General features: G+C 45.2%; 4 protein-coding genes across 5 annotated transcripts; 2 read left to right on the top strand and 2 right to left on the bottom strand.

The window, feature by feature from the left end:
* Positions 1-2,764: 2,764 nt before the first annotated feature.
* LOC120980592 (butyrophilin subfamily 2 member A2-like) lies at positions 2,765-22,753 on the bottom strand. The gene is made up of 7 exons (XM_040409766.1): positions 22,667-22,753; positions 16,743-17,078; positions 14,200-14,538; positions 11,657-11,749; positions 8,233-8,610; positions 5,787-6,094; positions 2,765-3,587 (listed from the first exon to the last, which is right to left on the bottom strand). The coding sequence occupies exons 1-7, from the start codon at positions 22,749-22,751 to the stop codon at positions 3,573-3,575; spliced, it is 1,554 nt and encodes a 517-aa protein (XP_040265700.1). The 5' UTR covers positions 22,752-22,753; the 3' UTR covers positions 2,765-3,572.
* Positions 22,754-29,058: 6,305 nt separating this feature from the next.
* Positions 29,059-36,548, top strand: NDUFB7 (NADH:ubiquinone oxidoreductase subunit B7). The gene is made up of 3 exons (XM_040409765.1): positions 29,059-29,214; positions 34,461-34,629; positions 36,390-36,548. The coding sequence occupies exons 1-3, from the start codon at positions 29,124-29,126 to the stop codon at positions 36,472-36,474; spliced, it is 345 nt and encodes a 114-aa protein (XP_040265699.1). The 5' UTR covers positions 29,059-29,123; the 3' UTR covers positions 36,475-36,548.
* A 3,496-nt stretch (positions 36,549-40,044) lies between these two features.
* On the top strand, positions 40,045-47,849 carry LOC120980590 (small VCP interacting protein). Its single transcript, XM_040409764.1, has 4 exons — positions 40,045-40,208; positions 42,490-42,540; positions 43,902-44,027; positions 47,233-47,849. The coding sequence occupies exons 1-4, from the start codon at positions 40,146-40,148 to the stop codon at positions 47,245-47,247; spliced, it is 255 nt and encodes an 84-aa protein (XP_040265698.1). The 5' UTR covers positions 40,045-40,145; the 3' UTR covers positions 47,248-47,849.
* Positions 47,850-49,260: 1,411 nt separating this feature from the next.
* GAS2 (growth arrest specific 2) lies at positions 49,261-109,581 on the bottom strand. Of its 2 annotated transcripts, none has more exons than XM_040409763.1 (8): positions 109,482-109,581; positions 94,956-95,115; positions 85,696-85,820; positions 81,616-81,757; positions 75,115-75,178; positions 71,117-71,264; positions 70,649-70,756; positions 49,261-50,355 (listed from the first exon to the last, which is right to left on the bottom strand). In XM_040409763.1, exons 2-8 carry the CDS (start codon positions 95,098-95,100, stop codon positions 50,137-50,139), a joined length of 951 nt encoding a protein of 316 aa, XP_040265697.1. In that variant the 5' UTR covers positions 95,101-95,115; positions 109,482-109,581; the 3' UTR covers positions 49,261-50,136. The 2 variants fall into 2 exon arrangements, with proteins under 2 accessions (XP_040265697.1, XP_040265696.1); XM_040409762.1 differs by lacking the exon at positions 109,482-109,581 and adding an exon at positions 98,159-98,365.
* Between the last annotated feature and the right edge of the window lie 34,598 nt (positions 109,582-144,179).

Raw genomic sequence — 144,179 nt, 5'->3', positions numbered from 1 at the left:
AATTTTCTACGTTTCTATTTCTCTGCTTTTAAAACAAACAGATAGTGATACCTCCTAAAATAGTTATTACTTTACATTTCCCATATGTCTACTTCATGTTTGGATCATTTTGTAAATTACTTTTTTTTTTTGGGGACGTTGGAAGGCTTAGAAGTTTAGAATCAAATCTTTTTAAGGACCAGTTCAGGTCTGAAGTCACTTTGTGGGGCTTACATAATAGAAAGCACCCATAAATGGTCACATTTTAGAAACTACACCCCTCAAGGTATTCAAAACTGATTTTAAAAACCTTCTTAACCCTTTATGTGCTCCACAAGAATTAAAGGAAAATGTAGATGAGATTTCAGAATTTCACTTTTTGGCAGATTTTCCATTTTAATACATTTTTTCCAGTTACAAAGCAAGGGTTAACAGCCAAACAAAACTTAATATTTATTGCCCTGATTCTGTAGTTTACAGAAACACCCCATATGTGGTCGTAAACTACTGTTCGGGCAAACGGCAGGGCGCAGAAGGAAAGGAGCGCCATATGGATTTTGGAGGTCAGATTTCACTGGGATAATTTTAAGTTGTCATGTCACATTTGAAGCCCCCTGATGCACCCCTAGAGTAGAACTTCAAAAAAAGACCCCATTTTGGAAACTACGAGATAAGGTGGCAGTTTTATTGGTACTATTTTAGGGTACATATGATTTTTGGTTGCTCTATATTACACTTTTTGTGAGGCAAGATAACAAGAAATAGCTGTTTTGGCACCGTTTTTATTTTGGTTATTTACAATGTTCATCTGACAGGTTAGATCATGTGGTATTTTTATAGAGCAGGTTGTTACGAACACGACAATACCAAATATGACAACTTTTTTTGGTTGTTTGTTTCAGTTTTACATAATAAAGCATTTTTGAATTTTCTTTTATTTTTTGGTGACTCCATATTCTGAAAGCCATAGTTTTTTTTTATTTTTTGGGCGATTGTCTTATGTAGGGGCTAATTTTTTTCGGTATGAGATGACGGTTTGATTGGTACAGATTTAGGGTGCACATGACTTTTTGATCGCTTGGTATTACACTTTTTGTGATGTAAGGTGACAAAAAATGCCTTTTTTGACACACTTATTTTTTTTTTTTTACAGTGTTCACCTGAGGGGTTAGGTCATGTGATATTTTTTTACAGCAGGTTCTTACGGATGCGGCGATACCTAATATGTGTACTTTTTTTTTATTTATTTCAGTTTTACACATTAACAGCATTTTTAAAAAAAAAAAACAAAACATGTTTTAGTGTCTCCATATTCTGAGAGCCATAGTTTTTTTTATTATTTGGGCGATTGTCTTAGGTAGGGTATAATTTTTGCAGGATAAGATGACGGTTTGATGGGCACTATTTTGGGGTGCATATGACTTTTTGATCGCTTGCTATTACACTTTTGTGATGTAAAGTGACAAAAAAATTGCTTTTTTTACACCGTTTTTATTTTTATTTCTTTATGGTGTTCACCTGAGGTCATGTGATATTTTTATAGAGCAGGTCCTTACGGTCGTGGCAATATAAGTTTTACACAATAATATCATTTTTGAAACAAAAAAAAACATTTTAGTGTCTCCATAGTCTGAGAGCCATAGTTTTTTTTTTTTTTTTTGGGCGATTTTCTTAGGTAGGGTATAATTTTTGCAGGATGAGATGACGGTTTGATTGGCACTATTTTGGGGGGCATATGATTTTTTGATCACTTGCTACTACACTTTTACACTGATTTTACACTGATCCCCTTTACAATGCATTACAATACTTCTGTATTGTAACTCATTGGCTGTAAGTGTATTACCAGTGTAATACAGGGGGCTGTCACGGAAGGAAGCCACGATGCCTAAGGAAGTTCTGACCACGGCAGTGTGAGGGTTAATGCGCCGGCATCAGTGTTTTCACCGATGCCGGCGCATACAGCAGGGGTCCGGCTATCAGTGACTGCTGGACCCCTGCCGCTGATCAGGCAGGTGCAAGAGGTCAGTGGTCTTTAAGTCACAGCCAGATATGACGTACATGTATGTCATGGGTCCTTAAGGGGATAAGGTACAGTATATGGATGTCACAGAAGGGGGAATCGCAAAACTTCAATTGTAACAACATAAAAAGAATACAGTAAGGTGTCCTGATAATTGTAATCGTTAAAGGGGGGTTCCGGGCAAACTGGTTTCTTTGGCTTTAATCAGCAACTATGGACTATGCACTTACAGATGGTTGCATTTTCACCGCTTCTTTTTCTTTCTCCTAAACCCCCCTCGCCCATGCAGTTCGAACTTCTCCTTCTCCTCCTGTCCACCAACTCAATGCAGGCCGAATCCCTCTGAAGATGAGAGGTACAGGCACATGCATCTCGAATGCACAGGGCAAGCGCCTGACACAGGGAGATGGCACAGAGGAGAACATCAGGACGGGGGTGGATTTTGGTCACATTCTGACCACTAATGACTTTTTTAGCACACTGGGTTAGGGGACAGGTGGTCACTACCACTGACTACCAATGAACTTTGGGTGTGGATTGCATGGATGTGAAAATGGCAGAACAGCACATAAAGCAACAAAAAGCATTTTTACCTGGAAAGACCCTTTTAACAATGCTATTTCAAATGGCTTATTATTTTTTACATATTCCACCATTATAAACAATTCATGCACATTTACATACATTCACTTATATTCAAAGCATGCAACCATATATAAATCTTAGATTAAAGGGGTATTCCCAGGGTTTTCCATAAACATCCAATTAAAGTGAACTTAGTCTAGGATAAAACTCACATTATGTATCTGAATGTAAACTGGGGATACCCCAGGAGCCCTGGCGGATGAGCAGCAGATCTGTGTCTTCTTCTATATAAACCACAAGTAAAGATGCGGACAGGAGCGACTATAAGTCCCAGGCCCCATCATGGCACCTCTCCCAGTTTAGGGAATAGTTCCAGACTTGTCCCAGCAGCCGTAAGTACCGTATTATTCAGGTGCTGAATATCATACTCTTACAGTCACAAAGTATGTGAACAGCACCTCAGAATATTCACTGTGATATCTACACAGCCATTAATTTGGTAATCAAATACTAAAAATAAATTGAGGATTAAAGGGGTGTAGAATTAGGGAGAGATGTGCAACATTAGCATGGGAAGAGCTCCAAATTTACAGTTTTACTTCATACAGCCACAGAGATGCAATTCTGGCCGTCTGCAGTGACAACTAGGGGAGCACACGGCATACACATTTATTATTGATTCCTATGGGAGCTGTATAAAACAATAAGGCTGTGAGCTCCCCCTGGTGGTGACAGCAGACAGGGAGACAGTTATCATTTGATTCAATGTGATAGATGAAGGGGAGGAGCCTCTTCAAATACATATTATAAACATAATCAGCAATTTCATTTTGGACCTAGAGATGAAATTAAGTTTAGGTTTGGAGGCTGCATAATGTGACCAAAGCCATTTTATAAATTCAAAGACATTTCCTTTTCATAATTTGATCTGAGGCAAGATGTCATCTTATAGCTCTCCATGCTAGGAGTCAATCCCATCTTCTGATTATGATGCATGTACCTGGGAAAAGGAATATGAACATTTGAACACCGGGAACTAAGACATCAACAAAACTTCCTTCAATGTGGCATCTAGACCGTCTGCTAATCTGAACTTCTTTCCAACCCAGACTGAAATATAATGTGGAGTTATACAAATCTGGAAGCCTACGACTGAGTGGAGAGGGTCAAGGGTAAAGGTCTCATTTTGGGCCCTTTCAATGTGGGCTGATGGGTCATGTGATCACCAATCTGACCGCCAGTCCAGAGCTTGCTCTCCTGGGCAGACAGGATGTCAGTCTCTCCTGCGCGGAGGACCTCCTGTGAACTATCAGATTAGACCATCCCTCACCGCTCTAAGATAGGACTCCCAGCAAAACAAAAGCAGTGTGAGGAGACCTCTGGGAACAAATCCAAATATGTTTAGAGAGACTTGAAAATAGCTGGGTGTTGATGCTCCCCCATCTAGAGGATCTGCAGAAAAGAATGGGAGAAATTCTCCAAACACATAGAGTTTCAAGAAAAAGTATGTGATTTCTGCACAAATTGGTCATAAAATGTGATCTGATCTTCATCTAAGTCACAACAATAGACAATCACAGTCTGCTTAAACTAATAACACACAAAGAATAAAATGTTACCATGTTATAAGGGAAAATCATACAGTGAATAGACTGTCATCTTAGCAACCATGCGTGAAAATCGCACCGCATCCGCACTTGCTTGCAATTTTCACGCAGCCCTATTCACTTCTATGGGGCCTGAGTTGCGTGATAAACGCACAATATAGAGCATGCTGCGATTTTCACGCAACGCACAAGTGATGCGTGAAAATCACCGCTCATGTGCACAGCCCCATAGAAGTGAATGGGTCCGGATTCAGTGCGGGTGCAATGCGTTCACCTCGCGCATCGCATCCGCGCGGAAATCTCGCCCGTGTGAACCCAGCCTTAGATGAAGATCAGATCACATTTTATGACCAATTTGTGCAGAAATCCATATCATTCCAAAGGGTTCACATACTTTGTCTTGCGACTGTATATATCAAGATTGTGGCAACATACCCAAGACAACTTTTTGATTGTAATAGCTGCAAACGCTGCCTGAGCAAAGTGCTAAGTAAAAGGTCCTAATGTATATTATGACAATCAATGTATGCCTGTCTGTCCTCTATAGGCATCCAACCTATAGAGGACAGACATTGGCACATAGCTACATCAGGTGTCTGGGAAGTTTTCATAAAGGTCTCAACTCTCAAGGATGCACCATTCTTGAGATATTCCCCAAAAAATATGGCACCATAGAAGCTCGCAGGTCCTTCACTCATATCCTAACTCGCATACACACGGTCACATTAGCCAATAGCGCTGAGGCAGGGCACTGTGGAGGTCACAGTTAAGGGGGCAGGGCGCTGTGGAGGTCACAGTTAAGGGGGCAGGGCGCTGTGGAGGTCACAGTTAAGGGGGCAGGGTGCTGTGAAGGTCACAGTTAAGGGGGCAGGGCGCTGTGGAGGTCACAGTTAAGGGGGCAGGGCGCTGTGGAGGTCACAGTTAAGGGGGCAGGGCGCTGTGGAGGTCACAGTTAAGGGGGCAGGGCGCAGTGGAGGTCACAGTTAAGGGGGCAGGGTGCTGTGAAGGTCACAGTTAAGGGGGCAGGGCGCTGTGGAGGTCACAGTGAAGGGCGCAGGGCGCTGTGGAGGTCACAGTTAAGGGGGCAGGGCGCTGAGGAGGTCACAGTTAAGGGGGCAGGGTGCTGTGAAGGTCATAGTTAAGGGGGCAGGGCGCTGTGAAGGTCACATTTAAGGGGGCAGGGCGCTGTGAAGGTCATAGTTAAGGGGGCAGGGCGCTGTGAAGGTCACAGTTAAGGGGGCAGGGCGCTGAGGAGGTCACAGTTAAGGGGGCAAGGCGCTGAGGAGGTCACAGTTAAAGGGGCAAGGCGCTGTGGAGGTCACAGTTAAGAATAAAGTAAACAGTGTGTAACTGCCGGGGTACATAGGGCTACTAGTGATTTCCTCCATAAAAAAAAAAAAAAATCGAGGGCATGGATTGGCCTCCTGGGCACCCTTGGAACAAATCCAATACACAAACAGACCAACACTTCATACTCGGGCAGCGCCGGGGACTTTTTCTAGTAATTTCTAAACGCAAAATATATATTTTGTATCAAAATGATTGCTTGTTGTATCAGGGACATTTTCATGTATATAGCCATCTTTACTTACTTGCTTCTGTAATTTCCATGTGACGCCTTCAGCTTCATTTGTCACTCCCTGGTGCTCAGCCTTACACCTGAATACTTTCCCAAAGTCTTCCTCTTGGACAGTGGCCTGTACACAGCTGGTAAGGTAGAATAACCCATTCCCATCTCTTTCAGCTTCATTATTTTCTGATAGTAAAGTTTCTTCGCCTTTGCACCAGGTGACATTTATATTTTGTGGATGAAAGGAGTGGATTTTGCACGTTAGCTGCAAATGGTCCCCGATGTTGTAGGATTCTTGGTTTGTCTTTATTGGATCCAAAACAGGTGGAGCTACAGAGATGGAGAACAACCTTGTCAGACTGGGGGGACCGTGGGCCGACCAGTGTGAAAGGGCATGCATGGTAAAGTTGTGAATGTAACAATGGCGGTTGTAAACAAGAATGGACGTCACCTACAGCAGTCACCTTCCCCGGTTTTAACGGTGTCTCCCAGTTCCAGGACTTCTTGTATAACAACCGATACATCACAAAAATAATATAAAGCACAAATCAACACTAGCAGATAACAAATATTCAGAAGTGAACTCACCGATAGATGACAGGAGCCAAATGATGATACAAAAAACGGATAAAGGAGATGTCAGTTGGGTAATGAAGCAGATGGATGAAGATAAACGAAGAAGAACGAGCGGGCCCTAACCCCACACACTGACCCTTAATGGCCCTAAATATCACAACACAACAACTGGAGGGCGCTAGGACCGAGAGACAAGAAACCCCAAATAAGCAGATTTGAAGGGCTTCTGTCCGCAGATTTGTGCCTGATACACATTCCTAGTGATCCCAACTCTGTCTACTTAACACCTTAATAACCCATGATGACAATGTACGTCATGGGCGGCGATCAGTTCCCACATGTGTCACGATGATCACATGGGTGCTGTCAGATCTTCTGCAAGGTCAGTGGCAGGAGCAGGACTGGTCCTTGTATGCCCAGTATGTGACCACCATGGCTTCCCTTCGCCTGTATCAGGAGTGTCAGATAAATCCCAGCAGGCGTGCTTGTTTCTATATTCAAAGTATGTTTTATTTCATCATAATCCATGTAACAGGACGCGTTTCGGCCCGTCCAGTGCAGTTGAGGAAGGCTGGACGGGCCTGTTATATGGATTATATTATGAAATAAAGCATACTTTGAATATAGAAACAAGCACGCCTGCTGGGATCTATCTGATTTTGGAATTGGGAACGACCCCTTCCCGTGCAAGCGTTTTTTCACTAAAGAGTGGTGAGCTGTCTAATTTTGATTGAACTGTATCAGGAGTGTGACCTGGTAAAATCATCCCTTGGCGCAAAGAACCAAACGTAATTCGTATTCCATTAATAAATTGCGTGGGTCTTATTTTGAAGTACTCTTCTGGATTTATTGGCAAAAAAATGACACGTTTCGGGGAAGTAAATCCAGAAGACTACTTCAAAATAAGACCCACGCAATTTATCGATGGAATACGAATTACGTTTGGTTCTTTGTGACGAAGGTTGATTTTACCAGGTCATGTTTAACCTTCTTTGGGAGTCCAGGCATTCCCGGTGAGAAGATTCACATCCGTGGCTGCATACCAATCATTTGGGAAATTGGATTCTTCCTGACAAGCCTACCATACAGTTGTGCCCTCTAAGGTGAGCTCGTTAGTTATTTATTTTATACTTATTCACTCTATGTTGCGCCTTTTTCTGTTTATTTGGTTTTATGTATCAGGAGTGTGGCATCCTCAGAGCAGAGGCTCAGTATATGAAGCACAGTCTGCTGCGCCAATCCCCTTCCAATGGCACACTGCCTAACATGTGAAAGAAATAGGCCTGTCCAGGGCAGCAAGCGGGAGCGCTTCATCCGTAATAGCGACAGCCTGGGCCCCCTACCCCTCCAGGTCTCTCACACTCCCTGCGACTACGATCATTACAGCCCTAGTTAAAGGGAATTATTATATTTTTTTTTTACTAATTAGAACCATGTATCAAAACATATTGGGGGTCATTTACAAACATATATATGACACTTTTGTGGCATATATCTGGCGCAGATTCTGTCGCACACCATGTTGCGGCAGAATCTGCTACTTCTTCCCTGCTTGCGCCAGGTCTAAAAAGTGGGCCCGTCTCATTCATCCTATTCTATGCCTAGTTTAGGAGTAGAAAATGGCCTAAATGTAGGATAGTAAGGAAGCTGGCTTACATTTAGACTGGCGCTGGATAGGCCGAAGTTATGTAGATTGGATTACCGGTCTTAATATTTTTTCCTAGATTTTTTTTATTTTATTTTCTGTACACGATTATGTGGGTCAGTCATTTTGCATCAGCCGCTGTTAACAGCATTTAGAGATCTGCTTTAAAGCAAACTCATGTAAGAAATGCAAGAGAAGAATGAAACCAATATGGACAGAGCTCAGCAGTAAGACAACCCGTTCCTACCTTTCACCCTCAGCGTCAGCTCTTTACAGATGGGATCTTTCACAGCTTCATGTTCAACTTGCAAAATAATTGTGGCGCCATCATGTTCATGAAAGTGAGGTGTTATAGCTATAGAGCAGATACAGCTGAAAAAGCCATTGCCAGCCTGTATTATGGAAGGCATCAGCGTCGGGAAAAAAGGATTTAATAATGGAATATCTTCTTCGTTCTTTGTCTCTTTGGAACTCCATTCAGAGACTCGACTCTTCTTCTCGTCTTTAATTATAAATAATGAGAGATCAATTCCTTTGGGTCTGAAATGTACTATAGGACATGCCAGGTTTACCTTCTGCATGTGGATCAGTTCAGGTCCAATGATGTCCATGACCTCAATTGGTGCTGCCGAATTCAGAAGATATGCAATCTATTACCACATGGTAAATAAACGGACGCTTATAAATATTAAAGACACTTCAATCAATTTTTATGACATATTAACAGCCTATGGGTTGTTTAGGCATTTAGCATGACATATTATAAGGTAACCCCCTAAAAAATAGGGCATACAAGTCACAGGCCTTCTGAATGCTCCTATGGAGCACTGCCTGTGACAGGGCTCCATAGGAACATAATGAATCTCCCATTGATTACAATGGTAAATCACTGTAGTCTATGGGAGAAGCGATGTAGTTGTACTGCGCTGAAGAATGAAGGGAACAGATCAGTTTTACCACATAGGGAACGCTGTATAAACAAAACCCATAAAACTGTAGTGGAATTGCATTTTCTTTTCTGCAATTCCACTCCATTTGGATTTTTTTTTCCAGCTTCCCTCTATATCATATGCAAAATTATATGATGCCATTACAAAGTAGAACTTGCCCCACAAAAAAAAATCAAGCTCTCATACAGCTATGTGAACGGAAAAAATGAAAAAAAAAATAATAATATGGCAGTAAAAAACCGAAAACTCTGAAATGGAAAATCACAAGGTCCTCAAGGGGTTAACTCGATTGTGACCTGGTGCTGGGAGAGCAGTACATGTACGGTGCAGGATCAGGTCGGGTCCCCCCACTTGTCATTCAGCGCTATGCTCTGAGCACAGACTATGCAGGGAGTATAAGCCGCTTCCTCTATTGAGAATGGCGATCACGTAATCGCTGGATGTCTTTGGCAGAGAGGGCCTGTGTAAGATGCCCCCTTATGAGGTATGTGTGTGTTTTACCCTGTAACTGGGGCTCCTCTAGATATTATTAAATATTAGGTGGCAAAAATATCTAAAAAAAATAAGTAAAATACAAATAAAAATAAAAATACAAAAAAGCAAAAATGCCTATGCCAACAGAAACAGTTGCCATAGTCGCAAAACTATACATATCATTAATCAAAAGGACCCACACAAAATAGGTAACCTAGCTAAAGCATTTATTTGGTGTCACTTTGCATATTTAAAAAATAAGGAGCTATGGTTTGAGAAAAATGACATGTCTGCAGTTTTCCCCAAATAAAACTAAATAAAATATTTAAAAAATGTTAATAAAAAGCCCTAGGTATCAAGTAAAAAACATCACAAAAATTACTTTGGAAGTCCAAGAAAATTAGGACTGTTCAGCCACCATGTGTGCTAAATCGTACACTCTGTGCGCCTGATCATTAAAGGGAATCTAAGGCCCCTTGCAGACGAGCGTGTCCGGATTAGGTCTGGATGCGTCCCGGTTTGGGTTACTTGTAGTGTAGATTGTATTATTTCCCCTTATAACATGGTACAATAGGGCTGGAGGGGTTAAAAAAAATTTGAAAAAAATTTAACTCACCTTAATCCACTTGTTCGCGCAGCCGGCATCTCTTCTGTCTTCTTTTGTGAAGAATAGGACCTTTGATGACGTCACTACGTTCATCACATGGTCATGTGACGGACCATGTGATGAGCGTAGTGACGTCATCAAAGGTCCTATTCCTCACAGAACAAGACAGAAGAGATGCCGGTTGCGCGAACAAGTGGATTAAGGTGAGTTAAATTATGATTATTTTATATTTATATTAACCATGTTATAAGGGGAAATAATACAATCTACACTACAACTAACCCAAACCTGAACTTCTGTGAAGAAGTTCGGGTCTGGGTACCACAGTCAGTTTTTTATCACGCGCGTGCCAAACGCATTGCACCCGCGGGATAAAAACTGAACATCGGAACGCAATCGCAGTCAAAACTGACTGCAATTGCGTTCCTGCTCGCGCGCGTTTGCCGCAATGCACCGGGACGCATCCGGCCCTAATCCGGACACGCTCGTCTGCAAGGGGCCTAAGGCTACTTTCACACTAGCGGCACGGACCTCCGGGAGGCTGTTCCGTCGGGTGAACAGCCTGTCGGATATGTCCTGCCGCTAGTGAACGTGTGCCCCCGGACTGCCGCTCCGTTCCCATTGACTATAATGGGGGCGGAGTTCTGGTGGAGGCATGGCAGCGCGCGGCGAGAGGCTGCCGGAATAAAACTATGACATGTCTGACATTTATTCCGGCAGGCTCTCGCCGTGCGCTGCCGTGCCTCCGCCCTGCCCCCATTATAGTCAATGGGAACGGAGCGGCAGTCCAGGGGCACACGGTCACTAGCTACAGGATGGATCCGACAGGCTGTTCACCCGACGGAACAGCCTGCCGGAGGGGCATGCCGCTAGTGTGAAAGTAGCCTAACACCTCTGACAAGTACAATAATACATGTGGAGAACAGTGCTGTGCTAAAAAACGGACTCAGTCGTAGGTGTATGTGGCAAACATTGCAGTTTATGGGCTTTTAGGAATTTTTCATATAAAAAGTGGCCAACCCCTTTAGGTGGGTCCCTACTCTAATGATTGGTGCAGTACTGCAGGATAATAAATGCAACTGCAGCACAGCACCAGGAGGGGGAGCGGGATCGACAGCTCCCTGGATGACTTGGCCCCACAGGCAAAAAAGCTCCCCTCTCTTCTCAGCTAACAGACTTAGGCCCCTTTCACACGAGCAAGTTTTCCGCGCGGGTGCAATGCATGATGTGAACGCATTGCACCCGCACGGAATCCGGACCCATTCATTTCAATGGGGCATGCTCTATTCTTTTGCGGGGCCGTGAAACAGAAGTGTGGATGCAGACAGCATACGGTTGAAACTAATGGGTCCGCTAAACTGAGGAACGGATGTGGACCCATTTATGCGGACGTGTGAATGGACCCTTAGAACTAGTAGGCAGAAATGGGGTATAAGGGTACTAGAGATGCACAGTGAGGCCATGGCACTGGCCAGAGTGTGGCTGCAATGCGGATGTAAATCACACCGACATGCAGCTTTACCACATACTGCCGCAGTATTCACACTGACTGTTAACGGACGTGCGGTTCTGCAGATAAACCCAGCAAAACCTCTCTGCGTTCCTCTACCTAGGATATAACTTTCACTTACTGTGCTTACCTTTCTTAAAACAAAATCTGTAAATTAAGCCCAGGGTCAGAAGCAATAACAGCAGCACGAGTATCGCTAACAATATCACAGCCGTGTTGTTCTCTAGAAGAATACAAGAAAATAAATCAGCACATTACACCGATAGATGGCAGGATAGCTCCTCATTCATCTGCCCCCCCCCCCCCCCCCCCCAAGTGACTGCACACATATAGACCCCCGGCTGCCATTGCGATCCAAGGATTCCATGGATGTTATTGGTAAAGCATCTAAGGGGTTAAATGGCCGGGAATTGTCACCACCTGCAGCAGGTTGTCAGTTTTGTATTACAGCTAATACTCGCTGCTGATGGCCAAAGTACAGCCGGCAATGCACTTTAGATAGCTGTCAGTCAAACACTCCTTTGGCTCTCAGCTATTCACCATGACCCCTCTCCTTCCCACACACAACATATATGTGCACGCGCCGCTCGGCTGAGCCTGTACGAGAAGAAAACGATTGGGCATGCTGAAATCAGGCACAGCAAGTGATATTGGGCCCAACAAATAAGAGGGGCCACCTCCACTCACATATAAGAGGTAGTTAGTGACGGCTGTGGATGATGCAGACGGTGGAGAAAATTACATGCAGCTCCATTATAAGTTTTACTGCACAGCCCCTTGTTATTCTTACATTATCCACTTATCGTGGCGTCCCCTCTCTGCATTACTCTTGTGATGTGACATCATTATAGGTTGTTTTTTTCCTATACAGTGATTTCCCACTGTACGTGGGGACCCATCTTGTGTGTATTATCCCTGTACTGTGACATCACTGTGTTTATTATCCCTGTACTGTGACATCACTGTGTCTATTATCCCTGTACTGTGACATCACTGTGTTTATTATCCCTGTACTGTGACATCACTGTGTCTATTATCCCTGTACTGTGACATCACTGTGTCTATTATCCCTGTACTGTGACATCACTGTGTGTATTATCCCTGTACTGTGACATCACTGTGTGTATTATCCCTGTACTGTGACATCACTGTGTTTATTATCCCTGTACTGTGACATCACTGTGTGTATTATCTCTGTACTGTGACATCACTGTGTCTATTATCCCTGTACTGTGACATCACTGTGTTCATTATCCCTGTACTGTGACATCACTGTGTGTATTATCCCTGTACTGTGACATCACTGTGTCTATTATCCCTGTACTGTGACATCACTGTGTCTATTATCCCTGTACTGTGACATCACTGTGTCTATTATCCCTGTACTGTGACATCACTGTGTGTATTATCCCTGTACTGTGACATCACTGTGTGTATTATCCCTGTACTGTGACATCACTGTGTATTATCTCTGTACTGTGACATCACTGTGTATTATCTCTGTACTGTGACATCACTGTGTATTATCTATGTACTGTGACATCACTGTGTGTATTATCCCTGTACTGTGACATCACTGTGTGTACTATCCCTGTACTGTGACATCACTGTGTGTACTATCCCTGTACTGTGACATCACTGTGTGCATTATCCCTGTCCTGTGACATCACTGTGTGCACTATCCCTGTACTGTGACATCACTGTGTATTATCTCTGTACTGTGACATCACTGTGTGTATTATCCCTGTACTGTGACATCACTGTGTATTATCTCTGTACTGTGACATCACTGTGTTTATTATCCCTGTACTGTGACATCACTGTGTTTATTATCCTTGTACTGTGAAATCATTGTGTTTATTATCTCTGTACTGTGACATCACTGTGTGTATTATCTCTGTACTGTGACATCACTGTGTGTATTATCCCTGTACTGTGACATCACTGTGTGTATTATCCCTGTACTGTGACATCACTGTGTATTATCTCTGTACTGTGACATCACTGTGTTTATTATCCCTGTACTGTGACATCACTGTGTGCATTATCCCCGTACTGTGACATCACAGTGTTTATTATCCCTGACTCAGTCACTGTACTTATAATAAACCACACTGACTGGTGATCACTAGATCCCAAGCTTTCCCCTACAGTAATATCAGATACCAAATTCCCATTTGTGAATACTAAATCTAAAATGGCCTCCCTCCGGGTTGGCTCCTCCACTACTTGCTGTAGAGATAATCCCAGTAGGGAATTTAGAATATCTGTACTCCTGGCAGAACTAGCTATTTTGGTTTTCCAGTTTACATCAGGAAGATTGAAGTCTCCCATAATGATAACTTCCCCCTTCAATGTCATGTTAGCTATCTCCTCAACTAGTAGATCATCTAATTCTTTGACTTGGCTAGGTGGTCTATATATCACACCTACACGTGTTACCTTATGATTATCAAGCTGCAAGGTAACCCAAACAGACTCTAAATTGTTCTCGCTAACTTTCACATACAGGGCCACCCCTCCCCCCTTCTTGCCTTCTCTGTCTTTCCTGTATAGAGAGAACCCTGGTATTGTTATATCCCAGTCATTACTTCCCTTGAACCACGTCTCAGTAACAGCCACTACAGAACAGAACAATGATATGGACGATTGGACAGAACGTATTTAGTGTACCTGGTACAGGATGCACTGATAAGGATACATTACAATTATGACCATCTGTCAGCGACCTGTGGAAGACTACACAGGAATACACGTCTCCGTCCATATATCTGCTCACAGGCCTCGTAGACAGGACACTGGTCACATTGTAGGTCCCATCGTGGTTCTGGACGGGCACACTGGTGCAGGTCTGGCTATTCAGTTCAGATTGGTTGGAGGAAGCTTTACTGTACTTCAGCCATTGTATTTTCACATTTTCCGGATAGAAGCCGCTCACATAACATGTGACAGATCTCTCCGTGTCAGGATCCATTACTAGTGTGGAGTCACTCAGCCTACAAGATGGCATAGCTGAAGAGAAAAGGGTGAAAATAGTAGCAGAAGTCATAATAAGAGCAATAATATCATTCTTCTTAAAGGGGTTGGCCCACCCAGGACATTGATGGCATATTGCCAGAATATGCCATAAGTGTCAGATAGGAGCGGGTCCCAGGGGTGGGTCGCACACCTATCTAGAAAAGAAAACGAAAGTGAGTGAAATGAAAGCATACAGCGCATGTGCGGCATGCTCTCCATTATAGGCGTCGCTACAGGGGGGCAATTGCCACCCCTAGGTTATTCCTTGCTCCCCCGCATGCCCCCCCTGCTGATTCCCCTTTAAAACGCTGGCCGCCGCTGCCAAACTGAAAGTACTGCCCATGCTGCCCACCCGCGTCACTACGGGCTCCTCGGCAGTCGGCAGAGGAAGAAGGCACGAGGACAGAGCACATCAGAACTGTAAGTACCTTTTCTATCTGCGATGCACCCCTGACCAGCGCCCCCTGCGTTACATGCACCCCTGACCGCCACATTCTGCGTTACATGCACCTCTGACCGCCACATTCTGTGTTACATGCACCCCTGACCGCCACATTCTGCGTTACATTCACCCCTGACCGCCACATTCTGCGTTACATGCACCCCTGACCGCCACATTCTGCGTTACATGCACCCCTGACCGCCACATTCTGCGTTACATTCACCCCTGACCGCCACATTCTGCGTTACATGCACCCCTGACCGCCACATTCTGAGTTACATGCACCCCTGACCGCCACATTCTGCGTTACATGCACCTCTGACCGCCACATTCTGTGTTACATGCACCCCTGACCGCCACATTCTGCGTTACATTCACCCCTGACCGCCACATTCTGCGTTACATGCACCCCTGACCGCCACATTCTGCGTTACATGCACCCCTGACCGCCACATTCTGCGTTACATGCACCCCTGACCGCCACATTCTGCGTTACAATCAGAATAAGTAGTATTAGTTGCACACACCAACAACACCCACAGGGATATTTCACAAAAGGGTGAAGAGTTTGGAGAAGTGAACAATATAGGACAACATGGCTGATTTGAAAATAATTCTCCAATTCATCTCACTTTCCAATTCAGTTCTGTTGTCCTAGATTGTTCCCTTCTCCAAACTCTTCCCCCTTCTGTGAATAAGCCTGTGAGCCTCTGCTCATTGGTCGTCTTTAGTGTTTAACATATGGGATTATTTACACAGCCCTGGTGTTTGCTGAAACTGCTTTAAACTATAAAGAAAAGTTTTGGAGAGTGTTTCTCCCTTTCTCAGGTCTGAAGCAAAATCGAGGAAGAAAGGAAAACTCTTGAAAGCTTGTCTTTTAAGTTTTAGGTTAGTACAATAAAAAGGTATCCCTGCAGACCGCGATACTCTAGTATTTTGTAATCTTATTTATATATACTTATTTTGTTTGCTTTTCAGTAGTATGATTAAGTGGTGAAAATTATTAGTGCCCCCTCCCATTTTTGACTGTGGTATATTATGTGCCCCCCTATATATCGTTCCTAGAGTCGCCACTGCTCTCCATTCATTGCTATGGGCGTTCCAAAAGTAGACGAGCATCGGAAGTCCCATAGTGGGCCGTAAACGGTGCACTGCGTAGGCGTAGCCACCTATCCATTCAGCTTTATGCGATCTCAGGAAATAGCTAAGCTATTGGAACTGCCATAGCAGAGAACAGAGGGTTGCTGCGCACGTACGGCTGCTCCTTGTTCACCTTGGGGGTCCCGTTCTGGAGATAGGAGTGGGTCTCAGAGGTGGGACCCACACCTGACATTGATGGCATATCCTAGTCAGATGCCATCAATGCCTGTGATGGGTTAAGGCTGGGTTCACGTTCCATTTTTCCCATCCGTTTAATGTATACAAAAAACATATTTGTTAAACCGATGCCATACAGCATGCGTTCACCATAGAGTCCCATTGTATCCCCCAGCTGGCATAGCATTCAGATCCTGATGATGCATGGACCACGCCATCGCACTGGAGGTTAAGAATGGAGTCTTGATAAACTGGCGTCCTGTTCCTTTTTTTACTGCGATTTTCAACCATCATGTAGCCCTATCATTCTTTCACATCTTTCCTCTGTTGAGGCCCCACTAAGCATAGCTGCCCGTATGGGAAGGCCTACTTGTAGGGTGCACTCCATACATATATGGATGTATTATATTGTGTGACCATCTCTGACAGCAGCACTCACCTGACAGCCGTACAGTGACTGTACTAATCGCGTCATCGGGAGTGACCGTGACAAAACAGGTGTATTCTCCCTGATCACCGAACCGAATGTCCGGCATATACAGACTGGCATCCCCTCCTGCAATTCCATGTTCTGATATATATGACCCAGATCTATATGGAGTATGACGTCCACCGTTAAATAAATAGACGAGCTCTTCGGCTCTGGTCCAGCGCACATAAACCATGGAAGTATCCAAAGATGGAGCCTTATAGCCGGAGATGTGGCAGGGGATGGTTGTGTTATGACCCAGCAGTGCCTCTATAGGGGAATCAGTCCTGCTGATCTCCAATTTACCTGGAAGGTAGAAAATGGTCATTTAGTGACATCCTAAACCTGTCCGAATCTTCTTCAGATTTGGGTTATAAGCGCCATCAGAATAGTTCATAGGTTACATTTTGAGGGGTTGTCTCAGAAGTAAGAGGATGCAATAAAATAAGTATCACCTATATATGATGTATTTTCCCCTTGTCAGGCTCTGGACGGTCTCCCTCGTACGGTGCGGCGACCATGGCTGATCTGCACACAGATAGCACTGCTCCTCCTGACAGTCCCCGCGGGATCATGAAGGCAAAAAATTCTCCTGGCTGGTACCCGTTTCTCCTGCTGTGAGGTCACGACGGCAACACACGACTCCTCCAGGCAATCACTAACTTTAGTAAGGAAGAGGCCAGTGACTGGCTGCAGCAGTTATGGGCAGTTGATGTGATGTCACTGCTGCACCTGGGTAAACAGATCCCTGAAACCAGAGTGTCAGCACGGGATACGCCAGGTAAGTAATGATCCCCACTTTACAGCAGGCGGATCCCTTGTGTTGTTCAGTTTTCTTCCTGAAACTGGATAGCCCCTTTAAGCCTAATATCAAAGTAGTTAAAGGGGTTTTCTTACACATGACCTATCCTCACGACAGGTCATCAGTATCTGATCGGTGGGGGCCCGACACCCGGAATCCCAGCCGATCAGCTGTTTGAGCAGGCAGTGGCTCTCCTGCGAGTGCCGCGGCCTTCTCTCTGCTTTTCCTAGGCCGAGCGATGACACGTTCATGTGGCCTAGGATCATCTCAGCCCCATAGAAGTGAATGGGGCTGAGCGCTGTGCTTGGTGAAGGCAACGGTGCTCACAGTAGTGTCAGGGCATTCTCAAAACAGCTGATCGGCGGGTGTCCCAGGTGTCGGACCCCCACTGATCGGATACCAATGAGCTATCCAGAGGACAGACAAATAGTAAAAAAAAAATAAAAAAAAATATAATAATAATAATAATAAATCGGGAAAACCTTTTTAACTGTGTTACAAAAGCACAGGAATCGGTTAGAACAGGGTTAAAGCAAGTACTTCCTGTTTAGTAGATGCCTCTCATCTGCCGTGAGCTATAGCAGTAACCTCTGAACACTGCCGCCAGGAAACCTGGAAACCCCCAGACAAGAGTGAAAGCCGCTTTGCCTCCAGAAAACAAGTTACAAATCCCACCGCTCACAGCTGAGAAACTCTGGAGGTCAATTATAAAGGTCAGGGTTTTCCACGTCTTAAGTTTATGTTCCAAACTGCTGTATGACCAAACGGCAGGGCGCAGAAAGAAAGGAACGCCGTATGGTTTCTGAAAGGCAGATTTTGATGGCCTTTTTTTTTTGGCACCATGTCCCATTTGAAGCCCCCCTGATGCAACCCTAGAGTAGAAACTCCATAAAAGTGACCCCATCTAAGAAACTACACCCTTCAAGGTATTAAAAACTGATTTTACAAACTTTATTAACCCTTTAGGTGTTCCTCAATAGGTTATGGCAAATGGAAATTGAATTTTAGAATTTCTATTTTTGGTAACCTTGCCTCACAAAAATGTAATATAGATAAACCAAAAATCATATGTACCCTAAAAATAGTCCCAACAAAACTGCCACCCTATCTCGTAGTTTCCAAAATGGGGTCACTTTTATGGAGTTTCTACTCTAGGGGTGCATCAGGGGGGCTTCAAATGGGACATGGTGTAAATAAACCAGTCCAGCAAAATCTGCCTTCCAAAAACCATACGTTGCACCTTTCGCTCTACTGTGTGGCCGTACAGTAGTTTACGGCCACATATGGGGTGTTTCTGCAAACTACAGAATCGGGGAAATATATATAGCATTTTGTTTGGCTGTTAACCCTTGCTTTGTTACTGGAAAAAATTGATTAAAATGGAAAATTTGCCAAAAAATTTAAATTCAAAAATTTCATCTCCATTTGCCAATAACTCTTGTGCAACACCTAAAGGGTTAACAACGTTTATAAAATCAGTTTTGAATACCTTGCGGGTGTAGTTTCTTAGATGGGGTCACTTTTATGGAGTTTCTACTCTAGGGGGGCATCAAATGGGACATGGTGTAAATAAACCAGTCCAGCAAAATCTTCCAAAAACCACACGGCGCTCCTTTCCCTCTACGCCCTACTGTGTGCCCGTACAGTAGTTTATGACCACATATGGGGTGTTTCTGCAAACTACAGAATCGGGGCAATAAATATAGCATTTTGTTTAGCTGTTAACCCTTGCTTTGTTACTGGAAAAAATGGATTAAAAACGAAATTCTGAAATTTTATCTCTATTTGCCATTAACTCTTGTGGAACATCTAAAGGGTTAACGACGTTTGTAAAAATCAGTTTTGAATACCTTGAGGGGTGTAGTTTCTAGAATGGGGTAATTTTTGGGTAGTTTCTACTTGTAGCCCTCACAAAGTGACTTCAGACCTGAACTGGTCCCTAAAAATTTGGGTTTTTGAAAATTTCAGAAAAATTTCAAGATTTGCTTCTAAACCTTGTAACGTCCCCAAAAACTAAAATGTCATTCCCAAAATGATCCAAACATGAAGTAGACATATGGGGAATGTAAAGTAATAACTATTTTTGGAGGTATTACTATGTATTATAGAAGTAGAGAAATTTAAACTTGGAAATTTGCAATTTTTTCAATTTTTTTTTATAAATAAAAATTAAAATTGTTTTTACTTCATTTTACCAGTGTCATGAAGTACAATATGTGACGAAAAAAACAATCTCAGAATGGCCTGGATAAGTCAAAGCTTTTTAAAGTTATCACCACTTAAAGGGACACTGGTCAGATTTGCAAAAAATAGCCTGGTCCTTAAGGTGAAATATGGCCGAGTCATTAAGGGGTTAACCTTTATTGATTGGACCTGGGCAACCCACCACAGATAATCCCCCCACCCCCCTTGTACTTGTTCCGCTACATGAGTTCAGTCACTTCTGTGCGCAATCCCGTCCTGCGGCGCGTGATCTCGCGAGACCCACCGCAGGGGGTCACAGGTCTCACGGGATCACGCGCCGCAGGACAGCATTGCGCACTGAAGTGACTGAACTCATGCCCGCAAGTAGCGGATCAGCAGAACAAGTGCAAGGGGGGTGGGGAGATGATCTGTGGGGTTACCCAGGGTCCACTCCCATCAATATTAAAAGGCCTAACCCCAATTTCAACACAGTGGGCTTGTGCCCCTGGATGTCTTCAGACCCTAGCAACGCCCCTGGCGTACATTTAAGCCATTTTCCATGGTAAAAACTGGCGTGAAAAAATTATAAATGAGAAGAGCCTGCCGGCCCGCCCCCTTCCTCGCCATGTCCCTTTTTCTCACTACTTCAGAAAAGTGGCATGGCGGGGAAAAGTCGCAGATTTTGCCGCAAAATGGTTGGCCACAAGATCTGCATCTGATTTACGCCACAAAAGTGGCGTGTATAAGTTAGGCCTCATGCACACGACCGTTGTGTGCATCCGCGGCCGTTGTTCCGTTTTCCGTTTTTTTTCGCGGACCCATTGACTTTCAATGGGTCCGTGGAAAAATCGGAAAATGCACCGTTTGGCTTCCGCGTCCGTGATCCGTTTTTCCAGTCCGTGAAAAAAATATGACCTGTCCTATTTTTTTCACGGACAACGGTTCACGGACCCATTCAAGTCAATGGGTCCGTGAAAAATCACGGATGCACACAAGATAGTCATCCGCGTCCGTGATCCGTGTCCGTTTTTCCTATCATTTTCAATGGAAACTTGACTTAGTTTTTTTTTTCACTTTTCATGTCCGTGGATCCTCTAAAAATCAAGGAAGACCCACGGAAGAAAAAACGGTCACGGATCACGGAACAACGGAAATCCGTTTTACGGACCGCAAAAAAAAACGGTCGTGTGCATGAGGCCTTAATAAAAGACCCCCTCTGTTACACGGCGCCTAAGGGTACAACCACACGGCGCGGTTAAGTCATGGTTGTATCGCATGTTTGAAAGGACCGTTGTGGGCTCCGATTACACTAATCGTGACTGCTCAGTGGGTCTGTACTGCGCCTCCAACATCCAGCAACCATTAACAAAACAGACCAACCGAACGGCGAGATCTGCATTACTTTAACCCCTTCCTGACAGAGCCTATTTTTGCAAATCTGACATGCGTCACTTTATGTGGTAATAACTTGAATGGTTGGAGCACGGCAAGTATGCTGAGAGGCGGCCGGACAAAAAAAAACTATTCCCGCAGCTCGGCATATTTCCCGTGCTGCCGCCAGATCTCTGCCACTCCCCATTATAGTGAATGGGGCCGGGCGGACTTCCAGCAGCACACTTGTGCAAACGGCAGTACGAATCCCTGCCGAAAAATCTTACCGCCAGCGGGAAACTGCCCTAAATAGTATGCGCATTAAAATGTGGAGCACGTCTCCATGGAAGTAGGCGAATTGTGGCGCAACTCACTACTCAAAACAAAGACCGAAAAGTACCGAAGCCCGGGGGTGGCACGGAAATCTGAATTTGTCTTAAAATGTAAAATAAGCACAATTGACGAAAATGAATCCAAAACAGTTGGTAAATGAGACTTAGGCCTCCTGCACACGACCGGTTTTTTTCCTAGTTTACTGGCCGTTTTTTTCGTTCCGTATATGAAACCATTCATTTCAATGGTTCCGCAAAAAAAACGGAATGTACTCCGTATGCATTCCGTTTAAAGATAGAACATGTCCTATTATTGCCCGCAAATCACGCTCCGTGGCTCCATTCAAGTCAATAGGTCCGAACCATCTATTGAAAATTTTATCTATGTAATTACTGTATACTGTATATGCCATACGGAAAAACGGAACAGAAATGGAAACACAACAGAAAGAAAAAACGGAACGGATCTGTGAAAAACGGACCGCAAAACACTGAAAAAGCCATACGTTCGTGTGCGATAGGCCTTAAAAGATAAGACAGTCATAAACAGGCTTTAGTCATGAAAACACTTGCCCCCATACAGAGGAGATGATTGCTGAATGTAAATGCAGCCCTCATCTCCGCTGGCAATCAGGCAATTATTGGGAACGTTTGGTTCATTCCCAATATTTGCCTGAAACATCAGCTTGTGTAGAAGGACCTTTATTCATTCATAGGTAGTGATTTTGCTGCAGTTTGTCTGTAGCGGGCTGGTCTAACACTTGCTAGTTTTACAGCGCCATTGTACCTTGGGATTGTGCCTTCAACCTTGCACTGTAATGGCGTTTTACGACGTAGATAAAACCACAGCAACGGATTGAGAGCCAGCACAGTAACTCGGCGTTCAGCATTCAGATGACATTTCTAAGATCACATCCACTTTTCTTGTACTGTCAGTGGAGAATCCGCAGCCTTTACATTTACACCTAATAGAAATCTGCATGCACAAATACAAGGGACAAGTTGTATGGGTCCGAGCTCTGCATATCTGCACGGCACGTAAAGGGTCAAGTAGACAAAATCCACTCTACATGGAGACACAGAGGACCCCCGCCCACCCTGCCATCGGGCTGCACACGAGCCGAATCCATAGTGTCTGCTCCCAGAGAGCCACACACTACGTTCAATATCATTGCCGTCTACGGACGAATAGCGACAAGACGTACCAGCTCCTGCGTGGAGGACGCTGAAGATCACAATCACAATCCTCACGCTCCGGCCCCAGGCCCTGCTCGGCTGTACCTGCTCCATGTTCTCATGTGTTTGCTATTATTTACTTTCACTTTCCTTTATCTCAGAGATATTTAAAATTCCTGTGGTCTGGCCTAAACACCATAATAAGGGCTCATGCACATGAACGTATTTTCTTTCCGTGTCTGTTCCGTTTTTTTTTTTTTGCAGACCGTATGCAGAATTATTCATTTCAACGGGTCCGCAAAAAAATGGAAGTTACTCAATGTGCGTTCAGTTTCCGTATGTCCGTTCCGCAAAAAGATAGGACATGTCCTATTATTGTCCGCAGGATAGTACTGTACTATGAAGGGCCGGCTGTTCTGTTCCGCAAAATACGGAATGCACACGGAAGTCATCCGTGTTTTTTGCAGAGCCGTGTTTTGTGTACCCCAAAATACATACGGTCGCGTGCACGAGCCCTAAGGCTTAGCAATGAAGTGGCTCCACCCATTTTTCAAAACCGTTGAGGTGGGCATTAATCTCTCTAATTACAAATTTGGCGCATGCTATAATAGGGGACAATTTCTCATTTTTGACTCGCTGCGGAATCTATCAAGGCATTTTGCCAGTATTTTGGTGTAAAAAAAAAAGTTAGAAATCTCAGAAAATTTGCGTTTTCTCTCCAGCACAAGGGAGACCCTTCTGCCAGCACCCCTCTACCCACACCATATATATTCACTTAAAGGGGTTGTCCAGCTGGGACACTGATGGTAGTACCACACTCCAGAAAAAGAAATCTATACCAGCAAGGGAGCTGGCGCAGATTTTTGGTTAATGTGCACCAGTTGTGGAAGCCCCGCCCATTTTGCTCCTCCTCCCATCAGTGCTCCTCCCACTTTTACTTCTTTTTTTTTTTAACATGGCAGTGGAACTTGTCCGAAAAAATTCAACTTTTGTCACACGAAGTTAATACATTCCCCAAAATATCTCAGATCAGGAAAAAAAGAAGCATTGATTAATTTCTTCCAGAAAGAGTGCCACTCTTGTAAATTGGCTGTATCCGGTATTGCAGCTAAGCTGTATTCACTTAAAGGGGTAAATTGAATGGTGCCCTTAAATTGTACAAGCTTTCCCCACAAAATAGCCCTGATATAGTTAGATGAATGGGGTAAAAAAAAGTTATGGCTATTGGAACATTTGGAGGAAAAAATAAATAAAATTGAAATTAAAATTAATGGTTCCGTATGCGGTCCGCAAAAAAAATAAAAATGGAACGGACACGGAAAGAAAATAAGTTTGTGTGCAGGAGGCCTAACACTGAAGCACTGAAGACATGAATCGCTTTAAAAAAAAAAAAAAGAGAATGATATCCATATTTCAAGTGTAAAATTGAAAAACACGGCCGCAGGATTATTGCCATAAGGCCTATTGCACACGACCGTATGGCTTTTTCAGTGTTTTGCGGTCCGTTTTTCACGGATCCGTTGTTCAGTTTTTTTGTTTCCGTTGTGTTTCCGTTTTTCCGTTCCGTTTTTCCGTATGGCATATACAGTAATTACATAGATAAAATTGGGCTGGGCATGACATTTTCAATAGATGGTTCACCAAAAAACAGAACGGAAACGGAAGACATACGGATGCATTTCCGTATGTGTTCCGTTGTTTTTGCGGACCCATTCACTTGAATGGAGCCACGGACCGTGATTTGCGGGCAATAATAGGACATGTTCTATGTTAAAACGGAACGGAAAAACGAAAATACGGAAACGGAATGCATACGGAGTACATTCCGGTTTTTTTGCGGAACCATTGAAATGAATGGTTCCGTATACGGAATGCAAAAAACGGCCAGTAAACGGGAAAAAAAAACCGGCCGTGTGCAGGAGGCCTGAATCTTGCTGGCTTTTCTCAGACATGGAGACCACAAAGGATGATTTAGAATTAAAGCCAGCGAAAGATGAGGATGGTCATCATGAAGACCTGCCCCCTCCCCCCCAAGGGGTGCCTAAAAAAAGAATGATTTCCATCCTGCACTACACACTACTTCCATAGTGAACTCGGCCAGGAGCACGTTCAGCTTCTGCGCCGTCAGATGAGTGCGCGCATACTGCTGTCCTTTTGTAATCGCTTGCTGTTGAAACAAATGACGAGGAGCTTCTTTCTGCTGAGGGTGAGGAGCCCTGACTGCAGAACAAGGTGTGCGGGCCGGTGGGAGAGGCACGGTTTTCCAGGCCACTTTATGGTGGCGCTCTAGGTGTTCACACAGGGCCATTGTGCCATCATTAGCACCCTAGCTGCGCCTCACCTTCTACCCACTTATCCTGTATAACGCCACTCAGCTACTTGGTGAAAAATTCCCACACTGGCAAGTATGGCATTTTCCCTCCACCACTGTGTGATGCCTGACGCTTTTATGAACCTGTGCACTGCCAGTTGTTTCCTGACAGGTAGTCTGCCAAGTAGCAGATGGTGCATCCCTCCTGTGCTTCACTGCAAATCTCCCACCCTGCTGTCTCATGGGCACACTGCCACCCTCGCCCCCTGATGATGCCGCCCTCTCTTCACCCGGCTCCCACGTGCAATCGGCTACATCATCCTCCAATACTGTCTGTTAATCACTTAACTCATCCTCACCAGTCTCATGGCCACATCCCTGACCGCATGCAACATGTGCTCCCACCCTTCATCATCGCTAGTTGCAGCGGACCTCTCCTCCACATCTTGGCTGGGCAGTAGCTGCTGACTGTCCCTAAACTCGTCCTCGCATCACTTCCCGAGCAGAACGAGTAGCAAAAGAAAGAGGCAGGTTCAGCACAGGTGGGAGCAGAGAGGTTGTTCCTGGGTCATGCCAACTTAGCGTGGTGTCGGATGAGCCCACAGAAGTATTGGAATGCATTGTAAAGGATTAGACCCCCAAAAGTTCAAAGTCCCAAAGTGGGACAAAAAATAAAGTGAAAAAATAGTTGAAAAAATAAAGTCCCCCCCCCCCAAAAATTAAAAGTTCCAAGTAAAAATAAACAAAAACGTCATTTTCCCCAAATAAAGTTAAAAAAAATAGAAAAAAAATAAAAAAGTATACATATTCGGTATCGCCGCGTCCATATCGACCGGCTCTATAAAAATATCACATGACCTAACCCCTCAGATGAACACCATAAAAAAATTAAAATAACAACTGTGCTAAATAAACCATTTTTTGTCACCTTACATCACAAAAAGTGTAATAGCAAGCGATCAAAAAGTCACACGCACCCCAAAATAGTGCCAATAAAACAGTCATCTCATCCCGCAGAAATCATACCCTACCCAAGGTAATTGCCCAAAAACTGAAAAAATTATGGCTCTCACACTATGGAAACACTAAAACATGATTTTTTTTGCTTAAAAAATGAAATCATTGTGTAAAACTTACATAAAAAAAAAAAAAAAAGTATACCTATTAGGTATCGCCGCGTCCGTGACAACCTGGTCTATAAAAATACCACATGATATAACCCGTCAGATGAATGTTGTAAATAACAAAAAATAAAAAACGGTGCCACTTTTTTGGAGTTTCTACTCTAGGGGTGCATCAGGGGGGCTTCAAATGGGACGGTGTAAAAAAAAAAAACAGTCCAGCAAAATCTGCCTTCCAAAAACCGTATGGCATTCCTTTCCTTCTGCGCCCTGCCGTGTGCCCGTACAGCAGTTTACGACCACATATGGGGTGTTTCTGTAAACTACAGAATCAGGGCCATAAATATTGAGTTTTGTTTGGCTGTTAACCCTTGCTTTGTAACTGGAAAAAAAATATTAAAATGGAAAATCTGCCAAAAAAGTGAAATTTTGAAATTGTATCTCTATTTTCCATTAATTCTTGTGGAACACCTAAAGGGTTAACAAAGTATGTAAAATCAGTTTTGAATACCTTGAGGGGTGTAGTTTATAGAATGGGGTCATTTTTGGGTGGTTTCTATTATGTAAGCCTCGCAAAGTGACTTCAGACCTGAACTGGTCCTTAAAAATTGGGTTTTTGAAAATTTCAGAAAAATTTCAAGATTTGCTTCTAAACTTCTAAGCCTTGTAACATCCCCAAAAAATAAAATATCATTCCCAAAATGATCCAAACATGAAGTAGACATATGGGGAATGTAAAGTAATAACTATTTTTGGAGGTATTACTATGTATTATAGAAGTAGAGAAATTGAAACTTGGAAATTTGCAATTTTTTACTAATTTTTGGTAAATTTTGGTATTTTTTTATAAATAAAAATGCATTTTTTTTTTACTTTATTTTACCAGTGTCATGAAGTACAATATGTGACGAAAAAACTAACAAACAATCTCAGAATGGCTTGGATAAGTCAAAGCGTTTTAAAGTTATCAGCACTTAAAGTGACACTGGTCAGATTTGCAAAAAATGGCCTGGTCCTTAAGGTGAATTAGGGCTGAGTCCTTAAGGGGTTAAAGCACAGAATCGAATTTAGAAAATAGTAAATTTTTCTGAATTTTCAGTAAATTTTTAACTTTTTACATTAAGGTGAAATATATTGACAGGGATCTCAAGTCTCCCTGAGGTTCAGGGAGTCTCCCGCTATTAGATGGGTTCACTGATAGCAGAGCACAGAGATAAGAGAAGTGACAGATGGGACAGAGTTTAGATTACAGGTTGAATTAACCCTTTAGGGTCAAATTGGCTTCTCAAGGAGATCTATATGTTAAAGGCATCCCTTCTTCTGTCTCATTCAGTAGCTATAGAACTATTGAGAGAGATGTATTTTTTTTTAAATACATTTACACATTTAACCCTCCATTTTAATTATATTATTTACCCCAGTGTTAAATTCACCCCCCCTGGATGCTTGTTTTTTTTCCTACAGTGGGGTAGATAATTACACACAGGGTTTTAAAGAATAAACTTCCTGACTCAGACCAAGAGCCGACTCAGCAAGTGAATCCAAGCATCCGCGCATGCGCATTGCGCAACCTAAGCTTCGGTTCACTTGCTTCTGCTCAGCGAATGAACCGATTCATGTGAAAGATCAGAACTTCCCATCTTTAGTTTACTCGCAGTAAACCTTTCCGGCGACCTGTAGCAGCGTCCCCTTCTCGGTGCGTGCGCACAGTGCAAGAAGAAGCCAATGCCAGCAGTCCGCAACGGCGCATCAGGCTGAGCCTGTGCGCACGCGCGGGCTCTCAAAGCGGGAGGAGGGAGAGGCGGCACTGAGGAGTAGAAGGCGGCGCTGGGCACGAACGGCGATGCGTGCGGCCGGGCACCATGCATCCGCAGACCTCCCCTGCTTGGGCACCTTAATTCAATGATTGACAGGTTAGTAAAACCTGTTTTTCCGCAGAATAAAGCCACAAATAGCTGTTATAAGGCCACCTTAGAAATCAGAATGCTACCCTGGACATGAGCAGATGTTTAGCTCACAGGGCTTATAGGTGGTGACAGAATCCCTTTAATACATAAATATGATAATTTGGGGCAGGGTAATGAGCCCCGTCCTCCACACCATAGAGCACAGTGTGCAGATACTGCAGATGTCTGGAAAATGTAATAAAAATAGAAAACCTCCCTGAAATGAGAAGTGCACCTCCCTGAAATGAGTTTTTGCAGGTTGGGATGTCTGTATTGACTCAAATTTACCATTAACATGAGGTATAACATGGTGCCACAACAAAGCAATCTCAGAACGGCTTGGAAACGTAAAAGCGTTCCAAAGTTATTACCACATAAAGTGTCAGATTCGCAGAAGTAGGCCTGGTCAGGAAGTGGTTAAAGTTCTGCTGACACATATTCGTAAGGCAGTCAGGAACGGGTTAACACAGCTCCTGCCTAACTGGCCGCGTCCCAAATGCCCCACGACCATCCGGCCATTAACAATACAGACCCACTGCCTCATGACCACATCAAGAAGATGCAGAGATTTCTGAATGTTACCAAACAATTAAAAAGTGAACCCCACAGCAGACTAAAAAAAAAACAGGTCACAGATCAAAAGAATAAAAAAAAATTATGTGCGACAATACAGAATGGCGCTTCACAATCCCTGAGGAAACAAGACTGGAACGCCAGCAAACACAAAATGGCGCCATGAAAAACATTGTTCAACCGCCACGCAGCTGTGTCGCTGTAGCGTCTTTATCTACAGCTAGCGTCTCTACAGCACCGCTCTACCCATGATGGAGAACTCTGTGATCAAACCATAGCCGAGAACGACGCGATGACGAATGTCTCGGCGCCTCCTCACTTAGGTGTCCGCAGTACAGTGCATCGGTTTTACAGCGGCGGCCATTTTTCCGAAGACAAAATACCATTGCTTTCTATGTCGCCGTCTTCTCCAAAATGATTCCTCGACCGGTCCCCAAAATGTCTTTGTGCAAAAGGACGTGGGGAAAAAAAAAAAAAAACGACGCCTAGTGTCATATCTGGCAGCTGCGGAGGTGACCCTCTGGTGGCTGCAAAGATGGGTGGTAATCTGACCAGGAGCTTTCGGGGCGACCCGGACCCCAAGAAAATGCCGGCCAGCCCTTTAGGGGAACAGTTTCAGGAAAGGGGTAGGTGGAGTGCACAGGGCAGGCATGATGTCCTATCACACAGTGTACACAGCCCCTGTGCAGAGCAATGACCTCCTCACTGTGCACCGGCCAGGGGATTTGATGCATGCTGCCTTTTGCGTTACTTGATGCGCCGGTCGCGTCTTGCACCATTTTTTAGATTACTTTGACGTTTTATTGTCCGTCATGTATCTTGTGAGGGTCTCAGGACGGCAGCGACCAACCGCTGTCCGTAATCGCGTGATTATGACATCTGTGCTTCTCGAACGCCTATAATAACCCATAAAATTAAACCGCACAGCTGTGCCGACGCGGAACATCAGCCGCATCGCTGTGACGGATTCGTGTAGAGCTCCCTATATCTAAACTCCTCTTGATCACCTCTCCACCTCAGTCTCCCTTTTTCTCCAGCGCAAGACTGTGACCAGTAGGAATCTGCCTGCGCCAAAGGTATTGACTGGAGCGGCAGAACTGCGGCCCAACCATGGTCCAGCGCTGAGGTGAACGGCAGACTTCACCAGCGTTAAAGGGGTCCTCTCACTTCAGCAGATAGCATTTATCATGTAGAGACAGTTAGTACCAGGCACTTACTAATGTATTGTGATTCTCCATATTGTCTCCTTTGCTGGTTTGAATCATTTTTTCATCACGTTATACACGGCTCGTTTCCATGGTTACGACCACCCTGCAATCCATTAGCGGTGGCCGTGCTCGCACACTATGGGGAAAAAGCACCAGCCTATGTGCGCTCCCACGGTCCCGGCCACCAGAGAGGCCGACGCTTTTTTCCCTATAGTGTGCAAGCGCGGCCACCGCTGACAGATTGCAGGGTGGTCGTAACTAGGGGTGCACCGAAATTCCGGCAGCCGAAAATATCGGCCGAAAATGCACCTAATCCACTTCGGCCGATATTGTTACATATCGGCCGAAAATATGGGGTGTGGGATTTGTCACCCACCATCTGCGGGCGGGCGGTTTACTTTGTCACTGCATCTTTATTTTACCTTACAATCGTGAGGCTCCAGTAACTAACAACTCTGCAGGCAGAGCGGAGGCCGGCGTAACGTCACTTACTCACGTGACGCGCCTGCTCCGCCTCCTTCATTCATAAAGTGGGCGGAGCAGGTGCGTCACGTGAGTAAGTGACGTTACGCCGCCCTCCGCTCTGCCTGCAGAGTTGTTACTGGAGCGTCACGATTGTAAGGTAAAATAAAGATGCAGTGAGTGATGCTGTGAGCAGCAGGGCCGGGGCTGTTATGGGTAGGGGGATCGGTCTATGGCACTGCTATGGGGAGGGGGGATCTGTGCACTGTTATGGGGAAAGGGATCTGTGCACTGTTATGGGGAAAGGGATCTGTGCACTGTTATGGGGAAAGGGATCTGTGCACTGTTATGGGGAAAGGGATCTGTGCACTGTTATGGGGAAAGGGATCTGTGCACTGTTATGGGGAAAGGGATCTGTGCACTGTTATGGGGAAAGGGATCTGTGCACTGTTATGGGGAAAGGGATCTGTGCACTGTTATGGGGAAAGGGATCTGTGCACTGTTATGGGGAAAGGGATCTGTGCACTGTTATGGGGAAAGGGATCTGTGCACTGTTATGGGGAAAGGGATCTGTGCACTGTTATGGGGAAAGGGATCTGTGCACTGTTATGGGGAAAGGGATCTGTGCACTGTTATGGGGAAAGGGATCTGTGCACTGTTATGGGGAAAGGGATCTGTGCACTGTTATGGGGAAAGGGATCTGTGCACTGTTATGGGGAAAGGGATCTGTGCACTGTTATGGGGAAAGGGATCTGTGCACTGTTATGTCCATAACAGTGCACATATCCCCTTTCCATAACAGCGCCACCCACAGATCCCCCTCTCCATAACAGCGCCACCCACAGATCCCCCTCTCCATAACAGCGCCACCCACAGATCCCCCTCTCCATAACAGCGCCACCCACAGATCCCCCTCTCCATAACAGCGCCACCCGCAGATCCCCCTCTCCATAACAGCGCCACCCGCAGATCCCCCTCTCCATAACAGCGCCACCCGCAGATCCCCCTCTCCATAACAGCGCCACCCGCAGATCCCCCTCTCCATAACAGCGCCACCCGCAGATCCCCCTCTCCATAACAGCGCCACCCGCAGATGAATTTCCTTCATGAAAAAGAATTATTAATAAAATCATTAAAAAAAAAGTATTTTAAAAGTATTTGGGCAAAAAGGCAGTTTCGGTTTTCGGTCAAGGGCATCCTGAATTTTCGGTTTCGGTTTCGGACCAGAATTTTCATTTCGGTGCACCCCTAGACTCGTAACCATGGAAACAAACAACGTATAATGTGATGGGGAAAATGATTCCAGCCAGCGAAGGAAGCAATATGGACAATCACAATACATTAGTAAGGGCCTTGTATTAACTTTCTCTACATGATAAATGCCACTTGCTGAAGTGAGACCACCCCTTTAAGACCCCCACCCACCGATCCAGTGCATAGGTCATGCATGCTGCCTGAAATAAAGCTGGCCCGAAGGTCGTTCCGTGGATGGCCGTATAATACAAAGACGGGTCGCCAGTGGTTCTCAGCCTCTGGCATTCAAGTTGTGAAAATGACAACTCTCATCATGCTCTGTCTATAGTGCAGTGCAGGTAGTAGTCACAAGTATACCTCCGTCTTCTGTATACTACCTGTGCGTGTGGAGACCCTGTGATATTAGAGGAGAGACGCGTCTTCCTCTCCTCCCAGCCTCCTGTAGATCTGCTTTCTGTAAATGTCTAAAAACCTCCTCAGTTTCCAAAAACTCTCATCTAGTGTAAAACAGAAAGACAGGTGGACGGAGGGGGGCGCAGCTGCTCCTTGGTCAGTATTTGTATGATATGCCAAAACCAGGAGTGAAATCTACACCGAAAACAGCGGAATGGGGAGATCTGCAGCTCTTCCATGGGCCGGACACATTCCTGGTCTGGTTTTAAAGGGGTTTTCTGGGAGTACAATCTTTATGGGCTATCCTCAGCATAGGCCTTTAATATCTGATCAGTGGGGGTCCCACTTAGGGCTCGTTCACACGAACGTGTGAAGCCCGTGCTGTGGACCGCAAATTGCGGTCCGCAATGCACGGGCACCGTCCGTGGGGCAGGCGCATGGGGATTGCAGACCCATTCACTTGAATGTGCAAGTGTCCGCAATAAGATAGAGCTTAGTTCTATCCTTTTGCGGTGCGGAAGCACGGAACGGAACCCCGGAAAGCACTCCGTAGTGTTCCGTTCCGCATCTCCGGATTTGCGGACCCACTGAAATGCATGGCTCCCCATCTGTCATGTGGAATGGCCACGGAACGGTGCCCGTGTATTGCGGATCCGCAAATGCGGTCCGCAATACGGCAACGGGCACAGCACACGTTTGTGTGAACGAGCCCTTACGGGGTCACCATTGATAAGCTGTTAGAGGGAATGTGGCGCTGATGTGAGTGCCGCGGCCACGGACATCACGTTCATCGTTCACATGGCCTAGGAGCAGCTCAGTCTCATTCAAGTGAACAGGCCTGAGCTGCAGTACCAAGCACAGCCACTATACAATGGACAGCGCTGTGCTGAGCAATGAGACAGTATAGGGACGAGTGATGCATTGTCCCTATACTGAGGAGGAGATCACTGCATGTAAAAGCAGCGGTCTCCTCCTCTATCGAGCAGGCGATTGACGGGAAGGAACGCTTTCCTCCCGACACCGTCTGGGCTATCTGCCCGTGTAATAGGGCCTTCAATCGTAAGATTTGGAGCATTGCAGACAACGTGGTTAGATCCTTTGTTTGGGTATCCTACAAAAATTCTATCATGATAGTATCATTGTAATGACCTTGACCATAAAACAAACGCATTTTTTATCCTATAGAAAAGGGCAGAATAGCTGTGTGGTGTTTTTTTTTTTATAAATATCCCTCCTCCCCCCAAAAAAAGATTCATAAGCCTTATGTACCTGAATATGGCACCAATGAAACCTACAGCTCATCCTGCAAATAACGAGGCACAGCTTCGCGGATAGAATGAGAAAAATGTTTTCAAAGACAAGTTATTTCTATTTTTTAAACAAGAGTTTTTATTGCACAAAAATAGCAAAACCTAAAGACCATATAAATTTGGTATCGCCGTAATCGAGAGTAAAGCTATCATGTAACTGATATCGCATGGTTTATACCGTAGAAACAAAATAAAATAAAAAAACATTGGTGGAATTGCTATTTTTGCCCATTTTGACACAAAAAATTAAGTTTTTGAATGCATTGCATATTCTGCAAAACAGCGGCATTATCAAATAAAACTCATCCTACGATAAACAAGCCCTTGTACAAGTGCATCCGTGCAGAAGCGAAAAAAATATGGCTCTATGTTGGGGTTAATTTATTAAAGGGGTTGTCCACTCGTTTAGGGTACTTTCACACTGGCGTTTTGGCTTTCCGTTTCTGAGATCCGCTCAGGGCTCTCACACGCGGTCCAAAACGGATCAGTTCAGCCCCAATGCATTCTGAATGGATAAGGATCCGTTCCGCCCCCATTCCGCTCTGGATGCTGCTTGCAGCGTTTTGGTGTCCGCCTGGCGATGCGGAGCCAAACGGATCCGTCCTGGCATACAATGTAAGTGAAAGGGGACGGATCCGTTTTCACTGACACAATATGGTGCAGTTGAAAACGGATCCGTCCCCCATTGACTTTCAGTGTAAGTCAGGACGGATCCGTTTTGACTTTTTTTTAAAAAGAATAATGCAAACGGATCCGTTCTGAACGGATACAAGCGTTTGCATTATAGGTGCGGATCCGTCTGTGCAGATACAAGACGGATCCGCACCGAACGCAGGTGTGAAAGTAGCCTTACTCTTGATAGGCCATCAGTATCTGATCAGCGGTGGTCTGAGACCCCGCACCCCCTCCAATCAGCTCGTGACTGCAGCACCGCAGTGACCAGCCCCGTCCATCCTAGTCTGACTCTCCCCCCGCTGATCAGATAGTAATGGCGTATACTGGGTAAAATGGCGTACATCCAGCGATAAATTCGCCTTGTGTGTGTGCAGCAGCTCATAGTAAGCTACAGGTGAATATCAGCCTAGTGCAGCATTTGGAGGATGATATATTGGGGAGTTGCTAGTTCTGCGATTGTCCAGTGCATTCTCTCTCCTGCTCGCTGTGCATTTGTCGCAGGGTTTGTCCTCGGAGCCGCGGGGTTTCTGTGTTCAGGAGATTTCATTGCTTCTTTTCTCTGACATTTAGAGATGGTGGCTACCCAGGAGCAGATGAACCTTGCACAGCTGCCCTTGAAGCAGAGGGACTACTGCGCCCATCATCTCATCAATTTCCTAAAGTGTAAGAGAGACATGTGGCCAAACCTGTTTGGCTGTAGTCATGAGCGCCACGACTGGGAATACTGCCAGCACGAAGAGTGAGTATATGGTCCCCCCCCCATTAAATTAATTGGGGTTTGCTGCTTAAAGGGTTATTCCCATCAGGGATGTTTATGGCAAATATTAAAAGGATACGTCTTAAATGTGCAATAGCTGCAGGTCCTATCTGAGGGACCCGCTGCTATCTCAAGAACGGGGCCCTGAAGTGAACAGACTGAGCATGTGCGGCTGCCCCTCCGCTGCAAGCTGAGCACTGCATTGTTAGACCATGCCCCTTCCCAACAAAGCCACTCCCTTTTTCAGTTAAGCCACGCCCTCATGTCGGGCTAGGCACATATCACTTCTCTAAACCTAGACGTGCCAAATTGCACCACATTTTGGATTCATTTACACCAAAATCTAACTCTCACATTGGTAAAAGTGGGCTTTTTGTGCTTCCAATTTCCTACTGTTTTCAAGACCTTTGCTTGCTGTCAGAGAAGGGAAATATACAGAAGCGGAAAACCTGTACAGATCTAATACTTCTCACAGCTGAGGGTTTGCTACAATTGTATTCAGTCTAGAGGAACTTCCGTAACGTAAAAAATCGGATACGTTTTACCTGCACTGACACATTGTAACAGGACAAGACAGAGGTTTGTGCTGCGGATGTGTTTAGCTCACAGAGGACTGTGCACGTAGATACAACTGAAACGGACCCTCAGCTGTGAGAAGTGTTAGGCCTGTACAGGTTTCCAGCCTCTAGAGCAGGGATGCTAAACCTGCGGCCCTCCAGCTGTTGTAAAACGCCAATCCCATCATGCCCTGCTGTAGGCTGTCTTGGCAGGCTGGGAGTTGTAGTTTTGCAACAGCTGGAGGGCCGCAGGTTGGGCATCCCTGCTCTAGAGGTTCTCACAAATGGTTTATCCACTAAGAGCAAGCAGAGCTCTTGAAACTGGGGAATAATTAAAACACAAAATCTATCCTAAAATTGCGGAGGGATTCATTGTGCAGTGATTGAGCTGCGTCCACCTCGTCCACCTGTGACATGATGTCCATGGCCATAAATCCTTTGTAGATGGTAGTGTTGGTGGACAGACTGCTGCAGGATCAGACGCACCACCATGATGGAGTCTGACTGACCCAGCTATAGTCAGTGGGGTCTGTTGGTGTCCAGCGTACGACTCCGTAATGGACCAGAAGAACCGAGTGTCGGACACACATGTGCATTCGTTATTGTAAAGAGGTTATGCAGGATTTTAATATTTTTTTTTCAAATCCCCTCCCAAGTGGTACCTGTGCCGATGCCTGCTCTGTGGCTGTTCTTCATTGCACCTCCACTCCCCACATGTTAACTTGCATGAACACGTGTCGCTGCAGCCAATGAGGTCCAGCGTACATGTGCCGCTTGGAGACAACTCGCTGCTGAGGCCAGTCATTGGCTGCAGCAGTGTACGTAAACCTGTCTGTGCAGGAAGTTTACACGCGGGGACTGGACGTGGAATGATGGCAGCCCAAAGGCCACAGAGCGAGGACTGATTGGCAGGGAGCAGATATGTGTAGATCAAGACAGAAAAATAAACTGTGGAGGTCTACACGAAAAAAACACACCATTGACCTAAAAAAACACACAAAAAAACAAAACATCTGGTTGTCCTGCATTTAATATTTCCCGTAGACTTCCTTGCAACAGTTGGAACTGATATTTTTTGCCTAAAAAAATGCACCAAAACACAGCAAAGGCCCTCAAAAATGCCAGAAACCCCCCCCCCCCCATGTGTGACCCCAGCGCTGACGCATTTCTTCTCTTTTCTCCTAGTTACATCCAGCGGATGAAGCAGTATGAACGAGAACGGCGACTATTTGAAAGACAGAAGCGTCGGCAGGAGTCGGAGGCGGCGTGACGTCCATCTTATCTTCGGGGGGGAAGATTATCCATTGTAAATTCTTTAAAATAAAGATATCTGTGAAAACGCGATGACGGAAATCCTGCGTGTGAATCCTGCAGAGCGTGCGCGTCAGGAGTAGGGTTGTTTCGATACCAAAATTTTGATTCGGTTTCGATACCATAAAAAAGTATTGCGATACACGATACCATTCCATACCACGTGAAAAAAATAAAATGCCAATAAAATCCGCGTGCATTCCACATTTTATGGAACGTCCGGCCCATATTAGAACAGTCCTATCCTTTTTTTGGGGGGGACAAGGTGACAAAAAAAATGGCGAATCGCACAGTTTTTCTTTTTTTTTTTCTTTTACGGCGTTCACCGCATAGGAGATATTTTTTTTATATTTTAATAGTTTAGACTTTTTGGACGTGGCGATATGTTATATTTTATTTATTTATTGTTTATATATTTTATATGTAAAATTGGGAAAGGGGGTGATTTTATACTTAGATTTTTTTTTCTTTTTGTTTTTTTCTTTTTATTTATTAACGATTTTCCCCCTTAGGGGCCAGAACCTGGGATCTTTTCATCCCTTGTCCTATTCACCCTGATAGAGCTCTATCAGGGTGAATAGGACTTCACACTCTCCCTGCTGCCCTGTGCATAGTACACACAGCAGCAGGGAGGTGACCATGGCAGCCAGAGCTTCAGTAGCATCCTGGCTGCCATGGTACCGCGATCGGAGCCCCAGGATTACACTGCTGGGGCTCCGATCAGAAGCTGCCACTGTCACCAATGAGAGGAGGTGAGGGGACTCTGTGGTCACTGCCACCAATAATTTTAATACTGAGAACGGGGGGAGGGCGCACTGCGCCACCAATGATAATTAACGTTTAATATACCACTACAGGCGGTGGCAGAAACACATTGCCGGCACCCTACCTCTGACAGGGCGCTGCGATCCGCGGCAGTTAACCCCTCAGGTGCGGCACCTGAGGGGTTAACTGCCGCGGATCGCAGCGCCCTGTCAGAGGTAGGGTGCCGGCAATGTGTTTCTGCCACCGCCTGTAGTGGTATATTAAACGTTAATTATCATTGGTGGTGCAGTGGCCACAGCCCCTCCCCTCTGCTCTCTCATTGGTGGCAGCAGCACAGGGGGGAGGAAGAGACTGCTTCCTTCTCCCCGTGCTGTTGAGAGAACATGGCTGCGCTGACAGCAGCGCGCTCCATGTTCTCTTGATACGGGGCTGTGCAGTAGCACAGCCTAGTATTGATAAAAGCCAAATCCCGGTATCGTATCGATACCGGGCTAAAAGTATAGATTGGGTATCGAAAGGTCGATACCCGAAACAACCCTAGTCAGGAGTGCTCCTGTCATAATTAGAGATGAGCGAATTTCATATTTTGAAATTCGTTCACACTTCGTTTGGTTGCAAAAGGTGAATTGCGTTATGGATTCCGTTACCACGGACCATAACACAATTCTATGATGGAATGCCCTTAAATTAGACCTCAGCTCAGAGCCCCAATCAACCCCCAATGTTAATCAGACGTCAGATCAGACCCCAATGTTAATAAGACCCCCAATCAGACCTCAGATCAGACCCACATTCAGTATTCGCCCAATAAGACTAAGTGACATTTTTCCTCCACTTTAGAGGGAAAAATGGTGCATCTTATAGGGCGAAAAATATGGTAACTACTTTTTTTTTTTTATGTAACATTTTTTAGAATCCCACTAAGAAATTTACTGTCTTACAGGCATTCCTGTAAGACAGTAAATTTCTTAGTGGGATTCTAAAAAATGTTACATAAAAAAAAAAAGTAGTTACCATATTTTTCGCCCTATAAGATGCACCATTTTTCCCTCTAAAGTGGAGGGAAAATGTCACTTAGTCTTATTGGGCGAATACTGAATGTGGGTCTGATCTGAGGTCTGAATGGGGTTTGATGGTTGAGGTCTGATTGGGGGTCTTATTAACATTGGGGTCTGATCTGACGTCTGATTAACATTGGGGGTTGATTGGGGCTCTGAGCTGAGGTCTAATTTAAGGGCTCATGCACACAAACCTATTTTGTTTCTTTTTTTTTTTTTTTGTGGCCTGAAAAAAAACTGAAACGACTCCATGTGCATTCCGTGTCGGTATGTCCGTTCATTGGACATGATCGGTCTGTTAGGCCTCTTGCACATGAACGTAAGGGCTCCGTGCCCGTGCTGTGGACCGCATATGACGGTTCCGCAATACACGGGTCACCAGCACTTGAATGGGTCCGCAAATCCGGAGATGTGGTACGGAACGGAAGCACAAAACGGAGTGCTTTCGTGGGGTTCTGTGCTACTGTTCCGCAAGAAGATAGAACTTGTTCTATCTTATTGCGGAACGGACAGATAGCGGAACCCATTCAAGTAAATGGGCCTGCGATCCGCATGCGGCTGGCTGCCCCGCGGTCGGTACCCGTGCGTTGCATACCGCAATTTGTGGTCCGTAGCATGGGCACGGAGCCCTTACGTTCGTGTGCAAGAGGCCTTAAAGGGCACACACTGAGGGCGGTTTCACACCATTCAAATGAATGGAACTGATTTTCAGTTGCAGAATTTTCTGCCACATAATCTGCCGACCTCAGGGCTCATGCACACGCCCGTGGGTTTTTTTTCTTTCCGCATCCAGTCTGCATTTTTTTGCAGTTCGGATGCGGACCCATTCGCTTAAATGGGGTCACAAAAGATGCTGTAACACGTGTGCTGGCCGCATCCGTATGTCTGTTCTGTGGCCCCGCAAAAAAATAGAACATGTCCTATTCTTGTCTGTTTTATGGACAAGGACAGGACTATCCTATAGATGGCAGGACGCACCGATCCGCAACATGCTGAATGCACACCGCTGGTATCCGAGTTTTGCGGATCCGCAAAGAACTGCAACGGCCGTGTGGATGGGACACTAGATCTGTTTATGGGGATCACTAGCATTTTATGGAGGCACTCTGGAAATGGTTAAAGAGCCACTATTTATGAGGCCACTATGTGGACTCTAGAAATGTTTGTAGGGCCACTCTAACACGATTTATTGGGGTGACTGCCAGTATTTATAGAGGTGCTCAGGAAATGTTTGTAGGGCCACTCTAACACGATTTATTGGGGTACTCTGGAAATATTTCTGGGGTGACTGCCAGTATTTATGGGAGTACTCAGGAAATGTTTGTGGGGCCACTCTGCAGCACATGAATAGCTGATATCGGCAGCGCCATTGTACCGAACAGGTCTAAGGAGGAGGAAGACTACAACTCCCAGCAGCCATAAACTACTCTCAATACATCCAGCAAAATGCAAACTATTGGCATTGGCATGTCACCCAGCATAGCCATAGCTATTATAACTCATGCTGGGAGTAGTTGTTCCACAGCCTCCGGACAGACTGCTGCACTGGTCTCTACAATGTTCTAGAAATGTCGCAGCGCTCACACAGCGCCATGATGTGTGCGCCCAGCAGATCTTAGTCAGCCGAGGACACCGGCAAAATGGCGGCCGCCGGCTGCTGAGCCGCGGACACACGGAGCGCGCTTCCGGGGCTGCGCCCTGTCCTCTAGTCACCACCACAGCAGCTGCCGCTCGTTGTTATTGTGGATTTTCCCTGTTCTCCACCCCTTGTCCCTGCAGGAGAGCTGAGGACTGGGAGCTGCCAGGGATGGGGCTGTGTCTGCCGTGTCTGGGGGGAGCTGCTGACGATGTGGTGGAGACCCCTGATCCTGTGAGTAGGGGACCCTCCCTGGGTGTGGGGGCGGGGCACAGGTGACAGCAAAGGGCAGATTTATCTGCTGAGGGGAAACTATAGGAAATCCTGCAAATTTTACATTTTTTTTCTTTATTGTTTTCTCACAAAATGTAGGAATTTACATTTTTTAGCAAAAACTTTTTTTTTTGCTGGTCTCATGGGGTAAATTATCGGTTATTACTGCTGTGAAGATGTTAACGTCGATGGTTGTTTTATCACTGGAAATCCGGTAAACTGTCTCGAAGAATTTATCGTGTCGCCATGAGGCGCACTGTCCAGGATGACGGGGTCACTTACCGCCTTTATATTACGCCAAAACAGGGCTTGTCCCAGAGATTACTGGGTCAGTGGAAATGGCGTATAGGTGCCGGTCATGTGACCCCCGCTCGTGGTCTGTGCACCGCCCTCTGTATGGACGTGTAAAGGTCCGGGCACAGCGGATATGGGGGGCTGTGGCCCTCGCCTGTGTGTCAGCGGACAGGGCGGGGGTTCAGTTCTTGTTGCCTAGTTACATGCGCAGTATGGCTGCCAGAGCTCCGTCCTGAAGCTGATCCATTATGTATGAGGATTGTTTTGTGTTACACGTATGTTACACGGGGACCAGCATTGCCCCCTGGTGTAACTCCTCTCTGGATGGAGATGCCCCCTAGAGTAACTCCTCTCTTGATGGAGATGCCCCCTGGAGTAACTCCTCTCTTGATGGAGATGCCCCCTGGAGTAACTCCTCTCTTGATGGAGATGCCCCCTGGAGTAACTCCTCTCTTGATGGAGATGCCCCCTGGAGTAACTCCTCTCTTGATGGAGGTGCCCCCTGGAGTAACTCCTCTCTGGATGGAGGTGCCCCCCGGTGTAACTCCTCTCTGGATGGAGGTGCCCCCCGGTGTAACTCCTCTCTGGATGGAGGTGCCCCCCGGTGTAACTCCTCTCTGGATGGAGGTGCCCCCCGGTGTAACTCCTCTCTGGATGGAGGTGCCCCCGGGTGTAACTCCTCTCTGGATGGAGGTGCCCCCCGGTGTAACTCCTCTCTGGATGGAGGTGCCCCCCGGTGTAACTCCTCTCTGGATGGAGGTGCCCCCCGGTGTAACTCCTCTCTGGATGGAGGTGCCCCCGGGTGTAACTCCTCTCTTGATGGAGGTGCCCCCCGGTGTAACTCCTCTCTTGATGGAGGTGCCCCCCGGTGTAACTCCTCTCTTGATGGAGGTGCCCCCCGGTGTAACTCCTCTCTTGATGGAGGTGCCCCCCGGTGTAACTCCTCTCTGGATGGAGGTGCCCCCCGGTGTAACTCCTCTCTTGATGGAGGTGCCCCCCGGTGTAACTCCTCTCTTGATGGAGGTGCCCCCCGGTGTAACTCCTCTCTTGATGGAGGTGCCCCCCGGTGTAACTCCTCTCTTGATGGAGGTGCCCCCCGGTGTAACTCCTCTCTTGATGGAGGTGCCCCCGGGTGTAACTCCTCTCTTGATGGAGGTGCCCCCGGGTGTAACTCCTCTCTGGATGGAGGTGCCCCCGGGTGTAACTCTTCTCTGGATGGAGGTGCCCCCCGGTGTAACTCCTCTGTTGATGGAGGTGCCCCCCGGTGTAACTCCTCTCTGGATGGAGGTGCCCCCCGGTGTAACTCTTCTCTGGATGGAGGTGCCCCCTGGAGTAACTCCTCTCTGGATGGAGGTGCCCCCCGGTGTAACTCCTCTCTGGATGGAGGTGCCCCCCGGTGTAACTCCTCTCTGGATGGAGGTGCCCCCCGGTGTAACTCCTCTCTGGATGGAGGTGCCCCCCGGTGTAACTCCTCTCTGGATGGAGGTGCCCCCCGGTGTAACTCCTCTCTGGATGGAGGTGCCCCCCGGTGTAACTCCTCTCTGGATGGAGGTGCCCCCCGGTGTAACTCCTCTCTTGATGGAGGTGTCCCTGCCCCATCTGTGGGCTACCTCCCATGATCCCCACCATCCCAAGAGCAAGGGGCCACAGCTGGGGAGACGGACGACCCCTCCATAGAGGTGACTGGGAGGTCAGAGACGGCGCCTGTTTCCGATACTGGTTCATCTCTACGGATGACCCTGGGGCAGAAGCTTATAAATGTAGAGCTGTCACCCGTCACGAGGTGTACAGAGCGCCTCCCAATGGGCGAGCCGCGTGCTGCGGTACCCGCTGTGTGTTCTCCGTATAACCGTCCACGGGGGCGAGCCGCGTCTTGCGGTACCCGCTGTGTGTTCTCCGTATAACCGTCCACGGGATGTTCTTATTTTATTTTTTCTTGTTTCTGCAGGAACTGAAGAGACGACAACTGGCGGAGGCCGCGGAGAAGAGACAGATGGAAGTATGGCCGCCCTGACGTATCTATCCGCTCGCTTTTTAAGAGGGGGACTGATCGCGCCGTCTGGGTCCCCATATACAAAATGGCCGGGGGGCGATCAGACTGCAGCTTTATTTTATTCAATAACGTAGCACCAACATATTCTGTGGCGTCGCACAGCGGCTGCCATCACTCAGAGGTCCTCACAATGTATATTCTTGGGGGAGGGGGGTTATCAAAACTGGTGTAAAGGAAAATAGGCTGTTGCCCATAGCAACCAATCAGAGCAATCCTTACATTTTCCAGAGGAGCTCTGAAAATGAAAGCACCATTCTGATTGGCTCTAGGCAGCAGTTCTGATAAATCTTGTGTGAGGAATCCCAGCAGGACCCCGGCAGTGCTGTAAAGTCTTTATTTAAAGGGACGTTTACTAGAATTAAAGGGATTGGCCCATCTCATACATTGCTAGGATATGCCCCCAATGCATATCCTAGGTGGGACCTGCACCTATCTGTAGAATGGAGCCCACAAAGTGAAGGATCACGTATGCGTGGCTGCCCTCTATTAATTTCTATGGGGGTGCCGAAAATAAGCAAGCGCTGGCTCGGCTACTTCCGTCATCCCCATAGAAGTGAATGGAGCGGCGGCCGTGCTTGCGCGGTGCGCTTCCATTCATTTTTATTGGGCTTCTGAAAATAGCCGAGTGCGCCGCTCGGCTATTTTCGGCACTGCCATAGGAATAATCAGAGGGCGGCCGCGCATACGTGATCCACTCTCCTTCACTTTGCAGGCTCCATTCTAGAGAGAGGTGCAGGTCTCGCCACTGTCAGACATTGGGGGCATATCCTAGCGATATGCCCCAAATGTCCAAGATGGGACGACCCCTTTAAGGCTAGGGCTCCAGGCCAACACTGCAAGTAGAATGCAGTATATATGTATTTTATAATGGGACCCTGTGGGAGACATGTGCCGCTATCCTCCATATAGTGGCATCCTGACACAGTCTACACGGAGCTATGGCGCCGACCCAGTCCTGAGGCTTGGGAGGGGGCTTCCTGGCACAGGCTGAGGGTCTTCATGGCTGCGGGAGGAGGGCAGATGCACTGCTGACAATGTTAGGGGGATGTTGTAATGAGGGGTGCTGTTATCATCTGTCTTGGTGGTAGGGGGTGGGCACTGGATATGCTGAGGGTGTCCTTGCCCCCCTATTAAATATTACGCTGAAGTCAGAATCCGGCACCGGCCCATCAATCATTCGTCCTTCAGGCACTAATAGTGGGAGTACATAATCTGACAACTTTTTCCCCAATAGTTTATGTTGTCATTGGGGGAGACCTCCTTCATATATTGTTTAACCCTTTATTAACTCTTTGTCCTCCGCGCAGGCGTCGTCCCGGGGAATAAAGAACCCAACATCAGTGGAGCAAAAGAAGAAGAAGAAGGAAGAAGTCGACACCATGATGGCCACCTCGGCCCCCGCTGGTGGTGGTGGGGCCGGTGGAGGACTTCGGGTAGGTAGACGTAATCTGAATTCAGGTACGCCATAGTCGGGGTGGATTACTTCTGTGTGTTCCAGTTGTCTCCTGATGATAAGCGGTGCCATTAGTGCTTGGCTGACGCTTATCTTCAGAGGGCAGCATGGTGCAGAGAAGTGGCAGGAGCTGCTTCCCTTCCTCCATTCTTCCCGACAACTCATGTGTTTCTCAGCAGAGGGCGACGCTGAGCACGGCAGGAAGAGATTGTAGAATCTAAGCTCCATCCCGAGGCCTGATGGGAGTTGTAATGCGAGAATTTGGCAGAATCACTTGGATTTTTTTCCCCAATATTTAAAAAAAATGAAGCAGGAATTATACAGTAAAGATGCGTCTCCCTGGCTCACAGTCACTTCATGTCTCACGGACCGCCACTCTATTTGCAGTGTCAATACTGTACAGGGGTAGACTCACATTTCCAGTTAGACTGATTTTAAACAGAAAACGTATTGGGTAAAATATAAAAAAAAAAATTGTGGAAGGAGCAGGGCTCCCAGCAGCACAGAGTATTTCAGGAGAGGAGTGCGATGATCCTGTGGAGGTCACAGGCTGAGAGTTATATAGTGGAAGGAGCGGGGGTCCCCAGCAGCACAGAGGATTTCAGGAGAGGAGTGTTTTGATCATGTGAGAAATCACAGGATAAGAGTTATCTAGTGGAAGGACCAGGGTCCCTAGCAGCACAGAGGATTTCGGGAGATGTGTGTACTGATCTTGTGGAAGTGAGAGTTACATGATAGATGGAGTAGTGTCTTCCAGCAGCACAGAGGATTTCAGCAAAGGAGTATGCTTTCTGATCTTTCGTTGGGGGTGTAGAGGATGACAGGAGGAGTGAGGACAAGGCTGCGTTTGACAATAACGGTGTGGTGATGTGTGCAGGGGGATGCAGACTGAGAGTTACTCAGTGGAAGGAGCAGGGTCCCAGCAGCACAGAGTATTTTTAGGAGAGGACGGTGCTGGTAAATCTGGGGCTGTGAAACCACTTTGTACAGCAGGGGGCAGCAGCAGGTGATCTGTGATGCTGACTGCAGTGGTCGGGATCTGCTGTAGATGTAAGAGGGTTTGTATTCTGCTGAACCGTTTTTGGGGTGCATATAATTTTCTTATATTAACTGTTTCTGTGGGAGTGGAAAAAAAATCAACAATTCCAGCATTTTTTAGCGTTATAAATTTTGCACCGTTCACCGTGCTTTCATTCTGTGGGGCGGTATATTTGCGCCAATACTGAATATGCATATTTTGTTTGTGTATATAGTTGTGTTCGCAGGGGGCTGTTAAACCAGTTAGATGTTATTGACTGCAGCATCTAAAGGGTTAAACGGCCAGGAGAGCAGGTAACGTCGAACCTGGCCGTTGCGGCGGGCGTCTGGCTGTACATCACCCGCTGCGGATAGTGCGGGCACTGCTTGCACCATCCAGTGAACCTAACTCTGTGCCCAGAGGGAAGGCACCGCTATAATGGAGGTACAGTTACACCCGAATTCAGGAGGGGGTTGTAGAAATCCTGCAGAGGACACATCCTGTTTATAAGGGCGGGGCTTGGTCAGTGGGGTGGAGCCTATCACGTCTGGAGACCGAGCAGTGGGGGGAGAGCTCCTGCTCTGTCCAGTTGCCTTACAGCCAGAAAAAGAGGTCTGATCTGAGGTTTGTGAAAGGAAGGGGAGGAGGTGGCTGATTTTGTGCAATGAGTTGGCGTAGAATCAGAAGAGGGGACAATTTTTTTATTTTATTTTTTGTAATTGCAGTTTTTGCTTCTCAGCATGACTAAAGCTTTATGCTGTAAGAGGCGTCTACAGTCTAGGACCAGAACCTGCGCAATCAGATCAACGTACTGGCCGTTTCTCCCCCCATTTTCTCAGTTGACCGTCATTCCTGGCTGCTGACACCAGGTGGCGATAGAGATTTATCTGCGCAGATCGATAGATCTTGGCCGTACATAACATATAATAGTCACGAGGAAACTCATGACACGTTCGGCGAGATGAATGACCTTTTGTACGCCGCCTTATCTGCCGCAGGATGGATTTTACAGCTCGCATTCTTCAGGGATGTAGCTGTTAATGCCGCAGCGTTCACCCACGCCCACGCTTCCGATTCTGTGCCACTTTACGGACACTCATGGCTGCGATCAGCTGGTGCCATCCTATCCTCTGCACCCTCATGAACAGGCAGCACTATATAATATTGTACAATCTATATAAATATAGGCACCTTTGTGTGGATCCAAATCGCCAAATGTACACACCTGGGGGAGGGGGAACGCAGATCTTTTTGTCACTTTTTACTGTGTGGCACAATTAAAAACCTTGTTTATACAAGAAACAACGCCTCCATTGTCCACTGGTGGCATCTGGTATTGCATCTTGTATTGGTCCTGTGCATTCGAAAGCAGATTAGGCGCAGTACCAAATTGATACTAGAGGGGCGCTGTGTCTGGGAAAAATGCTAACCCTTAGTTTTTCCCCTGAGGACTGTCTCACCTGAGACATGAGCCCTTGGCAGCCGAAGATGATGCCCTTGGTCCCATCAGTCTCTGTTCCACATTCCCGCACCTTTGTAATATGCAAATGAGCCCTTAAGGAGCAATGAGGGCGGTGCCGTTGCACCTTGCTGTTCCCAGAGGCTCTGCTCCCTCCTCTTCAAGCTACGCCTCCACTGTTAGGACTGACGGGCCAGGCAGTGACTTCCGACACCTGGCCCTGAAGTCTGGCGCAGTAAAGAGATTGAGATTGCCCATCTGCCAGGCGGTCTCCATCTCTTTACTGCACAAGCGCTGCCGCAAGACTTCAGGACCAGCCGTGAATATGTTTTCACTGCCTGCCCTGTCCTAGAATGAAGGAGGAGGAGGGGAGCCTCTGGGAGCACAGCACCGCCCTCATTGCTCCTAGAGGCTCATTTGCATTTTACAAAACTGCAATTTTATTGGGAATGCGGCACCGCCCTCGTTGCTCCTAGAGGCTCATTTGCATATTTTAAAAGTGCAACTTTCTCTGGAATGCGGGAACGGATGGACCCAATAGCATCATTTTCAGCTGTCAAGGGCTCATGTCTCAGGTGAGACTGTTTTAGGTCCAGGTTTCTGATGACCCTTAAGGTGCAGTTTTTTTTCTGTTGGAGCAGACTTTATTGTACATGAGATATGTCATCCACTTTCTGATGATTTTAAGGCCTCCGTCTTTCTCTCCAGTGGCAGGTCGGCTAAGGATCTTCAAGGCGCGGAAGACAGCAGCCCGATTGCAGACACAATACATGGAAACCTTCTGTTGTCTGGCTTTTGCTATTTGCATTCGTGGATCCAGAAGAAGTCTGTGCAGTCACTGGTTCTAGTCCGATTCTTGCAGTATTCGGCATTTGAAGCTGGAGGAGATTTTGCAGAGGGTTCCGGGATCTAATATGTAGTGACTTGCAGTGCCATTCTTAATATTTGCAAAAAAGTCAGTTAAAACATTTTGTCTTGTGCAACCTTCCCCCCCCCCTCACCTCGAACACATAATAGGCAGTATTATTGACGAGGATGATGCAGTCTGTCAACTTACCAGCGAATGGCAGCACTGAGGCATGAGGCACAGAGCGCCTTGTGTCACAGAGGTGTCACCAGCGTGTAAGCAATTGATGGGCTGAATAAGGATTCACCCTAAGAATGTCCGCTCCCAATGCATCATGGGAGTTAAAGGCATTTCCTGTATGATTCGTGTCGTGTCTGGTTGTGGCTGTGGCGGGGAGGGGCTTTCATATTTGTCAAATTGTATGTTAATGATTTTATTTAGGTCAAATTCATTATATTAAAATAACCTTTGATTTAAAGAAGCGGAGTCCGTTCTTATCGTTATTCATTTCTGCAGAATATGAACGTACCCTTAAAGAGAAGGGCCCCCCTTTTGACCTTTACAGTGGCGAGAGCTTCATTTTACTGATGCAGAACTCCAAACTGTGTAGACATTGTTACATGATAACATTCTAGTTACCTGCAGCCACCACTAGAGGGAGCTCTCTGCATACAGCTCTATTATTGAGGCAGTGAGCTCCCTCTAGTGGTGGCTCCAGGCAGATGATGCTTGAACTTTATGTATTAAAAGAAGTACGCCAGTTTTCCATTGTACAGAAGCCATAATTGTATCAGTTTTCAGTGGGCAGGGCTTAACAGAGGGGGCGTGGTTTCCGGACAGATTTCTTCCATAAAATGTCGCTTATCAGTTGTAATAAGTCAATAATGGCCAACAAGCAGGGAGAGAAAACAGGTCAAAAATTGACTATGACTACGTCAAAGGGGCAAGTGACGCACCCCTATGTGGGACCTCATGTTGCCCTTGGTAACCCATGAGATTCCAGCTTTCACTTTACCACAGCGCTTCTGATCCACTCGGTTGCCATGGGCGACACTGACCCTTTAGGCCAGAGCAGTTTTTGTCCTGAGGAGTTGCAACCAATCAGATCACAGCCTCTTTTGATTGGTTGCTGCCAAACACGCCTCTTGTACGAACAACCAATCGGACACGTGGAATCTTTGTATTCAAAAGAATCGAACTTTATCAAATTTAGCCATTAGACATTACAGAATACGCTATAAAACAGCCCAAAGCAAACCAGCGCGTGAGGAGACAAAAAAACACTAGAAAAATAGAAAAGTTGGGACGTCGAGGTTCTCGCAATTCAGGGTTTTTTTATACAGGGAGGAACAGAACAATCAGAATACAAGAGAGACGGAGGACGAATCACACAATTCAATGTTTGGATGGAAAATCACAAATATTAAGAATCTTCCCCCAAAAAATATATATATAAAAAAAAATCCCCAATGTCGTCTTCTGTCAGGTTCCTGCAGCAATAAACATCGGGCCAGAGCCCCCACTGGCATAGTTGCCAACCATCCCAAATCTGCAGGGACTGTCCTGGCAAATTCGGGGCAGGGCTAATGATAACACTGCCCGTCAGTGGGCGTTTCCTTGCAGAGTTGGGGCGTTCCCAGGGGCAGAATTTTGGATGCCCAGATTTTAAATTTTTTACTCTGGTCGCCCCCCCCCCCCCCCTCAGGCATGACTACAGCGGGGGGAGGGGTGTGTGAATGGAGCGGTGGTTTCTGCACTGCGATGCCCACTCTCCGTGGAGGTAAACTTACATAAAGCTGCCCTTTAGTCATTCATGACTCCCCCCACCCTCACCCCGTCACTACGTTTTGCAGAAAGTAGAGTCGGCGGTCTGGATCGGTTCTCGCGGCAACATTGCAAATAGTCAAGATTACAAACCTCCCACTGTTTTGTGCCTACAGCTTCAATGCGTCTCCACGGCAACAGACTACGAGCAAACCCTGCGTAGTCAGATCCTGCAGAAAGATGCAGAATTAGGCTACACGGCTAGTCTGTTACCATGGACATGCCTGAGTCTGCAAAGGAGCTGCAAACACAAAACGGTAAGGGATTTGTAATCAAAATTACATGTAATAAAAAATTTTTTTTTGCATTCTAGATGCATTGGACCAAACCCCCCCCCCCCCATTTGTGGACTTACCCTTTAAGAATGTAAGTTCTACTACAGGGCAAGGGCCAAACCGATGGGTCTTTAGGTTTATGGGCGGGGCTTATAGTCATGAGCTAATGAGTATAACAGGGATGGCCAACCTGCCGCTCTCCAGCTGGTGTAAAACTACAACTCCCACCATGCCCTGCTGTAGGTGGATAGCTCTAGGCAGTCTGGGCATGCTGGGAGTTGTAGTTTTGCAACAGCTGGAGAGCCTCAGGTTGGCCATCCCTGGACTACAGTAATCCATTAGATGGGGTTTCACCCCTACACCCCGTTCTCTGAATGGGACGGAAAGGAAGCATGTGGGCGTCTACAGCAGCGGGGGGCATTGGGCACTGCCCTAATACCCCCGGTCTGAGGGGTAAGATACAATCACCCGCACCCACATAGGCCTACTTTTAGAAAACCAAAAATCCTATAGTTTATGGAAAAACTATTTTGGGTAGCTCAGATGAAAGCCACGGAGAAGTAAAAGGAGGGTAGAGGCGACTCCGAGCGCGGCGTCTTGTGAGGTGCAGTGAGGGCTTCTTCAGGATGACCCGGGACTCTGACGTGGGGGGTGCACCGCGTGGCCTCACTTGATCTCCCTTTTGGATTTGTAATGGGCGGAGACCACTAAATAGGTATCGGGGCTCATATCTTTGATGGTGGGAGACTTGTTCTGGACCGGAGAGGTTTTTCCGTCCACGCGGGATATTTGCAGCATTCTGCAGGGGTCGTGTTTGAGCAGATACCCGGCGAACGTCTCCCATCCTCCGCCGACGCGAACCATCACGTGCTTGTTGTGGAGCATCTGGAGAGAAGCAGAAACAGATTAGGAAAAATTGTAGTCACGTCGATTCCAAGAGCAAAGTCGGTCACCGCTGACCAGGGCTGCCAACCACCGTTTTTAGTTTTTTTTCTGGATAACCTATCCCAAAATCACGGACAGACAAAATCTTTTTACGGACAAATTGGAAAACCATAATGAATGATAAAGATTATAAGGATACTTGGATACTGGAAAAAAGTTTCCTATTTTTTACAGACTGTCCAGAAATTTCTGTACCGTTGGCAACTCTGACACAGGCGGCGAGGTGACTGTCGCCGTTCTTAAAGGGGTTTCCTAAGATTAAAAAAACAAACGCTGCTCCACCGTCCGGTGTCTGCTACTGCGGCTCAGCTGCATTGAAGTGAATGGGGCTGAGAGACTGGACCGGGTTGGCTCTGATTTTGGATTTTTTTTTAACCCTTGATGTAATGTACATGGTTTGATCCCCCAAGAACAGCGGTGAAGGGTAGCAACAACTGTTCTAACCAGGATTTTGGCTTTGGGCTCATGCAGACCAATGTAGGGTTCAGTGCCTGTACTGCAGCCGTGGACCCTTTGACTTCAATGGGTCCACGATCCACAAGATATGGTCAAAGAGGAAGTGTCCTATCTTTTGCCGGAGCGGAGGCACATATCGGAAGCCCACCGGAAACGCTACGAAAGTGCTTCCTTGGGGCGTCCGATCTGTGCCTCTGCATCGCAAAACATAAGACATGTCCTATCTTTTGCCTTATCTTGTCGATCACAGACAAATTCAAGTCAATGGGTCCAGAGCACGAAGTGGAAACGTCCGGCGCCCGTGCATTGCGGACCGGAGCGCCTTACGGTCGTGTGCATGAGCCCTTAGGAGATCATATCACTGTCTTGTCTTATGTTAAACAGATGCTGCAATGGATGCCATACAGTGACATCCGTCATCATAGAGTCCCATTGTAATATAAAAGTATACATTAACGTATGTGATAGATAGATAGATATGAGATAGATAATGAGATAGATATATATGAGAGATAGATGATGATAGATATGAGAGAGATAGATATGAGAGATAGATAATATGAGATAGATGATAGATAGATAGATGATGATAGATATGAGATAGATCAGGGACGCTCAACCTGCGGCTCTCCAGCTGTTGTAAAACTACAACTCCCACCATGCCCTGCTGCAGGCTGATAGCTGTAGACTGTCTGGGAATGCTGGGAGTTGTAGTTTTGCAACAGCTGGAGGGCCGCAGGTTGAGCACGCCTGAGATAGATGATAGATAGATAGATAATATGAGATCGATATTCTCATCACTATAATAGGTAAGTCGTTTCGCTCTTGTCGTCACGGATCACCTTTATCATTGGTATCTTAATAAATTAATCGGATCGAGCGCCGTTTTCGCTCCCTAGCTGCTGCTGCAGCAGCGAGTGCCGGGAACCTCAGCGAGCGCCTCTTCAGCCTTGCTGCACGTAGCCTTGAGGATGAATTGGTTTCCATGACAACGGAGGGTCGGCCGAAGACTTGTAGATTATTTATGAGAATAAAACGCAGGCAGAACAATTTGTAATCCTGCGGCGTGTTTTCTGCGCTGTCCAAAAAACACCATTTGCCGCAGTTCTCATTAAATTAAAAAAAAAGGTGTGAGATGAGAGGGATTCTGAATGTTGATTGAAAAAAAACAAAAAACCTGCGCAACATTGTAATCTATGGGGGAATCGGGCGGTGTGAAATCAGGGACATTTCCGGGCATCAATTCCAGGTAGGGGGCCTTTTATGACTGCGGCCACCCGTACAGCTCCTTTCTGGATGGCACTGCCTCCCAAAATATATCACAATATAGTGACCACATAACACTATCAGGCACAGATCCAACAGAGATACATTGGGAAATATTGCATTTTCCCCACTGGCCACTAGAGGGCACACGGTAAGCAGAATCTGTTAGGTCTCACTTTCCAGCTGTGCTGTGCAGCCTGAAGTGAGTTATCCAGTAACGGGCAGGGTTATGAGGACTGATAACGGATCTGCGGGAGACTAGATGGGCAGGCACGGACAACCCTTTTCTGATTGGGGTGGGGGGGGATAATGACTTTGGTCATATGTATTGTGCATGCGCCACCCCTGCAGTCTGCTGAGCCGATCCCCACAGAGCCCTATGAGCAGACATACCATGGTGGGCCCAGTAGGTAGGCACCTAATGCCGCCTGTCTATTTGATTGATGTGAATGGACACTGTGTAATACCTCATCTGTCCTGTGGAGGCGCTGCAGGGAAACAGAACACTTACTGCCAGGTTTCCTCAGAGCTGATCGCTGGGGGTCTCAGCAAGAGGACCCTTTATAATCGGCTTACTGCCAAGAGACCCTTCTAACAAATAGAGATTGTCCAAAGCGGAGCTCCCCTTTAATAAAAGGGCCATTTTGCACGATAAATGGGTCCTGCTCTTGTAGCTCTTTGCACTTTTTGCCAGTTCATGTTTATTTATATAAGTACTACTACTCCTAACGTGCTGCCGCTGTATGATGGCTGTATTTTGGGCTATTATTGGGTTACGGTGCGCCGCGCCGCCCTCGTCTGATGTCACACGAGATGAAATCTATATTACATTTTCACAATTTATAAGGAGTATATTAAAGCCGGCGGCGCTGCGCTGGAATTCAGGCGGGAGCTTAAGAACAATTATAGAGCGCCGAGCCTCGGAGAAATCCCATCATCCGCAGGTGACCTTTCCTAATAGAACATCTGATTATCCTCATGTCAATGTCATATGGAGCCGGGTACTGTATCTGTGCCGAACGAAGGCACCGCCAAGATTATGGGACGCCCCCCAAATCCAAAATCCTATCACTAAGGATCATCTGGGGTTAAACGGGTTCAATGATTTTGCAAAAATCCAGAGCATAATCCTTGTAAAAATGAAAAGTTCTATAATTTAGGGCTCATGCACACGGACTTATTTTTTTCCGTGTCTGTTCCATTTTTTTGTTTTCCTATGCGGAACCATTCACTTCAATGGGGCCACAAAAAAACAGAAATGACTCTGTGTGCATTCTGTGTCCGCAAGGTGAGACTGTTCTATTAGGGGCCGGCCCTTCCATTCCGCAAAATGCGGAATGCACACGGCCGGTATCTGTGTTTTGCGGATCACAAAAACATGAGCCCTTAGTAACAGACTTTGTGTTTCCATTTCTCACCATCTCTGCTTGCTGTCAGTGGATGAGAACACTCTTGTGTGCATACAAAGCCTGAAAACCTGTATGGACCAAATACTTATCACAGCTGAAGGTTTGTTACAATGGTATGCAGCCTAGAGAATCCTATGTGAGATAAACACATCAGCTGAACGAGTCCTGAGAGTCCGTTACAATGTGTGAGTGCGGATGATATGTATCATTACGGGGGCGGCGCTGATTAGCTGGACCTGACTGGATACAATTGTAACCGACTTTATTCCGTCTGAATCTGAACAAGAATGTTCACTGACACAAGCAGAGATCTTGAAAGTGAGGAGGAATTGAAACATAAAGGGCAGCAGAAAGTTGCAGAGCTTTTGACTGTACAGCGATAAAGATGAAGTTTTGTTTTGTATCCAGTCTAGAGATAATTACAGAAGCAGCACCAAACTCTCTCTGATAGTTTGTTACAATGTATCAGTGCAGGTATTGCAGATATTTACTTTATTATTATTATTATTATTTGTGTTTGCAGAGCGCTGTTGCATTTTGTTTGTTTTTGCTTTTGTGCTTCCAGCCATGGCGACGCGCACCTGCGCATCGGGATGTGCGGACTGACCCCCCCCCCCCCCCCCCGATTGAATTCAAGAATAGGCATTTCTATTATGGGGGGCCCATTCAGTTCCACAAATTGTGGCAACCGTGTTTTGCGGATCCACAATTAGCAGACGGAAAAAACACGGCGCGGTTGTGTGCAGGTAGGCTAAAGCTGTAGCCTGCCCTCCCTGCATTTATTGGAGGCCGTTTGGCACCAGGAGAGGTGTAATATAGTGTGGGCTCAGCATGCATGTGGAACCTGCATTCCCTGAATATAATGGAGTCCAGTATGGCACCAGAGGATGAAGTATTTAGTGTAGGTTCCTGCCCTAAAGAGATCGCCTTGTAGTGTTGGAGGACAGGCACAAATACTTTGTACTAAATGTATTTGCCAAGAATCTCACATTTGCAACATACATTTTAAATCCAGAAGAGGAACAGCGTGCTGGATTTCATTATAACCGGCACAGCCGGGTAGAGCCATGCGATGGGATCTGACGGGGACACGGACAGTTTCTGGATTTCATCCAGACATTCTGCCGGATCCCATTATAGTCAATGAGGCCCGGCCCGGTGGTGGTGAAATCCAGCTGGCTGTTCCTCTCCCGGATTTAAAAACAGAGGTGAAGGTAGCCTTAGCTCACAGAATATTATCAAGGCTGAATACAATTGTAGCAAACCTTCAGCTCGGAAAAGTATGCTTAGGGAGATTTTTTCTTTTCTTTCTAAATCTAAACAAGAATGTTTACTGACAGCAAGCAGAGATCTTAAAAAGAGAGGTCGAGAGATAATGTAGTGACTTCTCCAAGCATAGGGGGTCAAGTCATTCTCCAACGTGAAGACCCCACAGACAGCATCCAAGATCTCAGCTTCCTCGACCCATGGGAGTCTGAGCAAAGAGGAGGGAGTTAAAGGGGTATCCCAGCCGTAAACACTATAGTAGAATGATCCAATGTTAAATCTAATAATATCCAACACGGCTGAGCTAATTCCCCGTCTGCATGGGCCCTGCAGCCCCTGTGCATATTGGATATTTGCAGCTTGGCAACAGAAATAATGGTGTATATGAGGGTTTCCTATAGTAATACCAAGATAATTGCATGTAACCATGGAAATATCACAGACTGTGCGCCCCCTGCTGGCCTCTATCTCCGGAGTCCTGCGGACCCGGGCCAATGCATATAAATTGAGAAATGTTCAGTTCTAGAATTGTATTATCTAGAATATAATGTAAAGTATAAAGCAGCCTGAGGGGACGGAGGGGCGAGCGACCCTGTGAATATTTAATGTCTGGTGGTGAGCAGGGAGGACGCCGGCTCCCCTCTGGCGAGGTTAACGTTCATGAGTGACCACCTCTCCTTTGATACCTCCATATTTATCATGTAGCAGTTATAACAACAAGTCATACAATTATCCTATATACTTTAGTAACACAGTTTATAAGGCTGAAAAAAGCCCTCCGTCCATCCAGTTCAGCAAGTTAATCCAGAGGAAGGCAAAAAAAAAGTCCCTGTGAGGTAGAAGCCAATTTTCCTAATTTTCCTCAGGCATCAGAATAACTCCCTGGATCAACGACCCCTCTCTAGTAGCTATAGCCTGTAATATTATTACACTCCAGAAATACATCCAGGCCCCTCTTGAATTCCTTTATTGTACTCCCCATCACCACCTCCTCAGGCAGAGAGCTCCATAGTCTCACTGCTCTTACCATAAAGAACCCTCTTCTATGTTTGTGTACAAACCTTCTTTCCTCCAGACGCAGAGGATGTCCCCTCGTCACAGTCACAGTCCTGGGGATAAATAGATGATGGGAGTGATCTCTGAACTGACCCCTGATATATACTGTCCTCTGTATTGTATATACAGTATACTGTTCTCCATAGTGTATATATATATATATAGTGACACAGTGAGAGGTTTGGGAAAAAAGGTATTTTCCTCCCAGCATCTGCTGCTGGGCTGATTTACAGCCAGGTGAGGTCAAATACTCGATCGGATTTTAAATGCCAGTCTGGGTTTTGGCAGCACCTGGCTGTCCTTAAATAGGCAGCTGGGCTCAGAAGCCAGGTCTCTGTGTTGGGATCTGGGAGCCTTGTGTCTGGATGAAGGCTTGCTACCTGTTTAGCGTGAAAACAGGTTGGTGCTGCTATCAGCAAGGACTCTTTAAGGCAGAATTGCGGCATTGTGTAAATACTGTCCTCTGTAGTATATATACTGTATACTGTAGTATATATACTGTATACTGTCCTCTGTAGTATATATACTGTATACTGTCCTCTGTAGTATATATACAGTATACTGTCCTCTGTAGTATATATATATATAGTATACTGTCCTCTGTAGTATATATACAGTATACTGTCCTCTGTAGTATATATATATAGTATACTGGCCTCTGATATATATATTCAGTATACTGTCCTCTGTGGTATATATATATAGTATACTGTCCTCTGTAATATATATACAGTATACTGTCCTCTGTAGTGTATATATACAGTATACTGCCCTCTGTAGTATATATACAGTATACTGTCCTCTGTTGTATATGTATACAGTATACTGTCCTCTGTAGTATATATACAGTATACTGTCCTTTGTGGTATATATATAGTATACTGTCCTCTGTAGTATATATACAGTATACAGTTGTATACTGCCCTCTGTAGTATATATACAGTATACTGTCCTCTGTAGTGTATATACAGTATACTGTCCTCTGTAGTGTATATACAGTATACTGTCCAGTGTAGTATATATACAGTATACTGTCCTCTGTAGTATATATACAGTATACTGTCCTCTGTGGTTATATATATACAGTATACTGCCCTCTGTAGTATATATACAGTATACTGTCCTCTGTTGTATATGTATACAGTATACTGCCCTCTGTAGTATATATACAGTATACTGTCCTCTGTTGTATATGTATACTGTATACTGTCCTCTGTAGTATATATACAGTATACTGTCCTCTGTGGTGTATATATATAGTATACTGTCCTCTGTAGTATATATATACACAGTATACTGCCCTCTGTAGTATATATACAGTATACTGTCCTCTGTAGTATATATACAGTATACTGCCCTCTGTAGTATACAGTATACTGTCCTCTGTAGTATATATACAGTATACTGCCCTCTGTAGTATATATACAGTATACTGCCCTCTGTAGTATATATACAGTATACTGTCCTCTGTAGTATATATACAGTATACTGTCCTCTGTAGTATATATACAGTATACTGGCCTCTGTAGTATATATACAGTATACTGTCCTCTGTGGTATATATATATACAGTATACTGCCCTCTGTAGTATATATACAGTATACTGTCCTCTGTTGTATATGTATACAGTATACTGTCCTCTGTAGTATATATACAGTATACTGTCCTCTGTTGTATATGTATACAGTATACTGTCCTCTGTTGTATATATACAGTATACTGTCCTCTGTAGTATATATACAGTATACTGCCCTCTGTAGTATATATACAGTATACTGTCCTCTGTAGTATATATACAGTATACTGCCCTCTGTAGTATATATACAGTATACTGTCCTATGTAGTATATATACAGTATACTGTCCTCTGTAGTGTATATACAGTATACTGTGCTCTGTAGTATATATACATATACAGTATACTGTCCTCTGTGGTATATATATATAGTATACTGTCCTCTGTGGTATATATATATACAGTATACTGCCCTCTGTAGTATATATACAGTATACTGCCCTCTGTTGTATATGTATACAGTATACTGTCCTCTGTAGTATATAAACAGTATACTGTCCTCTGTAGTATATATACAGTATACTGCCCTCTGTAGTATATATACAGTATACTGCCCTCTGTAGTATATATACAGTATACTGTCCTCTGTAGTGTATATACAGTATACTGTCCTCTGTAGTATATATACATATACAGTATACTGTCCTCTGTGGTATATATATATAGTATACTGTCCTCTGTGGTATATATATATATACAGTATACTGTCCTCTGTAGTGTATATACAGTATACTGTCCTCTGTTGTATATGTATACAGTATACTGTCCTCTGTAGTATATATACAGTATACTGTCCTCTGTAGTATATATACAGTATACTGTCCTCTGTAGTATATATACAGTATACTGCCCTCTGTAGTATATATACAGTATACTGTCCTCTGTAGTATATGTATACAGTATACTGCCCTCTGTAGTATATATACAGTATACTGTCATGTTTAGTATATATACAGTATACTGCCCTCTGTAGTATATATACAGTATACTGTCCTCTGTAGTATATATACAGTATACTGTCCTCTGTAGTATATATACATATACAGTATACTGTCCTCTGTAGTATATATATACAGTATACTGACCTCTGTAGTATATATACAGTATACTGTCCTCTGTAGTATATGTATACAGTATACTGTCCTCTGTAGTATATATACAGTATACTGTCCTCTGTAGTATATATACAGTATACTGTCCTCTGTAGTATATATACAGTATACTGCCCTCTGTAGTATATATACAGTATACTGTCCTCTGTAGTATATATACAGTATACTGTCCTCTGTAGTATATGTATACAGTATACTGCCCTCTGTAGTATATATACAGTATACTGTCCTCTGTTGTATATGTATACAGTATACTGTCCTCTGTAGTATATATACAGTATACTGTCCTTTGTGGTATATATATAGTATACTGTCCTCTGTAGTATATATACAGTATACAGTTGTATACTGCCCTCTGTAGTATATATACAGTATACTGTCCTCTGTAGTGTATATACAGTATACTGTCCTCTGTAGTGTATATACAGTATACTGTCCAGTGTAGTATATATACAGTATACTGTCCTCTGTAGTATATATACAGTATACTGTCCTCTGTGGTTATATATATACAGTATACTGCCCTCTGTAGTATATATACAGTATACTGTCCTCTGTTGTATATGTATACAGTATACTGCCCTCTGTAGTATATATACAGTATACTGTCCTCTGTTGTATATGTATACTGTATACTGTCCTCTGTAGTATATATACAGTATACTGTCCTCTGTGGTGTATATATATAGTATACTGTCCTCTGTAGTATATATATACACAGTATACTGCCCTCTGTAGTATATATACAGTATACTGTCCTCTGTAGTATATATACAGTATACTGCCCTCTGTAGTATACAGTATACTGTCCTCTGTAGTATATATACAGTATACTGCCCTCTGTAGTATATATACAGTATACTGTCCTCTGTAGTATATATACAGTATACTGTCCTCTGTAGTATATATACAGTATACTGTCCTCTGTAGTATATATACAGTATACTGGCCTCTGTAGTATATATACAGTATACTGTCCTCTGTGGTATATATATATAGTATACTGTCCTCTGTGGTATATATATATACAGTATACTGCCCTCTGTAGTATATATACAGTATACTGTCCTCTGTTGTATATGTATACAGTATACTGTCCTCTGTAGTATATATACAGTATACTGTCCTCTGTTGTATATGTATACAGTATACTGTCCTCTGTTGTATATATACAGTATACTGTCCTCTGTAGTATATATACAGTATACTGCCCTCTGTAGTATATATACAGTATACTGACCTCTGTAGTATATATACAGTATACTGTCCTCTGTAGTATATGTATACAGTATACTGCCCTCTGTAGTATATATACAGTATACTGTCCTCTGTAGTATATATACAGTATACTGCCCTCTGTAGTATATATACAGTATACTGTCCTCTGTAGTATATATACAGTATACTGTCCTCTGTAGTGTATATACAGTATACTGTGCTCTGTAGTATATATACATATACAGTATACTGTCCTCTGTGGTATATATATATAGTATACTGTCCTCTGTGGTATATATATATACAGTATACTGCCCTCTGTAGTATATATACAGTATACTGCCCTCTGTTGTATATGTATACAGTATACTGTCCTCTGTAGTATATATACAGTATACTGTCCTCTGTAGTATATATACAGTATACTGCCCTCTGTAGTATATATACAGTATACTGTCCTCTGTAGTGTATATACTGTATACTGTCCTCTGTAGTATATATACAGTATACTGCCCTCTGTAGTATATATACAGTATACTGTCCTCTGTAGTGTATATACAGTATACTGTCCTCTGTAGTATATATACATATACAGTATACTGTCCTCTGTGGTATATATATATAGTATACTGTCCTCTGTGGTATATATATATATACAGTATACTGTCCTCTGTAGTGTATATACAGTATACTGTCCTCTGTTGTATATGTATACAGTATACTGTCCTCTGTAGTATATATACAGTATACTGCCCTCTGTAGTATATATACAGTATACTGTCCTCTGTAGTATATATACAGTATACTGTCCTCTGTAGTATATATACAGTATACTGCCCTCTGTAGTATATATACAGTATACTGTCCTCTGTAGTATATATACAGTATACTGTCCTCTGTAGTATATGTATACAGTATACTGTCCTCTGTAGTATATATACAGTATACTGTCCTCTGTAGTATATATACAGTATACTGTCCTCTGTAGTATATATACAGTATACTGTCCTCTGTAGTATATATACAGTATACTGCCCTCTGTAGTATATATACAGTATACTGTCCTCTGTAGTATATATACAGTATACTGTCCTCTGTAGTATATATACAGTATACTGTCCTCTGTAGTATATATACAGTATGCTGCCCTCTGTAGTATATATACAGTATACTGTCCTCTGTAGTATATATACAGTATACTGTCCTCTGTAGTATATATACAGTATACTGCCCTCTGTAGTATATATACAGTATGCTGCCCTCTGTAGTATATATACAGTATACTGTCATGTTTAGTATATATACAGTATACTGCCCTCTGTAGTATATATACAGTATACTGTCATGTTTAGTATATATACAGTATACTGTCCTCTGTAGTATATATACAGTATACTGACCTCTGTAGTATATATACAGTATACTGTCCTCTGTAGTATATATACAGTATACTGCCCTCTGTAGTATATATACAGTATACTGTCATGTTTAGTATATATACTGTATACTGTCCTCTGTAGTATATATACAGTATACTGCCCTCTGCAGTATATATACAGTATACTGTCCTCTGTAGTATATATACAGTATACTGTCCTCTGTAGTATATATATATACAGTATACTGTCCTCTGTAGTATAAATATACAGTATACTGTTCTCTGTAGTATATATACAGTATACTGTCCTCTGTAGTGTATATACAGCATACTGTCCTCTGTAGTATATATACAGTATACTGTCCTCTGTAGTATATATACAGTATACTGTCCTCTGTAGTATATATACAGTATACTGTCCTCTGTAGTATATATACAGTATACTGTCCTCTGTAGTGTATATACAGCATACTGTCCTCTGTAGTATATATACAGTATACTGTCCTCTGTAGTATATATACAGTATACTGTCCTCTGTAGTATATATACAGTATACTGTCCTCTGTAGTATATATACAGTATACTGTCCTCTGTAGTATATATACAGTATACTGCCCTCTGTAGTATATATACAGTATCCTGTCCTCTGTAGTATATATATACAGTATACTGACCTCTGTACTATATATACAGTATACTGACCTCTGTAGTATATATACAGTATACTGACCTCTGTACTATATATACAGTATACTGACCTCTGTAGTATATATACAGTATACTGTCCTCTGTAGTATATATACAGTATACTGCCCTCTGTAGTATATATACAGTATACTGTCATGTTTAGTATATATACTGTATACTGTCCTCTGTAGTATATATACAGTATACTGTCCTCTGTAGTATATATACAGTATACTGCCCTCTGTAGTATATATACAGTATACTGCCCTCTGTAGTATATATACAGTATACTGTCATGTTTAGTATATGTACTGTATACTGTCCTCTGTAGTATATATACAGTATACTGTCCTCTGTAATATATATACAGTATACTGTCCTCTGTAGTATATATACAGTATACTGTCCTCTGTAGTATATATACAGTATACTGCCCTCTGTAGTATATATACAGTATACTGCCCTCTGTAGTATATATACAGTATACTGTCCTCTGTAGTATATATATACAGTATACTGTCCTCTGTAGTATATATACAGTATACTGTCCTCTGTAATATATATACAGTATACTGTCCTCTGTAGTATATATACAGTATACTGTCCTCTGTAGTATATATACAGTATACTGCCCTCTGTAGTATATATACAGTATACTGTCCTCTGTAGTATATATACAGTATACTGTCCTCTGTAGTATATATATACTGTCCTGCCAGTCCAATCATTCTAATTTTTTATGCTAACCTTTTATGTGGCACAGTATCAAATGCTTCTGAGAAGTCAAGATATGCGACACACTTTCTGTATCCATTCCTCGCCGTTTTCAAGATCTCTGTTTGTTGTCCTTCCATAGAAACCTTCCGTCCTGGTCATTAGACTGACACACAGACGCAGGGCTCCGATGTAATGAGCCCCATGGTGTCCATCACATGACAGGACAGAGTTTTAGTAAATAATGAAGGATCCTATTGAATGACAGCAAGTAGAGATCTTGAAAACGGCGAGGAATGGATACAGAAAATATTGAGGAAAATTGTTTAACTTTTCCTTATGCAAAAATACCTTTTGTTCGCCATATAGGTTACATTTTGACAGGATCGGCCAATCATCTGTGTTTGGGAGGCATCTGATAGCAGTTGCAGAGGGAAGGAAGAGTTGGGCATGTTGAATTTCACCATGCCCGATCCATCTTTTCTCAAGGAATATAACAACCAATCAGAGGCGCCTCGCAGTGGCTTATTTCCTTGCCCGTATTGAGAGCACATGCATGCTCGGTTAGTAAGAAGAAAATACAAGTGTCTGCCTGCATCCTGTATGCTGCTCACAGGCGCACTCCCAAGTTCCACCAGTAGGTGGCAGGTTTGCACCAAGAAATCCCAAATCCATTCTGAGGACAAAGAAGCAGTGTAAGTTTTGGCTGGACATTTCCTTCTGTCCGTTCACACCTTTTCTTTGTACTTCTTCGGCTCCTAAAGCTACAGCCGGCCATGAGTTCATCAGAGCGAACGTACGTCCTTGTTCAGAAAATCTTAAAAGCTGATTGTTTCAATCTAAGGCTTGTTTCTTAGGGCTCATACGGTCCACCAAACACAGATACCGTCGTCCGTGTGCGTTTCCGCATTTTTTACGGAACATCCGGCCCATAATAGAATTCTCCGATCCTTGTCCGTAATACGGACAAAAATAGGACATGTTCTATTTTTTATGCGGGTGCCGCAGAATGGACATACGGGTGTGGACACTGAAATGAATGGGTCCACATCCGATCCGTAAAAAAATGCGGGGGGAAAAAATGCATTCATTTGCATAAGCCCTAAAGCGCTTCACTTTAAGTGCTTCTCTATTCTCTAAAGGACATAGAAGAGCTACAGCAGCCAACTAAATTCATTGCAGAAATGAGAGGTCTGTAATGCGGGGAAAAGCTGGGAAAAAATGGGCTCAGATGGTAAATTCTTGCCTAAATTGCCACAAATGCCCCAGAGGGAGGGGGGGGGGGGGTCATTCTGGGACCAGGCACAGTAGTTAGAGAGGACCTGCCAGCTCTCCTCTCATGTCAATTAGAAAATACTCTGGTTCTTCCTCACCCTGGAACATCTGAATTGTGCCGTTCCTCTCTTATTCTTCCTGGAAATGTATAACTAAATTGGCAACTGGGTGCTACCCGCTGGGGGCATGCCCCTACACACTCGGACACCAGCCGGGGGCATGCCCCTACACACTCGGACACCAGCCGGGGGCATGCCCCTACACACTCGGACACCAGCCGGGGGCATGCCCCTACACACTCGGACACCAGCCGGGGGCATGCCCCTACACACTCGGACACCAGCCGGGGGCATGCCCCTACACACTCGGACACCAGCCGGGGGCATGCCCCTACACACTCGGACACCAGCCGGGGGCATGCCCCTACACACTCGGACACCAGCCGGGGGCATGCCCCTACACACTCGGACACCAGCCGGGGGCATGCCCCTACACACTCGGACACCAGCCGGGGGCATGCCCCTACACACTCAGACACCAGCCGGGGGCATGCCCCTACACACTCAGACACCAGCCGGGGGCATGCCCCTACACACTCAGACACCAGCCGGGGGCATGCCCCTACACACTCAGACACCAGCCGGGGGCATGCCCCTACACACTCAGACACCAGCCGGGGGCATGCCCCTATACAGCCTGAAACTGCACAATGTGTTCTGACAGCGTCATGGGAAATAGTAGCACCTGGTTGTCATTTCTGAGGGTAGTAAAAGAGGTGTTCTAGGAAGAGATGCGGCAGAGATGGCGAATGCAAATATTTGGTAAAACAGACATTAGGAATAAAGACTGATCTCCTTTAAAGCCTCATGCACACGACCGTTGTGTGTTTTGCGATCCGCAAATTGCAGATCCGCAAAACACGGATGGGGTCCATGTGTGGAACGGCACGGACAGCCATTCATATAACTGCCTATTCTTGTCCGCAAAACGGACAAGAATAGGACAGGTTATAGTTTTTTTTTGCGGACCACGGAATGGAGCAATGAATGCGGACAGCACATGGAGTGCTGTCCGCATTTTTTGCGGACCCATTGAAGTGAAGCCGCAATTGGATGCGGACCAAAACAATGGTCGTGTGCATGAGGCCTGATTCTAACTTATTCCCAATGAAATGTAAGCCAAGCCTTAAATAATATAATACATAATAATAATATGATATCATATAATGACACTGCCCGTCACTCTGTCCTGAGCTGTCAATCATCTTTCCTGTCCAGAATGATCAGCGGCGGCTGCGCTGTCAGTCTGTATCAGCCGCCCATCTCTCGATAAGCACATCGTAAACAGGCGGATTTATTTGTCTCTCTCAGATGGACGACGTCCCCGGGGGGGAATTGTGTGGACTCCTATCCACACGATCAGCACAAGTCCCCCCCTCGTCTATTGAGCCGGGCCCTGTCATCACTTATCTAGAAGAGGCCTCGGACACAAATCCGCTTTCCTGAAACAATGGAGATGAACGAGCGAGCGACACGGTGAAACATGACCTGGCGACATTTAGTATCAAAATGTGACATCGCAGACATCGCGGAGAACACTCGGCCCCCATTACAGTGCGGTGGAGCCCGGGCCCCTGGCTGGAACCATCCGCTTCTGATCCAGCGTTATATTGGCGCCGATCGCTGCCCTCCGGACTCAAAAATCCATCAATATGCAAAAATCTGATTTCACCGGGGCGCTTCTGATGGAATCTCCGGCAGCATTCAGATGAGACAGCGACTTACTCTTTATCACGCCGTCACCATGATGTCATGAGGGGGAGACTGCCGCCGACTTGTGACAATTGCTAGAATTCTGACGTATTTGAATTTTTGCAATTACCGTTCACCGTCATCCCCGATGCAGCCACGCCGTAATGCTGCAATTCTGCTGTAGGCGACCATATGGCGCCACATGCAGCGGAAAATCTCACCAGAGGGGGAAGTGCGGGGCGCCAGGATATTGGAGGGCCAGGTGTACGTACGCTGGATCTTGTGCCATGTTACTTTACAGAGGCAGCAGCGTTAGCGTGGCACACCAGTGTAACGTATCTGCAGAGCACCCTGCTCATTCCATTTGAGCGGCCGCGTTACGCAAACAGCACAGCGGACGGCAGTCGTTGCCAATGGCTATGTCTGTAGATTACATTTTCTGCAACTTTATTAAAACTGGCGTTTCTAATGCTCGTCAAAGAAATTCTCTGGAGAACGATGCGCCAAAATGATTAAGAGGCGCTGGTGTTGTATCAACCTGGAAATGACATCTACGCCAGCTGCGGAGGACCCCCCCTCGGAGCACTCTCTCTCTCATGCCCATGCCATGCTCATATTTTTTTTTATCAAAGTGCCAAGGGTGTTGGGAAAGGAAGAAAAGTCCCAAATTTGGGGGTAGAATGGGAAAAAATCATGATAAAATTTATGACTTTTCTATGTCACAAAACTTGCGTAGAAGTTTAATAAATTGCCCCATTTTTAAGATGTCTACATCCTGCATCTGGAAGTGCAGTCCTATAACTTGTCACAGCTGTGGGCTTGTTACAATTGTATCCTGTCTGGACAATCCCCTGTGAGCTGCATGTTCTGGCCACCTGACTGATACATTGTAACAAACTAGTAGAGAGATCAGTGCTATCTCATATCTATCTATTAATATTATCTATCTCATATCTATCTATCTATCTATCTATCTATCTATCTATCTATCTATCTAACAAGCAAATAATAAATAGCAGCACTCTTTTTCTGCCAGGTGCAAAGTCCTTGAAGGATTCCAGATAAAAAAAAATCCACAAACTGTTATGTAAAATTGAAACAAGGCAGAATTCTGGTCTTAGTGAGGAGAAAGTGGATCCTTTATTTCACCCAATATATCTATCTATCTATCCAGTATTTATCTATCTATGTATCTCGTATCTATCTATCTATCTATCTATCTATCTATCTATCTATCTATCTAATATCTCTCATATCTATCTATCTATCTATCTATCTATCCATCTATCTATCCATCTATCTAATATCTATCTCATATCTATCTATCTATCTATCTCTCTTGTATCTATCGATCTAATATCTATCTCTCTCTAAAATCTTTCTATCTCACGTCTGTCCGTCTCATGATCTCCACACTCAGAAGGCCGATCCAGGGCCCAATTTTTCTGAATCCTCTATTTTTCCCCCCATTTTCTGGGAGACATGCTTCCGCCCTGGGGTGTGATATTGTATAATGTGTGAATGCGGCATCGATACATCTCAGCTACAGACTTCGCTCATTCTTAATGCCTCTGCTCCCTGCAAATCCCTAAAGAAATCTCCCGGCTGCGTTACCACGGCAACAGGATGAAGCCCCCCATCTCTCAAGTTGAGTTAGAGTTAGAAGTCGCTCCTTAATACCTCCTCGATCTCCTGGAGCCGCCGCAGCTTTGGAGCAGAGACGCCGATCAATATTCAGCATCCGCATCGCATACATTTCAGATCAAAGCGCGGCTCCTCGCATTGAATAATTAAAAGGGAAAACATCGTTAAAATCCTTTGTTCTCACAATGAACCGGCTTCAGTGTAATATCTGACTAATGTGTCGGTGACGGCCCGCCGCTGCCATAATGGAAAAAAACTGATTTAAAGGGAACCTGCACCCTATGAGCTTTGGAGGAGTCGTCTTGGTCCAATTGTGACATTCACGAGACACAAGAAGTGCAGGATCCCGTCCTAATATTTAAAGGGAAACCCCTGTTACTCCTGGTATTGAGTACAGTAAATAGTCCTACATCACACAGTAAAGATATTATCAAATAAGCTCTGGTAACTCGTTAATTGTAAGAAGAATATCACTCCCATCATGCTTTGGAACGGATCACAGGTTTCACATTCTCTGTGCTGTAGGAGGAGCTTCCTCCATTGCTCTTTATTGCCACCTACTGGATAAAGGGTTAAAACTACTGAAAATATGGATACAAAATGGTGTAATTCTTCAATTTGCCTGTGGTGGCGCTGCTGGGGAATTCAACGCCTGCTGCTGGATCCTCTTACGGCGATCACCAGGGATCCCAGCAATGAGGTCATTTGGGGAACCTTCTAACACACAGAAGGGATTATCCTAAAGGCATAAACAGACCCTTCTAGGCAGGGTAGGCCTGAATGTAACCGTAATATACTGATAATATACTCATTTAATTTCACAGTGACTTTTCTTCCTTCTGAACTTAAAGGAACACTCCTGACAAAACTGATACATAAATACCTAGTCCAGGGGGCGGAGCTTGACACAAAGAGTCAAGAAACACCAATGAGACTTTAGGTAATTTATCTTTATGCGATTGCCTCCTAGATCCAATAAGTTACTAAACTTCTCCCCTATCCCTTGTTACGTTTGATACTCCCATAAAGAGTGCGGACATGTATGATGTGGTCATTGGACCCCCATCCCCAGTGGTCAGACACCCACCGATCCAGCATCCTGTGGATCGGGAATATGTTTCTACCCCATAAACACCCACACAGAGGCTGCCAGCTATTGAGGGGTGCAGCGCCTCCTTTGGGACGGTGGCACAGAGTGCGGGGGGCACGTAGACAGGTCAGCAGTAAGTTGCCCCCAGTTCTCCACTGCTCTTCGCTCCATCGTACAGACGGCGCTTTATTTACACAGCAGCTGGAAAGCAGCCACAACTGCTTAAGAACCGGCTCTGGCTGGATTATACCATTTATACCGACAAACTGCACATTTTATGAATCGGCGCGCAGGCGTCGGCGTGTCCAGTGACAGGACTAAGATTTACTATGGACGCATAGCGCTGAAATTAACTTACCTTTCCTTGCCTTCCGCGATGCTCTGCTCTTCACAGCCTGGTGACCACCTCCACGGTCCTTTGATTGCTGGGCTATGGAGGTGGTCACCCAGTGGTTCATTTTACATTCTGTAGGAAGGTACAAGGGGTCGTCATTGATGGTAGGTATGTGTCACCGAGGTTCCTGGCCTCGGTGAAGTAAGAGCCGGTATTTTCATGTGTCAGCGGCAGCTAATGCTGATTGACACTTTGCTATTTAGTATGGCTGTAAATAGCTGATCCGGGGCGGCTCTTACTGGGAGTAGTCAAAGTGCTGAGTGGGTGACTACTCCCCACGTTCCAGGCCGAGTCTTGGCAGGCTTATAAAAAACAGCCAGCACTGTCAGGTGGTGTGAATTAACTCCCTCTGACAGTGGAGCTCTGGAGATCTCTGTGCGGAGGTCTGAAGATTGTGTGTCAGGTGCGCAGGCCACCTTAAAGCCTGCAAGTGGACTTTCTGAGGCTGAGCATTCAGCCGGGTGTGAACTGACACCCAGGATACCAGGTGAACTTTATTTTATTTTTCTGTGTGTGAACAAGCACCAAGCCTGAAAAGGGACTGTTCTGTTCTTTTATAAGTGTGAATAAACACTGAAGAATAATTTACAACCTGGTCCTTTGCCTCTATACTGCGTCTGCTAACCTGCCTACCAGAGCGAATCCCCACAATTCCTAAAGGGGATGTCTCATGACAACAACTCCTGCCCACCTCTTCCTTAATAAGTACATCATTTTCATATAAAGCAGATCTCGGTAGACAATCAAGTGTAGTGTGTTTTGGAGTATGGATATTCGCCCTATTGCTACAATGCAAAGTCAACAACACATGACTTCATTGCACTTTTGAGAGTTAACTTGCACTGTGATTTATGCCATTGTGTACACTTATACCGTTTTATATGGTTGAACTACATTTATATGTTTATTGTAATATATCCTGTTATCGCACTGTATTTGCAATGCACTGTGGAAAGGGTTAATGCACAGCCAACTTATACTGAGAGATTTGGGGACTTTTTATCTATGCACTGAGAAGTAAGAAATCTTCTACAGTTACAAGGTACTATGCTAAGTTTTGGAGGGAAAAAGCAGACACACTGACCTTGTGACTGTCTGGTTTAGCTCTGTTGTTTATGCCTGGAAAAACTGCTTAGTCATTCCCATAGACTTGCATTAAAACTCTATACAAGTCTATGGCAGACTGAAATAGCAACATTGTTTCTGCTTAGGCTGTGCTTCTCCTCTCCATGTCTCCCACTAGAAGGTTCTAGTTAAACTGAACTGTATATAAGGAGACCAGTCAGAGCCCCTAGTTGTCTGAAAATAGGGACCAGAGCCAGAGACTCTGCCAGTTGGTACGAGTGACCAGAAGAAGACACTGAAATGGGGATACACAGCCATAGATCCTTGGTCACCAGCCCTCTGACCAGAGGGCCAGCCGGACAACTGCGTCACACAGACCCTGGGCCACCAGCCTTTGGCCAGGGTACCAGCCTTCTGAGAGAGATGGACAGGTAGCTCAGCCCTGGAGAATCCAGCTCAGTGCACTTCCGGCATTGTTTTGCACTTGAGTTAAAGAAGCACACTGGCTTACTGTAGACCTTGACTCTCTGGACATATTCTCCATTGGGGTTCACCACATCTTACCACCCTCTGGAGAGCAGAAACACATGGTGACACCTCGACGATGTCTGGGGGACCCAGCTTAGTGTTGGGGGCATTTCTAACCCAGCCACTGCACAAGCTCTATGAAAGTCTGAAACGCGTCAGCGCTCAACTATGTTTTTGATATAAATTATCAATGAAATCCTCAATTAATTTACTAGTTACTAGTTAAGTTACTAGTCCTGGCAGTATGAGCTCGTAAAATCTTCAGTTCTGCATTGCTGGCAGTTGAAAAGCATCTTTTGCGGAATGACATTTTTTCAGAAGATAGAAAAAAATCGAAAAATACTTTACCCTTATGAACAGGATTTTCTCTCCAACTTTGTACCGTCCTTGAGAGAGACGCTCCACGCAGAACTTACTGGGACATTTACAAGGAGGATCTTCTGAGATACGCTGAACCTAAAAACACACCAAAGTCTGTCTCTAATTCAGGTCAAATCAAACATGGCCGCTGTTAGTGCGCACAAGCCGTCTCCCTTCTCTCTTCCTGCTCTTCTCTGCTGTATGTCTATGGGACAGCAGCACGTGCACACTGCGCACGCCGTCTCCTCTGACAGCTGATCAGTGGGGGTGCTGGGTGTCGGACCCCCGCCGATCTGATATTGATGACCTATCCTGAGGATAGGTCATCAATAGAAAAAGCCCGGACAACCCCTTTAACTCTACAGTGTGAGGACCCTGCAAACAGCCCCCCATAGCTCAGCTCCAGGGGTACGGTAATGAACACAGTGGGAGATCAGATATACACATAGAACTTACCGCATCATCTAATAACTTCCCAGCGCTCTTTTTCACGGAGGAGGTCTTTGTGGGGGAGGGGGACGGGGACGGGATGGGGGTTGAAAGGGTTTCTTCCTGTTCAATCTCTTTTTCCAGTTTTATTAATCCGGGGGGCTCCACGCCAAACCTGGCAATCCAGATGGGGGAGGCAAATAATTAGCGGAGGATGATACAGCACAATGATGTAATGTATAGTAATAATTATAATGACCATAATAATAAGAGCAGCCTGTGAGCTCCCACAAGACCTGCTAACCCTTCTCCTGAAATACTCTGTGCTGCTTCCACTGTAACTGCTTCACTTAGTGACATTCAGTCTGTTAGTCACACTTGTCACGTGCCTCTGTCACGTGCGGACTCCTCAGGGCAATACCACCCGCAAGGTCAGCACAGTCCTCCCCTGCTGTTATGTGGGCATTGCTGCAGGCTAGTCCCGTTATAGCGGCACAGTGTCTGTCTATTACAGGGGCCCTGTGTCTGGCTCTATTATAGGGGCCCTGCGTCTGGCTCTATTACAGGGGCACTGTGTCTGGCTCTATTACAGGGGCCCTGCGTCTGACTCTATTACAGGGGCCCTGCGTCTGACTCTATTACAGGGGCCCTGCGTCTGACTCTATTACAGGGGCCCTGCGTCCTACTCTATTACAGGGGCCCTGCGTCTGGCTCTATTATAGGGGCACTGTGTCTGGCTCTATTACAGGGGCCCTGCGTCTGACTCTATTACAGGGGCCCTGTGTCTGGCTCTATTACAGGGGCACTGTGTCTGTCTCTATTATAGGGGCCCTGCGTCTGGCTCTATTATAGGGGCCCTGTGTCTGGCTCTATTACAGGGGCCCTGCGTCTGGCTCTATTACAGGGGCCCTGCGTCTGGCTCTATTACAGGGGCCCTGTGTCTGGCTCTATTACAGGGGCCTTGTGTCTGACTCTATTACAGGGGCCCTGGGTCTGACTCTATTACAGGGGCCCTGCGTCTGGCTCTATTACAGGGGCCCTGCGTCTGTCTCTATTATAGGGGCCTTGTGTCTGGCTCTATTATAGGGGCCCTGTGTCTGGCTCTATTACAGGGGCACTGCGTCTGGCTCTATTACAGGGGCCCTGCATCTGACTCTATTACAGGGGCCCTGTGTCTGACTCTATTACAGGGGCCCTGCGTCTGTCTATTACAGGGGCCCTGTGTCTGGCTCTATTACAGGGGCACTGCGTCTGGCTCTATTACAGGGGCACTGCGTCTGACTCTATTACAGGGGCCCTGCGTCTGGCTCTATTACAGGGGCCTTGTGTCTGGCTCTATTATAGGGGCCCTGTGTCTGGCTCTATTACAGGGGCACTGCGTCTAGCTCTATTACAGGGGCCCTGCGTCTGGCTCTATTACAGGGGCCTTGTGTCTGGCTCTATTATAGGGGCACTGTGTCTGGCTCTATTACAGGGGCCCTGCGTCTGGCTCTATTACAGGGGCCCTGCGTCTGGCTCTATTATAGGGGCACTGTGTCTGACTCTATTACAGGGGCCCTGTGTCTGGCTCTATTATAGAGGCACTGCGTCTGTCTCTATTATAGGGGCCCTGCGTCTGGCTCTATTATAGGGGCCCTGTGTCTGGCTCTATTATAGGGGCCCTGTGTCTGGCTCTATTACAGGGGCACTGTGTCTGGCTCTATTACAGGGGCACTGTGTCTGGCTCTATTACAGGGGCCCTGCGTCTGGCTCTATTACAGGGGCCCTGCGTCTGGCTCTATTATAGGGGCACTGTGTCTGACTCTATTACAGGGGCCCTGTGTCTGGCTCTATTATAGAGGCACTGCGTCTGTCTCTATTATAGGGGCCCTGCGTCTGGCTCTATTATAGGGGCCCTGTGTCTGGCTCTATTATAGGGGCCCTGTGTCTGGCTCTATTACAGGGGCACTGTGTCTGGCTCTATTACAGGGGCACTGTGTCTGGCTCTATTACAGGGGCCCTGCGTCTGGCTCTATTACAGGGGCCCTGCGTCTGGCTCTATTATAGGGGCCCTGCGTCTGGCTCTATTACAGGGGCCCTGCGTCTGGCTCTATTATAGGGGCCCTGTGTCTGGCTCTATTATAGGGGCCCTGTGTCTGGCTCTATTACAGGGGCCCTGCGTCTGGCTCTATTACAGGGGCCCTGCGTCTGGCTCTATTATAGGGGCCCTGTGTCTGGCTCTATTATAGGGGCCCTGTGTCTGGCTCTATTACAGGGGCACTGTGTCTGGCTCTATTACAGGGGCACTGTGTCTGGCTCTATTACAGGGGCACTGCGTCTAGCTCTATTACAGGGGCCCTGCGTCTGGCTCTATTATAGGGGCCTTGTGTCTGGCTCTATTACAGGGGCCCTGTGTCTGGCTCTATTACAGGGGCACTGCGTCTGTCTCTATTATAGGGGCCCTGTGTCTGGCTCTATTACAGGGGCACTGCGTCTGGCTCTATTACAGGGGCACTGCGTCTGTCTCTATTATAGGGGCCCTGTGTCTGGCTCTATTACAGGGGCCCTGCGTCTGGCTCTATTACAGGGGCACTGTGTCTGAGATCAAGCATGAATCACTGCACCCCCATCAGGTACTGCACATTGCAACACGACTGGTCGTAGTCTTGGGGTTTCTCGGTTTGAGTTTGACTAGAGGGGCACTTGGCTTAGAAACACCAAGACCCCCATTAACATGGACGCAGCATTGACTTCTATGTCTGTCCTCTGAGATTGTGCGTCTCCTCATACAAGTGCGCTGCTCCAGAGTCGCCAAGAACAATGGAAACCTATGAGTGGAGGGAATGGGCCGCGCCGGCGGCTTTGATGAAACATTCCCCGAGCTGGGAAGGAATGGCTATAAAGATTCCTTGTACTTCCTGTCTGTCTGGCCAGTACTGTGGACCGTAAATCATGGCAGTCCCTGAGGACAGAGAACCTACACCTGCACAGGCCCCGGCCATAAAACAGGAGGAGCGGCTGCAGAACACACAGCTCTCTCTTGTGTCTGCAGCTCAAATCACCAGAATATTATACTGCCCCCCCCCCCCCTCGCCCCGCGCCAATCTGCTGCCAGTAAAATCTACGATTGAGAGACTGAACGGGAACATTCCATCCATCGCTACATTACTGATACACGCTGGAATCACACTGACGGCCACAGTCTCCGATTCCGAGCGTCGGCCTTGGATTTCTGCCCCAGATCCTTTTGCAAATACATGTTGTATGCACCACGTGCATGCATCCTCAGAGAGGGGGCGCTAAACTGTGGCCTCCCCTCCCATAAAATAGGAATATGAAAATTCAAAGGGCATGTAGACTTTAAGAACCAACTCTTTTTTTTCTTCTTCTCCAGAGGGCCTTACAAATTAAAAAAGGAAGCAGCGGTGCAAACAATCTTGATTAAAAAGAAATCGCCTACCATTTTGTGCATACAGACCTATGGTCGCCATGGTTACAGACTACAAACAAACCCTTATGTAGTCTGATCCTGCAGTCGGGTATTACTCTGTTCCGTCTGCAGGATATCAAGAAGAGGGACCTGAAGGTAGGGAGTAGCACACAACTGCGGGATCTGACCACAGATTATAGGTCCACCCAGAAGCTGTATACACAAAGCGGTAGGAGATTTCTTATCAAGACTGTTTTTAAATGTGCTTTGTTCCTTTGTTCAGTTGCCATGGTTACAGACTACAAACAAACCCTTGTGTAGTCTGGTCCTGCAGTCAGGTATTACTCTGTTCCATCTGCCTCCTCTTCTCCTGCCTGCTATCGCAGAGGCAGTGAAACAGCGGAAACGCGATTGCAAAAGTCTACACACCCTCTAACATACTACAGCTGAATGAATGGCCGTTTCAGCCCTTCGTTCTTACATCTGGCTCCAAGATGTGGAAACGCACCAGGATTATTATTACAGGGTGGAAAAAAAATATGTAAACGTAAAATATGTCAAAAATGTAAAAAAAAATAAAAAAAATTGTACCTAATTTTGGAATGGATCCTCTTACCTCGCTGCGATTCTCCCCAGCTCTAGTAAGCACAGGCAAACTTCTCGGGGCTGCTTGTGTAGAACTAGAGAAGAAAAGTCCTTTGAGAACGGAGGCAATACATGGAAACAGAGAGATCGTTAGCGCGTATATCCCTTTAAGACGAGAAATGTCCTGATAAACCATCTCTTTGTGATATCTGGTTGTGGGAAAGCTGGGTAACATGGAAAATGGCTTCCATGGGGTTGTCATCCCGCCTTCCTAAAGTCCAGATCGGTGATTACCTTATCTAGTTCTGCAGATACTTTAAGAAAGGATGCCTAGATAAATCCAGGCAGATTCACCGGCATGCAGGAGTGCAGGAAAGTTGGGTGACAACTGCCATGGGAGTTGAGACAGTGACTCAGTTGGTTGTCACCCGACTTTTCTAGAAACAGATACAATAAAGCAAGAATTAAATAGAATACTTCTATGGTGTTGTTTTTTTTTGTAGTCTTAAAGGGGTACACACAACATGTTAATACTGAGCAGTTCCCCTTTAAGAGGTTTGTCTCAGAGTGCAAACATTGATGACATATCACTAGAATGTACCATTTGTGTCCAATCCGCGGGGGTCTGATGTATCGGTAAGAATCACAGCAGCCTGACCTCCTCCGCTCATCGCTAGTATTGCTTAGAGCACGGGTTAGGAATCTCCAGCGCTCCGTTGGGAAACTACAAATCCCAGCATACCCCATTCACTCCCATGGGAGTCCCAAGAACAGCCAAGCACGTTTACATGCTGGGAGTTGTAGTTTCACAACAGCTGGAGTGCTTAATTCTGGCTTAGAGCAGTGTTCCCTCCCCTGCAGCTACCCAGCAGTTGCAAAACTTCAGCTCCCATCATGCCCAATGACAACCTGCGGATGGGAGTTGTAGTTTTATACCAGCTGGAGAGTGATCGGTTGGAAAACAATGGTCATTGGTCATGTATGTTTAACCCTTTAACGAGGAGCTGCTCTATAACTATAACGCAGTTCAGCAATGATCAGAGTGCAGTGAATGATGGGAGTTATAGATGCTTTCATTGATGGATGCTGTGAGTTTTACGAGATGAAGTGAATGAATCACTTGTGTCTTTTGCACTGACATCTATCCAAACAAGTGACTTTTGCAGGGGGACAGGATTCCCCCCCCCCCCCCCCCCCATTTACTGACAACAAGCAGAGATTTTGAAAATAAAACTGAATTGCAAAGTTTCAGACATTCTGGTGATGATAATTAATGATGATGATACATGGAATGATGACAGGACGTCCATGTGCACAGAGATCTCCTACCATAGCAGAGGCGAGAGCCAATAGTCAGCTGATACAAGAAGGAAAGGTATTCGATTAATATTAATTATTTATGCGCATAATCATTATGGTTAACGAGCAGTAAATAGTATAATCATATGTAATACCATAATGTAATATACTGGAATGCAATAATGTAACAGTATATTGTAACAATATGTAATAACATCCTGTAATAATACACACTAATACTGTAATATAATATGTCATAATACACTGCAATAATATGGAATTGTATTCTGTACTAATAACATGTAGTGCTAGACTGTAACAATATGTCACTGGTGATGACCTATAAGTCTTTTCCCCTCTGACCCTGGTGGGTTCTTCCAGGCGTTGGTGGTCCGGCTCATAGGATCCTGCAGTTCGGGGGATGAGGACGTTAATTAAAATGTTACATTTGAGTGGTAATAACTTCCTTTAAGAACAATGACATACATGCAAACTGTCCAGATTTCGCTGGGACAATCCTGGGAGCTGGACTAGAAAAGGGGTGGGGGGGGGGGGAGTCCCAGATATCTGGGATGTTGTCGGGGAGGGGGGGGGGGGGGGGGGGCCTAAATATCCTAATTTTTTTGCAATTGAAATGTTGGCAATCATGCAATGTGCACTCGGCACAGACGCGTTTCAGGCTCCAAGCGGATCTTGGAATGTGACTTCCTGTGGAGTGTGGCGTGTCTGGAGTGTATAATATTTTATAATGTATTTTGTCTGCCGGCGCTGGCAGCGAGCTGAGCTACTCCTGGATTTCTGATTAATGGTCCCCATGCACATGGATTGAGCCATCAATAAAGTGATATTAAAAATCGATTTTGGCTTTTCCCGAGAAAAATTACTTTTATTCTTTATGCAAACAAGGGCTTCAGTGCGCTGTGGGGCGGGGCCAGCCCTGGAACGTTGAGGCACAGAAGGGCGGGACCAGCACTGGAAACTTGAGGCACTGAGGGGTGCGGCCAGCACTGGATATTTAAGGCACTGAGGGGCGGCACCAGCACTGGAAAGTTGAGGCACAGAAGGGCGGGGCCAGCCCTGGAACGTTGAGGCAATGAGGTGCACTTGAGCCCTTATTTGCATAAATAGTCATTTGCATAATGTTTTTTTTTTCTCGGGAATGCTGCAACCAACTTTCAATAGACAGGTATCATTTTAATCAGCAGGACCAACCCTACCAAGCAGTATACTGGCTTAATAGGGTTGATCGTGCTGATATGTGCTCTTTAAAGTTATGGTCTATTCTAGTCATGGTGAGTACAGAACATGTACAGGATGCCATCCTGGGGAAGTATTAGACATCGTCATATTATTAGTTGGCTGTGACCATTATAATTTTTGCATTCAAAAGTGATTTTTTTCTGAGACTCTGCTAACACTTTGTATAATTAAAGGGGAACTACCGGTATGAATTATGAATCTGCACTAACTAAAGATGCATAATAAAACTAGACAGATCAGTCACCAGCAGCATGCTGTTGGTTTCCACAGGTTATTCCGATAATTTTTGGTTCAGCCCTATACTAGACAGAGTTACGAATACGGTCACCCCTTGAGTGTAGCTGCCGGGGTTGCAGCTGTTATGAGATCTATCAAGGAGGAGCAATTAGCGATGATTATTTTTGCAGGCAACTATAAGTGATAATATAATAAATAGATCCATCACCAGCAGCATGTTGATGGTTTCCAGTTAGCAACAAGTGCCTGAGATCTTTTTTTATGTTCCAGTCCTTTACTACATAGAGTCCTGAATACAGCAGAGACATGGATGTAACTTCCAGGCTACTACGGGGCCCCACACCTAAGGGCCCTGCATCTAAGTGCTCCTCCCCTTGGACTCTATATTAAAATGCTTTTTACCTGGGGCACTTCATATATACAAGGTACATTATTGTGTGCTTACAGTACTATATAGACACAACAGATCTGTTATCAGCAGCATGCTGATGGTTTCCAGTTAATGCCAGGAGATTCAGATGATATTTTTTTATGCTATCCTGAATATGATCAGGCCATGAGTGTATCTACCAGGCATAGCAGCTGCTGAGGGGCCCCAACTACACTGAGGAGCAATTAGTGATCACTGTGGATGATGGGAGTTGTAGGTGGACTACAAATTGAACAGTAAAGCGGACTAACATAATCATTGGCTGTTGATGATGGTTTCATGCTGGCGTCGGACCCCATGGTATCTTGTTGCACCCTGAGAGTTACATTGACTTATACTGGTGATGGACCCATGGTTTATATACAGGTTATCGGGGCCACTTGTGGACCACGGCAGAAGACGCCTGCAGTTCTATTGCTGGAATATGAATTTTTAGGGCAAGAGGAGGAGGGGGGTCAGTGTTGAGGGTGAGAGGGGGTCGGTGTTGAGGGTGAGAGGGGGTCGGTGTTGAGGGTGGGAGGGGGTCGGTGTTGAGGGTGGGAGGGGGTCGGTGTTGAGGGTGAGAGGGGGTCGGTGTTGAGGGTGGGAGGGGGTCGGTGTTGAGGGTGAGAGGGGGTCGGTGTTGAGGGTGGGAGGGGGTCTGTGTTGAGGGTGAGAGGGGGTCGTGTTGAGGGTGGGAGGGGGTCGGCGTTGAGAGTGGGAGGGGGTCGGCGTTGAGGGTGGAAGGGGGTCGGCGTTGAGGGTGAAAGGGGGTCGGCGTTGAGGGTGAAAGGGGGTCGGCGTTGAGGGTGGGAGGGGGTCGGCATTGGGGGGTCGGAATTGGGTAGAAGTCAGCAGGGGATATTTTGTCTTATTCCAGTAGAAAAGTTTATTTTATGGTAATGAATCTAAGACCCTGAAAGTCTTTGTCAGCAGCGACAGTGGCGGTAAATAGATCGGCTCTCCTGTGATGTGCTGAAAGTGGCGCTGTCACCATTCATCGCCTCTGACGCCTGACAAGATACGGAGACGAGAGTGAAGTCTTATTCCGTGGAGAGCCCCCAGTGCGTTATCTGAAGCCTTCTGACAATGGAGCAGATCGTCCAGGCGATACGTGGAGACACAAAGCGGGAGGAAAGAGGGCACAGCGTGGAGGGATCTGGTGTCAGTCCGGGAAGGGATAGAAGCCTTTTCATCCACAGACACTGCTCCCATTTATCCTGCTTCCCGTTATCTGACGTCTGATGAAAATATCAGGTCTTTATGTGTCAGGCGGAGGAGGTGTCATGTGCTCCATAACGTGATGAGACCCGATAAAGGCGCTTCAGTAGAAAAGAAAAATGATACCCTAAAATAGATGCACATTGAACCTCCGGACTGCCGCCTCGGGACTGGAGGGGTGCCAGATTATCAGGTTCTCTGGATTAATAGATCCCTTTTGTAAGAATGTAGAAGAAAGGTCTACATGAATGAAACCATTATAGAGAAGATGTGGGAAAATGTGGCTTATAGACCATCAGAGCACAGGTCAGCTCTATAGACTACTAGAACATACAGTAGGTCAGTTCTACAGACCACTAGAGCACGAGTCATGTCATTAGACCACCAGAGCACAGGTCAGCTATTTAGACCACCAGAGCACAGGTCGGCTCTATAGACAACAGATCAGCCCCAAAAACCATCAGAGCACAGGTCGGCTCTATAGACTACTAGAACATACAGTAGGTCAGTTCTACAGACCACTAGAGCACGAGTCATGTCATTAGACCACCAGAGCACAGGTCAGCTATTTAGACCACCAGAGCACAGGTCGGCTCTATAGACCTTGTAAACCTACAAAACCTCTCTGTCTATACTTGACAGCACAACATTCCACCTGGAAAAACATCCAATATTATAGCAAAAAAGCAAGTGGAGATCATATATCCAAAATAATGTCAATTTTATTGTATATTAAAATGTGTAGAAAAAGGCAAGATGGAAAACAGTATACAGAGAAGCGAAGGGCAAAATGTAAACTGGACTGTCATGTATCCCCACAAGGCAAATAAGCACTTAGTGGATACCAGGTCAGATACTGTGACTCACGGGCACCCAAAGTCTGTATCACTGATGGTAAATAACATCCCAATGGGGGACTATGTGGCGTGATACACAATATATGGGAATTCCCCGGATGTCCGTGAGATACACAGTCGGCGTCCTAAGTGGTCATAGACAGAATATAAATGGCAGGCTTAATACAGTGTATCCGCAGCCTAGTCTATAACACAATGCACATATGCAGCCTAAAAGATAACATAGGTCTAATATGGATATGATATATAGTGAAACGTGAAATGGTGTCTACCTACACCTAACGCAGGACGTACCTGAAGACATGATAATGGCCCAAGAGGATAAGTGACCCTAAGTGCAGGACCTCGATGCGTGTTTCACCTCAGCGGCTGACGAAGCTGAGGTGAAGCCGCTGAGGTGAAACGCGCGTCGAGTGCTTATTTGCCTTGTGGGGATACATGACAGTCCAGTTTATATTTTGCCCTTCGCTTCTCTGTATACTGTTTTCCATCTTGCCTTTTTCTACACATTTTAATATACAGATCTATAGACCACCAGAGCACAGGTCAGCTCTATAGACCACAGGTCAGTCCCAAAGACCACCAGAGCAAAAGTCAGTCATTAAAAGGGTTGTGCACCTAATATAAATGCATCCTGCTCAACAGATATTGCTATTATATCACATTCCCCAATTACCACCATTTATCAAAACTGCCGCTTTCAAAAGTTATTAGCCGACCATTGCTCCCTGCGGCAAATCAGATTGTCAGTGGCTGTTGGTTATGTCCACTGGAGCCTTTTAATGGGTGTGGTTAGTATCACATGATCTGCTGATGTCAGGACACATCACAGTGCCCTAAAGCATGATGGGACAGCAGTCACGTGACAAACCAGGAAGTAGGATTCAAGCATGGGGGATAAAAGAAGACTGCTAATGAGGTAAATCTAAAAAAACTATTCAAGGATGAATGGGAGCTAGGATTGATGAAAATACACTTTACAGTGAAAAAGTGATTTATGGCACAACCCCTTTAACCTTCATCGTTGCTGAAATTCTGGTGATCGCCACAAGTCACCTGCAAATGTTTCCCTATGATGGAAATATTGTGCTGATAACTTTTTATTACGACCTTTGTGTAGTACAAAGGGGCTTAACCTCATGATCATAGAGGCGCTCCTACATACATATTGCCTTCAGAAACACCCGACAGCTTGCTACAATGTGACATCATCAATATGTGACATCATCAGTCAATGCATTTTGCTCACCTAGACCTTCTGACTCAAACAAACAGGTCTCCCCGACACCAATACTCCTGCACCAGGACAGAAAGTTGGCCGTATTGTCTCTTGCGAAGAAGGACCCTGGCGGGGCGTTGGCACGGTACGGTATCCTCTTAGTTGGCAGATCCTGCAGAAATAACAATGTGAATGTATAAATAAAGTTGCAATGTTATAAAATGATGTTGTATTGAATGTTTGACAAAATGTTACATTCAGCAAGAACCATATGGACATAGTATGTTACATTGAGTAAGAATGTGTCGGCCCCAGGACAGGAAGTAGCTGGCTGACAGCAAGCAGTGCTATTATTCTATTATTTCTAATTAGGCTCCTTTATCTGTCACGGATGTGATCCCCTCCTCCATATCACCCTATAGAAACAGCGCCACACCTGTCCATAGCTTGTGCCTGGTACTGCAACTCCACTAAAGTGAAAGGAGCTGAGCAGCAATACCAGGCACGACCCGTGGACAGGTGTGGGGCTGTATTTGGGAGAAAGTAGCCATTTTATAGGTCTGTACACGTACAACCCTTTTTATTAGTGTCATCAGGGTAAGGACGTAGCGAACATCTTCTGCTTGACTGATAACAGAATGCAGAAATCAATAGGGCTGCTTTCTTCCAGAAATAATGCCACACCTGTCCACAGGTTGTCTGTGGAATTGCAGCCCAGCCCTATCCATGTCAGTGGATCTGAGTTGCAACTAGTGTTGAGCGAACTTGCGTCTAAAGTTCGAGTTCGGGTTATCGAAAAATCCCGTTATGGATTCTAAATTCCGTTATGGTCCGTGGTAGCGGAATCCATAACCAGATTGTACGATAACCCGAACCCGAACTTTAAACACAAGTTCGGTCAACACTAATTGCAATACCAGAAACAGCCTGTGGACAGGTGTGGAACAAAGTAACTAATATATTTATTTATTTTATACACTTATATAGCGCTACTATCTACCGCAGCGCTTTAGCATCACGCTGTCCCCAAAGGGGCTCACAGTCTAGGTTCCCTATCAGTATATATATATATAGCTGAAAAATAGAGCAGCACTCCAGGATTGCGGTAGAAAAATTGTGTTTATTCACCCATTAGTGACGCATACTTTTACATATATATATATTTTTTTTATTTTTTATTTTTTATCCTGACAGCCACTTTATGTTGCATGGAATCCATCTTGGTAATTGATCCCTTGCATATTTCCAAACATTTTCTTAAAGAAATAATTAAAATGGATTCATTAAACTGTCGGGCTGCGAGGTGCAGATTCCTGCAGGATAATTAGCTTTCCATGTGGTGAAGGAGAATCGTGTTGACATAGTGTAGAATATCTAGAAACCGAGGTGCCCACAACCGCGCTCTCAAATATCAGGCAAATCGCTCCCCTGCCGCTGCTCCTGCACAATCTTGTCTCCGTGCATGTGGTTTAATGCAGGATGTGAAAGTGAGAGGAAAACACATGATGTCACCCGGCAGCCATCCTGTCAGATTCACTTCTCGTAAGCTCTGGGGGATCCCTGCTCCACCGCTGTTGTGAAACCAGAGAAAGAAGGGCTTTTTATAGTTTACTTTTTCCAAATGAATTAGCTGAAAACTATTTAACACCGGGCTAGAGGCGTAATAGACCGGCGACTTAATAGAGAAATAATCCGGCCGGTCACGGTTAATTAAAGTCTCCCCTTCATTTACTCAAAGTGCAGACCTGGACTGGACACCGCTCTGAGCAGCTGCGGGGCTTTCTATGGAGACGACTAGGGAGGAGCGAAAAATCCGAAGTCGATTCGCATAAAACTTTGTTCCAATACTGTACAAAGCAGGAGCTCTGTACAGTGTTAGAATGTATTGGCTCAGATGAGCCAAAGTTATTGCTCGCGAGACTTTGCATAATAACTTCATAAATTAATTTGTACTGTACAAAACCATTTCCAGAACCCGGGTTCAGTTCCAAGGTTGGAACCGAACCCGGGTTCGGGAAATGTTTTTTTTTACAGTATAAATTAGTTTATGAAATTATGCAAAGTCTCGCGAGCAATAACTTTGGCTCATCTGAGCCAATACATTCTAACACTGTATGAAGTCGATTCGCTCATCCCTAGAGATGACCAATATACACCTAGAGGCTCTGCTCTCTCTGCAGCTGCCGAGTCCTCTCCACTTTGATTCCTAGGATCGGGCGTGATCACGTTTAGGCCCCTTGCAGACGGGGGTCACATAGCATTATATTGATTTATGATGCTATGTAACCCTTACAGTTCTGGAATGTATTAGATGACACTGACATAATGCTGTCATAAATCAATATGATGCTATGTGACCCCCGTCAGTGCTGGGAGGTCAGGCCGGGAGCTGCCTTATACTGCCTGGCCCTGTCAATCAAAGTGCAGAGAGAGCAGAGCCTCCAGGTGTAATGGTAACGCCCCCGTTGCTCCTAGAGGCTCATTTGCATATAATAAAACTATGAACATAGGACCAACACCGACGCCTTCAGCTGCCGAGCGCACAGGTAACAGGTCAGCCCGTGTCCTAGGTGCAAATCTACAGCAATAATAATCATAGTAATTAATATCAAACACATAATCTAATACACCCAGTACACAGACTGTGTCTCCAGGGACTTTCTGGTGGACGCTGATGTGATATTGACCTCTCGGGAGGATACGCATTCCTGACGGTCCGCAGAGGCCATGTGATGCAAAGCAGCCAATCATCTGCTCCGTTACAGAACAATACGAGGTTTTCATATTATGTGCACGGTGCAAAAGATGAACGTTTCCTGACCGTTAATTATCATCAGTGGTCGTGTCCTGGCTGCAAAAAAGTCAACCAAGTTCAACCTTACAGAAGAAGAGAGAACAAAGCATTGTGGGTAATTGTGATTAATTCTGCCCCCCCTGGGGAAAAATTCCTTGCTCACAGTTCAGATAATATTCCTGGAAATCTCTTATTATTTATAGTAAATGTAGTAGATTTTTTTCTCCTTCTATTAGCCCTAAGCTTTGCTTTTGCAGCTGCTGATTGGCATTGAGTGCTAAGTCACCAGAGAAGCTGCTGGACCCTATGTGTAAGGAAACTGGGGGCAGGGGCGGATTGGCCATAAAGGGAGATTTCCCGGTGGGCCGATGCCCAGGGGGCCGCCTGAGCCCTCCTCACAGCCGCCCAGTGGAAGTTTTTGGGGGATGTATTTTGTCCTGGACTGCGGTGTTTGGCTCTGTTGGGGCGGTATAATGTGACACAATATGGTATTGCCGGCCCTGCCTTCCATTAATTTGGACCCAACTACAAAACGGGGCCACTGTTAGTATTTTTTCCAGGGCCACTATAAGTTCTCAGTCCGCCCCTGACTGGGGGGGGGGGGGGGTCTAAGGTCTACAACCAAGTGAGACGTCTGCAACAGGGATCAGCACCCGGCGTCAGTCCAACTGTTCTGAAACTACAACTCCCAAAATCCTCCTTTCACTTCTATGGGAGTTACAAGAACAGCTGATAAAGTGCACACGCTGGGAGTTGTAGTTTCACAGTAGCTGGCGTGCCGTAGGTTGCTGACACATGGGCTACAATTTCAGCCATTCTTTGTGTTGCAATCTGTATTTGTTGCAAATTGCTACCAAACACAACATATAGGCCTCATGCACACGACCGTTGTGTGTTTTGCGGAACAGCACGGACAGCCATTGATATAACTGCCCATTCTTGTCCGCAAAACGGACAAGAATAGGACAGGTTATATTTTTTTTGCGGACCACGGAACGGAGCAACGGATGCGGACAGCACGCGGAGTGCTGTCCGCATCTTTTGTGGCCCCATTGAAGTGAATGGGTCCGCATCCGAGCCGCAAAAATCCACAGTGCTTATTAAAATTACTCATTGCTGTGGCCCCTTTATTATAGGAATTAGTGGGGGCCCCAGATGTCGGACATGTGTATTCAGTGGGAAAGCTCCTGACAGCAGAGAAGGGACCACCACCCCCATCGGATGCTTCTCGTTCATTAGATCATCCCCAGCTCCAGGCTTCTTCTCTCTCCTCTTTACATCATCATTAACTCCACTAAAATGCGTCGGGCTCTCACCTTGACAGTTTTGCGCGTCTCCATGAGCTTCTCTCGAAATTGACCCTGTAGAGTCTCCGCCAGCTGACACAGTAAGGCCCCATTATCCAGCCTCTCCAGGAATGTTTCTGCCGTTACTTCCTTCCCTGCCAAGAAAACCAAAAGGTCAAATCTATTACATCTATATGTGTGATGTCTCCTGCATGTCACCGCAGCCGTCCCTGTAACACTAGGAGCGCTGGTGGTGACATGAGGAGGAATGAGGCTTTCTTCCTGCAGGTAGGACCATATAAGAGATGTACGGACAGTGGAGTCACAGTCAACGTACATGAAGCTTAGAGATGAGTGAGGTTCTAAAAAATGCGAAAAATTAGCGGCTTCGCCAAATTTTACAAAAAAACTTGCATCGTGACAAACCAAATCCAGTGCGAATCCATGTCACCACGTACGAGATTTTGCACGGGATCTTCAAGAGATATGGCTGCGGAGGCCTCTTCGCTCTCAAATGGATAAGGTAAGTATGACTTTTATTTTATTTTTTTTACCACCATTTCAGGGAAAATCTATTTAAAGCACAAGAAATTTAGCGTTGCAGTGAATCGAATTCTTACTGAAACTTCGAGTAGCTCAACACTAATTACAATTCTTATCCAGAGCTGCACTCACTATTCTGCTGGTGCAGTCACTGTGTGTACATACATGACTTATCCTGTACTGATCCTGAGTTACACCTTGTATTACACTCCAGAGCTGCACTCACTATTCTGCTGGTGCAGTCCCTGTGTACATACATTACTTATCCTGTACTGATCCTGAGTTACATCTTGTATTATACTCCACAGCTGCACTCACTATTCTGCTGGTGCAGTCACTGTGTACATACATTACTTATCCTGTACTGATCCTGAGTTACATCCTGTATTATACTCCAGAGCTGCACTCACTATTCTGCTGGTGCAGTCACTGTGTACATACATTACTTATCCTGTACGGATCCTGAGTTACACCTTGTATTACACTCCAGAGCTGCACTCACTATTCTGCTGGTGCAGTCACTGTGTACATACATTACTTATCCTGTACTGATCCTGAGTTACATCCTGTATTATACTCCAGAGCTGCACTCACTATTCTGCTGGTGCAGTCACTGCGTACATACATTACTTATCCTGTACTGATCCTGAGTTTTACAGCAAGACACGGAGGCTCCTATTGCTATCTCCTTCTTTACTGTCACCACACAGCAGCAAAGAAAAAACTTTACATAACATGACGTAACCATAGTAACATCTCCCTCCCCTCATAGTCCATATAACAGACGGCTCCTCCTATAGATCCACCTCTTTCTTTGCTGCTGCCACCAAGATAAGTACTCATTTTGGCAGCTCCTGTGTTTAGATTTTATATCTTATATATACCTTATATATGTGATTATATTACTGTGTATTGGTCACTTGCTGTTATTTCACGCTTCTGCTAGCGTTTCTCTTGCTGTTCATTGCTTGGGACTTTGCTCCCTGTGCTCATATCATTTACCGCTTTCATTTTTATTAAGGTTATTAGGCCTGGTTTACCTAGTCCTCCCCCTATGGCCCAATAGGTGCCGATTATTGCGGTTTATCTTTGTACCCATTATAATTTTCCTTTGCAGGTTCCGTTCCTACCCCATCGGCGCTGCGTTTCCCGCGCTCACCTCAGTCTTTTCCTATGGCCGCGTGATCTCGCGAGATCTCAGCGGCCATATTGGTACTCCTTTGGCCGTCTCCCGCTGTTCTCGCGGGATTTCGGCGGCCATTTTAGTTTTTCTCAGTTTCTTCCCGCCGATTCTCGCTGGATCTCGGCGGCACTTCCTGGTTCTCCGCTTCCGTCCTAGGATCCAGTCGCCTTCTCCGGCGCTCCTGCACATCGGGTGACTAACCCTGTTTCAAGTACCTACTCTGCTTGCCCTGCGTTATAACATATATCCGGCCTATTAAGCCCTCTTTTAGCCCCACCTTAGACCAGTTTAGCCTAATCCCACCATCAGTCAGTTATACAGGGAGACCGTCCTGGTTCCTATCATGCCTCGATCCGAGCCTACCCATGAGGCCTCTACACCCTCCTCCCCTGATAGGGATGCCCACATTGGAGTTGACACTCAGGCAGTAGCGCTGCAGCGCTCTGTCTCGGCTGCAATGACCGCTGCAATGGACTCCATGTCCTCTGTGCTATCTCAGACGATAGCACAGGCTCTGGCTGGTCATCCTGTTTCAGGGTCTGTGCAGCCTGCGGCCCCCACAGCTCAGCAACCTCCTATGAATAGTCCTGTGTCACAGGTACAATTGACTGGTGCGCCTCCGGCCACCCTTGAACACGCGCATAGATCGCGTAAGAGAGCCTTTCCGCGCCAGGCAGAACGGGCGCGGCCTTGGAAATGCGCTAGAGCGCAACAATTGAGCGATTCTGACGCCGATATTGGGTCAGATGAGGAGGCCTTTGCTGATACAAATGCTGAGTCTGAGGATGAAACGCATGCAGGGCCCAGTTCCCCCCTCTGCCCCACTCCTTCCACTTCTCAAGTGAAGGATTCCTCTGCTAGGGCCACTCCGGCTTCCTCCCTTGTTGACCATTTGGGAGAGCCCATGTTTGACCCTAATGCCCTCCACCATCCCAGATCGGCGGAGTGGCTGCCGACGGACCATGTTGGTAAATACCTGGAACATTGGGTCCGCCGCCCCCTTAGCAAGGAGGCGAGAAATAAGATGAAGGCTGAATGCCCTAGGCCCATTGTGCCTAATAAGGTATGTGACACCCCTGTGGTAGATCCCAAGGTCACACAATTCCTCGCCAAGTCCGGCTGGAATCCCCGTAAGGGGTTAGACTCAGCTCTGCGCAGCTGTCAGGACAAGCTCCTAGATGTCTTTGGTCCTCTGGCCAAATTATTTGAGATGGCTGAAAATGCCAGATCAGATGGGTCTCCTATCGACCCTGAGGAAATGAGAGGTTGGATCCAGCGTGCAATCTGCATCGCTGGCAACGCCAATTCCTCTCTAGCAATTGAGAGAAGGAAGGCAATTTTATTTAAAATTGACCCGAAACTGGCCAACCTGGCCCTTACTGAATCAGGCGCAGACGCTCAGGGTCATCTCTTTGGAGACTCCTTTATAAAGGATTTAAGCCGGTTCGTGGGAGCATTCACTGCCCTAGATAAGGCCCAATCTTCAATTAGGAGAGTATTCCAGGGACGGGTCTCCACCAGGGCCGGCAGTATTAGGGGCCGTCTGTCCGGCCGTTCCAATTTTCAATCCCGCAACGCGGGCAGAGGCTCCTTTCAGCAACGCCCCGCCTTCCAGGAACAGAGGTTTCCATCCCCGTTCTTCCCTGCCAGAGGTGGTCAATGGCGTGGCAGACCCTACAGAGGAAATCAGTCCTCACGACGTCATTTTGGTAAGTCCTCCCCCGATGGGGGCTTCTTTGGAGCATTGCATAGGGGGCAGACTCCTGCATTTTTCCCCTGCTTGGGCGGCAATAACATCCGACCCTTGGATTTTATCCACTGTAGAAGGCTTCCACGTGGAACTCGTGGCTTCGCCAGACCAGATTCCAACCCCTCCCACCTCCCTGCTGTCTCGCCCCGACGCCGCGCTGGTAGACCTAGAACTCACTTCCCTCTACCACAAGCGGGCGATCGAGAGGGCACCACCAGGCATGTCAGGTGTCATCAGCTCTATCTTTCTGGTCCAGAAGAAAGGGGGTCAGATGCGCCCTGTTATCAATTTACGGGCTCTGAATGCGATTGTCCGCTATCGCCACTTCAAGATGGAGGGCATCCATCTACTCCGAGATCTCCTCATGTCGGGCGATTGGTTTGTAAAACTAGACCTCAAGGACGCTTACTTAACAGTACCTGTGTCCGCCCCATCCAGGGACTTACTGCGTTTCCTGTGGAGGGGAGAAATCTGGAGGTTCTCTTGCCTCCCTTTCGGCCTTTCCTCAGCGCCATGGTGCTTCACAAAACTTATGCGACCAGTGGTGGCCTGGCTCCGCAGTCGTGGGGTACGCCTCATAATATACCTGGACGACATTCTTGTCATGCACCAGTCAGCCTCGACTCTGTTGATACATCTCCGCTGGACGACGGACCTTCTATCCCGTCTAGGTTTTCTAGTCAACCACGAGAAGTCGTGCTTAGAACCGTCGCAGAGGATGGAGTTTTTGGGGTTTACCGTGGATTCGGTTTCCGAATCCCTCTCGCTTCCCGCAACGAAGCTGCGTTCCATACGCAAGGAACTCAGACATGCCCTGTCTATTCCTCGGCTGTCCCTACGCCATTTGGCCAGGATCATAGGTCTTCTTGCCTCTTCGATCCAAGCAGTGTTTCCGGCCCCATTGCACTACAGGGCCCTGCAGCGCTTGAAGATAGCGCATCTCCGCTCTGGCGCTGCGTTCGCAGACACTCTGATCCTGGACCCGGAATCTCGGGAAGAGATCGCTTGGTGGATCGACAACCTGGAAGCATGGAACGGCAAAGCGATATTCGGTTTACATCCCGATTTCACTGTCGAGTCGGACGCCAGCCTTCACGGTTGGGGTGCCCACTGCAACGGGATCTCCACGGGTGGCCGGTGGTCCACAGAAGAGGCACGACTTCATATCAACGCGTTGGAACTTCTTGCCGGTTCCTTTGCCATTCGGAGTTTCACCAACGGGATGGCTCGGGCGTGCATTCGTTTGAGGATGGACAATGTGTCTGCAGTGCAATACATCAACCGGTTGGGAGGTACGCGCTCGGCTACCTTGGCTCGGTTAGCGAAAGATTTTTGGGCCTTTTGTCTCTCCAGGGATGTCATGGTTCAAGCGGAATTCCTCCCGGGACTCCACAACAGTCGGCCGGATTGGGGCTCTCGCTACCTTACGGACAGCAGCGATTGGATGCTAGCGCCAGAGACATTTTCAGAGTTATCCAGGAATTGGGGTCCTTTTGCGATAGACCTATTTGCCTCACGTCTGAACACCCAGCTTCCACGGTTTTTCAGCTAACGCCCGGATCCGGCGGCAGAGGCAGTGGACGCGTTCCTGCAACCCTGGTCCGGTCCGCTGATGTATGCATTCCCGCCATTTGCTATGATCCCGAGGATGATGTTACATGTTCGTCGTCATCTGGCCGAATTGGTAGTGGTGGTTCCCTTCTGGGGGACTCAGGTTTGGTTTCCGTCACTACTGGGTCTCCTGATAGATGTGCCGTTTCTTCTCCCGAATCGGATGGATCTCCTCCAGGACCCTCGAGGATTACACCACCCGCTCCTGTCGGACGGATCCCTACGTCTGATAGCCTGCCGGATCTCAGGACGCCTGGAGAAATCGGAAATATTTCAGAGGCAACTAGACGCCTTTTGGACAACGCATGGGCTCCCGGCACCAGAAAATCTTATCGGGCAGCCTGGCGATCTTGGTCTAGTTGGTGCGTGGAACGGGACTTGGATCCCGTTTCGGCCCCTGTGACCCATCTTTTAGATTTTCTTATCTCCCTTTTCGAAGCGGGTAAAGCTTATCGGACAATTAATTTGTTCAGATCCGCTATTTCGTCTACGCATCAGGGTTTTGATGGTGTCCCTGCGGGACAGCACCCTTCCGTATCGCGTTTGCTTCGCGGTTCCCGCATGTCTCGTCCTCCCCGTCCTCGCTTTACCACGACTTGGGACGTGTCTTTGGTTTTGTCCTTTTTATCCAACTGGCCAGTTAACCCGGATCTCACCTTACGGCAGTTGTCGGCCAAGTTAGTGGTTCTTTTTTGCCTGATATCCTGTAAGCGGGTCTCTGATGTTCGGGCGCTTGATCACGACGCCAGATCTTTTACTCCGGAAGGGGTCACCTTCAATATATCCAGACGTACTAAGACCAACATTAGGTCGGTCTCTTACCCATCGTTTCCAGCCTCGCCGGTTCTTTGTCCGGTGGCTTGTTTGAAGGAGTATGAGTCTCGGACGCGTACTTACCGGTTGTCTTCGGTTCCTCAGCTTTTCTTGTCCATTCGGCATCCATTTGGTCCTGTCTCCAGCCCTACTTTGGCGCGTTGGATGAAGTGGATTATGTCGTTAGCAGGAATTGATACTTCCATATTTACAGCTCATTCCGCTAGAGGCGCATCAGCTACCGCCTTGGCTGTTTCGGGGGCACGATTGGAGGATATTCTACGTCTTGCGGACTGGTCTTCGGCATCGACCTTCAGGGAGTATTATTTTAGACCGCCTCCACATTTGTTTTCTGCTGTGATTGCTCAACTTTAAACTTAGCAATAGGAGCCTCCGTGTCTTGCTGTAAAACTAGGTGATTTTCCTAGTCTATGACGGAAAGTCATGGTTTTATTAAAGACACGGAGGCGAGTATTGCCCACCCTGGGATTCCCTCCCTTACAATGTATTTTCTGTGGTTTTCATTCTGATTTGCATGCTTTGTCTGCATAGTCGGCTTAAGATTTTTATGATGGCAGGATCGCGTATGACTAGCGATGTATTCTTCTGCCCATTGCTTAATTTGTTTATTACTTTCAGGAGGAAGTTGATTCGCTAAAGGCTTCAATTGCTCTGCTCCAGTTGTAGCCATGTTGGCTTTCAAGGAAGAAAGGTTCCAGTGATCTCAGCTGATGGTGTTCGTTCGGATGTTCCGGGGGTTCCATGATGGTCGTTTTCCCGATTCAAGGTTCCGGTTTCGTGTTCGGTGGTTCCGGTCATGGTGTCAGGCTCGTAAAGAAAGAGGAGGATCTATAGGAGGAGCCGTCTATTATATGGACTATGAGGGGAGGGTGATGTTACTATGGTTACGTCATGTTATGTAAAGTTTTTTCTTTGCTGCTGTGTGGTGACAGTAAAGAAGGAGATAGCAATACTCGCCTCCGTGTCTTTAATAAAACCATGACTTTCCGTCATAGACTAGGAAAATCACCTAGTTACATCCTGTATTATACTCCAGAGCTGCACTCACTATTCTGCTGGTACAGTCACTGTGTACATACATTACTTATCCTGTACTGATCCTGAGTTATATCCTGTATTATACTCCAGAGCTGCACTCACTATTCTGCTGGTGTAGTCACTGTGTACATACATTACTTATCCTGTACTGATCCTGAGTTACATCCTGTATTATACTCCAGAGCTGCACTCACTATTCTGCTGGTGCAGTCACTGTGTACATACATTACTTATCCTGTACTGTTCCTGAGTTACATCCTGTATTATACTCCAGAGCTGCACTCACTGTTCTGCTGGTGCCGTCACTGTGTACATACATTACTTATCCTGTACTGACCCTGAGTAGTCAGATAAAATGAACACACATAATACAACATCTAACTATTAACCTTTTAAGTATCTGGAAATTGCCAAGGAGTAACACCATACGGTGCCCATATAATACCGTACAGTGATTAGATACAGCTCTATATCTAAAGTAAAGTAATTGCTGTGCTATGTAACATATATAATACTGCTATACCAATCATACTGAGATTGATGCAGTTTACAAGCCTCTGCTTCAGGGCCATCTTTAGCGCCCCCTTCAGCAAGGAAAACAATACTATTTCCTTGGCGCGCAGCACGCGAGGCTATAATATTTTCCCTACATGTTAACTCTCCCGTCTGAGTTCTCAGAGAATAAATTACTTTTGCACTGAACATCTGCAACCAATGAAAAATATATTAGGTGTCGGCTTTCAATTCGCCATTCTTTACGGCTGGAGAAGGTTGTAGTGAGTTTCTATACCAGAGCCCTGAGATATTTTACAGGTCACCCATATTAACGTAAATGAGGAGACCGCGCCGAGCCGCAGGAAACGTGAGGATGGAAAATACATTAAGGATCGTATAAAGAACCGACACTACACGAGGACACATCATACAGGACGAGGCACATAGTATGTAACGGTCCAGACATAACACATACAGGTATATCTGCCTTTAAGCAGTAGACAGCTACGTTGTCACAACCCCGCCCCTTTTGGTAAAATAATAATATTTTAAGCTTATTATGCAGGTCACATGACCATCGTAGGAGGCAGTATTATAGTAGTTATATTCCTGCACATAGGAGCAGTATTATAGTAGTTATATTCTTGTACATAGGGGTCAGTATTATAGTAGTTATATTCTTGTACATAGGAGCAGTATTATAGTAGTTATATCCTTGTACATAGGAGGCAGTATTATAGTAGTTATATTCTTGTATATAGGAGGCAGTATTATGGTAGTTATATTCTTGTACATAGGAGGCAGTATTATAGTAGTTATATTCTTGTACATAGGAGCAGTATTATAGTAGTTATATTCTTGTATATAGGAGGCAGTATTATGGTAGTTATATTCTTGTACATAGGAGGCAGTATTATAGTAGTTATATTCTTGTACATAGGAGGCAGTATTATAGTAGTTATATTCTTGTACATAGGAGGCAGTATTATAGTAGTTATATTCTTGTACATAGGAGGCAGTATTATAGTAGTTATATTCTTGTACACAGGAGGCAGTATTATAGTAGTTATATTCTTGTACATAGAAGGCAGTATTATAGTAGATTGTAAGCCCTCTCTCCTTCTGTACCAGTTTGTAACTCGTCTTGTTCATGCTTATTGTCTGTATTACACCTGGGGGAAGTAAAAAGAGGGAGAAGGTTCACTCAAGTTGCCCACACACTTCCATCAGGAGGTAGAGTCGGTAGGGCTGTTAATTAGCAAGTACTGTTCTGTGTCAGAGATAGAATAGCAGCTCCTTATGCCACCTTAGTGTACCTTCTCCCTCTTTCTCCTCTCCCTCTCTCAGGGGTGTAAGAAAGAAACAATTGGAGACCCCAGGAGTAGAAGCGGTCTCTCTCCACGCTATGTACAACTGATCATCAAAGCGATTATTCACAAAATCGAGAGTTCCTCTGCTATTTCGGGAGAATTCAATAAGTAGCCTGCAGCCAGACCTCCCAGAGACCACTACACCTTGGACGTATTGGGCGATCAAGGTACCTATAGATTCACCCTAAAATACCGGTGGATCACCCCCCCCCACCAGAATTTCGTGTGCACTTTGAGCCAACACCTGACTCCAATATCCTATCAGATGATAGATGTGATTTGTACGCCCTAACATAATGGAGTCACAATTCTATTTTATTTTAGCATAAATAGTAAAAGTTACATTTTATCTCAATAAAGGTGACCCTGTACAGGGACTATTTTTTGAGTTATCGACCCTCTCATTCAGTTTTTGTTCTTTAAGAAACTCACATTTGTGGAAACCACGAAGCTCAGCGTTTCTTACCCAGCATGTTTGTCAGCCATAGAGCCAGGTCTTCTTTCATGGGAAGCAGATCGGCCTCATGGCGGATAGCCAGCCACTGGCTGTATTGGTGCATGTCCGAGAGGCCCGGCCCCCGAGCTGTTGGGCTTAAAGTGGTGCACATCATTCTTGTGGAAAAAGCCTGTTAAGAAACAGAAGACCCCGTCAGTATCTCTGACCAGTTATAATGTCTGCCCTGGATGGTTATTGAGGTTATGAATGGAGCAAAAAAGTGTGTCCTCACTGATGAGACAAATGCAGCATCGCAGTCACCACTAGGGGGAGCTCATGTATACATGTTTCACTGAATTCAACCCTACAGCCATATATAGAACATCCACCATCACATGGGGGAGCTGCGCAATTGTATTGACAACTTTACCCTGTGACTTTAATATGTCTGAATATTTAGGCTTATAAATTGTCTCTATTCCTGCTGCATAGATACAGTGTTCAGATCACTGTCTTTTCACGATCTCTGCTTACAGTCAGTGAATGAGATCATTCAGACAGTGCCTGGAGTCGCCACTAGGGGGAGCTCACAACTTACATAATTATACAGCTCACATTGAGTTCAGTACTAGCTGCATAAATCATATGTAGTGAGCTCCCTCTAGTGGTGGCTGAAGTAAGGCAGAATCTTAGCATTTCTTCAGTCAAAGCTTTTATATATTTTGTGGGGATTCGCTCTGGTAGTTAGGACTAGCGGATGCGGTATAGAGGCAAAGTACACAGTTCTTGAATCAATCAGCAGTGTTTATTCACACATTGGTGTATCACAAAACGCAGGTGGCTTGGTGTTTGTTCACACACAAGGAAAGTCCATAAACAATAAAAGTCACCTTTTCTCCTGGTTGTTAATTCACACCCTGTTAGCCGTTCAGCCTCATCAAGTCCATAGGCGGCCTGTTCGCCTTTAGAAGGGCCTGAGTCCTCTAGCCCGGCTCAAACCTCAAATCCCAGCACAGCCCTCAGTTCACAGCACACAGACTCCTGAGCTCCACTGTCAGGGCTCATGCACACGACCGTATGCCCTCCAAGACATACGGTCCGTGAGCGGGCCATATGTCCCGGAGCGGCATACATCATGCAAACGGGAGCGCACAGCATCATATGAGTGCAGGACAATAGTCCCGCGGGCGGCCCGATGCGCACAGTATCATAGTAACCTATGATGCTGTGCGCTCCCGTGCGCACGATGTATGCCACTCCGGGACATATGGCCCGCTCACGGACCGTATGTCTCGAAGGGCATACAGTCGTGTGCATGAGCCCTCAGAGGGAGGTAAATCCACACACCTGGCAGTGCTGGCTGGTTTTTATGCCTGGCAAAACCCGGCCTGGAACATGGGGAGTTGTCACCCACTCAGCACTTTGACTACTCCCAGTAAGAGCCGTCCCGGATCAGCTACGACAGCCATGCTAAATCTCAAGGTGTCAATTAGCAATAGCTGCTGCTGACACTAAAATTACCAGCTCTTACTTCACCGAGGCCAGGAACCTCGGTGACACATACCTTCCATCCACGATGATTCCAGGTACCTTCTTCCAATATTTATATATATTCTAAAAGCTAGAAGCACATAATTTTGTGCCTAGAAATGACATGGTGGACAGGCAGCCGGCAGCTACAAGGACTTTGATGTCCCTTCTCCTGCTCTGTTCTATTGCATGAATGGATCCCTGTCATAAAGCGAGTAATGCAGAGAGTAGATACATTTTAAGCCAGGGGTCACCAACCTTCATCCAACTTTTGTAAAACTACAACTCCCAGCATGCTTCATTCCCTTCTAGGAAAGTACAGATTAAGAGTTGAACAGCTGTGCATGGTCTATAGCTGGGGAGCCCCTATATTGGGCAATTGCTGATCATTCAATTCCCAAATCCATATGGCCCTGCGATAAAGCTTCACCTCATGACCATACCAAAATGAATTTACTCCCCGCTCCAGCAATTCATCCCGTTCCATTCCACAGCTGCACACAGAAGTTTCCTCCAAAATAAAATTAACGCAATTATTTCAAAACCATCTGTTTATTGGCCTTCAGGTCCCTTTAAATCGTGTTCTCTCCTTCTTACAGCCCCGATCACAAGTCTCCCAGTGACGGTAATGACCGCTCTAGAATGTTTCACTCCAAATGAGCAAGCGCCAGATCCACGGAAGCGTTATAACCCGATAACTGTACCATAAAATTACGTAACGGCGCAGAACAAATGACTTATTTACTACGTTTTGTTATGTCAACTCTAAACTGTCTACAAACTGTCTGCGCTAATCTTTCATCTGTGTCTGCAGATGTAGCAGAGCTAATTGTTGTCATTTTGGTCCTCTAAGGCTGATGTGGTCCCATGTTATCACAAAAAACACACTGAGATTTAAAGAGTGCCTGTGACAAACTCCTCTCCCCTACATCAGAACTGGTATAAAAAAAAAAGTTATTTTGTTCTTTTGAGCTAAAGTATCACATTTGCCCTCAGTGCTACAGATGCACATGGTGGTATTGCATATAACGAACTCAGCTCTGCTATTGTGCATATTTGTATAATATTGTTATAAGTCAATGTAGCAGTGCTAAACTTGTCTTTGAACTTTACTTTTGGGGCATCAAAATAACTAACCAAGACGGGAAATGCAGTAGGTTTAGCTTCAGTCCTATGGAAGTTCACAGATAACATCCCAAAATCACCATAACTTGTGCCAGAAGTAGCAAAGCTGAGTTTGTCCTTATGTTGATATAATATGTCACCTCTGTTACAAATAAACCTACTACATTATCCTAAAGAGGAAAATGACAAATTCATCTCAGCTACAGCACATATGCCAACACAGACTAAAATACCTATCTATCTGCCTATCTTTATACAGCTCAATGTCAAACTCACCTCTGCCATATCTATCCATTATATGCATACACAAGTTTGCCATTTCCTCTACAGCCCAACGATAAAACATCACAAGATCAGGATATGCCAAATGACAAACTCATTACTGCCGCATCTGCCACATCTTCTGTGTATATCTACTACTGCGTCCTCGAAACATGTCGTTGGCCAATTCAGCTCTGCTACATCTATATCAAATCTGAATGCAAACATACAAAGTATCTAATGACTGTTATGTAGGAGATTCTGCAGGATGATGCTAGAATACAATGTATCGCATGCGATCGGCAGCGTTCTCTTACCTCGTCCTTCCTCAGGGTCTCGTGTAGCCCCTACAATCCCCGGCAGCACATGAACCGCACTCCCTCCTGGCAGGGATCTACTCTGCGCTCTGCACCCTTTTTTCTCTCCTTTTTCACCCATTAAAGTAAAAACACATCTCGCCCTGAGAGAGCCATTGTCAGAAAGAAGAATTTTAGCCGGGATGGTTTACACTGGACCTAATGGCATGTAACACTTTCAACAAACTGCAGGGTTCCCCCCTCCCCATTCTGAACACTGAGCTTCTTATGTGACTACAGAGACAACCTTCTTTTTTTTTTTTTGGCCACAGGACGGGGCTTGTGTTTTGCCAGCAAAGTCATTTAAACTATCTGCTGATTCCAGATCCTCATCTGCTTCGGCACAATATGGGGAAATCTGGGTCACCGGCTGCAAATGACTTGTCCTGGTCTTTTGTGCTCAAATCGACGGTGATTTTGGTCACACGGATCATCTTCTCTGCTGTCTAGATGTAGCAGAGTTTGTTTTGTCACTGAACTGCTTCTTTTGAGCAGCATGAAAATATATAGTTATTAAGGGAGATTTATTAATATTGGTGCAATGTGTGAATGATGAGCTAGTGCCGCCTCCTGTGCAGTGATCATTCATCCGCAGCACCGACCTAATGTAGATCTATTAATAAATCTGCCCCAATGTTGTAGGTCTGGCTGCAGCTCTGAGGTGGAAAACATAAGAGATTCCTGTATCACCAGGGTTGAGCTAAATGGCAAATTAAGCACCAATACAGGTGACAAACTCAGCTTTTAACTGGTTTTCATTTAAAGTGCTGGCATTACTTTACCTGATAAAATACTATAACTACCTTCTATGAGCAAGAATATAACTACTATAATACTGCCTCCTATGTACAGGAATATAACTACTATAATATTGCCTTCTATGAGCAAGAATATAACTACTATAATACTGCCCCCTTTGTACAAGAATATAACTGCTATAATACTGCTCCTATGTACAAGAATATAACTACTATAATGCTGCCTCCTATGTACAAGAATATAACTACTATAATACTGACCCCCTATGTACAAGAATATAACTACTATAATACTGCTCCTATGTACAAGAATATAACTACTATAATACTGCCTCCTATGTACAGGAAAATAACTACTATAATACTTCTCCTATGTACAAGAATATAACTACTATAATACTGCTCCTATGTACAAGAATATAACTACTATAATACTGCTCCTATGTACAAGAATATAACTACTATAATACTGCCTCCTATGTACAGGAATATAACTACTATAATACTGCTCCTATGTACAGGAATATAACTACTATAATACTGCTCCTATGTACAAGAATATAACTACTATAATACTGCTCCTATGTACAAGAATATAACTACTATAATACTGCTCCTATGTACAAGAATATAACTACTATAATACTGCTCCTATGTACAAGAATATAACTACTATAATACTGCCTCCTATGTACAAGAATATAACTACTATAATACTGCCTCCTATGTACAAGAATATAACTACTATAATACTGCCTCCTATGTACAAGAATATAACTGCTATAATACTGCTCCTATGTACAAGAATATAACTACTATAATACTGCCTCCTATGTACAAGAATATAACTACTATAATACTGCCTCCTATGTACAAGAATATAACTACTATAATACTGCATCTACTTAATAGAATATAACTACTATAATACTGCTCCTGTATACTAGAATGTATCTACTATAATACTGCTCCTGTATACTAGAATGTATCTACTATAATGCTACTTCTTCTAGGAGTCTTCTAGCTGCACTGTGTTATTTCCATTATATGTTCAGTATAGTGGTAAATCAATATGGCTGATATGTCTGCATAGTAGATTGTGGTATATGGCGTATTATGCAGCCATCTATATGTCAGTTTACTCTTGGTGTATTGTGATTGGTCAAGAGTTTGCAATAACTTTCAGACTGACCTGCACTTAATACATCAGTGAACACATTAACCTCCCATTAGCAGTAAACACGGTGGAAAGATGTAGAAATGATTGATGTTGTCAAGTACGCAGCTCCGGTGCTGATTCAGCTCTGTATGTTTTATGCATTATATGACTGCCTTATTGTTAGGTTGTGACCTTGTGCGGTATTGTGGGCCCATCATGTCCATCAGATTGAAGCAGATCAAAAGTGGGTGGGTGCGGTGCCATCTCTAATATAGATGAAAGCCCAGGCAGCACAGTGGCTCAGTGGTTGGCACTGGTGCCCTGCAGCGCTGGGGTCCTGGGTTTGAATCCGACCAAGGACAACATCTCCATGGAGTTTGTATGTTCTTCCAGTGTTTGAGGGGGTTTCCTCCGGGTACTCTGGTTTCCTCCCACACTCCAAAGACCTACTGATAGGGACCTTAGATTGTGAGCCCCATTGGGGACAGTGTGATGCTAACGTCTGTAAAGCGCTGCGGAATATAGTAGCGCTATATAAGTGCATAAAATAAATAAAGATTATTTTGCTTTAAATCTTGATCAGTGGTGCCAGGCCTGACTGTGAGTTGCTTATCACTATGCTCCATAGAGACTGAGCCACATTTCCCTGTTACAGTACTGGTGTCTGAAGAGGCAGAGAAACCTTTGGGGCGTAAGGAGCAACTTTGGAGGACCAAGTATTACACTTTTATCCATCTTTTTTTCAGAGAGAATGTTTTCTTGCCGGCGGTGTTATCCCATATGGAAGTGTGCAGGTAGTGTTATCCTATAGGGAAGCTGCAGGTAATGTCATCCTAGAAGGAAGATGCAAGTACTGTTCTCCTAGAGAGAATATGCAAGTACTGTTCTCCTAGAGAGAATATGCAAGTACTGGTATCCTAGAGAGAATATGCAAGTACTGTTCTCCTAGAGAGAATATGCAAGTACTGTTCTCCTAGAGAGAATATGCAAGTACTGTTCTCCTAGAGAGAATATGCAAGTACTGTTCTCCTAGAGAGAATATGCAAGTACTGTTCTCCTAGAGGGAAGATGCAAGTACTGTTCTCCTAGAGGGAAGATGCAAGTACTGTTCTCCTAGAGCAGGGGTGGGGAACCTTTTTTCTGCCAAGGGCCATTTGGATTTTTGTAACATCATTCGGGGGCCATACAAAATGATCAACTTAAAAATTAGCCTGTTATTATTTGGTCAAACATTTTTTTTGTATAATCTTTATTTATATACTCAATTTTTACAAATAAAGAACAGCACCCTGCATCACTGGACCCCTTTACATTACACAGCGCCCTGCATCACTGGACCCCTTTACATTACACAGCGCCCTGCATCACTGGACCCCTTTACATTACACAGCACCCTGCATCACTGGACCCCTTTACATTACACAGCGCCCTGCATCACTGGACCCTTTACATTACACAGCACCCTGCATCACTGGACCCCTTTACATTACACAGCGCCCTGCATCACTGGACCCTTTACAATAGACAGCACCCTGCATCACTGGACCCCTTTACATTACACAGCACCCTGTACCTCTGGACCCCTTTACATTACACAGCGCCCTGCATCACTGGACCCTTTACAATACACAGCACCCTGTACCTCTGGACCCCTTTACATTACACAGCGCCCTGCATCACTGGACCCTTTACAATACACAGCTCCCTGCATCACTGGACCCCTTTACATTACACAGCACCCTGTACCTCTGGACCCCTTTACATTACACAGCGCCCTGCATCACTGGACCCTTTACAATACACAGCTCCCTGCATCACTGGACCCCTTTACATTACACAGCACCCTGCACTGTGCAGGACATTAATACATGAGTTACCATGACCATTGACCGGAGCAGGACATTTACCTAGGGTTGCCACCTGTACGGGATTGACCCGGACTGTACAGGGTTTGAATCATGTGTCCGGGTCTCCTTCCGCCTTCAACCCGGACACATGATTCAAACTGTACTGTGGCTTAGCTGGTGGAGGAACACTAGTAGTTAAAGTTGGTAGGGGAAAGTTCTTATCCTTATACAGCAGTTCGGACAATTTAATCTGAGCCCCAATGTCCTCTTCTATACAAATACACTGAGTAATGTAATTGCCGGGATCAGCAGCACAAGGATTACTCTGCAGGGACTATTTGATGGTTTTCGGGCTCAGGCGGAGTAATCCTTGTGCAGAGGTTCTCAGTAATTACATTACTCAGCCAGGGTATCTGTATAGAAGAGGACGTGGGGAGATTAGATTGTCGGGACTCAGAACTGCTGAATAAAGATAAGAACTTTCCCCTAATGACATTGTGATTTTTTTTTAATATGCAGCATGGGGGGAGGGGGTAAATGTCCTGCACTGGTCATGGTAACTTATGTATTAATGTCCTGTGCACTGTGCAGGACATTTACCCCCCTCCCCCCGCCGCTATGCTGCATATTAAAAAAATTTGCTGTATTTCATGATGCTGTCTGGCTGCCTTACTTGCTGCTGGAAATGGTTCCTCGTCGGTGGCGCTGGCTCGTCCTCTCTATGCTCCTCCCATCAGTGTCATCCCAGCCAGCATGAATGGTGATCCCCGCCCGGCGGCGTGACGTCACTCACGGCGGGCGGGGCTGTAAACCTAGGGAAGCATCTTAGCTGCAGTGCAATAGCTGGAGGCTGGCGCCGGCTAACAGGGGAGTGCCGCAGGAGCAGAGTAAATGCTATTGGCTGGCGCCGGCTAACAGGGGCGGGCCGCAGGAGCAGAGTAAATGTATTGCTAAACACACGGACAATGAGTGAATGATCGCCATGATCATCCATTCATTGTCAGTGTGTTTAGCAATACATTTACTCCGCTCCATAGTGACAATCGGCGGCGGTGTTTTACAATCGCATGGGGGGCCGGATTGAATGACTTCGCGGGCCGCAAGCGGCCCGCGGGCCGCAGGTTCCCCACCCCTGTCCTAGAGGGAAGATGCAAGCACTGTTCTCCCAGAGGGAAGATGCAAGTACTGTTCTCCTAGAGGGAAGATGCAAGTACTGTTCTCCTAGAGGGAAGATGCAAGTACTGTTCTCCTAGAGGGAATATGCAAGTACTGTTCTCCTAGAGGGAAGATGCAAGTACTGTTCTCCTAAAGCACGGGTGTCAAACACAAGGCCCGCGGGGCGAATCCGGCCCGCCAGACCTCGTCATGTGGCCCGCGCAGCGAGCGAGCTGGCGGCGGAGGCTGGGCACAGGGAGATGAGCGCTTCCATTGTGGAAGCGTTCATCTCCAGTCATCTGTATCGCCGTCCTCAGGACAGCGATACAGATGCCTGCCTGTGCTGCGGTAGGGGAGGGAGAGGCGTGTCCCTTTCCCTTCCTCTGATAGGCTGCCGGCCTAGTGCCGGCAGCCTATCAGAGGCCGGCGCAGGCGGCGCGATGACGTCATCGCGCTGCCTGAGCCATACAGTGTGGGACACAGGCCAGAAGAGGCCCGCATCGCATCACTGACATGGAGGTAAGTGTTTTTTTTTATTTTTTTTATTATGTACAATACTTTTACTGGCGGGGGCTGTTATTACTGGCAAAGGGGGGGCTGTTTGTTATTACTGGCAAAGGGGGGGCTTTTATTACTGGCGGGGGCTGTTATTACTGCCGGGGGCTGTTATTACTGGCAAAGGGGGGGCTGTTATTACTGGCAAAGGGGGGGCTGTTATTACTGGCAAAGGGGGGGGGCTGTTATTATTGGCAAAGGGGGGGGGGGCTGTTATTACTGGCACAGAGGGGCAGTTATTACTGACACAGAGGGGCTCTTATTACTGGGGGCTGTTATTACTGACACAGAGGGGCTCCTATTACTGGGGGCTGTTATTACTGGCACAGAGGGGCTCTTATTACTGGGGGCTGTTATTACTGGCACAGAGGGGCTCCTATTACTGGGGGCTGTTATTACTGGCACAGAGGGGCTGTTATTACTGACACAGAGGGGCTCTTATTACTGGGGGCTGTTATTACTGACACAGGGGGGCTCCTATTACTGGGGGCTGTTATTACTGGCACAGAGGGGCTGTTATTACTGGGGGCTGTTATTACTGACACAGAGGGGCTGTTATTACTGGGGGCTGTTATTACTGACACAGAGGGGCTCTTATTACTGGGGGCTGTTATTACTGGCACAGAGGGGCTCTTATTACTGGGGGCTGTTATTACTGGGGGCTGCTATTACTGGCACAGGGGGGCTGCTATTACTGGCATAGGGGGCTATTATTACTGGCACAGGGGGGGCTGTTAATACTGGCACATGATTGGGGGCACTATAGGGGCATCTACTGAGGCCACAAAGAAGGGGTATTTTATATGGGCTCTCTGTACAGTACAATTTTATACTGGGACACATGGTGGGTACTATGGGGAAGGGGGGAGAGGAGTACTATGGGGTCATCTACGGGGGACACTAAGAAGGGGTATTTTATACTTGCAAATTATGGGGGACACTGAGGGCATCTACTGGAGCATTTTATACTGGTACATTATGGGGGGCACTAGGAGGAAGGAGGGTGTGGAGCACTATGGGGTCATTTACTAGGGGCACTATATAGGGGTATTTTATACTGGCACATTATGGGGGCACTATGAGGACATTAGCTGAAATGGGGGCATTACAAGGGGGTATTTTTTGCACTGTCACATTATAAGGAGAATTATTACTACAGGGGGGGGGGCATTATGGTGGGCTTTATTACTCCCCCATGGTATGACCCCCTAGTAGCAGCACCAGCCTCTCCCTGCTCTGCTAGCCCTCTGCACCTTCTCCAAATACTTATCATGAAATCTTTCTCATTAGGATAAAACACCTCATCAGCTCCACTGAGCGCCCGGCCAAAGTGAGGAAGTGTTGTCCGAGATCCCCAAGGGCCAAGCCAAGTACCTAAGTTTTCCGGCCCTTTGAGGGTAACTGCTGATGCGACCCCCGATGAATTTGAGTTTGACACCCCTGTCCTAGAGGGAAGGTGCAGATTGTGTTATCCTAGAGGGAAACTGCAGGTGGTATTTATTCTATAGGGAATGTGCAGGTAATGTTATCCTAGAGCAGGGGTCAGCAACCTTTGGCACTCCAGTTGTTGTAAAACTACAATTCCCAGCATGCTCCATTAATTTATATGGGAATTCAGAGAAGAGCACAGTAAGTATGTGTGCTGAAAGTAGTTTCACAACAGCTGGAGTGCCAGAGGTTGCCCACCCCATCCTAGAGGGATACTATAGGTGGTGTTATCCTAGAGGGAAGCTGCAGCTGGTGTTATCCTAGAGGGAACATGCAGGAGGTGTCTTCCCAGAGGGACACTGCAGGTGGTGTTAGCCTAGAAGGAAGCTGCAGGTGGTGTTATCCTAGAGGGAAGCTGCAGGTGGTGTTATCCTAGAGGGACACTGCAGGTGGTGTTATCCTAGAGGGAAGCTGCAGGTGGTGTTAGCCTAGAGGGAAGCTGCAGGTGGTGTTAGCCTAGAGGGAAGCTGCAGGTGGTGTTATCCTAGAGAGAAGCTGCAGGTGGTGTTAGCCTAGAGGGACACTGCAGGAGGTGTCTTCCCAGAGGGACACTGCAGGTGGTGTTAGCCTAGAAGGAAGCTGCAGGTGGTGTTAGCCTAGAAGGAAGCTGCAGGTGGTGTTAGCCTAGAGGGAAGCTGCAGGTGGTGTTATCCTAGAGGGACACTGCAGGTGGTGTTAGCCTAGAAGGAAGCTGCAGGTGGTGTTATCCTAGAGGGAAGCTGCAGGTGGTGTTATCCTAGAGGGACACTGCAGGTGGTGTTAGCCTAGAGAGAAGCTGCAGGTGGTGTTAGCCTAGAGGGACACTGCAGGAGGTGTCTTCCCAGAGGGACACTGCAGGTGGTGTTAGCCTAGAAGGAAGCTGCAGGTGGTGTTATCCTAGAGGGACGCTGCAGGTGGTGTTAGCCTAGAGGGAAGCTGCAGGTGGTGTTATCCTAGAGGGAAATTGCATGTGTTGTTATAATAGAGGGAAGCTGCAGTTGACTACTGCAGTAGAAAATTGGTATTACGTGTTCACAGTTTCTCTCTACCAGAGGTGTCACTGGACCAGGTATGTGAGTCACATTCTCTAGATTTCCGTCCCAATGCCACAGATCCCCTCTCAACTCTATGGGTGTTCTCTGGAAGTCAATATAGATGGCAGAGAAGGGAGCCGACGGCTGCCCCCCTATTATATACCTGTTTAGTAGGTCACAGGCTGCTGGGATCATGCACTGGACAGTAGTGTCCTGGCGCATCTTTTTTTTCTCCTGGTGCTCAGGGGACATTATTACTTTAAACAGGGCATTCATGGGGCATTAATACTTTTTAGAGAGCACTTAGGGAATTTTACTTTTAAAGGGGGCATTCTGGGCATTATTACTTTTTAGGGGAATTCAGTGTGCATTATTGCTTTCTAAGGGGCATACATGGGGCATTAGTACTCTCAGAAGAGCAAAAAGGGGCACACATGGGGCATTATAGCAGAAGAGCACAAACGGGGTATTATAGTGTAAGGGCACGGTGGTAGGCATTATTACTGTCTGCTGGAAGAAGGAGTTTTGCAAACACTGAAGACACAAGTCGTGACAGGAAGAAGTCTTCATGGTGGCCTGGGCCAGTTGGAAAGTCTTTGTATAGTGTTTTTCTTTTATGAAGTAACAGTATAGTAGTAGTCATGGTGTGGCAGTATCATTTGGGCCCTGTATAATGGTATTATTGATAATAATGATCTTTGTATAATAGTATTATTCATTTGCTATGTGACTGTAATATGTGGTCTTGGTGTGACGGTATTATGTGGGCCTTGTATAGTGATATTATTGATAATAATAATAATAGTCTTTGTATGATGGATTTCATTCAGTAACTATGTGGTTGTAGTGGTAATGATCACAGTGTGGCGGTATTAGTTGGGCCCTGTACAGTGATATCATTGATATTATTGGCCTTTGTATAATGTTTTTTATACAAGAACAGTATGGTATTATTAAGTCACGTGTGGTGGTAATATGTTTTCATGGTGTGGCGGTATTAATATGGCCTTGTAACTGTATGGCGGCAGTATATAATTACTGTATGGTGATAATATTTGGTCCTGGTATAGCAAACAACAATATTGTCTAAGAACCATATAAACCTTTGTTTTGTTTTGTTTTTTGAGGGGGAAGGGTGCACATTTATTTGCCTTTGCAAGACCTTAGCATGATGACTTTTGCTGTGATGTGCTCTGGAACGCCCCCCCCTCTCGGGCTCCGGCGCTGTTTGCTAGGTTTGCCCTATTTACTGTATTTTACCATGTACCTGTCCACTGACGTCTCTCCTACCGAGAGGCCAAAACAGTTTTCTGAGCAAACCGTCACATTCCACAGGATGACGGACGCTGGGGCTACTCGCCAGACATCCCCTGTCTGGAAACCACACAAACCCTTTAAAAAGCAAGAAAGAAAAAAAAAAATACAAAATAACTAAAAACAATGAGGGCATTCATCAGAGCCGCGGCCGCTCCGTTCAATTACCCCCATTACTGCTGCTGGATGATCTGCTTTCCAGTCTATAAACAGCACCAAGAACCATCCACTTGGAAGCCGATTGATCTTTCTCAAGACTTTGCTGATTACAACATAATTTTCCGGCAGAAGTGCGAAAATCACCGACTGATTATTAGGAAGGGGGGGGGGGAGGAAGGAAAATAATAACAAATAAAAAGTCATATAAAAATGTTATGTCATAGAGTCTGCAAAGGGTTGATAGCACGGCTTCAATGGACCAAGAGCAGAACAGGAAACTAGAAAAGCAAAAAGAAAATTCTGTAACAAAGAAGCAAAAGCTACAAATAAATAAAGGCATTAAAAAAAAATAGAAAATTGATATGTAGTTGGCAAAATGTAAGAACCCCTGGGTGGAAGAGAGAACATTTTATATTAGGGCTGATGTATATGGCAGAGCTGTGAATATGGAATCCGTATGGCGGCACAAATCTGAGGCTCACAAAGGTACAGTAGGGCGGCGGGCCCTAAGGATGCTTTTGGGGCCCTAATGCACATATATGAATATACTGATGTAGCTTGAAGCTTCCAGGTCCCCTCTGATCAGCTGTTTGAGAAGTGCCGGTGCTCGCAGTCTCATCCGAGGCCAGTGACGTCACGTTGTTCGTTTACATGGCCTAGAGGCAGCTCAGCGTCATAGAAGTGAATGGGGCTGAGCGCGATACCAAGCACGGCCACTATACGATATACGGCGCTGTGCTCACTCACAGGAGCGTCGGCGCCTTCTCAAACAGCCGATCGTTGATGGTCCCGAGTGTTGGACCCCCACTGATCAGACCTATCCAGAAGTCTCAGAAAATCCCTTTAATGCCCCCACAGTGCTCCCAGTATATATATATATTGCCCCCACACAGTGCCCTCAGTATACATATAATGGACTTCCGTTGTGCACTCAGTGTATATATAGTGCCGCCCCCCGACCAAAAATTTTTTTAAAAAAATGCCCAACCACAGGCCCTCGCTTGAAGACTTGTTCTTGCTCGGCACTGGCGGCAGCAGGATCTGAAGTCACATGATCAATCGCTCTGGAGCACGTGTTCCCGCACACGCCTCTTCCTAGTTGAATGTTTGTTTGTTTTTACCGGCTACACGGATGCCCTTCCGTCTAAAGGGCCTTTAAAAACGGGCCCATTGATTTCAATGGGCTCCGTACGGCCATCAAAATGGACAAAAATATCCTGTTTTTGGACGTCTGTTATTTAGACGTAAAAAAAATAAAAACGTCCATGTGAATAGCCCCATAGACTGCAAAGGTTCTGAGCTATTATTTCGCGGGTGCAATGGAACGGACATATGGATGCAGACCGCACATGGTCTGCTGTCAGGATCTTTTGCGGCCCCATTGAAGTGAAGTGCTGAAAAAAATATGTTTTTTATATATATAATATACTTATGCATAATAATTTATATATATATAATGTAAATACAAGTTGGAAAACTGCATAAAACAAAAAAGAACGACAACTGGTTAAGAGGCCGCGTCATGTAGCGCTGGGTCCTAATGGCTAAAAAAAAAAAAGTGATATACAGTATATATATATATATATAGGATAAAAACAAAAACAAAAAATAGCTTTGCAGAAATAAAGGAGACGCTGTGCGGTAATTAGACAGCGTGCTGGGAATCTGTAGTGGCTGCAGTAGGTTAAACGGCTGCTTTCAGATATTTCTTGCTGGTTTTACTGGTGGGCCAGCAATGAACTGTAAAGAGATGCCTTCCAGATTTCTCTGTGCAGACGCTGGGCGGCTCTGGCTTCCATATGCGCTCAGCTCCCCTCACCCCCCAATGCGACTTACCCAGATCTGCTACTCTTTGGCCCCCTTTGTTAATGTTCTCAGCCCAGGGACAGCAGGGCAGCCCCCTGTCATCATAGTCGGCACCTCTGGGAAAGTTTGGGATACTTTAGCAGGGGTGGAGGCGATGCGGCCGCAGGAGGAGAGGCATTCAGTGCAGCGCTGTAATGGCGCAGGATATGTAGGTGCTCCCTGAGATATTGGATTACACTCCGTCCTTGGCTTTCACTTCCAGTAGAACAGTGTTTTTTGTTTTTTTTTACAGTACTGTACCACTGAAAACGAATACACAGCCCTGGATCAATGGCTGAGTTATAGGACAGATGTAGCTGAGCTGAGTTTGCCTTCTGGCACAACATATAATGATATCATGATGTCCTGTCTTGTAGTTTTACATAGGATACTGCAAAATCTTAGTGTAGTGTCTATGGCCACCTCAAGACACAGATGTAGCAGAGCTGAATATGAAACTGCGCTCTCTTACTCTCGGCGTACTGGTGTGTGCAGTGTGATCACTCCAAGATATTCTATGTAAATGTATATGATATAACCTACTATACAAATACAGCTTAAAGAGCTGTCCAAAGTTAGAAAACCGTGGCTGCTTTCTTCCAGACAAAGCACCAGGTTCTCGGTGGTATTGCAGCTCATCCTCACTCTCTTCCATAGACAGGTGTGGCACTGTTTCTTCAAGAAGGCAGCCTTGTTTCTCAAAATCTGGACAACCCCTTTGATTATTATATAAAGTTCTGAAACCTCCTAATATACACTGTGTTTCTGTGCTTTACTGTTTTCAAGATCTCTGCTTGCTGAGTGCTGACATTTTTTGTTTACAGAGGCTGAATACCTGAATATTTATTTATTTTAGTTTGTTACAATTGTATTCAGTCTAGGCAAATCTAAACAGCCAGGACTTCAGACTGATACATCTGAGGCCTCAGGAACACGACCGTTGTTTTGGTCCGCATTCGAGTCGCAGTTTTGGCGGCTTGGATGCGGACCCATTCACTTCAATGGGGCCGCAAAAGATTCGGACAGCACTCCGTATGCTGTCCGTATCCGTTGCTCCGTTCTGTAGCCCCGCAAAAAAAATATAACCTGTCCTATTCTTGTCCGTTTTGCGGACATGAATAGGCATTTCTACAATGGGCCGCCCGTTCCGTTCCGCCAATTGCGGAAGGCACACGGACGGCTTCCGTTTCTTGTGGATCCGCGGTTTGTGGACCGCAAAAAATGGAACGGTCGTGTGCATGCAGCCTAAGGGTACTTTCACACTTGCGGTTTTCTTTTCCCTGCATACAGTTCCGTCCTAGGGGCTCAATACCGGAAAAGAACTGATCAGTTTTATCCCCATGCATTCTGAATGGAGCGCGATCCGTTCAGGATGCATCAGGATGTCTTCAGTTCAGTCTTTGTGACTGATCAGGCAAAAGATAAAACCGCAGCATGCTATGGTCTTATCTCCGGCCAAAAAAACTAAAGACTTATGCCGGATCCAGCATTTTTCACCATAGGAATGTATGAGTGCCGGATCCCTCGCGCAGACCGGTAAAAATGTGAAAAAAGATACAAGACGGATGACAAGCGGAGAGACGGCTCCACTCTTACAATGCATTTGTGAGACGGATCCGCATCCGGATGTGTCTCACAAATGCTTTCAGTCGACGGATCTGCTTGCCGGATCACACTGCCGCAAGTGTGAAAGTTGCCTAACCCATGCAGATACATTACTAAAAAAAAAACACACATAAATTTGGGCTGCAGATGTCTTCAGATACTCCAGACTGGATACAATTTTAACAAACTGTCAATTATGAAATATATTAGGGAATGAAAGGACTTCAGCTTCTAGATGTAAACCAGAATGTGCCTATTCGCTGACAGCAAGCAGAGATCTTCACAAGCAGTGATAGACAAAAAAGTTCTGTACATTTTTAGTATACTTTGTGTTTCAGTTTGATTGAAATGACAAATTCAGCTCTGCTGCATCTGAATCTTGAACTATTCTTGTAGATTGTAAGCCTCGCGGGCAGGGCCCTCTCTCCTTCTGTAACTCGCCTTCTTCATGCTTAGTGCAGTTGTCTGTATTATGTATGTGAACCGCTTATCATATGTACAGCGCCAGGGAATGAATGGCGCTTTAATAAATAATAATAATAATATTTTTCGGCATATAGATATTTTTATATTATATTAACTGTTTGAGGGAGCTCACCAGCTGGTGTGGAGCCCAGTCTACCGTTCACCGGTACCAAATACTACAAATAATCCACTAATATGACCGGCTCTTAACACATCTCCTGTATTTTATTAACTCATCTTATATATAAACATACATTAAAATATAAAAAATACATTAATTGGTGATCCAGTCTTATAATATGTGGAGCTCACGCATAAAAATAAATAAAAATACAAAAATTGGCCGAACTGATATATCAAATCTGTGTTTTTTGGACGGTGATTTAATGGATATCAATGCCCATATGTTGTTATTCACATTGATTAAACTGCAATTGATCCCAAGTGAAAATTAGACGTTTAAGTTGATGTTCAGATGCTGCATATATTCATGCGTTAATATGTCCATTCACATGGGTAATAACCATATGGAGTTTAGCGGCTGGCGATTTTACGGTACTAATTTAAGAAAAATACCAGTTGAAAAAGCTGAATCTACGGCATACATGCGCCGTGTTGTTTGACGGTTCATAATATGTTCATACTCAAGCCAGATAGTTGCTGCAGGTTACTCACGGCTGCGATCCTCTCTGCGGGATGCTCCACCACTTGTGTGTGTCCTCGCTGTATGTTCCTTGCTCGGATCGCGTCACTCGTAGCCGGCTCAGAACAGCTTCGGCGGCCGCTTTAGAACACAAGCGCACGAACCTCAGTCCCGCTGTAACGCCTTATGCCAGTCTGCGGATATTTCTCTTGTGCACAAAAAGAAAGAAAAGACACCGTCCTCAATATCTTCGTGTCGGCCCTCACAAACCAGACGCGTTTCGAAACAGAGTTTGTTTCTTCCTCAGTGGTATGTTGTGAAAAGACTATAGACCTGGGGTTCCATATTGGTTTTTTTTATCCCGATCAAAGTCAGATCAAATCTATGGCCTGGATCACCTCTATAGAAAGCCCGGATGTCACCGCCAGTTCTGTGAGAAGGTCTGGCAGACGTTCTTCTCTACCTCTTGCATGACGTTCTTTGTTTTGGTTTCACTTTGTCATCTCCTTTCCTTCTCCCAGGTGTCGCCTATTTAGACTAATTGTCTCCCTTCATATTCCCTCCCATACTGCCTCACTTTGCGGTTTATACTACTTCCTGGATGAAGTGTTCACTGCTGGAGGCTGCTGCTGCTGTTTCCTCAGATAAGTCTTTTTCCCTATTTGTGTTTCCTTGCTGGCTTGATTCTAGGTGACCCTGACTCCGTCCGTATTAAGTGCAGGGAGCCGGTGGTCGTGTCCCCTAACTATTATAGGGTTTTCAGGTGTCACACAGTATTAGGTACGTGGGCATGCAATCGTCTACCATAGAGGGCATGCAATCGTCTACCATAACCCATATGCTCCTTTGTTTGGGATCAAGCCAGTCGGATGTTTATTTATAAGCTCCAGCTATCTGCTAACTTCATCCGTGACATTGGATCACTCAAATAAATGTCCCACTCACATAGTGCGTTCATAATAATCAAATTTAAAACATAATATAGCCTCATGCACACGACCGTTGTTTTGGTCCTAATCCGAGCCGCCGTTTTTGCGGCTCGGATGCGGACCCGTTCACTTCAATGGGGACGCAAAAGATGCGGACAGCACTCCGTGTGCTGTCCGCATCCTTTGCTCCGTTCCGTGGCCCCGCAAAAAAAATATAACCTGTCCTATTCTTGTCCGTTTTGCGGACAAGAATAGGCATTTCTACAATGGGCCGCACGTTCCATTCTGCAAATTGCGGAGGGCACACGGACGGATTCCGTTTTTTGCAGATCCGCGGTTTGCAGACCGCAAAAAACGGAACGGTCGTGTGCATGAGGCCTATAGGACATGTTTGTATTTCACAAAACTTGTGCATGCATTAGCAATAGCAACCATTGCATACTGGTACGTACTACATGTTGCGCTATAGTATACAACTTTATCTAATAGCGTATGTATCGCCTCATCTGTTGCAATATGTTGCTTTTGTTCACTCATATACACCTCATGTGCTTGAAACTTATATACAGTGCTGCCCATAATTATTTATACCCCTGGCAAATTTTGACTTAAAGTTACTTTTATTAAACCAGCAAGTAATTTTTTGACGGGAAAGATAATAAGACGATGTATAAGAGGCATTATTGTGGTCCGCAACTTTCAGCCCCCCCAGCTGTAGTGCGACTACAACTCTCAGCCTGCATACCTGCTCAGCTGTTCTCGGAACTCCCATGGAGTATACTGGGAGATGTAGTTTCACAACAGCTGGAGTGCCAGAAGGTGCGGAGCCCTGATCTCTGCTTAAGGAATTAAACCAGAATAGTTTTCTTCTGCTGTCACCGTTTTGAGCAGTTATGGAGCCATCATTTAGTCACAGAGTCACCCAGTCTTATAGCTGTTGCTCTATCCTCTCTCCACTTTTCTTTTGATCTACACCTAAAAAAATTGGGCGACAGGGCGCCTTCACGCGCTGCGGATTTTGTTGCAGAAATTTCCGCATTTTGTTCTATTCATTTGAATAGGGGCGGCAAGCACCTGGATTTCTGCAAGTCCCATTCAGGCGAATGGAACAGATTTTCAGTTGTGGAGGCGCCCTTATTGCTGTACCCCAGAAGACGCTACTCCATGAGGTTTAGCAGCAACCACAAGAGATCTGCTTTGATTGAGGATCATGGTCCCTTTAATAAACCCCATACGGAGGGTAATACTCACACACCATTCCTCGTCTCTAGTGCTAACCTGCTGGGAGTTCAGGCCCCGCAGTCTTTTACTATGTCTGCTGCCATTCAGTAAACACAGGTTCAGTAGCATTTAACCGGCAGGCGCTCAATCCCTGGAGGGAGGGCGTACAGCCCATGTGTATGTGTTGTGTGAGTGAAGTAAGTTGCTTAGAAACGACAGGCACAAAGGACCTGAGCGCTGCGTCTACCTGTCCCAGTCTGCTGCGGAAAAGCATGTATTTCCTTGTGTCCAATAAGCAAACTAATGGCGGCCTCCATTCATTAGATCCGGTACAAGGGATACTATATGTCTGCACACTGGAAGGTCTGTGGGCCTCCCTCTACACCCTGTTACAGTATGGTTTCTACATTGTAGCAACTTGGAGCTGTTATTTCCATGACCCAATCCTCCTGCAACTGTGCCCATGAGCAGCGGGCAGTTGTGGTTGGCCTGGTCTTTTGCCACCCTCCATTACGCTCACTTCATTTGAAGTACACTCTGTTCGCATCTACTCTCCCTCCAACCTCCAAGTAGCCGTCATTTGCCGCCCCCCAGGCCCAGCCACCATCTTTCTTGACCACTTTATGACCTGGCTACTACACTTTCTTTCTGCCGACATCCCCACTATCATCATGGGTGACTTCAACATCCCTATTGACACCTGCCACTCCGCCTCCTTCTCCTTGACCTGTCCACTGCCTTCTCCATTAGTCTGTCCTCCTTCTCCTTGACCTGTCCTCTGCCTTCTCCATTACTCTGTCCTCCTTCTCCTTGACCTGTCCTCTGCCTTCTCCATTACTCTGTCCTCCTTCTCCTTGACCTGTCCTCTGCCTTCTCCATTACTCTGTCCTCCTTCTCCTTGACCTGTCCTCTGCCTTCTCCATTACTCTGTCCTCCTTCTCCTTGACCTGTCCTCTGCCTTCTCCATTACTCTGTCCTCCGTTTCCTTGACCTGTCCTCTGCCTTCTCCATTACTCTGTTCTCCTTCTTCTTGACCTGTCCTCTGCCTTTGACACTGTTGACCACTCCCTTCTGTTACAAACTCTCTCATCTCTTGGCATCACTGACCTGGACCTTTCCTGGATCACATCATACCTCACGGACCAGACGTTTAGCATCTCCCACTCTCACACCACCTCCTCGTCTCATTCCCTGTTGATGTCCCTCAAGGCTCTGTCCTAGGACCCCTGCTCTTCTCTATCTACACTTTCGGCTTGGGACATCTCATAGAGTCCCATGGTTTTCAGTATCACTCCTATGCTGACGACCTCTCTGGTCCAGACATCACCACCTTACTATCCAGAATCCCACAATGTCTATCTTCTATATCATCCTTCTTCTCCTCTCGCTTTCTAAAACTTAACATGGACAAAACAGAATTCATCCTCTTTCCCCCATCTTGCTCAACCCCCCAACAGACCTATCTATCACGATCAATGGCTGCACACTCTCCCCGGTAAACCAAGTCCGCTGCCTTGGAGTGACCTTGGATTCTGCCCTTTCCTTCCGACCGCACATCCAAGCCCTTTCCACCACCTGCCGCCTCCAACTCAAAAACATCTCCCGCATCCGTGCTTTCCTCAACTTTGAATCTGCGAAAATGCTTGTACATGCCCTCATCATCTCCCGCCTAGACTACTGCAACGTTCTCCTCTGTGGCCTTCCATCTAGCACTCTCGCACCCCTCCAATCTATCCTCAACTCTGCTGCCCGACTAATCCACCTCCCACCCTGTTACTCCTCTGCCTCTCCTCTCTGCCAATCCCTTCACTGGCTCCCCATTGCCCAGCGAATTCACTTCAAAGTGCTAACAAATACATACAAGTCCGTCCACAACCTGTCCCCTCCCGACATCTCTGAGCTACTTTCCCGATACACCCCCACATGCACTCTTCGATCCTCACAAGGCCTCCTTCTCTCCTCTTATCGCCTCTTCCACAATCGCCTCCAAGATTTCTCCCGTGCATCCCCCATACTCTGGAACTCGCTGCCCCAACATATCAGACTCTCACCGACAGGGGAATCCTTCAAAAGAAACCTGAAACCCACCTCTTCAGACAAGCCTACAACCAGTGACCCTGCTGCCTCTATACCGCCATGACCAGCTTCACCCGCACCTACTGTGTCCTTCTCCCATACCATGTAGATTGTAAGCCCCGTGGGCAGGGCCCTCTCTCCTTCTGTAACTCACCTTGTTCATGCTTAGTGCAGTTGTCTGTATTATATATGTGCACCTCTTCTCATATGTACAGCGCTATGGAATGAATGGCGCTTTAATAATAAACAGTACCCCATCTCTTTAACAGTGATTTCACCAACACCCCGTCCCCTTAACAGTGACATTCTTAGCGGACCGTCTTCTTAACTGTGATCTCTACCGTTCCCTGCCCCCTTAACAGAGAACTCCACAGCAGCCTGCCCCTTTAACAGTGTTCTATTAGTGACCTCCACAGTACCCCATCTCCTTAACAGTGATTTCCACAACACCCATCCCCTTAACAGTGGTCTCTACAGCAATCATCCTCTTAACACTGACCTCCATAGCGGATCGTCCCCTTAACTGTGACCTCCACAGCAGCCTGCCCCTAGGGTGGCCAGAGGTCCGGTTTTAGGCCTTCAGACTCCCTGTCCTCCGTCCGGCGCAGGGCCTGGATGGACACAGGGATGTCCTTTTAAAGAGCTCACTCTCAGACAGCAGCACTGTGCTGTCTGAGCTTGAGCTGCAGGGAGAAAGTCACCCTCCCTCCCACCTCTGCAGCTGACAGAAGTTGATTTTTACCTTGTTTTTTTTCAATCTCCGTCGGCTGCGGAGTGGGAGGGGGCCTGGCCTAACCGGATCAAGGAGTGGCTTAGCGAGACCTGGGGGCAAGGTTCTTAAGTCCGTCTTTCTGAATGGCCACCCTACCTGCCCCCTTGACTGTGATCTGCGCAGCACTCCGCTCCCTTAACAGTGTCATCCACAGTGCCCTGCCCCTTTAAAGCTGACCTACAGCAGTGAAGAAAAATGGCTGGGTTGTTATGGAAACCTGGTGTAAAACTGTGTGTATGTGGAGACTAAGGGCCTGCGATCTTCTATTGGCTGATAAGGGTCATGTGACCAGGCTTCTATTGGCTAATGCATTTTTTGGGAATATCTCAGGACCGGTACGTGCCAGAGAGCAGAGACCCGGTCTAAAACCTTCCCGGACACCTGATGTACATTTCTGCCAAATTTTGTGATTGTAAATGCGACGTTGCGGATTCCTTTAGCGGACATACACACATACACTCAGCTTTATATATTAGATATTACAGGGGTCCTCCTGGAATATAACATTGATGACCTAACCTTAGGGAGGCCCATCAATCTCTGATAAGTTCCAATCAGCTGAGCGAAGAGGCTGCAGAACTTCAGCACCATTGGCATAGTTGTGGCTGTTCCTGGTACTGCAGCTCACAGCATTTATGTGCATGGGACGAAGCTGCAATTCTTGGCTTCAGTTCCCAGTAAGGGACTCTGTTTTTATTTCCTATGCCCCTTTATTAATATCCTGATAGATAGCTATGATTTTATTTTACAGCCGTCTATTCGGAGACAATGCAGCATTTACTAGTGCACAGGAACATGGCGCGGCGCCTGGTAGGTCACGTGCTGCCCGTTATCTCCGTGATAGAACTGTAACCGGAGCGGCAATACCAGACACATTGTAATTTAATAAATACTCCTGATTGCATCTGCAGAAAGCGCTCACAATGAGCCAGGAACGTAAAAATTTGGATTTCCAGATGGCAGACGTTACCAAGGCCAAAAGATATCCCCGCCCGGCTGCAGCGGAGAAACAGATGATTTACAGAAACTGTGTTATATTATCATGTATAATCTACAGCAGCACTAACAATATATAACACAGAAATCCAGCAGGAAAATGATTAACAGTATTTAAAAAAAAACTGTGACACCAATAGGTAACACTTTTTCTTCTATATAGGAGGCAGTATTATAGTAGTTATATTCTTGTCCATAGGAGCAGTATTATAGTAGTTATATTCTTGTACATAGGAGGCAGTATTATAGTAGTTATATTCTTGTACATAGGAGCAGTATTATAGTAGTTATATTCTTGTACATAGGAGCAGTATTATAGTAGTTATATTCTTGTACATAGGAGGCAGTATTATAGTAGTTATATTCTTGTCCATAGGAGCAGTATTATAGTAGTTATATTCTTGTACATAGGAGGCAGTATTATAGTAGTTATATTCTTGTACATAGGAGCAGTATTATAGTAGTTATATTCTTGTACATAGGAGCAGTATTATAGTAGTTATATTCTTGTACATAGGAGGCAGTATTATAGTAGTTATATTCTTGTACATAGGGCAGTATTATAGTAGTTATATTCTTGTACATAGGAGGCAGTATTATAGTAGTTATATTCTTGTACATAGGAGCAGTATTATAGTAGTTATATTCTTGTACATAGGAGGCAGTATTATAGTAGTTATATTCTTGTACATAGGAGCGGTATTATAGTAGTTATATTCTTGTACATAGGGCAGTATTATAGTAGTTATATTCTTGTACATAGGAGGCAGTATTATAGTAGTTATATTCTTGTACATAGGAGCAGTATTATAGTAGTTATATTCTTGTACATAGGAGGCAGTATTATAGTAGTTATATTCTTGTACATAGGAGCAGTATTATAGTAGTTATATTCTTGTACATAGGAGCAGTATTATAGTAGTTATATTCTTGTACATAGGAGGCAGTATTATAGTAGTTATATTCTTGTACATAGGAGCAGTATTATAGTAGTTATATTCTTATACATAGGAGGCAGTATTATAGTAGTTATATTCTTGTACATAGGAGCAGTAGTATAGCAGTTATATTCCTGTACATAGGAGCAGTATTATAGTTGTTATATTCTTGTACATAGGAGCAGTATTATAGTAGTTATATCCTTGTACATAGGAGCAGTATTATAGTAGTTATATTCTTGTACATAGGAGCAGTATTATAGTTGTTATATTCTTGTACATAGGAGCAGTATTATAGTAGTTATATCCTTGTACATAGGAGCAGTATTATAGTAGTTATATTCTTGTACATAGGAGCAGTATTATAGTAGCTATATTCTTGTACATAGGAGCAGTATTATAGTAGTTATATTCTTGTACATAGGAGCAGTATTATAGTAGCTATATTCTTGTACATAGGAGGCAGTATTATAGCAGTTATATTCTTGTACATAGGAGCAGTATTATAGTAGTTATATTCTTATACATAGGAGGCAGTATTATAGTAGTTATATTCTTGTACATAGGAGCAGTATTATAGTAGTTATATTCTTGTACATAGGAGCAGTATTATAGTAGTTATATTCTTGTACATAGGAGGCAGTATTATAGTAGTTATATTCTTGTACATAGGAGGCAGTATTATAGCAGTTATATTCTTGTACATAGGAGCAGTATTAGAAAACTTTTGATAGAAACTTTTAAATACATAAAGGGAATCAACTCGGTAAAGGAGGAGAGCATATTTAAAAGAAGAAAAACTACCACAAGAGGACACAGTTTTAAATTAGAGGGGCAAAGGTTTAAAAGTAATATAAGGAAGTATTACTTTACTGAGAGAGTAGTGGATGCATGGAATAGCCTTCCTGCAGAAGTGGTAGCTGCAAATACAGTGAAGGAGTTTAAGCATGCATGGGATAGGCATAAGGCTATCCTTCATATAAGATAGGGCCAGGGACTATTCATAGGATTCAGATATATTGGGCAGACTAGATGGGCCAAATGGTTCTTATCTGCCGACACATTCTATGTTTCTATATTTCTATGTATTATAGTAGCTATATTCTTGTACATAGGAGGCAGTATTATAGTAGTTATATTCTTGTACATAGGAGCAGTATTATAGTAGTTATATTCCTGTACATAGGTGGCAGTATTATAGTAGTTATATTCTTGTACATAGGAGCAGTATTATAGTAGTTATATTCTTGTACATAGGAGGCAGTATTATAGTAGTTATATTCTTGTACATAGGAGCAGTATTATAGTAGTTATATTCTTGTACATAGGAGGCAGTATTATAGTAGTTATATTCTTGTACATAGGAGCAGTATTATAGTAGTTATATTCTTGTACATAGGAGGCAGTATTATAGTAGTTATATTCTTGTACATAGGAGCAGTATTATAGTAGTTATATTCTTGTACATAGGAGCAGTATTATAGTAGTTATATTCTTGTACATAGGAGCAGTATTATAGTAGTTATATTCTTGTACATAGGAGGCAGTATTATAGTAGTTATATTCTTGTACATAGGAGCAGTATTATAGTAGTTATATTCTTGTACATAGGAGGCGGTATTATAGTAGTTATATTCTTGTACATAGGAGGCAGTATTATAGTAGTTATATTCTTGTACATAGGAGCAGTATTATAGTAGTTATATTCCTATACATAGGAGCAGTATTATAGTAGTTATATTCTTGTACATAGGAGGCAGTATTATAGTAGTTATATTCTTGTACATAGGAGCAGTATTATAGTAGTTATATTCTTGTACATAGGAGCAGTATTATAGCAGTTATATTCTTGTACATAGGAGGCAGTATTATAGTAGTTATATTCTTGTACATAGGAGGTGGTATTATAGTAGTTATATTCTTGTGTACATAGGAGGCAGTATTATAGTAGTTATATTCTTGTACAAAAGAGGCAGAACTATAGTTGATATATTACCTACATTGTCTGCACCTGACAGAAATCATGAGTACACATGTTATCAGATTTTATTAATGGGGTCTTCTCAGGATTTGGACTTTTTTAACGTTGTATCCCAGCACAAAATAAGGAATAAAAAAATAATTATTTTTTAAATATTTTTCCAGAAATGTACCTGTACGTATGTATGTGAGTTTGCAGGAAATTGCGTTTTCTTCTATATACAGTATATATATTAAAGGTAACGTGAAATCATATGCAAAAAGAATATGTTCCAAATAATGAAATTCATGAAAAATAGAAAGTGAGGAAGATTTGGCTGGGATGTAATTGGAGCCGACTCAGTCGAGTCCGTGTCTTGTCCCAGCACCCATGAAGAGGGAATTAATTTCGAGGTTTGTGTTTGTAATTAATGTAAATGAGTTAGGTAGGGACCATTGATTTCTCCTCGGAATTAATTGGACATGATCAATCACTGGATCAGGCGCGTGCCGGAAGGTCATTCATCAGATAGTTAATGTCATCCTATGCTGGTTTGGCCTTTCAGCTGGGAAAAGATGGAGATCCCCGGGGGAGAGGTGCAGGTCATTACACCGATGACAATTAATGTGCGTTCTGCTGTCCTCACCACTCATTACTCTTTATATGGCTGCACAACTGCTGGGTGAACAGAAGCAGAAGGCAGGAATTAGCAGCAGGACTGAATATTGTAGACATGTAAATGAGTGGAACAGCTTCTCTTATTTTTTTTTAGGGGTTTTTAGCCTCCTATTTATGTGGATTCTTTCACTCTAGATAGTTCTAGTATTACAATATCTCTGCAATGATCATTGAAATTATTTTTCACTTGCAGTACCTTGCCTGTCCACATGGTGTGCTGTTTAAAGGACACGTCTTTCAGGCAGCTATAGTTCAGTGCTCAAAAGCTCCACCTAGTGGTAGGAGTGGATACGATTACTATTACCATTAGTACTACTACTCATAAACATTACTACTACTCTTAAATACTACTCTTACCATTACTACTACTCCACCTAGTGGTAGGAGTGGATTTAGTGCTATCGTTTACTCTTTTTGCCCCTTGAATATTTTGTCCCCTAGTGAAAACCATGTACCAGGGTTCCCTACTTACAATGTTCCACTATTGTATCTCTCTGTAGCTACTCTCTCACCTACTGGGTCCTTCCCCTTCCCTTGTAGATTGCAAGCTCTCGCGGACAGGGTCCTCTCCCCCTCTGTACCAGTTTGTTAATAGTTTCATGTTTATCGTATTTAGATTTTTTTTTATTATGTAAGTGAAACCCTCTCTTGATGTACAGGGCCCAGGAATTAAGAGCACTTTCAAATAAATAATAATAATAATAATAATAATAATAATAATAAGAGTGAGTACTACTACCTACTGGCCTGCTGTTAATAACAATACATATGGTAACTAATACTACGTTACTATTACTACTGCAAATAATAACAATAAGTGGTACGACTACTGATAATGTTTTACTACAGCTGCCAATAGTACTTTACTCATACGATCATATGAGTGCGGGACAATAGTCCCGCGGGCGGCCCGACGTGCACAGCATCATTGTAATCTATGATGCTGTGCGCTCGCTAAGAGTTCAGCTTGGGCCGCTCTTCCGTCAATTCTTTGGCAGGGGTGCACTTAGCTTTTCTGCTGCCTGAGGCAAAAATGGAAATGACGCCTCCCCCGATCCCCGCACCAAATTCTTGAACTCACCCCTTCCCTCCAGCCCTACTGTTAAAGGCATACTTGGAAAACATTACATACAGCGCTACAATACATACAGGGTAATACAGCGCCATACACCTCTTACATCCAGTGACGTCTCCTCTGATGTTCTCTTTCCTCATCTTCTCCTTTCAGACCAGACCCCCATGATGATTTCTCTGCAGACATATTCTTTTCATAGTTTTCCATCATCCTCCCACCTTCTGAACACCCCACCCTGCCACCACTAATACTGTGCCCACTGTGCTTCCCAATACTATACTGCAGAAACAGATAATTCCCCTGAAAAAACTTGTACCACACAGATAGTAACCCCCTTCAATAACTATTGGCACACAGTGCCCTAAAAAATAACTGTGCCCAGAAAATAGTGTCCCTGACACTAATAATGTAAACATAATGTTCACCAAAAATAATTGTGCTAAGCTGATACAGTGCCAGGGTGCCCCCCACAGTAATAGTGCTCCTCAAAGTCCTACCAATAGAAATAATTATCTGCCAGAGAGCATAGTGTTAACAGTGCCCCCCATTGTAATAGTGCCCCCATGGTGCCCATACTTGTAATTATGTTCCCCATAGTCCCCCAGTAGTAGTAATTCTCCTTACCTATCAGATCACACCCCCATATCAGATCTTGAAATCAGACCTCAAATCGAATCCCCATATCAGATCTCCAGACCCCCATATCAGATCCTCAGATCAGAGTTGGACCCTCATATTGGACCTCAGATCGGTGTCAGACCCCCATATCAAATAAAATATAAATCCACGGCACACTCATATGACGTTCAGTAGAATAGAATTTATTATGTTGTAAACACCAACTTAGTATTTGTATAACAGAAGAGTGGGGCCAACGTTTCGGTCCAACCTGGACCTTGATCACGGCCTATAGACAAAAAATATATATATATTTTATTTTACAACAATCAAATGTTAATTAACGTTGGATATAAGAATTATACAAGAAGAGTAGTCTACATTTGTATACAAATGTTATAACGTAATAGGTCACAGGGCTGGGTTAGTCTGCCAAGGAACAGAATAAAGAAAATAGGAGTAATGATAAGAGAAATAAATAAGAGAAAATAGGAGCAGGAGGAGGAGTCTGATCAAATCTATATCATATATCATATACCATAGAAACTAATCGAAAAACCCAATCAAAAGGTAGGGAAATATATATAGCAATTCTAATTATAGTATACACCAATAGGCGGACTGACTCCAAGAAAGAACAAACAATTTGCTGCTCCAATGGTCTATCATCAATACAACATACAAACATAGCGAAAATCCATCCGAATTATGTTAGTATTATAAAGTATAGGCGGCTAAATCAAAAAGCTCTAAGCACAAAAGAAAAGAGTAAGGCAAGAGGCATATTGTATCTAAAGTATTACCTTATGTCTCAGAAGCGATGTCTAATCGTTGGTGGTACAGGGGAGACCCCCATATCAGACCTGGGATCAGAGTCGGACCCCCATATCAGACCTGGGATCAGAGTCGGACCCCCATATCAGACCAAAATAAACTTGCCTCTCCTGCAGTCCCCGCTGCACTGTCATCTGGCTGCATACAGCGTGAGGTCATAGTGCGTGCCGTACATCCTGACCCTGTACGCAGTCAGAACACAGCAGAGCGGCGCGGAAAAGACCAGGGAGGAGGCCAGATGACAGTGCAGCGGGGACTGCAGGAGAGGCAAGTTTATTTTGGTCTGATATGGGGGTCCGACTCTGATGAGTACAGGGGTGAGTACAGCTCTCACAGCGCTTCACTCCTCGCACCTCCTGCATACTAGTGAGCACTTCCATAATGGAAGCACTCACTAGTATTCACTTTATAAGATGCACTGCATTCTATAAAGTGAAAAATACAGCAATTGGTGGTGTGCCTCTGGCAAGGGGGCCCTGCGGGCCTCCCTGGCTTAGGGGCCCGGTAGCAATTGTGACCGCTGCAACCTCTATAGCTACGCCACTGCTACTACTACATGTACTAGCACTACTACTTTTTGATAATGTTACCACTATTACTTCTGGTCTTAAAAGCTAGTTGTTCCTACAACTACATACTAACTACTACTACTACTACTACTACTACTACTACTACTACTACTACTACTACTACTACTCTTACTACTACTACTACTACTCTTACTACTACTACTCTTACTACTACTACTACTCTTACTACTACTACTCTTACTACTACTACTCTTACTACTACTACTCTTACTACTACTACTCTTACTACTACTACTACTACTACTACTCCTCAAGGGAGTCTGTCACCACATTTGGGCATATTAGACTGATCAAATAGTGTTATATGTGCCACCCAGAACTTAAAAACAGTACCTTTATTGTAGAAAACGGACCTTTCTTTTAGCCGAAAATGAACTTTTAACATTATGTTAATGAGCCCTCTCAAGTGCCCAGGGCGGCGTCTCAATCCTCCGAGCCCCAGGCAGCACCTCCTCAACGGCTCATAACCCGCCCTCCGTGTACCTCTGCCCGCCCGTTTACTCCCCTCCTCTGTCCTTTTCCACTGCAGCTGCGCGGTCAAATTCGTAGCGGGCGCATGCGCAGTAGGTATTGCGATGCCCTGCCAGGAGCGGGCATCGCATTGCGCATGCGCCCGCTACGAATTTGACCGCGCAGCTGCAGTGGAAAAGGAGAGAGGAGGGGAGTAAACGGGCGGGCAGAGGTGCACGGAGGGCGGGTTATGAGCCGTTGAGGAGGTGCTGCCTGGGGCTCGGAGGATTGAGACGCCGCCCTGGGCACTTGAGAGGGCTCATTAACATAATGTTAAAAGTTCATTTTCGGCTAAAAGAAAGGTCCGTTTTCTACAATAAAGGTACTGTTTTTAAGTTCTGGGTGGCACATATAACACTATTTGATCAGTCTAATATGCCCAAATGTGGTGACAGACTCCCTTTAAAGGGGAGTTAAACATGGTGTCTGAAGACAGCATGTTATAGCGCAGGAGGAGCTGAGCACATTGATATATGGTTTTATGGGAAAAAATTCAGTTAAACTTGTATTTCATTCATTTACATTCCTGCTCATTCTGGGATTTGTCAGGAGGCGGTCCTATCAGTGATTGACAGCTATCTCTGTATACACAGTCATAGAGGGAAGGCTGTCAATCACTGATAGGACCTCCTCCTCATAGAGGGAAGGCTGTCAGTCACTGATAGGACCTCCTCCTCATAGAGGGAAGGCTGTCAGTCACTGATAGGACCGCCTCCTCATAGAGGGAAGGCTGTCAGTCACTGATAGGACCGCCTCAGAGGGAAGGCTGTCAGTCACTGATAGGACACCTCCTCCTTATAGAGGGAAGGCTGTCAATCACTGACAGGACCTCCTCCTCATAGGGGGAAGGCTGTCAGTCACTGATAGGACCGTCTCCTCATAGAGGGAAGGCTGTCAGTCACTGATAGGACCGTCTCCTCATAGAGGGAAGGCTGTCAGTCACTGATAGGACCGTCTTCCTCATAGAGGGAAGGCTGTCAGTCACTGATAGGACCGCCTCCTCATAGAGGGAAGGCTGTCAGTCACTGATAGGACCGTCTCCTCATAGAGGGAAGGCTGTCAGTCACTGATAGGACCGTCTCCTCATAGAGGGAAGGCTGTCAGTCACTGATAGGACCGTCTTCCTCATAGAGGGAAGGCTGTCAGTCACTGATAGGACCGTCTCCTCATAGAGGGAAGGCTGTCAGTCACTGATAGGACCTCCTCCTCATAGAGGGAAGGCTGTCAATCACTGACAGGACCTCCTCCTCATAGAGGGAAGGCTGTCAGTCACTGATAGGACCGTCTCCTCATAGAGGGAAGGCTGTCAGTCACTGATAGGACCGTCTTCCTCATAGAGGGAAGGCTGTCAGTCACTGATAGGACCTCCTCCTCATAGAGGGAAGGCTGTCAGTCACTGATAGGACCGTCTCCTCATAGGGGGAAGGCTGTCAATCACTGATAGGACCTCCTCCTCATAGAGGGAAGGATGTCAGTCACTGATAGGACCGCCTCCTCATAGAGGGAAGGCTGTCAGTCACTGATAGGACCTCCTCCTCATAGAGGGAAGGCTGTCAGTCACTGATAGGACCGCCTCCTCATAGAGGGAAGGCTGTCAGTCACTGATAGGACCTCCTCCTCATAGAGGGAAGGCTGTCAGTCACTGATAGGACCGTCTTCTCATAGAGGGAAGGCTGTCAGTCACTGATAGGACTGTCTTCTCATAGAGGGAAGGCTGTCAGTCACTGATGGGACCTCCTCCTCATAGAGGGAAGGCTGTCACTGATAGGACCGCCTCCTCATAGAGGGAAGGCTGTCAGTCACTGATAGGACCGTCTTCTCATAGAGGGAAGGCTGTCAGTCACTGATGGGACCTCCTCCTCATAGAGGGAAGGCTGTCAGTAACTGATAGGACTGTCTCCTCATAGAGGGAAGGCTGTCAGTCACTGATAGGACTGTCTCCTCATAGAGGGCAGGCTGTCAGTCACTGATAGGACCGCCTCCTCATAGAGGGAAGGCTGTCAGTCACTGATAGGACTGTCTCCTCATAGAGGGAAGGCTGTCAGTCACTGATAGGACTGTCTCCTCATAGAGGGAAGGCTGTCAGTCACTGATAGGACTGTCTCCTCATAAAGGGCAGGCTGTCAGTGATAGGACCGCCTCCTCATAGAGGGAAGGCTGTCAGTCACTGATAGGACTGTCTCCTCATAGAGGGCAGGCTGTCAGTCACTGATAGGACTGTCTCCTCATAGAGGGAAGGCTGTCAGTCACTGATAGGACTGTCTCCTCATAAAGGGAAGGCTGTCACTGATAGGACCTCCTCCTCATAGAGGGAAGGCTGTCAGTCACTGATAGGACCGTCTTCTCATAGAGGGAAGGCTGTCAGTCACTGATAGGACTGTCTTCTCATAGAGGGAAGGCTGTCAGTCACTGATGGGACCTCCTCCTCATAGAGGGAAGGCTGTCAGTCACTGATAGGACTTCCTCCTCATAGAGGGCAGGCTGTCAGTCACTGATAGGACCTCCTCCTCATAGAGGGAAGGCTGTCAGTCACTGATAGGACCGTCTCCTCATAGAGGGAAGGCTGTCAGTCACTGATAGGACCGCCTCCCTGACTTCAAAGCCCAGAATGATCAGGAATTAAATGAATGAAATACAGGTTATTCAGATTTTTTTCTATAAAAGTATATCAATCTGCTCAGCTTCTCCTGTTCTATAACATGCTGCCTGCAGATTACTTAACATTTTTATTATGACAAGTTCCCTTTAAATACTACCATCATTAGTACTACTACTACTACTACTACTACTACTACTACTACTACTACTACTACTACTACTACTACGCAATACAATGTTCCTAGTAATACTAACATAACTAATATACAACTCCCATCATCCCCGGAGTACTAACATGATACCAGCCTTTTCCCGTCCCCTCCTCTGATATCTTCACTACATCTTGTTGGTTATTGTCTGCAGTTATACATAAAGCTAGCCCCCCCTCCCCTATAATCATGTGCAGCGAGGTGACACTGGTCTGAACAATGACATAAATTGCAGGTGACTAACAAGAGCAATTCTCAGGCAGGACATGTAACCCTTCACTGGGCAGGAGATATATTGTAGACAAGGCCAGGCTGTGATGACAGGCGGGGCCCCCAGCGCTGCGGGTCATTGCTCTGCTGCTAATTGGTCTCTGGGGAACCTCTTCTGCTCCCATTCACCATTTTTATTTGTTTCTTTCTGCTTCATTGGATAATGAACCCAAAGCCATGCGAGGTGTTTAGGATTGTTTATTATAACTTCTTACTTGTGTCATTTTGTTGTTATTTTATGAAGACATTTTGCAAACATTTTATACAATTTTGTCAAATTTTATTGAAATTTTGTTTCCAATTTTTTTATATTTTGGAATACTACCTCTGTTAAGAGGGAGATGGCGGTAACTGAATAACTGGGTGGGTTTGCTGCTCGAGAGCCTGATAAAGCTGGGCGACAGCTTCTGTGGGTGCGGTAATGGGGACTGTATCTGCTGTAAGAATATCGGGTGGCAGGGCCTAAGGCTGCACCTACACCCTGGCCCCCTATAATATTTATATTATCGTTTTAGATTAGAGGTCAGCAACCACCCACTATTGTGAAACTACAACTCCGTGCATTCACTTTTAGTGGTGGTTTGAGACTAGTCCAACAAATGTGCATGCTGGGAGTTGTAGTCTCACAACACCCAGAGCGCAGAAGGATGCTAACCCTTGTTTTATGTTGTAGCATGATATCCCCTGAGGCTTATCTTGTAGCTTCTGCGCCTCATCGAATGTTAGGGATTAATGAGGTGCGAGGTATTAATGTAACTTTTATGTGAACGGCTGAGGCATTCAGGTATTAGGATCGGCGCTTACGTAATATTGACTCTTGTGATCTCCCACGGCGTTCCTGGCAGGAATTGGTCCCTGACTGTGATTAAAGGAGAGCTCTATTTTGACTGCAAATGTACAACTTTCCTCAGTTAAAATCTGCATGAAATGTCGTAAATACGCTGCGCTGTTGACTTCAGCTAATTTGATTATGCTTTCTTCTCTGTTCACAGCTAAAGCTGAACTGTTACCAGGAGAAGTGCATTGTGGGAGCTGATTTGACACACAGTTGCATTGTTCACTGTTAGGTCACATGACATTGACATAGGGGCGGAGCCAAACTGCTGTCTTTTTCTAAGGGAAATCTAGAGAGGCGTAAAAGCAGCTCTGGATGTGAGTGGAGAACATATCATGAAATTACTTAGTACAAGATACAAGAAAATGTAAATGTAGAGTGAAAATGGAAAGTGGAATTATGCTCTTAAGATTTATTATAGCCCATCATAACTCTGTTCAGCCTTAGTCTGCTGGTCCATGAAAATAATTCCAGAGCTGCAGTGAAGACTGACACTTACATATAGAAAGCAGTAGGTAGGTGGGTATGTAGTGGGAACCCAGTGAAACATTGTAGATTGATATGTCATGCAGGGTTTGTAGCGTCTTCTGGTCCATGAAAATAATTGGAGAACTGCAGTGACGACTGACACGTACAGAAAGCAGTAGGTAGGTGGGTATGTAGTTGGAACACATGGTAACAATGTAGACTGATATGCCGTGCAGGTTTGGTAGAAATCTGCGTGACAACCACATTGCAATGTGCCCAATAAGGGTCACTTACCGTATATGAGACTCAAAATCCACTGAATAGGACATTTAAGGTGATGGACCGCCATAAAGGCTCCTGACCTGTCCACAGGAAAGGCTATTAGGCCTCTTTCAGACGGGCGTTGCGGGAAAATATGCGGGTGCGTTGCGGGAACACATTGTAATGCGTTTTGCACTCGCCTGAGAAAAATTACACATGTTTGGTACCAAAACCCGAACTTCTTCACAGAAGTTCGGGTTTGGGATCGGTGTTCTGTAGATTGTATTATTTCCCCTTATAACATGGTTATAAGGGAACATAATAGCATTCTGAATACAGAATGCAAAGTAAACTAGCGCAGGAGGGGTTAAAAAAATAAAAATAATAATTTAACTCACCTTAGTCCACTTGATAGCGCAGCCGGCATCTCCTTCTGTATTCTTTCTTTAGGACCTGGGTAAAGGACCTTTGATGACGTCACTCCGGTCATCACATGATCCATCACCATGGTAAAATAACATGTGACGTACCATGTGATGACCAGAGTGACGTCATCAAAGGTCCTTTACCCAGGTCCTAAAGAAAGAATACAGAAGGAGATGCCGGCTGCGCGATCAAGTGGATTAAGGTGAGTTAAATTATTTTATTTATTTTTTTAACCCCTCCAGCGCTATTGTACTATGCATTCTGTATTCAGAATGCTATTATTTTCCCTTATAACCATGTTATAAGGGAAAATAATAATAATGATCGGGACTCCATCCCGATCGTCTCCTAGCAACCGTGCGTGAAAATCGCACCGCATCCGCACTTGCTTGCGGATGCTTGCGATTTTCACGCAGCCCTATTCTCTTCTATGGGGCCTGCGTTACGTGAAAAACGCTGAATATAGAGCATGCTGCGATTTTCACGCAACGCACAAGTGATGCGTGAAAATCACCGCTCATGTGAACAGCCCCATAGAAATGAATGGGTCGGTATTCAGTGCGGGTGCAATGCGTTCACCTCACGCATCGCATCCGCGCGGAATACTCGCCCGTGTGAAAGGGGCCTTTGTGTCTGATTGGTTGGGGTCTGAACCAATGAGGACCTTTGTCTGTGTGTGGGGTGGTGGTTTAGTAAGCGTCCTGACGATCCATTGATCTCTATGGAACTCGGGGCCCCCTGTTTTCATGACCATGGGGCTCCCAGTGGTTGGATCCCCACCAATGACGTATACAGTAGATAGGTAATAAATTGTTATAGTGGAACAACCCCTTTAAGACACTCCAGAGGACGACGTATATATCCAGGTCACGTATGTATGAAATTACATAATAATCATCCCGAACATCGATTGTGCTTCACATTGAGATCAGCAGAAGTGACTCTGCCGCATCAATAATAAGTCTAATTATTCTTCTCTGTGTAACATTGTAACAGTCGCCTCCTTTTACTAATTAGCAGCGCTCGCGCTAACCGCTTATAATTAGGAAGCTGCGAATCTGGATCAGGTTACAAATGAGAAGATGAACAATTATAACACATACGATTCTGATTCTACATCAACAGCCGAGCTCTGCTGTAATTACGGACTATATATATATATATATTATATGTGGAAGGGTCTGCCTCTATCATATGTGCGCCCCTTGATTGCACTTAAACTTCAGTTTTTTTCTGCAAACCCATTGAAATGAATGGTTCCGCACACGGTCCAAAAAAAAACCCGGAACAGACACGGAAAGAAAATACATTTGTGTGCATGAGCACTAACACTGGGCGCTAGATAAGTGGAGGGCCCACCGTTACGACCCCCATGTTCCCTCCCTCACCAGTCCAAAACCTGGTATTTGGTTTGAACAGAGCAGTGGTCAAGCGTGCACTTAGAACAGGGATCAGTAACCTCCTCCGGCACTCCAGTTGTTCTGAAACTACAACTCTCAGCATGCTCCATTCACTTCTATCGGATGTACAAGTGTGCACGCTGGGAGTTGTAGTTTCACAGCAGCTGAAGTTGGAAGTTGTTGCATCTACAATACCGGACACTGCCTTGAGGTGGCGCTCTTTCTGAAATTTGGCGCTGAGATGCAATTCCAGTGGTTGCATGCATGAAGGGAGATTTATCGGTACTAGTGTCACAGGATGCATTCACAAGTCGACAAAAATTGTGCAACTTGCGCAAAAGTTACCACTTTATACAGAGACATTTCAGAATTTGATAAAAAGTATCACAATAAAAGTGTCTGTTTTTATTTATTTTTAACAATTGGGAAAGAATTCAGCAATGCATGGCAGCTTCACATCACTGCACCTGGCCCTTCTCCATGTACCCTCCCGTATGGCAGCGTCCCAGACTACTCCGCTCCCCCCAGTCAGTATTCACGCTGCGTTACTTGGAGGAGAGACATCTGGATTTCATTTGCCTGGAATGTCGCTCCATATTACATCTGCATTGTACCCCTGTGTGTGCTGTGATCACGTGCGCAGGGGGAGGGTGCACTGTGATACGATACGCGCCTCCGTATCCAACGCTGATGGTAATTTCCAGCTGAAAATGCAATAGTCGGGGTCCCTTACCCAGAGATATGGGTAGAAATGGTCAAAAGATGGTCCGTCTTCCTCAAGGACCAAAGGGGTCCTTTATCCTTCCTTTATAGAATAGGGAAAGAGATGACGACCTACAGGTCAGAGCAGAGGAAACCCCATAGAAAAGTGAATATCAGCCCCCAAAATCCAGATAAATAACACCGCCATACAGTGCACATACTGCATAGTGCCATAGCATGCGCATTAAATAATGCTGCTACAATGTGCCAGGCAATAGTTACATTACTTATTGGTTAATGCTCCAATTTTTGGATGATCCTCCCCTTTAGGCCTCATGCACACGACCGTTGTGTGTTTTGCGATCTGCAAATTGCGGATCCGCAAAACACGGATGGCGTCCGTGTGCGTTCCGCAATTTGCAAAACGGCAAGGAGAGCCATTAATATAACTGCCTATTCTTGTCCGCAAAACAGACAAGAATAGGACAGGTTATATTTTTTTGGCGGACCACGGAACGGAGCAACGGACGCGGACAGCACACGGAGTGCTGTCCCCATCTTTTGCGGCCCCGTTGAAGTGAATGGGTCCGCGTCCAAGCCGCAAAAACTGGACCAAAACAGCGTTCACGTGCTTGAGGCCTTAGGGTGACATCCATGAGATAAAGATGGCCGCCTGTAGGGTCTCGCCCATGGTGCATTTAATATTACAGATCCATGTCTTCCCGTTAGTAATAACTTCATCCTCGTAGCGGTAAACCCATCGCTGTCTATTCACAAGCTGTATTTTTAAGCTGTTTTTGAAGGTTCAGAGGGTCCCAGTTCTGGTGTTTGCACAGCCCGGGCCGTGTCCTGTCACCGCCGACGAATATTCAATGGTGGCTTTGTTCAGTAAGTGACAACTTCGCTCATAAAATATATTGAAGAGATAATTACACATAACGAGAGGCCAACTATTTGACATTTCGGATTATAGGAGAAGAAATCCACATTAGTTTAGAGGAGAAGATTGAAACTTAAGGGGCCCAGTGCAAAATATGTCAGTGGGGCCCCCATCGAGTGGTCACTTATATGTTACTGTATAGAAGCCGCTCATTGTCTATAATCTGTAAAGATCTTGAATCTGACGGTAACACTTTATGATGCAATCATCGATATAAGGGCTCATGCACACGACCGTATGTATTTTGTGGTCCGCTAAAAACGGATCTGCAAACAATACGGATGACGTCCGTATGCGTTCCGAACGATACAGCCAGCCCCTAATAGAACAGACCTATCCTTGTCCGTAATGCGGACAATAATAGGACATGTTCTATATTTTTGCAGAACGGACATATGGAAACGGAATGCACACAGAGTAACTTCCGTTTTTTTTTTTTTTGCAGACCCATTGAAATGAATGGTTCTGCAGGCGGTCCGCAAAAAAAATGGAATGGACACGGAAAGAAAATACGTTTGCGTGCCTGAGGCCGAAGAGGTAATTGCATCTCCGCTGCTTTTCTCCTATTTGGCTTTGACCTCTTTGAGCCTCACGTCGAGGGGCCCAGAAATAACGGCGCTCTATGCATTCCCTCTAACAACAGCTACAATTATGAATCTGTTCTTCTAAATGTGTTATCTGATTTATAGAAAAGGAAATGACAGTAGTTTCCAACAGTCCATGTGACCACCGGGTGGCGCTGCACATGGACTATTTGTTCAACAATATAGGCAAACTGTTACTCAGTGTTATAGCTCAGTGTTATAGCCGATGCAGGACGTAAGGGGGCGGATGCGGACACACAGGTGCTGACTTTGGTGTCCTTTGGATTCCTGTGTCATGCTCCACCCCCTCATACACTAAACATATCACAGTGTAACAATTCCGACTGGAGAGTTACTTAATGGTTATTATTGTATCATTTCATCTAAACATTATACAGTAAACACTGACCTGTAATTTAACAAGTGCAGAATACAGACACTTGGGGTACAGGATAATGACGCTGACACTTGGGGTACAGGATAATGACGCTGACACTTGGGGTACAGGATAATGACGCTGACACTTGGGGTACAGAATTGTGATAATTGGGGTAGAGGATGATGACACTTGGGGTACAGGATATAAACACTTGGGGTATAGGATAATGACACACTGACACTTGGGGTACAGGATGATGACACTTGGGGTACAGGATGATGACACTTGGGGTACAGGATAATGACACTTGGGGTACAGGATAATATCACTCGGGGTACCGAATTGTTATAATTGGGGTACAGGATGATGGCACTTGTACAGGATAATGACACGCTGACACTTGGGGTAGAGGATGATGACACTTGGGGTACAGGATAATGACACGCTGACACTTGGGGTACAGAATTGTGATAATTGGGGTACAGGATAATGACACTTGGGGTACAGGATGATGGCACTTGGGGTACAGGATAATGACACGTTGACACTTGGGGTAGAGGATGATGGCACTCGGGGTACAGAATTGTGATAATTGGGGTACAGGATGATGACACTTGGGGTACAGGATAATGACACTGACACTCGGGGTACAGGATAATGACACGCTGACACTTGGGGTACAGGATAATGACACTGACACTCGGGGTACAGGATAATGACACGCTGACACTCGGGGTACAGGATAATGACACGCTGACACTTGGGGTACAGAATTGTGATAATTGGGGTAGAGGATGATGGCACTTGGGGTACAGGATATAAACACTTGGGGTATAGGATAATGACACACTGACACTTGGGGTACAGGATGATGACACTTGGGGTACAGGATAATGACACTGACACTCGGGGTACAGGATAATGACACGCTGACACTCGGGGTACAGGATAATGACACGCTGACACTTGGGGTACAGGATGATGACACGCTGACACTTGGGGTACAGAATTGTGATAATTGGGGTAGAGGATGATGGCACTTGGGGTACAGGATGATGGCACTTGGGGTACAGGATATAAACACTTGAGGTACAGGATAATGACACACTGACACTTGGGGTACAGGATGATGACACTTGGGGTACAGGATAATGACACTTGGGGTACAGGATAATATCACTCGGGGTACCGAATTGTTATAATTGGGGTACAGGATAATGACACGCTGACACTTGGGGTACAGGATATAAACACTTGGGGTATAGGATAATGACACTTGGGGTACAGAATTGTGATAATTGGGGTACAGGATATAAACACTTGGGGTACAGGATATAAACACTTGGGGTACAGGATATAAACACTTGGGGTACAGGATGATGACACTTGGGGTACATATCAATACTTTAGAAAACAATGCTTCTGTGATGAAATTGCTGCTGCGTGTTAACCCTCTGTCGTCCTGTGGGTTTTCCATGAAGAGGATGTGTAATTGCTCTGGAGAAGTGAATAGATTACTGGGGTTTCCTCTGGTGGCTGGAGATGAATGTCTGTGTGATCTTTGCCGGGGGCTGCAGCTGTCAGGTCCAGGCTCCTGGTGGGGTCCGCGTCTGACAGGTTCCAGCATTACCATTGCTCTGAGCTTGTCAAAGAAAGGCTATTAAAAAAGGCTCGGGCCCTCAGTGCTCAAGAGGAATAAAATGCAAATCTGCAGGGACTGCGCCTCTATTTAGTCATGTCATTTGGCGTTTTGCCTGCAGCTATAAATGTGATACCATCTGTTCTTCTGATTAATGGCTGGAGCTGCCCAATTTCTATACAAGTTCTATATAATATCTATGTATATGTAACACCTCAGCGGCACCTGTCCTGCTAATTTGTAACAATGTATCAGTGCAGATAAAATGCAGTTTTTTCGACTCGATACAATCCCTCAGCTACATATAAACTCGAGACAGTCTCTAGATGCAAACAGGAATGTTTTCTTTCACTGACAGCAAGCACAGATGCCAGGTGTTACAGCTTTTAGTCCCGGCGCATTGTTGTAGGTTTTCAGGTTTTACTATATTTTAATTGCTGTCTAATGAAACCTTTCGAAAATACATAGTTTTTTCAATTATTACTGTGCTTGTTGTCAGTGAATAGGAACAATGCTTACATCCAGCAGCTGTACAGACCTAATCCTTGGACCTCTATAGTGCTTATCAGAAAAATGCCCACCATTCTTCATGGCCATTCTGCAGGGGTCAATGGGTGATAGGGACAGGTAAGTACCCGTGTGGCATGTGTTGTGTAGGGACTAGAATTTTAGATGTTAACCCCTACTTTTTAACCTCTGGTCACATTCCTACAAAAACTCCTTCTGGCCTCATCTGCAGGAAAATACTACTAATAATCGTCCTATTAATACTAACCACATCACACTGCAGATAGTGCCAGACAGTAGCACCTATTATTGTCCATAAAGGGGTTGTCCACTTTGGAAAATCCCTTTAAGTTAGTAGGGGCAGGGGATAATAAGCTAATATGTCAGCAATCAACTGTGATCTGTAGATGATTCCAACAGAGAGTGCACAGCTTCCCCTGCAGTGCCCCCACAGGAGAAGTAAAGTATTACACAATTATCAGTGAAATGAATGGGTTGTCCATGAAATGTACAAATGTGCGGAGTCCTCCACAGGTTCCCCCTAAAAATTCACCGGGGAACCCCTTTAATGGATAAATGGTATAGATGTATCAGGACGGATGCTGCCTCTGGAGTCCAGGATGGGTACTGCACAATCTCCACAGTGGTTGATATGAGGCCCATTTAGTGGGTGCACCCATTCAAAAGACTATCCTTTATAAAAGCGGCATCTTCCTGGGTACGACTGCTAGCCCCAAACCTCTGGAGTAATGGCGCTGACAGCCAGCTTTAAGGTGCTGTTTTCTTCTGAGCATCATGTCTCGCATTCATAGATCTTAATGTTCCTCATAAACGTATTATTAAAGAGTTTAATTGCATTAAAGATATTATTAACCATCACCGGTTTAGAGGACGCGTTATCAGAGCTCGGGGAGAAACCAAGTCCCTGCAACGCGTTTCATGTCCTCCCCGGCGGCGTCCCTCTTAATGAGCGGCATTGTAAGATGCTGCAGGTGCTGTGAATATGATTTCTTAAGGTAACAGAGTACGGAGCCAAGTCCACACATTTGTAAACCATTTCTGGCTTAATGAAACTTCTTTTTTTTCTCTCAAGGACAAGTAGCTGCTGCCAAAAGCAATTGTAAAAAATAGGTTTTAACTTTCAAGGAGGCGGCAAAACGAAAATCAATTACATTTTATTTCCAAATGATTGCATTTCTGGATTTTATGTGGTGTCGTGCGCAAAAGCTGTGCCCTCAATAGCATATTCTGTGCGTTGGCTTCAGTATGTAATATAGTATTCTGTGGACGTATTCTGCTTAAATTGTGCCTCCATCTTTGCACATTCTTATACAGTGTGTATATATATATATATATATATATATAGATATATATATACACATATAGAACTGTGTCACTGTGTACATACATTACTTATCCTGTACTGATCCTGAGTTACATCCTGTATTATACTCCAGAGCTGCACTCACTATTCTGCTGGTGCAGTCACTGTGCACATACATTACTTATCCTGTACTGATCCTGAGTGACATCCTGTAATATACCCCAGAGCTGCACTCACTATTCTGCTGGTGCAGTCACTGTGTACATACATTACTTATCCTGTACCGATCCTGAGTTACATCCTGTATTATACTCCAGAGCTGCACTCACTATTCTGCTGGTGCAGTCACTGTGCACATACATTACTTATCCTGTCCTGATCCTGAGTTACATCCTGTATTATACTCCAGGGCTGCATTCACTATTCTGCACAGTCACTGTGTACATACATTACTTATCCTGTACTGATCCTGAGTTACATCCTGTATTATACTCCAGAGCTGCACTCACTATTCTGCTGGTGCAGTCACTGTGCACATACATTACTAATCCTGTACTGCTCCTGAGTTACATCCTGTATTATACTCCAGAGCTGCACTCACTATTCTGCTGCTGCAGTCACTGTGTACATACATTACTTATCCTGTACTGATCCTGAGTTACATCCTGTATTATACTCCAGGGCTACATTCACTATTCTGCACAGTCACTGTGTACACACATTACATTACTTATCCTCTACTAATCCTGAGTTACATCCTGTATTATACTTCAGAGCTGTACTCACTATTCCGATGGTGCAGTCACTGTGTACATACATTACTTATCCTGTACTGATCCTGAGTTACATCCTGAATTATACTCCAGAGCAGCACTCACTATTCTGCTAGTGCAGTCACTGTGTACATACATTACTTATCCTGTACTGATCCTGAGTTACATCCTGTATTATACTCCAGAGCTGCACTCACTATTCTGCGCAGTCACTGTGTACACACATTACTTATCGTGTACTGATCCTGAGTTACATCCTGTATTATACCCCAGAGCTGCACTCACTATTCTGCTGGTGCAGTCTCTGTGTACATACATTACTTCTCCTGTACTGATCCTGAGTTATATCCTGTATTATACTCCAGAGCTGCACTCACTATTCTGCTGGTGCAGTCACTGTGTACATACATGACTTATCCTGTACTGATCCTGAGTTACATCCTGTATTATACTCCAGAGCTGCACTCACTATTCTGCTGGAGCAGTCACTGTGTACATACATTACTTATCCTGTACTGATCCTGAGTTACATCCCGTTTTATAATCCAGAGCTGCACTCACTATTCTGCTGGTGCAGTCACTGTGTACATACATGACTTATCCTGTACTGATCCTGAGTTACATCCTGTATTATACTCCAGAGCTGCACTCACTATTCTGCTGGAGCAGTCACTGTGTACATACATTACTTATCCTGTACTGATCCTGAGTTACATCCTGTATTATACTCCAGAGCTGCACTCACTATTCTGCTGGAGCAATCACTGTGTACATACATTACTTATCCTGTACTGATCCTGAGTTACCTCCTGTATTATACTCCAGAGCTGCACTCACTATTCTGCTGGAGCAGTCACTGTGTACATACATTACTTATCCTGTACTGATCCTGAGTTACATCCTGTATTATACTCTAGAGCTGCACTCACTATTCTGCTGGTGCAGTCACTGTGTACATACATTACTTATCCTGTACTGATCCTGAGTTACATCCTGTATTATACTCTAGAGCTGCACTCACTATTCTGCTGGTGCAGTCACTGTGTACATACATTACTTATCCTGTACTGATCCTGAGTTACAGCCTGTATTATACTCTAGAGCTGCACTCACTATTCTGCTGGAGCAGTCACTGTGAGACTCCCATCATTTTATGGACAATCATCTCGGCTATCTCATACATACATTGGACCTGCAGCTATTTAGCATCTGATTTAGTTCTACAGATTCTTCTTATGTAACTGCGTTGTTACAGTTTGGCTCCTAAAATTCTAATCTTTATTTTTTTGTAAACCCACCTTTGGCTTTCAGCACTGTCTAGTGGCGTCGCTAGGGGGGGGCGAGGGGGGGCAATCGCCCCCCCTATGTTGTCCTTTGCCCCCCCGGTTGCCCCCCCGCTGATTCCCCCACGTGAATACTAATGAGCGCTTCCATTATGGAAGCGCTCATTAGAACCGAGAGACCAGGAAGTGGTGAACGCTCTGTACTTACCACTTCCTGGTCCTCAGCTGTCGGCTGTGCAGGGCGCTCTGTGACCTCACGCTGTGCGCGCCAGTTCAGAGCACAGTCGACTGAGGAGAGGCAGGCGGCGTCCAGGAGCAGGAGAGGTAAGTGATTTTTTATTTTATAAACTATGTGGCTGCTGGGGGCATAAGGGGGGCTAATGATGAGAGGCATATGGGGGGCCGGGGCTAATGATGAGAGGCATATGGGGGGCCGGGGCTAATGATGAGAGGCATATGGGGGGCCGGGGCTAATGATGAGAGGCATATGGGGGGCCGGGGTTAATGATGAGAGGCATATGGGGGGCCGGGGCTAATGATGAGAGGCATATGGGGGGCCGGGGCTAATGATGAGAGGCATATGGGGGGCCGGGGCTAATGATGAGAGGCATATGGGGGCTAATGATGAGAGGCATATGGGGGCTAATGATGAGAGGCATATGGGGGCTAATGATGAGAGGCATATGGGGGCTAATGATGAGAGGCATATGGGGGCTAATGAGGAGAGGCAGCATATGGGGGCTAATGAGGCATAATGGGGGCTAATAAGAGGCATAATAACAGTGTCATCCACAGATCCCCCATAATAGTGTCATCCACAGATCCCCCATAACAGTGCGACTGCGCACTGACGAGAGACAGAAAGAAGGGGAAAGAATCCGCGGAAGCAAGCAGAGGACGGCACAGCAGACGACTGAATGGCTTCTTTTGTAAGTAAATAGTTTTATTATAAATGTATCCCTGCAGACCGCAATTCTCTGGTATTTTGTAATCTTATTTATATATACTTAATTTGTTTTTGCCCCCCCATTTTTGACTGTGGTATCTTTGTGCCCCCCCTATATATTGATCCTAGAGTTGCCACTGGCACTGTCTGAATCCTTCTGAGCACGCTCTCCATCAGATTCAAGCACGTCTCAACCGAAATCTTTTCCCAGGTCTCATCTACACGTTCCCGATGTCGTTGCATACTGGTCGACTCACTTGGGTACGAATACAGCTTTTTCTTCAACTCTACCCACAAGTGTTGGATTGGGTTGAGGTCTGGGGACTGTGGGGGACAACTGATTGTGGGGGAGAACCCAGCACCTCTACTTCATTGTCTTTGAACCATTTCTTCTCCAATCTCGATGTATGCTTCGGGTCGTTGTCCTGCTGGACACTATGTCGTCCTTTTCATACCCATAGTACTCGAGTGTAGGAAGTAACTCCTCTTGTAGGATACCCACATATAGCTCAGCATTGAGACCACCATTGACCTGGTCAAGTATCCAACGCCTTTGGCTGTGAAACAACCCCATGTCTTCAGGCTTCCTCCACTGATTTCTCAATCCGTTAGCCCCTTTTCCCTTGTTTCTTCCAGACCCATTTGCTCCCATCAGAGCCCAGTCTATTGACCTTCGCCTCAGTAGTGTCGCAAGTAAACTCATAAGCAAAAAGCTCAAGAAGGGGACCAAAAAAGTGACAACCATAGCTGTCTAGACAAAAAAAAAAAAGCCTAAAGGAAGTGTATCACTTGTACATCTTTGCCAGTTTGCATAATTCTATTTATATTTTCTGTACACGATTATGCAGCCGTCTTCATGGAACATTTAGAGATTTGCTTTACAGTAGCCTTTAAGAACCCCTGGAAATAAGGAGAAGACGACATAAGCAGTGTTAGAAATGATTGACTGTTGCTCCCAACACATAACATTGTGTTGCCAAATGTTTAAAGGGATTCTGTCATCAGAAATGAGCCCTATAAGCTAAACATATGGCGATGTCCCTTGTAAAAAACAGAATCCTAAATGAGTTTATCAAATGCCCCTGCGGCTCTACATTCCTGAAAAAGCGGTTTATATCACCTGTCAATCACTTAAAAATGGTGAAAGGTGCCCGGCTGCAGCCATGTCGTTTAGGTGCCCAGCGCCGCCTTCTCAGCTGAAATCGCCGCCCTCCCTTTCATGCGATCCGCCTACCTCACGTCATCACTGCCTCTCTAACCACCGCTCGCTTCATCCAGATCCCGCGCGTGCGCACTAGGTACATCCTGATGCGCCCATGCGGACTACTGGCAGCGGCCTCGTTTAGCGAACTGCGCATGCGCCGGCCGGCGCACTTCGCTCGAACCTCCACTGACTGCCCTATTACAGCCCATCCAACCTCCTACAGCCTGGTTCAAAGCTCGCGGGATCTGGATGAAGCGAGCGGTGGTTAGAGAGGCAGTGATGACGTGAGCTGCACTTTAAAGTAAAAATACGATTGTTTATAGTTACAGTTTTTCTTTCAGTTTTAGTTGCCCTTATTTCCATATGCAATATTCAGGAATTATATTTAGAATACCGCCAGAGAGCAGCAACTGGATGTCCCCCTGACTAATCATAAGTTTACACCAAAGTACTAACTGTATTATGCAAAGTATCTCTCACTGCCCAAATGATGGCAATGAAAGAACAGACATCTCATAACGTAATAAGAATATTGCACATAGTCAAGGGGCACAAATGATTGTATATTTTCAGGTTTCAGTTGAATCTGTTGACTTGTATCCTATATTGCCCTCTATTTATGACTAGAAGTACTATAATACTGCTCCTATGTACAAGAATATAAATACTATAATACTGCCTCCTATGTACAAGTATATAACTGCTATAATACTGCCCCCCATGGATAAGAATATAAATACTATAATACTGCCTCCTATGTACAAGAATATAACTACTATAATACTGCTCCTATGTACAAGAATATAACTACTATAATACTGCTCCTATGTACAAGAATACAACTACTATAATACTGCCTTCTATGTACAAGAATATAACTACTATAATACTGCTCCTATGTACAAGAATATAACTACTATAATACTGCCTCCTATGTACAAGAATATAACTACTATAATACTGTCTCCTATGTACAAGAATATAACTACTATAATACTGCTCCTATGTACAAGAATATAACTACTATAATAATGCCTCCTATGTACCAGAATATAACTACTATAATACTGCCCCTTATATACAAGAATATAACTACTATAATACTGCTCCTATGTACAAGAATATAACTACTATAATACTGCCTCCTATGTATAAGAATATAACTGCTATAATACCGCCTCTTATGTACAAGAATATAACTACTATAATACTGCCTCCTATGTACAAGACTATAACTACTATAATGCTGCCTCCTATGTACAAGAATATAACTACTATAATACTGCTCCTATGTACAGGAATATAACTACTATAATACTGCTCCTATGTATAAGAATATAACTACTATAATACTGTCTCCTATGTACAAGACTATAACTACTATAATAATGCCTCCTATGTACAAGAATATAGCTACTATAATACTGCTCCTATGTACAAGAATATAACTACTATAATACTGCTCCTATGTACAAGAATATAACTACTATAATACTGCCTCCTATGTACAAGAATATAACTACTATAATACTGCCTCCTATGTACAAGAATATAACTACTATAATACTGCTCCTATGTACAAGAATATAACTACTATAATACTGCTCCTATCTACAAGAATATAGCTACTATAATACTGCTCCTATGTACAAGAATATAACTACTATAATACTGCTCCTATGTACAAGAATATAACTACTATAATACTGCCTCCTATGTACAAGAATATAATTACTATAATACTGTCTCCTATGTACAAGAATATAACTACTATAATACTGCTCCTATGTACAAGAATATAACTACTATAATACTGCTCCTATGTACAAGAATATAACTACTATAATACTGCCCCCTATGTATAAGAATATAACTACTATAATACTGCTCCTATGTACAAGAATATAACTACTATAATACTGCTCTTATTTACAAGAATATAACTACTATAATACCGCACCTGATGGAGATGAGTTTTGATCCTTTGGAAGCAGCATTTTTGTATTTTCTCTGGCGGTTTTCCTGACTTCT

The sequence above is a fragment of the Bufo bufo genome, chromosome 10, assembly GCF_905171765.1.
Source record: "Bufo bufo chromosome 10, aBufBuf1.1, whole genome shotgun sequence".
In the NCBI taxonomy this organism is placed as follows: Eukaryota; Metazoa; Chordata; class Amphibia; order Anura; family Bufonidae; genus Bufo; species Bufo bufo.
The sequence above is the reverse complement of the archived record's forward strand: the minus strand, read 5'-3'. Positions and strand labels throughout refer to the sequence as shown.

What these genes read in the sequence shown, in the direction of transcription:
- GAS2 (XM_040409763.1), bottom strand. Translation starts at nt 95,100, where the DNA reads ATGATGTGCACCACTTTAAGCCCAACAGCTCGGGGGCCGGGCCTCTCG. An exon ending in AGACGCGCAAAACTGTCAAG is followed by an intron (nt 81,758 to 85,695) that starts GTGAGAGCCCGA and finishes TTATTTCTGCAG; the next exon opens with GATCTGCCAACTAAGAGGAT. An exon ending in GGAAGTTATTAGATGATGCG is followed by an intron (nt 70,757 to 71,116) that starts GTAAGTTCTATG and finishes GTGTGTTTTTAG; the next exon opens with GTTCAGCGTATCTCAGAAGA.
- LOC120980592 (XM_040409766.1), bottom strand. Translation starts at nt 22,751, where the DNA reads ATGGAGCAGGTACAGCCGAGCAGGGCCTGGGGCCGGAGCGTGAGGATT. An exon ending in ATCAGTGCATCCTGTACCAG is followed by an intron (nt 11,750 to 14,199) that starts GTACACTAAATA and finishes GTATTCTTCTAG; the next exon opens with AGAACAACACGGCTGTGATA. An exon ending in GCTGACGCTGAGGGTGAAAG is followed by an intron (nt 6,095 to 8,232) that starts GTAGGAACGGGT and finishes CCATCTCTGTAG; the next exon opens with CTCCACCTGTTTTGGATCCA.
- LOC120980590 (XM_040409764.1), top strand. Translation starts at nt 40,146, where the DNA reads ATGGGGCTGTGTCTGCCGTGTCTGGGGGGAGCTGCTGACGATGTGGTG. An exon ending in TGGTGGAGACCCCTGATCCT is followed by an intron (nt 40,209 to 42,489) that starts GTGAGTAGGGGA and finishes TTGTTTCTGCAG; the next exon opens with GAACTGAAGAGACGACAACT. An exon ending in CGGAGAAGAGACAGATGGAA is followed by an intron (nt 42,541 to 43,901) that starts GTATGGCCGCCC and finishes TCCTCCGCGCAG; the next exon opens with GCGTCGTCCCGGGGAATAAA.
- NDUFB7 (XM_040409765.1), top strand. Translation starts at nt 29,124, where the DNA reads ATGGGTGGTAATCTGACCAGGAGCTTTCGGGGCGACCCGGACCCCAAG. An exon ending in GGAACAGTTTCAGGAAAGGG is followed by an intron (nt 29,215 to 34,460) that starts GTAGGTGGAGTG and finishes TCTGACATTTAG; the next exon opens with AGATGGTGGCTACCCAGGAG. An exon ending in GAATACTGCCAGCACGAAGA is followed by an intron (nt 34,630 to 36,389) that starts GTGAGTATATGG and finishes CTTTTCTCCTAG; the next exon opens with TTACATCCAGCGGATGAAGC.